The sequence below is a fragment of the Cynocephalus volans genome, chromosome 12, assembly GCF_027409185.1.
Source record: "Cynocephalus volans isolate mCynVol1 chromosome 12, mCynVol1.pri, whole genome shotgun sequence".
Taxonomy (NCBI): Eukaryota; Metazoa; Chordata; class Mammalia; order Dermoptera; family Cynocephalidae; genus Cynocephalus; species Cynocephalus volans.
In genome coordinates, this window is record NC_084471.1 from 68623595 (window position 1) to 68765983 (window position 142389).

General features: G+C 43.9%; 6 protein-coding genes across 9 annotated transcripts in view; 5 read left to right on the forward strand and 1 right to left on the reverse strand.

The window, feature by feature from the left end:
- Positions 1 to 506: 506 nt before the first annotated feature.
- On the forward strand, positions 507 to 19814 carry GALNT6 (polypeptide N-acetylgalactosaminyltransferase 6). Its single transcript, XM_063075892.1, has 10 exons — positions 507 to 997; positions 2325 to 2497; positions 9500 to 9649; positions 10696 to 10930; positions 14345 to 14462; positions 15812 to 16012; positions 16575 to 16706; positions 17384 to 17485; positions 18566 to 18718; positions 19701 to 19814. Exons 1-10 carry the CDS (start codon positions 507 to 509, stop codon positions 19812 to 19814), a joined length of 1869 nt encoding a protein of 622 aa, XP_062931962.1.
- Positions 19815 to 27104: 7290 nt separating this feature from the next.
- On the forward strand, positions 27105 to 40963 carry CELA1 (chymotrypsin like elastase 1). The gene is made up of 8 exons (XM_063076036.1): positions 27105 to 27144; positions 27809 to 27891; positions 29091 to 29191; positions 30991 to 31116; positions 31996 to 32132; positions 33309 to 33454; positions 39685 to 39834; positions 40862 to 40963. The coding sequence occupies exons 1-8, from the start codon at positions 27105 to 27107 to the stop codon at positions 40877 to 40879; spliced, it is 801 nt and encodes a 266-aa protein (XP_062932106.1). The 3' UTR covers positions 40880 to 40963.
- Positions 40964 to 44111: 3148 nt separating this feature from the next.
- Positions 44112 to 82765, forward strand: BIN2 (bridging integrator 2). The gene is made up of 13 exons (XM_063115684.1): positions 44112 to 44192; positions 50923 to 51003; positions 57994 to 58048; positions 58349 to 58443; positions 59027 to 59122; positions 65997 to 66104; positions 66425 to 66510; positions 67663 to 67738; positions 68801 to 68883; positions 72056 to 72803; positions 74704 to 74784; positions 76551 to 76625; positions 82676 to 82765. Exons 1-13 carry the CDS (start codon positions 44112 to 44114, stop codon positions 82763 to 82765), a joined length of 1755 nt encoding a protein of 584 aa, XP_062971754.1.
- A 454-nt stretch (positions 82766 to 83219) lies between these two features.
- On the forward strand, positions 83220 to 108003 carry SMAGP (small cell adhesion glycoprotein). 2 transcript variants are annotated; one of them, XM_063075247.1, is made up of 4 exons: positions 83220 to 83274; positions 84170 to 84241; positions 106311 to 106391; positions 107273 to 108003. In XM_063075247.1, the coding sequence occupies exons 2-4, from the start codon at positions 84208 to 84210 to the stop codon at positions 107455 to 107457; spliced, it is 300 nt and encodes a 99-aa protein (XP_062931317.1). In that variant the 5' UTR covers positions 83220 to 83274; positions 84170 to 84207; the 3' UTR covers positions 107458 to 108003. The 2 variants fall into 2 exon arrangements, with proteins under 2 accessions (XP_062931317.1, XP_062931316.1); XM_063075246.1 differs by lacking the exon at positions 83220 to 83274 and adding an exon at positions 83380 to 83461.
- A 1108-nt stretch (positions 108004 to 109111) lies between these two features.
- On the reverse strand, positions 109112 to 113356 carry DAZAP2 (DAZ associated protein 2). 2 transcript variants are annotated; one of them, XM_063075245.1, is made up of 4 exons: positions 113249 to 113356; positions 112100 to 112218; positions 111502 to 111670; positions 109112 to 110514 (listed from the first exon to the last, which is right to left on the reverse strand). In XM_063075245.1, the coding sequence occupies exons 1-4, from the start codon at positions 113259 to 113261 to the stop codon at positions 110180 to 110182; spliced, it is 636 nt and encodes a 211-aa protein (XP_062931315.1). In that variant the 5' UTR covers positions 113262 to 113356; the 3' UTR covers positions 109112 to 110179. The 2 variants fall into 2 exon arrangements, with proteins under 2 accessions (XP_062931315.1, XP_062931314.1); XM_063075244.1 differs by having other exon boundaries at positions 110300 to 110514; positions 111425 to 111670.
- A 15138-nt stretch (positions 113357 to 128494) lies between these two features.
- The window catches only part of POU6F1 (POU class 6 homeobox 1), a 25839-nt gene continuing 11944 nt past the window's right edge, over positions 128495 to 142389 (forward strand). Inside the window, exons 1-3 of one of the 2 annotated variants that reach the window (XM_063075854.1) lie at positions 128495 to 128860; positions 138878 to 138971; positions 140443 to 140638. In XM_063075854.1, the coding sequence (XP_062931924.1) occupies positions 138924 to 138971; positions 140443 to 140638 (244 nt within the window). In that variant the 5' untranslated portion in view covers positions 128495 to 128860; positions 138878 to 138923. Of the gene's footprint in view, positions 128861 to 130616; positions 130673 to 138877; positions 138972 to 140442; positions 140639 to 142389 lie in introns of those variants that run through there. The other variant, XM_063075855.1, reaches the window with a different exon arrangement.

Here is a 142389-nt window from a genome sequence, read left to right on the forward strand (position 1 = left end):
GTAAACATTCTTGTACATGCCTCCTGGTTCACATGTACCAGAGTTTATATGGGATATAAAACTACGAGTGGAATTGTTGGCTCACAGGGTGTGTTCATTTTAAATTTTACTTGATAATGCCAAGTTGTTTCCCAAAGTGGTTATGTCAATTAAATTTCTTCATGCTGTGTTTCAGTGTTCCAGTTACTCCAGATCTATGAATGTTAGAATTTTATGGCAGGAAAGAAACACTGAGTCCATTCTCCTCATTTTATGGATAAAGGAAATTTAGGCACAGGAAAGTTGTGACTGTATTAAGGTGATGTCACCATTCAGCCACAGAGTGTGGACTCAAGCCCCAGATGCCCTGACTCCCTTCCACCCCTGTCTTGGCTCATTTCTCTCTCTCATTCCCTCCCTTGTCAGGCTGAGGCCCAACGTGTGACCCCCACAACGTACTGTGCTGTTTCCAGGTCGGGCCCAGGACTCGTACCTGACCCAGCTGGGGTCCCCATCGGTTCTGGAGGATGAGGTTCCTCCGCAGACGCCACATGCCCCTACGCCTGGCCATGGTGGGCAGCGCCTTTGTGCTCTTCCTCTTCATCCTGCAGAGGGACGTAAGCAGCTGGGAGCAGGCCACAGAGAAGCCATGGCTGAAGTCCCTCGTGAGCCAGAAAGATCACGTCCTGGACCTTATGATGGAGGCTGTGAACAACCTCAGAGATTCGGTGCCCAAGCTCCAGATCAGGGCTCCAGAACCACAGCAGACTGTGGTCTCCACAAACCAGTCCTGCCTCCCTGGATTCTATACCCTAGCTGAACTGAAGCCCTTCTGGGAACGGCCACCACAGGACCCTAACAGCCCTGGGGCAGATGGGAAAGCATTTCAGAAGAGCACATGGAGCCCCCTGGAGACCCAAGAAAAGGAAGAGGGCTATAAGAAACACTGCTTCAATGCCTTTGCCAGTGACCGGATCTCCCTGCAGAGGGCCCTGGGGCCAGACACCCGACCCCCTGAGTGAGTAGCACCCAGAGTGCTAGAAGAGGGCAGGCCTCAAGTGCCAGGAGGAGAGTTGAAGGGGATTTTAGAATATGGGCAGGGATTTCCTCTTAGTCCTCACTTCTTTCCCTGACCAATTACCCTGATCCCGGGTGTTGAAGTTCAGGGGTATTATGGTCAGGCCAGAGGCCCAGGGAAACCTGTGAGAGTAAGTCACAATATGAAGGTGACAGGATATGAAAGAATTATAAAGGAGCTCAGGCCCTGGCACAGGGGCAACTCAGAGGGCGAACTGATAGCAAGCTGTGGTTTCAGTGGGCTTGTCCTCTGCTGAGGTCTTCCCCAGAGACTGGGACTCTGGTGCTGAGCTATTGGGAGAGGGAACATTTCCTGATAGCAATGCTGGTGGTCAGGAATATCCCCATCCATCCTGGTTTCCTCCAGTAAAGGTCACAAGGCCATGAATTGATTCCAACCTTTATTTGAAGCTGTTTATAGTCTCAATTTGGGGCAATGGGACCGTCACTTGGTTCTTTTGGGCTGTGAGCCAGGGATTCCTCACACTTGGACCAAGTATTATAGCCCCAGAACAAGGAGTCACCTGGAGTTATCAGGAGCTCCTCAGCAGAGAGGGGTGTTGGGCATGACAGCAGTGAGTGGAGGAAGTTGGGGAATCTCTGAAGGGTCCATGAGAAACCTCTCTGACCAGCAGAGGGGGTCAGGAAAGGGTGTTAGGTCACATGAGTCCTTGGGATCCAGGATTCACACATTCCCACGCACATCCAAAGATGAGGTGTCAAGAAGGTAGCAGCAAGACCAAGTGCCATGGAATGGTTAGAGTGGGTGAGGATAGAGAAGAGGTCACAGGAAACTGTGTTAGTAGTGTCAGATTACAGGGAGTTAATGGGGAAATGGATTAGAGGAACCTTAAATTGTAAAGGGAAGAGCCTTTTTGTTCTCATTGAATATGGAAATTGTAGTCACTTTTCTCAGATGTCAAATTTGCCCTTTATTACCTACCCCTCTGGGACCTCTAGATTGGATTACACTTTATGCAGTACGTTACAGAGGAGGAGAGTCAGCCCTGGGAACTCCTAGCCTGGTAGCAGAGAGCAGATGAGCGAGGGGGGAAGAGCCTCAGCATCACAGCCAGGGGCACCGAGCCAGCTCTGGGGGGTGGGTTTTGGAGTGGGTTGGTTAGGACCTGTGCAGAGGCTCAGAGTGGGTGGTGGGGAGACAGGGACAGGGAGCAGCTCTTCTCAGCTATGACAAAAAATATAGGCTGGTGGTTCAGAGGAGTGGAGGGTGGTTTGGGGGATCTTTGCTCATACTTTCATCCTTCCAGGTGTGTCAACCAGAAGTTCCGGCGCTGCCCCCCACTGCCCACCACCAGCGTCATCATTGTGTTTCACAATGAGGCCTGGTCCACGCTGCTGCGAACAGTGTATAGCGTCCTCCACACCACCCCTGCCATCATGCTGAGGGAGATCATACTGGTGGATGATGCCAGCACTGACGGTGAGGCTAGAGGGGCTCTGATGAGGGGGCTGGGATCTCCCATGGGCACTCAAGCAGGTGGGCAGGTTCTCACAAGGAAGGAGGCATTACTTCATGGCCTGCTGCCTGGCATTGTAACTCATCAAAAAGGGCAAGAGCAGGAAGAAGGCTGGTGGGGGACAGGGGACAGGCAGACCACATTCCTAGAGCCTGGACTTCCTTCACACTTCAGCCAAAGAGCTCCGAGAGCTTCTCAGCTTTGGTCTCTAAGACTCCCTTAGAGCAGCCAAGCCCAACCCCAACTCAGAAATGTTGGGAGGGGTCAGGGCAGAGGGTAGGGACGGGTCTTCCCGTCTGTTTCTTACCTGCTTGACCACTCTGCTGCTCTCGAAGACTCCTCCTCAAGCCCTTTTTGCTATAGTTGTTAATAGGTAAGTAAGGTTGCTCACTAAACTTTCACCCTTCAAAGTAATTCCACAAACACCTCCTGAGCACTCAGTTCCTGGCTCTAACATAGGCATTAGGGATACCACGACAAATGAGACAGATCCTCTCCTAAAACAGTTAACAACCCTCATAGGCCAGATGGCCGCTTGTAACACCACCCATAGTGGTATGGCCATAACATTTCTCTAGCAGATGTGAAAGGGCATGCACTCGAGAGTCTAATACCCAGGAATCCAGATCCCAGCTCTGACTGTTCCTGGCTCTGTAACCTTGGACAAGCACTTGGCCTCTCTGAACCTCAGTTTCTCTTTGAAAAATGAGGAGAATTGACTCCCTCACATGATGGGTGAGGGATCTGAGATAGGTCATAAATTAGATAATTCGTGTGCCGCAGAGTACTGGGCATCAAGTAAGAGCTCCGTAGCCTTAGTTTCACTTTACTCATTGTGTGTGAACAATGCACGATGGGAATATGTAGCCAGGAGGTACTGTGTATGCCTGGCATGGCTGGGGCTGATCCACAGTGGAGGCCAGGTTGGAGCTGGGCCTTAAAGGCTGAGTGTCTAGGGAGAGAGGAGTGGATGAAGGGCATTCCCAGAAGAGAGCGTAAGCAGAGTCCTTGTGACATGAATGTGTTTGTTTGGGAGATTTGGTGTGGCCGAAGCCTGGGTTTGTTGAGGGAAGGAGACTAAAAAGATGTTGAATTGACATTCACCTTCGTGCCATGCTAAAAGTATTTCTTTGGAAAGAAATGAGGAGTCACTAAAGGTGTTTAAGTTGGAGAGTGGCCTCGTTTCAGAGGGATGGGAGTGATTAGCAAGAGGAGAGGTAGAGGACCTAGAGTCCAGAGAAGAAGTTCTTATAATCACTTGAGAGAGGAGTGACAGGGCCAGAACTAGGAAAGGGGCTGTGGCATTGGGAGTCTCCAGGAGCTGAGCCCTCCTCCCAGGTGGCTCATGGCGTCTGGGGCTCTCCCAGGTTAGCCTTCTGTGCCTATGCTCCTATATCAAGGGCAGGAACTGACTCTGCACTTGCCAGTGTATGCCCTGGGGCCTCTCTGATAGAGCTGCTGCCTCTCCTCACCTTCCCACAGCTTTCCCCCCGCCCTTTTGGTGAGGGGTGATGGTGAACAGAGGACTAGGGCTATGGAAAGCTGGGGAAGGAGGGCTAAGCAGGAGCACTGTTGAGTCCATTCTTCAAGGAGCTCACATTTTCCCAGGGAAGGCAGACCCTTAGCAGCTCCTAAAAAGCAAAGGCAAGCAGGGATCAGGGATTCAGTGAAAGCCTCCAGTGGACAAGGAATGTGTAAATTAGGCTTCTGTAAAGGGAGCCAGGAAGAGTTTGGCAGAGATGGGAGGGGCTTGGGAGTGGCCTACAGGGAATCTTAGTAGCAATGGAATGGTTGTGTGGCATGGGAGCAAGTATGTCAGCTGCCCTTCTGCTCAAACCAGCCTCTCTCGTGACCTTTCTCCCCCCAGCCCTTTGCTACCCATCCCTCAGAAGCTCCTTCACCTGAATCACATGTGGTGGGAATTTTAACTTTTCACCCAGAATTTTGTGAGTCTGTAAGGTATAAGTGTCTCACTGGGCAACTCCTCTAACCAGGCTAGACAAGTGTCATAATGACCAGGCTGGCCCCGGCAGCATCAAAAGGGCAGAGCGACCTATGCCCGGTAGGGTGGAATTTGCAGTAGCTTCTCCGAAGTGCCTGCCCCCAGCAGACCACTAGACACTTGTTCCCGTTCTCTCTGTTTATCCCTCCCTTGTTACCCTGGACTCTGTCCTAAGGCTAATTCCAACATCTCCAAATCACTGTCCTGAGAAATCTAAACCAATTATTCTTATTTTTCTGGGTCCTGGCCTCCTCTGAGATTCTGTTAAAAGCTACACACGTCTCCCTCGAATAGTGCATCATTGCCCACAACAGTGTATACCAACCACATTTTTGCATGCAATTTCAGAGAATTTGTGAACCCTAGGATAAACAACCCTACCTTGAGGGCTTTTGGACTCTTGAGATACTTTAAGCAATGTTCACTGAGGAAAGGGAAAGAACTCTCAAACCCATGGTCAGAAATCTCTGCCGTCCACGGCGGGATACCATTTCCCACACGTTTGACTGTTTGATCAGATTAACCAGCTCTCATTACACACACACAAACAAGGGCTGTATCTCTGCTGAAATTCAATGTTGCTGCTGCTCTTTGTTCTCCTATGCAGGCACCCAGCAGCAACCCTCTGACCCTGAGGATATGGGCATTTGATACTGGCGGGGAGGAGATCCAGTGGTAGGTCAGGGGACTTTTTCTTTCCCACCTCTCAGTCAGAACCATGGTACAGACTTCACTCCTGAGTGGCTGTCTCAGCAGCCAAGGTTCACTCCTGGTCTGAATGTCACACTCCAGCAGCATCTGAAAACTGTGCATCCATCTACTATGCCGGCCCCAAACAGGGCATCCCATGTCAAAAGCCCTCCTCTGCCACTGGGGGAGGCCAAGGAGAAGAGAACATAGGCCTCGCAGCTGTGAGGATTTGCTAGTTTGAGGCAAATCAAATTAGAAAAAAAAAAGAAAAGAATGCAGGGTGATGGTCTGGTGAGTAATTAGGGAGCTCTTTTAGGGAGGGCTACTCTGAGTATTCCCCACAAAAGAAACAGCCAATGCAAAGGCCCAAGGCTTGGTGTATTAACAGCGCAGAAAGAAGGCTGGCGTGAAAGGAAGTGAGCAGGGAAGCAGAAAGAGCACAGGGACATGTGAGTTTAGGGAAACGAGTGGGACTGAATCATGAGATCTTTGTACGTTATGGGCAGTATGTGGGGTGTGTGCATGCGTGTGTGTGTGTGTGTGTGTGTAGTAAAATATACATAATATAAAATGTGCCACCTTCGCCATTTTTTAGCGCACAGCTCTGTGGCATTAAATACAAGCACACTGTTGTGCGACCATCACCACCATCCATCTCCAGAACTTCTTTATCTTCCCAAATTGAAACTGCTATTAAACAAAACTTCCCGTCCTCTCCTCCTTCCAGCCTCCAGCAACCACCATTCTTCTGTCTCTATGAATTTGATTAGGCACCTCATATAAGTGGAATCATATAGTATTTGTTCTTTTGTGTCTGGCTTATTTCATAGTGTAATGTCTTAAAGATTCATCTACGTTGTAGCATGTGTCAGAATTTCCCTCTTTTTTACGGTGAGATAATATTCCGTTGCATGGATATACCACATTTTGTTTATCCATTCATCTGCTGATAGACACTTGGGTTGCTTCCACCTTTTGACTATTGTGAACAATGCTGCTATGGACGTGGGTGTACAAATGTCTGTTTGAGTCTGTGCTTTTGTTTATTTTGAGTATATGCCCATTAAGGGAAATTTCTTGATCACATGGTAATTCTATGTTTAATTTTTTTAAAGGAACTACCGTACCGTTTGGATTTGTTTTTAAGTGCAATTTTATTTTATTTATTTATTTATTTATTTTATTATTTTTTTTGGTGGGTTTTTTTTGTTTCGTCTTTGGCAGCTGCCTGTTATGGGGATCTTCACCTTTAAACCACTGTAGTGACATGATGAGATTTGTAGTTTTAATAGATAACTCTGCTGACCACTGTGGCTGCCATATCAACAATAGACTGGGGAGAGTGATATAGAGGCCAGTAGATTAATTAAGACATTATTGCTGGGGTGACAGTGAAGACAGAGAGACAGAACTGGCAGTACTTGCTGTAGACTGTGGAAGGTGAGAGAAGGGTAGAATCTAGCATGACTTCCAGGTTAGAGCTGCTGAAGGGATGCTGTTACTGTCTACTGACATGGGAACTGGTGGGGGTGGCGAGGATCCAGAGTTCTATTTTAGGCATTTATTAGGTTTTTAGTTCTCTTAGACATCCAACCGAAGATAGATGGTATTTCATATAAGTACCACACACTAACCTATTGCACCAGTAGAGCTCCTAGATGGTATTTTAAACTATGTAGATGTCTGTGTTAAGGGTTGCAGGGGTTTTATGGACTCAAGTCATGAAGAATGACCTTAGGTTGGGATGGTAGGGTGTTGACCCTAAATTAGAAAACTATCTCTGGGGGACATAAGAGTATGGATGGGTTCATCTGTGTGTACATACTCAACTCTGGTACTCTCAGTTCTGGGTTATTTATCCAGTGGGTCCAGGAGTAGGACAGGAAGAAGACTATCAGGAGGAGCATTTTTTAGAGAAGTTGTCTCACTCCCCTAGAACGTCCTGAGGCCAATGGCTGGGAGCTTCTCAGGCTCAGAATCCCCAGGTCTGCCTAGCCACCTGAGACTGGAAGGAAGGCGTGGGAGAGGGCTCTGTCGTGCTCAAGGCCCCCTGAGGTTCACAGCTCAGCACTTCTCAGTCTCTTACCACAAAACCCACTTCCTGTGATGTTTTGTCCCTGGGTTATCTCCACTACCATGAACTTCCTGTGAGCAGAGTTAAGCGAGTTCTCAGGGGAAACGTCAGCCACACTGTGAAGGTGAAGCTCCTGGCTGGGGTTCCTCCCTTCTTCCTGTCAGAGCCAGAACTTGGGGTTGTAGTTGGGTTATGAGTCTAAGAGCTCCTTGATGGCGGGACCCAGACCAGGCCCCTCCCTGCCCAGGATAGTGTCTGGCATGTAGGCTGTGCATTAGCAGATGTTTGCTAAGTGAGTGCTAGGCTGAGGCTGCCACATGAGGCTAATTTTGACTCATGAGGTCCTGGTACCCAGAGACAAGAGGCCTCATTCCTGGAGTAAGGTACAGCTCCCTCCTCAGATGACTGCCCAGAGAATCCATTCATAAGTCAGCACCGTGTCATGAACACCCGTCTACCTAGTAGAATTGAAGAAGAAGAAAAGAAGAGAGTTGAAGTTCCAAATTATGGTTTCCTTCCCCTAGGGCTCCACCCTCCTGGGCAGTGAGTGACCAGAGAAGAGCTTGAACAAGTCACTTTCCTCCCTCTTCCTCCTGGGGTCTCACACATAGGGAAGCAAGGCCTCGGATGACTAAGGGAGGCTGCAGAGACCACCTTGAAACCCATACATGTTAAGTCCTTGCCAAGCGGCCTTGCTGCTCCTGGAGGCAGGAGGTGAGAAATCCTCAGACACAAACTGGTCAGGATCCTGCTGCTGCCCTTCACACTTTCTGTGACCCTGGGCTCATCACTATGAGACTTAGTGTTTCATCTATAAACATTGGGACAATATTCCCTATTTCACAGAGTTGTTAACCATCATAGAGAAGATTAAATAAGGAAGTTAATGTGAAAGCAACTAGTTCAGTGACTGGCACATAGTAGGTGCTCAAGTGTTCAGGTATAATGTGCATTCATGTGTGCATGTGCGTGTGTATGAGAGTGAGAAAGAGAGAGAGTGCATGTGAGAGAGATCAGTGCAGTCCCCTAAACTGACTGACTTCAGGATCCACAGTTTGTAAGACACTGCATTCAGAGCAAGGCCTAAGCTTATTCACAGCCCAAAAGGGAAAGGACATTCCCACAATGTCATAGCAGTCCTCCACCTCTAAAACTACAGGCATCTCCATTCTGGATAGTCAGAACAGAACAGTGACACAGATAAACCAAAATGGCAGTTAATAAAACATAGGTAAGATATGGATTATGTTTCAAGATGGATTACTTCAAAATAGAGCTAAAAGCTCCCCCTCAATAGGAGCTTCCAGCAGAGTACCCCTCCCTTCAAAAGCTTTCCCTGCCCTCCTCAAATTCAGGGTGGCTGGACCTTCTGCACCTCCCCAACCCTGTGTCACCTGTCCAAAATCACCTGTTCTCTGGTTGGCCTTGCTCCCCAGGCAGTGTATTCCTTAGGACAAATGTTCACATCGGTCTGGATCACTGCTGTACCCCAGTCCCTAACACTGTCTGGCACACTGTAGGCACTCAGTGCATGTTTTTAAAAATATAATTAAAAGCTGTGTGGGATGTTTTCATTTTCTTAAAGAATTCCCTTTGCAGAGGAGGCAATGAAGAAGATTAGAGTAAGACTTCTTGCTGCAGATCCAGCAAGCAAGAAATCAACGTGTGTGTGTCCTCTGCCTCTCAAACTTATTGTGAAGAGCCTGGCAGACAGGGAATCGTAGACACTGAGAAATGACTGCTCCAGCCACCAGGTGTGACAGGAGAGGAGGTCGGAATTGCAGCTCTGAGAGATGGTGGCTAAGAGGGCAGGGAGACCAAGAGGCATCTGAGGGCCGTTGTCAGAAGTTTGTACTTTATTTGAGACCAGAGATACAACTCTGAGGTGCCGTCTCAGACGTCAGAGAAGGTTCCTAGGTAAACAGGCACAGGATCCAGCACTGCAGAGCCAGCATCCTGGCAGGGAGGGCTTGGCCACAGGCAGGCTTCCTCCTCCTTCTTCCCATCCTCTCCTTCCACCCCTTCCCCACCTTTAGCTTCTGTGGAATTGCTTAGTGCATCTCCATTCTGGACAGTCAGCACTCATAGGTGTGGGACGGTTAGAATGCAGGTGGGCTGGAGCACCTGGGCTTGGTGCCCACAGGGAATTAGGTTTGTAACAAAGTGGTGAGCTGTTAACAATAGCACTGTCCCTTCCAGAGTACTTGAAGGAGAAGCTGGAGCAGTACGTGACACAGCTGCAGGTCGTGAAGGTGGTGCGGCAGGAGGAGCGGAAGGGGCTGATCACCGCCCGGCTGCTGGGGGCCAGCGTGGCACAGGCAGAGGTGCTCACGTTCCTGGATGCTCACTGTGAGTAGAAGAGTGCCGGCCCAGCACCCAGGAGTGCACCCTGGTCCCGTGCCCACCCCTGCTATAATGAGGAGCTGGCACCACAGCATCACCATGGCCCCTTCCCATTTTACCCTAATCCCAAAGATGTCTTATGAGGAGGCACAAAGAGCCCCAAACAATTGGGGACCCAAAATTGCTGGCGGTGTATTCTGGAGCCCCAGACACTCATCCCTTCCCCTCTGCCCCAACTGTACCTTGTTCTGAGCTCAGACTCTCAGAGAGGCCTCCTATTATAACTGAGAACTGGTTCATGTGAGGCTTTCCTTCTTTTTCCACATGGAGCCAGGAAGGCTTCCCTCTTTCCCAAAACCAAACACCTCCACACCTTTGTCAGGGGGAAAAAATGTTCCTTAAGAGCAGTGATATATATTGGGGAAAACTCTAGACTTGGAGTCAGAAACGCTGTTTTGATTTCTGACACTGCCACTAACTAAGCCTCAATTTCCTTATCTGTAAAATGGGAATGAGGATACCAACCTTACTCACCTAACAAAATTATTACTTTGAGAGCCAAATGAAGTATTATATGCACAAGTTCATTGAAAATCTCAAAGGGCTAGACAGATGAAAGGGATTATTCTTCTACAATTGGAACTAAAGCTTTAGAGGCAAATACTCCTGGGACAGGGAACACCCCCTTCTGAAATCCACACTTGGTGGGGAGGGCTGATTTGACTGGATAAGGATGGAAACCCTGAAGATATTCACTTGGGGCCTCTCCTGGACTTGTGGATCACTTGAGTTGACTATGTTACTCTCCTTAGACCTCCATTCTCCTTTCTAAAGCTGCCTCCATCTTTGCAGGGGGAAGGGGTCACTATGAGGTTTACAGATCTCCCTGTGCTCCCTACAGCTGTGGAGCTTGCTTGTGTTTCTCTGCCCATAACTAGGGAGTGGGTGGAGGCTCCTCTTACCCTCCCAGGTCTCTCTCCCTGCCCTGGGGTGGGGCTGGGGCTCAGCTGTGAGCAGGACCGTGAGTACAGCCTTCTGGTCTGGGTCTGCAGGCGAGTGCTTCCACGGCTGGCTGGAGCCCCTCTTAGCTCGAATTGCTGAGGACAAAACAGTGGTGGTGAGCCCGGACATTGTCACCATTGACCTTAACACTTTCGAGTTCTCCAAGCCTGTCGAGAGGGGCAAAGTCCATAGCCGTGGCAACTTTGACTGGAGCCTGACCTTCGGCTGGGAGACTCTACCTCCACGGGAGAAGCAGAGGCGCAAGGATGAGACCTACCCCATCAAGTAAGGACCACAGTCTGCTGAGCCCCTGACCTGGCCTCCAGGGCCGCATCCCTCCCAGTTCCAAGGACCTGGGCCATCTCACATCAACATTTATTAGGTGCTCTGTCGAGCACTTGACATATTTTATTTCATCCTCACTCCCTTTGAGGTAAGTACTATGGTTAGCCTGGTCTACAGGTGAGAACGCTGAGGCTTGTAGTCATATACAGTTGATGTCGGGTCATGCAGCTAGCAAATGGTAGAGCAAGATACCCATCCCAGCCTGTCTGACCCCAAGTGCTAACTGGCACTGTACTGCCTCACACCATATTAGCTTGGTCTTATCACTTACTGTGTGCCAAGTACTGGACTAAGGGCTATCCACACTTTATCTCATTTCTTCCTGCCTATACATGGAAGGACATGACTAGTACTTGCAGAGCAGGTGAGAGCCAGTGGGTAGAGGGCACCATTGTTGAAAAGCCATTGTAATAAGAGGGAGTGGTATATGCTACTAGGTCACTATCTTTGCAAAAACTGAGAACATATTCTAAGAAAATTTTTTTCTGGTTTTTTGTTTTTGTTTTTGTTTTTGTTTGGCAGCTGGCCAGTATGGAGATCTGAACCCTTGACCTTGGTGTTATAATACCGTGCTCTAACCAATTAAGCTAACCAGCTAGCCTTTTTTCCATTTTTTTCTTCTTTTTCATTTTTTTGGGGGGCTGGGGGGGCGGCTAGCCAATATGGGGATCTGAACCCATGACTTTAATGTTACCGCAGAGAATAGATGGGCTTTCCACAGCTTGCAGCTTATTGCAGTTGCCCTGAACTTTTTCAGTAAATGGCCAGATAGTGAATATTTTAGGCTTTGCCAGCCACGTACTGTCTGTCATATATTCTTCTTTGTTTATTTTTTAATTTTTTTTTTACAACCGTTTAAAAATGTAAAAACCTTATAAAAAAGGCAGCCAGGCCAAATTTTGCCCACAGGCTATAGTCTGCCAGCCCGAGCTGTAGGGTGGGTAGTTGAAAATTAATCCACTGTTTAATGCCCAACTGGGCTTACACCCTCTTACACCCACCCTGTCCTTCCCTCCCCAGATTGCCTGTTAGTGGTATTAGAAGTTTATTTTAACAGTTGTCTTAGACAAACTGACTTGAGGAGTGACTTTTAGAGTATCCTATGGTTTTAGATTATTTGTGCCATTTTTTCCCTATACTGGCCAGGAGGTTTAAGGGTTAGCTGAATGAATATATATCAGGGTTGGAGGGAAGCACAGGCTGGGGATACAGTGGCCAGAGACAAGAGGAAAAGTCTGAAAGGAGGGGAGAGTAGGAAATGCCCAAAATCCTAAGAAACTGCCCAGATCTCAACAGAGAGGGCCCAAGTGGGTGCCACAGGAAGGAATTCCATGGATCCTGAACAGCCAGCTGCTCTGTCTCCATTAAGAGAGAGGGAAAAGAGACGGCAGGAGCAGAAAAGAAATTGGAACTGCCTACTAAACCTCCGTTGTTTCATAGACACCTTTTGTTTGGTGTGTGCAGCAACGAATTACCCCTCCCCACGCCCACAGCAGCACAGTCAGGGACAAGGCACCTGGCCCCCGACCATCACTGATGTCCCTGGCTTCCATGTACAAAAACCATACATCTGGAAGACAAAGCTCCAATGTTTGAGGAATGAATTTGCTCCTTGGTCCAAATGCCCTGGTAGCATGCATGGCTCACCCAAGGTGCCTCGCATAGTACCTCACCAGGAGGAGTACTGGCAGTACCCTCCCGCTCTCTACCCTCTAAGCTAATGGGAGGCTAAGGGGAGAGGTAGAGGAGCCAGGGGATCCCAGGAAGTAGACTTCAAAATGCAGTGTGTTTACCAGAGGTTGCCTGTTGGTTGTGGTTCTATAGTGAAGTTCCCCATGTAGGGTTTATCCTCATAGCTAATTTGTCAATGACTTCTCGGTCTGGGAGACTTCTCAAAGACAAGAGACAGGCTCCTGTGGGGGGGACCCTTGAGAGGAAGCGGGTTAGCTTTAAAGCACTCATCTGGAGTTCCAGGATTCTCTGAGCCTCTCTACACCCTACCAAAGCTGGCTTAGGAACACTGGGAGAGGCCAGAACCAGTGACAGGAAGCCAGCCTGAGCACAGGGTTTCCTGACTGCAATTCCTCCCAGAAAATGGCTCCAGGAGCCAATTTCAGGGCAAAATGAGGAGCGTCAGGGTAACACCAAAGTCAGCTCCTACGTAGTCACCTTGATAGATCAGTCCAATGAAACTTGATTGAGCCCCCACTGTGTATAAAGCACCTTGATAATTTCTGGGGTTACGGAGGTTTCAGTATCTTTCTGCTTTGTTGTACCTCATGAAGCTACTACCCACTGAAGGCAGCAAAGCCCTAGCCTGGCCCAATGCAGAGGCCAACAGCTAATGATTGTGTGTTCCTGCCCCATCTTCCCCAGCTCCCATCCTGGCCTTCCATTTTGCTTACACTTCCCCTTGTCCATGTGACTACCCTAATCCTTAGGCCCACACCTTCTTATGAGCAAGCTAGTGTCTAAATTCTAGGAATGCATAGGGTTGGCTGGTTAGCTCAGTTGGTTAGAGCGTGGTGCTGATAACACGAAGGTCCAGGGTTCAAGCTCTAACCAGCAGCTGAGCTAACCAGCCAGCCCCAGAAAGCCGGAATCTTTTTATAACCTCCAAATACTCTCTGTAGTCCAAATTGAGCTTGGTCTCACCTCACTTCCCACCCTGCATCAAGGAGCACATCTTATCAGTTTCCCCTGTTCAAAGCAACTGGCAGCTTTTCCCCAAAGCTAAAGTTTCTCATGCAGTATAAAGCACTTAGACTAAGCTTCTAACATTGTGGCTTTATAGCTCCTCTATGGCCAGGGACCCTGAAACAGAATGGAGTTGGCCCAGCTGATAATATTCATTCTTTCATTCATTCATTCATGGTTTGAATCCCACCTATTTTCAAAAACAATTTCATGCAGCTTCTGAAAACTGAGTATCTACTACGCTCCAGGCACTTTGCTGCCAAAAAGTGGACAATAGAAGCTCAACCCTCTGCTACTAGACTGAGCCTTCAGGGAATTGGATCTGTCTCTCTCAGCTTCATATGTCCAACATATAGGAGAAGCCCTGGTAGCCAATGTTTCATACATCCTTGGTTGAATAAATGAATGAGTGCCTTTTAGAGGAGAGTAATGATAATGACATCTCTCCTTGACCTGGTCCTAGAAGATAAAAAGGACATACTAAAAGCTCAGTGAATGGGTGACTCAGAGGAAGAGAGGCTGCATGTCTCAGGAAAGAGGAAAGGAGGGGGAGGGAGGCCAGGAGGCCTAGGAGGGGATCCACAGACAGCTTTCCCTGTCAGGCTCCCACTTCGCCTCTGGCAGAAGATGCACTTGCTTCTCCCTCTGTCTCTCTAGATCCCCGACGTTTGCTGGTGGCCTCTTCTCCATCTCCAAGTCCTACTTTGAGCACATCGGTACCTATGATAATCAGATGGAGATCTGGGGAGGGGAGAACGTGGAAATGTCCTTCCGGGTGAGAGCGAAGAGGGCTTCATGGGGAACCACAACATCCCAGGGGACATCTTGAGGAGCATCTCTCAGGCAGCAGCAGCCTCAGGGATGTCACATCTGCAACTGAATTCCAAAGGGTGGCTGTTTCCCCTCATGGCTCCACCCTTCCTCTGCCCCCACTCCCTGTCTGTGGCAGTAGGGCTTTGGTAATCAGACGGCACAGCTTGAAACAAATTACTGGCAGAACTGCTGAGAGGGAAAGGATAATAGGGGAAATAAGGACTGGACATCTGGGGACTGGGGACTCTTGCAATATCTATGGGAAAAGGGTTAGGGTGAAGGTAGAAACAGGTCAGTAACCAATCACCATCCTTTTCTAGAAAAATCAGGCTCCCCTTCCCAGGTCAAAGGACACATGCCCTGGTAGCCTTTGGAGTATCCCTACCTATGCTCAACAAGCTCTTCACAACTGTAGCAGAAGATGGTGGCCCCGATTCTGACGGACACCAGAACTCTGAGCAATTCCAGGAATTAGGCAAATTAAGATTAGGTCAGGAAGAACCTTGCCTCTCTATGAAATCTACACAAATCCCCATGCCAGTGGAAAAGTAATCAGTAAGTAAATGAGCTCATTCATGAAGTCACCTCACACAGTGTCTGGCACACATTAAGCACCTAATTGATATCTGCTGTTACTATGATTATTTATTTCTGTTGCTGCCATACTAAAATGAATAACATACCTCCCAATCTAAAACCCAAGAGAAGAGACCAGTGGGACAAATGTCTTAAGCTAGCCCACTGGCATGGAGAAGGGTCACCAGCCAGTCACCATAACTCCGAGTGTTCTGATTTGGGGCTCCTCAATGAGCCTCTGACCTCTGTCAATCTCTCTCCTGGGAAGCTAGCGTGCTAAGGGTACAGGTGACTACCAGATGTCACCTGGCAGTTGACTATCCTTGCTATTAATTAATGCATTGATGCTCTGATTTGGGGGAGCTTGAGTTTTCAGTAACATCTGCGTGAGCTGATAAAATCACATTTCCAGGTCAAAAAGCCAAGTGATCAGAGCTCAAAGTAGGTGTACAGACACTAAGTTAACCAACAATCTTTTCTCTGAAGTGGGCCCTGGTAACTTCAGGACCCTGCACATCTCTGTTTGCTTAAATCAGCATGAACCAACATCAGAGAGCCTAGGATTGTGTAGTCATGGTGTAGGAAGAAGCCTGGTCAATGTCCTTTTTACCAGGGAGAGCAGAATTTGCCTGAGTCCTTGGACCTGGGGTCTAGCACTATAGGAACAGAACAGCTTGGGGGAAGACTGTCCCACCCACTGCACTGAAGGCACCATCCTGTCTCCTCTTACATCAGGTGTGGCAGTGTGGGGGCCAGCTGGAGATTATCCCCTGCTCTGTGGTAGGCCACGTGTTCCGTACCAAGAGCCCCCACACCTTTCCCAAAGGCGTCAGTGTCATTGCTCGCAACCAAGTGCGCCTGGCTGAAGTCTGGATGGACAGCTACAAGAGCATTTTCTATAGGAGAAATCTGCAGGCAGCAAAGATGGCCCAAGAGGTGAGAGGAAATGTTCAGCGGGTGTTCAGGGGAAGGGAAGGACAGAATCCCACACCCGGTCAGGGCTTCACAGCAGAGGCCCACCCCATCTCCACTCTCTGGCGCCTCCCTTCACCCCCAGAGCTCTGTGAGCCAGAGCCCAGTGGAGGGCCTGAGGCCACATAGATTTGGAAGGCTGGATAATGGGGAGAGGAGATTGGTTGTCCCTACCTGGAGACCCCCAGCATCGCTCAGGAGGGGAGGTAAGGGAGAAGAGATTTGGAGGCAGAACCTTTGACAGGAGGAATGGCTCCGAGACACTCAGAATTGGGGACTGGGAGAGAGCTATCTGGAAAGTCACAGGAGATGAGCGAGTATGGGGGCTAGGGACAGAGTTCCCAAAGCCAAGGCAGGAGGTTCAGAATTGGAAATGAGGCTGAGCCGGTAGCCCTAGCAGGTCCTGAGCAGGAATGAGCTATGAGAACATGGCTGCAGGAGCTCCATGCTGTCCAGGCTACGTCAACCTGGGCAGGAAGGTCAAGACTGGTGGGACTGACCCTTAGGGGGCTGGCTTGGTTGACAGAAATCCTTTGGTGACGTTTCGGAACGACTGAAGCTGAGGGAACAGCTACACTGTCACAACTTTTCCTGGTTCCTGCACAACATCTACCCAGAGATGTTTGTTCCTGACCTGAAGCCCACTTTCTATGGAGCTGTAAGTGTTAAGAACCAACCTGCCCACTCATCATGACAGCACCCCCTGGAGAAGTTTGAGACCACTTACCCCACAGATAGGTGACAGACAAGAGATGACTTTTACCTGCCACCCTCCTTTATCTAGGAGGAAGACTGAGAGGCCGCTTTGGGGCTTCTAGAGAGAGCTAAAAAATCTTCTAAGGTGAGAATGACCCATAAGCAGTGGTTTTCAAATACTAACATGCATCAGAACCACCAGGAAGATGTGTTAAAACACATACTGCCGGGCCCCATCCCCAGAATTTCTGATTGAGGACTGGAGTGAAGTCTGAAAATATGCATTTCTAACAAGTTCCCAGGTGATGCTGCTGGTCTGGGGACCACACTGTGAGAACCTCTGCCCACAAGGAAACTCCCATGTGCAGAGGGCTCCTTCCAGGGACCTGGCATCCTGGGAGGTTGCCCATCCTGCCCCACAGAGGGTGTACAGTCCTGCCCCTCCCAGCATCTGGGGCTCAGCATCTCACTTTGCTATAAACTCCAGGCATCCAGGTTAATGGCAGAGGTGAGCAGAGTAGAAAAATCACAGATAGGAAATCCAGCCATGCAAACTTATTCCAGGTGGGCCCCACACCACAAACTGAGAAACACCTGACTATGTTCTCCCGCTTCCACTCTCTGCTTACTCTTCTGCAGATCAAGAACCTTGGCATCAATCAGTGCCTGGATGTGGGTGAGAACAACCGTGGGGGGAAGCCCCTCATCATGTACTCCTGCCACGGCCTTGGTGGCAATCAGGTATACAGCCCAAGAGAAGCCTGCCTCTGGGGCACTCCTCACAGGCTTCCTTTCTGTACCCTAAATAGTCCTCTCCTGAGGGATGGGGTGGAGGAGATCCACAAGGAGGAGGAGATTCCATCCCTGCCCTCAGCAAGCTCCCAGTCTGAGGAGTGTGCATGACACAGACAGACAAGGTCTGAAGTCTGAATTGGGACATCCAGAGAGCACTGGGTGACAGTGGTGGGTGCAAGAGAGGACTATCCATCAGAGAAGGCTCGCTGGAGGAGGCCATCTGCTGGGTGAGGTGGGCGGAGTGGAAAATTTTTGAGCACTTTCCCTCACCTACACTCAATTTTTATCTTGAATGCCTCCCCTGCCCAGAGGCTACCACTCTGATCCTACCACCTAGCAGTGACCCCAAAACAACCACCTGTGACATCTCGTAGTTACCTGACGTCCTGGGAATGTACCCCACACCCCACAATGCCCCAGCACCTCCCTGAGGAATAACTGGTGACCTCCCCTTCCCCGTCCCTCAATCTACCCTGAATGCCCAGCATCTGGTAAGGAAGAGGCACTTAAAACAGAGCTGAAGCGAGGAAAGGAGTGCCATGGGACGCTGAAGAGGCTGCCGGCATATGCAAATGAAGACAGTCATTCTAAAGCAGTTTCTTGTACCACTGGCCTGCAAGATGACGTCAGGTGGTACATGGATGAACATTTTTTAATTTGGTAGTATTTTATTGGCAAAAGCAGAACTAGCTTCAGATCCCCGTACTGGCCAGCTGCCAAAAACAAAAACAAAAACAGAAAACTAGCATATCAAACACATGATTTCACAGACATAGCTTAAAATGAGGCTAAGTTAAATTTTAATTTTCAATTAAAGAAAAGATATTAAGTAACTTATTCCAGTACAACCCAGATATGGTGATATGGTAAAAATCATGAAGGCAGCACATAAATTACTAGTCTTGGCATGGCCTTGCCCACTCAGTTTCCTCCCCAGGAGGCTGTGTATGGTTAGAATCTCAGGGCAGGTGGTTTTGGAGGGTGCTGGGTGAACCTCTACCTGCTTCCTCCTGTCTTGACTTCCAGTACTTTGAGTACACAACCCAGAGGGACCTTCGCCACAACATAGCAAAGCAGCTGTGTCTACATGCCAGTGCTGGCACTCTGGGCCTTAGGAGCTGTCACTTCACTGGCAAAAATAGCCAGGTCCCCAAGGACGAGGAATGGGAATTGACCCAGGTGAGTCAGTTGCCTAGAAAGCTCAGAATCAAGAACCTGAGGCCATATCTCCCCCTCCTCATTTTCTGCATCCTCTGCATCTTCTGCCTGAGACTCCGTGGGTGGATTAGAGCAATGTAGAAAGTGTGGTGAGGGTGGGCTTGGTCATGGCAGGATTCTCGGGGCTCGCGTGATGTTTGGTGATGGCTAGTACTGGCTGATACAAAGATGGGGTGGTCAGAGGTTATGTTCATGGCCAGCTCTGCCATGGCTTCAGCATTGTTAGGCTGAACCCAAGCAGATGAAGGTGAAGGGTCATTCGTGGTTCCTGCCTGCTCTCTGTGTGCCAGCTGTAAAACAAGGCACTCACATACATTGGTTTGGGAAGAGGTGTCCTTGTCTCTGTACAGGAGGCAGATGAAGCTCAGCAAGTTTGCAATTGGCCCAAAACCCATCATTTATAAATGGCAGGCCTGGGATTCAGACCTGGCTAAGTCTGACTTGAAAGCACGAGCTCTTTCCAGTGTTGATTTGAAGCACAGCATTGCTTCAGGATATATACCTTGCTGCACTGAGCCCAAATCAGCACCCCCAGAGAGCCTCCACACCCCACCCCAGGTCAGGAGAAGCAGTGCCTAACTTTGAGGCTACTGGGAAAGGAGGAGTCTAAACATAATCACAGGCTGAAAATTGGGGGAGGGCAGCAGTGGCCCAGGTCTTTAAGCCTGGCCATCTGAGGGAGGGGGAAGCCCACAGTCTTACATCTATTCCAGCCACTCAGGCTAAAGCTGGGGGTGGGGGATTGGCACCCGACACAGGTGGAAACTCAGGAATATAGCTCATCAGAGTGTCTGGTATCCCAGGAAAGGAATTTGGGAGTGTCCTTGTTGTGCCCTGTTGGTTTTCCTTTGCCTTGTATCAATTGTTCCCCATCTCATTGCCCCCCAATAGCACTGTTAGAGGTCTGTGGCCCAGGTTGACTTTTTGCTGTGTCACCTTTTAGGATCAGCTCATCAGGAACTCAGGATCTGGCACCTGCCTGACATCCCAGGACCAAAAGCCAGCCATGGCCCCCTGCAATTCCAGTGACCCCCACCAGCTCTGGCTCTTTGTCTAGACACTGGATCATCCCCAGTACGTGCCCCCACAAGCCGCTCTGGAAACAGGATTGCTGATGTCTGGGAACCTGATTACCAGCTTCTTTGTAGGCCCTAAAGATGGATTTCTAAACCCAATGGATGTCAAGGCAGGATCTTCCTACTCCTTGTGCCAACATTGGGCCCATTTTCTTTTCTCTGCACTGATGGAAGAGACCATTAGGGCACATGATACTTGGCCTAAGGCCTTCCTTTCATCCTAGAAACAGAGGCCTCCAAAGCAGAAAGGACAGCTGGGGAAGGACCCAGGGCAGCAAAACTGAACTCAAGAAAAGTAGCTCTGCAGCCACATCCTGCATCCCCGGTCACCAAAAGCACCTGCAGAATCCAGTGACATCACATATCCTAACAGAAGGATTAGAGGTCTAAGCTAATATTACCAAAGTTTGTAGAGCCATTTACAGTTTACAGAAAGCACCCGGACATGTGTCCTTTATTTTACTTCAGTTGCACAATACTGTGAGAAGGACAGGAAAGGAATCACCACATCTATTTTAAAGATAAGAAAGTTGAGGCAGAGAAAAGTAAAGGAACTTGTCTATAGTCCCACAGTTAGTGGATGGCTAGAGCTGAGACCAAATCACCATCTCCAGTGCTGAACCAGAGCTCCTTCCACCACACCACAAGAACACTAGACAACTAGTCACCAGCCTTCCCATTTCTTCCTTCCTCCATTCTGATCATTTCTAGCTTGTTGGACTCCATAAAACCTGGAACAATGAAGCCAAGTAGCCACATGGGGGTCGACACCGTTTGGGAATCATGAGATGTTAGTGTTGAAAGAAAGCTCATGGAACCAGTGATTTTCAAGTTTAAGTCCCAGAACCCTTTTTTAAGCCCTATATATAAGGTAAATAAAAAGCAAAATAGCATGGGTGAAATGGAGGGATGGGAGGGCAGTGACCTCCAGCCCCTGAACTTCTAAAGGTCACAATTGGAAAACAGTTGTTTTAGTCCAACCCTATCACATCATGAAACCAAGGCCAGATACCCAGCAAGGTGTTGGCAGCCCTGAGGCTACGACCTAGATAAGGCTAACGAGTCCTGGGAAGTGTGAGGAAGCAGGGACGATGTGCACAACTGAAGGGCTGATCCCATTTGCTATACCTGCATGAAGTCCCTGTGTGGAGCAGACCTGATGTGCGTACCAGCTCCTCTCCAAGCAAGGTGGACCCCACCACACATGGCTGCTTTGCCTGAAGTAGAGAGGCCGGGCCTAAAATTCTGTCCAGGCAGGCTTCTTCTGATGTTCAATACCAGGCTGTGACCACATGAGGGTGCCATAGGACCACAGCTGCGATCTGTTCACAAGCAACTCAGCACTGCAGTAGGCTGCCTAGGTCCCGAGAGCCTTCAGGACCTTATAGAGGAGACATTCTGGGGGTAGCCCAGCCAAAGAGAAAGGAGAGAGTGGCCAGGGTGGAATCTGAAGTGGGAAAGGGAAACGTTCTTTCCTGGAAAGAGAAGAGAATTGGACATAGGGTCCCAGTGGAAATAAATGTTATCTGGCATTGGTAAAGGAAGCTTGTGTTGGGTTCCTCTTCCCCTACGTTATTCTTTGGCTGAATCCATTGTTGAGGCTGTGAAGAACCACATATACATAAAGAGTTCTGTTATGGCCACTGTCTGTCTTCCCAAACATCCTCCGGACCCAAATCTAGCCTATGAATTGTGTGTCAAGCATGTGCAGACATGAGATGTAAGGTGAGGCCCTTTCCCCATAGAACTCACATTCTAAATCTAAACAAATGATGACAGCCTGGAGATGTTCAAAGATGTGCTAGGTGAGTTAGAAGGAACAAAAGGGGAATCAGGGAAGGCCTCACAAAGACAGTGACATTGACCTAAGACCTCATAGAAGCAACCGTCACAGAAGCAGCAATCTGGCACGAGCAGAGCCACAGAGGGACAAACATAAAAAAGACACTGGGGAGAGGGAACAATGGGGGTAGAAGCTAGAAAATCAGGGCTATACTGTGACTTTCATGGACCCTGGGCACTTTTGCCTTCATAGGATCCTTTCTCCATAAAAAATATGTGTATATTAAAAAATATATTTTATGACTGCATTGGTATAAAGACAAATATAATCCAGTCTGATTCTATGTAGTGTATTTCTTCTGATTTTTAAAAAAGCTTAAACATTTTTGTATTGTGTGCCTTAGGCACTGTGCCTGCTGGGTAAGTCAGTCCTGTGGAAGACTGGGTTGGGGCCCAACTAAGAAAGGCTTTGAATGCCATGCTAATAGGTAGAGTAGATAGGGTCAAGATGGCGGAATAGACAATACCCAGTGTCACTGTCTCCCACAATCAACCAATTTACAACTGTTAATAACTGCCAAGCTGGGGCCGCTAGAGACCTGGGGAAAAGGAGGAGAGACCTACAGAATTCATAAAGGCAGGAGAAACTGTGCTGAGAGAAAGGACCACTCTGACCATTTCAAGCCCCAAATGCTTCAAAGCTGCCACTGGTGAGCACACAGAGCAAGAGTTGGCAAAAGCCACAACAATGCCCTTTATGTGAAGTTGCTTGGAGACTATAGGGGAGAAGAGGGCCTTGGTGGACCCCAGGCTAGCTAGACCACTAACAGTGTTCCCGTGGACACACATAGGAGCAAGGAGCCACAGCTGAAAAAAGGAGCCACTCAGAGGCAGAGTCACGCAAGGGTCAGGTGCATGGCCCATCCTACGGGAAGTGTTTAGAGTGAAGGCAGTGGGGGAGACGGGCCCACCAAGAGAACACTGGGGCACAGCATGGACAGCTGATCTGCCCTCTAATCAGCACAGGACCACTCAGTAGAGACTGGTCAGGAATATAGAACTGCAGAGGGTGTAGTTTGCTGAAGAACTTCAGGCCCAGACCAGAGTTTCCACACAACCCAGGTGTACTGGACCTCACAAGACCCAGAAGTGCTCACAAGGTCAACAGTTAAAACCTGAGCTGCACAAAAAGCCTTCCCCAGAGAATCAGCAGCAAAGCAGCAATTTAGTTCAACCACAGGGCTTAAGTGCTCGTTCCCACAGGAAGTTCCCCCGTTTTAGATATAAGCAAAGGACAACAAATTAGTTCCAGTGCAGTTTAAGTGGTAGGAATAGCAAATAATCCAACATAGAACTGAAAGAGGAAAAAAAAAACCCACAAATCAGAGACAAAATTTTAATATTAACCAATAAAGGTTAGGGCCGGCCCGTGGCTCACTTGGGAGAGTGCGGTGCTGATAACACCAAGGCCACGGGTTCAGATCCCTATATAGGGATGGCCGGTTCGCTCACTTGGGAGAGCATGGTGCTGACAACACCAAGTCAAGGGTTAAGATCCCCTTACCGGTCATTTTAAAAACAAAACAAACAAAAAAAACCAATAAAGGTTAACACCACCAAAGAGAACCTATAAAACCTAGATAGAGGGCCGGCCTGTGGCTCACTCGGGAGAGTGTGGTGCTGATAAGACCAAGGCCATGGGTTTGGATACTATATAGGGATGGCTGGTTTGCTCACTGGCTGAGTGTGGTGCTCACAACACCAAGCCAAGGGTTAAGATCCCCTTACTAGTCATCTTAAAAAAAAAAAAAAAAAAAAAACCTAGATGGACTGGAAGCCCAATGGGCTCCCAAGCTGGGGTGGGGAAAGGGCCAAAGGCCTCAGCCACACACCCCCCCCCGACATCTACATCCAGCCTAGTGATGACCAAGCCCCACCGGAAGACCCCCTGGCCTGAGCTCAGATGGGGGAGCTGAGGGCCTCAGCCACATCCCCCTGATGTCTACATCCAGCCCAGCCATGACCAAGCCACCGCCAGAAGCCCCCTGGGCTCCTCTGTCAGAATGAGGGGGGTGCCATAGGCCTCAACCACGCCCCTTCCCCCTTACTCGTCCTCCTACCCTATCCCCCTCCCCCTTTCCCTCTCCCCCTCCACCCAACTGCTCCGCAACATCTTAGAATGTAAAAATATAATAATAATAAATATATATATTTTTTAAATTGGTCAAGTAAGCCACAGAGAGTCATAGTTCCTAACCCTAACCCTAGCCTTACTCTTTGTTACATTAAATATGGAAAGATTTATTTATTTATTTATTTATTTATTTATTTATTTATTTTAAAGATGACCGGTAAGGGGATCTTAACCCTTGACTTGGTGTTGTCAGCACCACGCTCAGCCAGTGAGCGAACCGGCCATACCGTATATGGGATCCGAACCCGGGGCCTTGGTGTTATCAGCACCGCACTCTCCCGAGTGAGCCACGGGCTGGCCCAATATGGAAAGATTTATCAGGCATTGATTATTTGCCTTTTATCCCAGTATCATCCAACATCTCCCCAGCCATCATATCATGATATATGCCCAACCTAGGTGCCCTGTTGTGGTGCCAGGAAGGGTCTTCATGCCTGCCCCAAATAGCATAATATCTCCGGGAGCAGTCAACTAAGAGTAACTCATAGGGAGTGAGAGATGCAGCAGGAGGGAGAAAAGACCACAGGCTGTGCCTAGAGAGTGGGCCCAGGTTTGGGGTTGAGGGGAGGACAAGGGAAGGGAGGTGGTCAAAAAGTGGGAAAGGGCACTGGCAGGGGTGGCAGGAAGGCTCAAGAAACTAGCTTCATGGCCTTCCCCTTAGCCAAGGCTGGCTGTTCCCTAACTGAACACCTGCACCCTTCCTTAAAATCCACCCCTCCAACCATTCTCAGAGCTAACCCAAAGCCCACCCCCATCTCCTAAAACCTTGCTGCCAGCCCTGTACACTGGCTCCAGGAGCCTCTCACCTTAGCATTGAAGGGCTGGTCCCCTCTGGGAAGAATATACTTGAAGAATATTGGGGCCATTTGCCAAAAATAGCTAAATGTCCCGGAATTTATTCTTTAATTATTTTTAATTACAAAAGTGATACTGTGGAGAAAAGTCAAATAATATACAAGAAAAAAAGGTTTAAAAAGGTGAAATTTCTCCTTATGGTACCCTATGCCTATTGATTCATTCTCTAGAGGTAATAACTGTTTACAAATTGGCATGTTGACCTTTCCATGAATTTTTCTACAAATATGCAAGTATATACACACACAGTACCATATTGTTTGCAACTTGCTTGCTTCACTTAATATAGCAAGGATATCTTTTCAAGTTTATTCATTCAAGTCTAACTCATTTTTCTAAAGCTGCATAGTATCCCATAGTAAGGTTAAACCCAATTTATTTAACTTTCCCCTATACTTAGGTTTTTCCCAATTTTGTGACAATCTTTGTGACTAATTAAACTACCCAGTTCTGTGACAAACTATACTATAACCCAAAACCTTAACATTTATTTTTGTGCCTATGTTTATTTCAAAAGGATGCACTCCGAGAATTGGAATCGCTTAGTCAGAAGAAATGCAGTGCCTCAAAATTTAAGCCAAGGCCACTGTCTATACCTAACCCTAAGAGTGAGAATAAAAAAGAGTCTGACCAGAATAGGAGATTAGGCACTGATTGCAGCAGTAGAATTTGGTTTTTAAGCAAATACAGATTGAGATTCTCTGGGCCAGGCCAGGAGTACAGAGATGGATGTGAAATTGGCTCTTCCCTTAGAGTTTCACCACTTTGAAGTATGTGATGTCAAGGGGTAACCTCTTGTACTCTTCATCCTGGGGCTACAGCTGTCTCCTTATTCTCCAGAGGGGGCAGGGAGGTGGGAGGAGAATGATAAAAGATGCCCTGGGTTCCCTAGCCCAGCTCAGCTCTCCTCCCTGAGGTCTACTTTGTGTCAGAATGCTGGAATTTGGACTGGAGAGGGAGCCCTCCAGGTTACCTGAGTATTTTGGTTTGAATGTCTCTTCCAAAACTCATGTTGAAATTTAGCTGCCATTGAAACAGTATTGAGAGATGGAGCCTTTAGGAGGTGATTAGGTCATGAGGGCTCTGCCCTCATAGATGGATTAATGCCATTATTGAGACAGTGGGTTAGTTATCGTGGGAGTTTGGCCCCCTTTTTCTCTCTGTCTGGCACACTTAGTTGCCCTTCTGCATTCCACTATGGGATGACCCTCTCCAGCACCATACGCTTGGACTTCCCAACCTCCAGAATTGTGAGCCAAATAAACTTCTGTATAAATTACCCAACCTGTGGTCTTCTGTTACAGCAGCAGAAAACTGACTAAGACACTGAGCATCCAAGTGCAACTCCCTTGAACAGCTTAAGGACCCTGAATAGGTGACAGTCTGTGCAGACTCATTCGAACAGCCTTTTCCAGGCCTCTCCCACTACTGCAGCCATGTAGCTTGGATTCTGGAGTGTCTAAGCAATAAAAGCCCCAGTGGGCCAGGTGATTTTCCTGCTTCCCTGTAGGCTTCCCAGCTTCTCCCTGCCTAAATCAAAATCCCATGATTTGCTACCATCACTGTTCCATGCCAAGTCCTCTGCTCTGGTGCCTGCAATGGCTCTGATCATTTTGTGCCCAATTCAAGGTCTTCTGCCCACCTCAAGGCACACCGTACCTCCATCCTTCCTCATCTACTGACTTTGATGGGCAGAGCCTTTCATCTCCTGGCAGACCCACCTGCTTCTCACCTCGCACACCCTCTGCCTCCACCCTCACAGTCTTCAGGCCGCCTACCTTTCCTGAGAGTTCCCTTTTCTAGCTTGCCCCCATTCTCCTGCTCTAGGAGCTCTCCTTTTGGCTCTCCATCTGAGAGTCTCCCCAAACCTGTTTCTCAGTACCTTCCTCCACCAGAATTCTCCCCACTGTGTCTACTTTGCTTTTGTCTCCCTGCATTTGCACTATGTCTGCTCCTAGGAGCATGCCCCACCTCCCTCTCTGAGTAGGGAGATGCTGCTGTGTCTTCCTTCCTCTTCATAACCACTCTCCCCCTCCCCATCACCCCTCTGCCTCCATCTGCTAGTGCACAGGACAAGTCTCTGCATGTATAGTGAAAGTGAGGACAGTGAAGCAGCGACAGACAGTGAGGGGAGCATCCTGGAGGAAAAGCCAGTCCCAGTTCTCCATTTTATGTCTAAGAGAAGTGTTTGTTGGATGTTTTTCAACTAAGAGCAGATGAGTAATTCGGCCCTGACCTTGTTCTGTCTTTGAATAACAGGTAAATTAGTTTACTTGAAAAGAAATCTTTTCATTTGTATTTCCATGTCACCTGTGATTTTTGCTGCCTTCCAACCGCATCCCTGCCAGCTGGCAGGAAGAAGTCAGTAAAGCTGCTGATAAGAGGAATACAAAGAGGGCTTGGTTCATGGCAAGGGGGCAGTGGTCTACTCTCTGGCAACATGCTGCACTTCCTGGTGTTTGCCGTCCTGGTCCTTTATGGTAAGTAGATCATTTAGCCTGAGTTCTACAGGGAGGAGGATTTCAGCAGAAGGGTCGGAAAGTGTTCCCTAAGCCCAGGACAGCCCCCTATCCCACAGCAGGGTGGGAAACTCTGTGAGTCTAGCAAAAAACTTTACTCTCCTGGAGCCCAAGAGAGAAAAGAGCAACTCCACCAGCCATGCAGGCCACCCTGGGTGGCAGGTCCCTGAGCCACAAAGCAGAGAGAAACCCCTTCCGGGGTCCTGGCTTCCCCACCACCCCTTTCGACAGGAGGACATCCTTGGTAATTGCCTGTCTGGGATGGGCACTGCTGTCCCTGCCCCCTGGAGAATCCTGCCAAAGCATTGGGGGCTAGGGGTAATCCTCAGGCCAAGGGGCGACCTTGAACCACAAGGAGGTTCTAGGGCTCTAGCCTGGTGATTTGAGATAGGTCATTCCTGTATGCCAGAGTTTTGGGGACACCTGGGGGAACAGAAGGCACTCAGACTCCCCTGTTTTCAAAAGGGACTCAGAGAATTCACAGCTGGGCCCCTCATTTGTCAGGGAGGAGCTGTGAATTTGCAGACTAGGCTAACATTCCTCAAAGTACAATTGCCACCCGTCACCCTCACCCCGGACTGACCCCATGCTTAGTCATCACTCACTTTTCTTCTGCCCCACAAAGGGCACAGCACCCAGGACTTTCTGGAAACCAACGCCCGGGTAGTTGGAGGGACTGAGGCCCAGAGGAACTCCTGGCCCTCTCAGGTGGGTATTCCTTCACAGCCCCAGACTTCCACACAAATAAGAGTTACTGTGGATTATCATAAAGTATTGTGTGTTTGTGTATGTCCTTATCAACAGACAGCTCTCCTACTGTCTAGAGCTAGACTTATAAAATGGGTGAAACAAAGCAGGCTTAGGTGGTTTCCTAAACGTAAAAGGCTTGGAAGAGGGGATTTAAACGTCACCAACCACACTCACTTTCCCAAGCACACACCGAAATACAAACTACATTTATACTCCCAGAGACACCACTTGTGCCGTGCTCACCAGACTGTGTACCAGACCTGCACCTCAGACTCCACACACCTTGAAACACACATGCACACACCACTGCACACGATGTGTCTCACCCATGCTTGTGCACACACATACACTCACCCGAGTACAGCGTATTGCTTATTTGGCTATTTAAAGAGATTCCACTTTTGGAACAGGACAGCTGGGCCCTAATTTAAGCAAATCTAATGTGTAAAACTGGCAAGTTTACTGGTGAATAGCAACACTGTGAGGGAATCGCTGCAATTAGGGTTAGTCTCAATTTACACAAGTTTTAGCCCCAATTTTCAGGAGTACAGTTAGTATGTAATATTAGTGCTGGGGAAGGGACATTAACTGATAAAAATGAACATTCCATTGGTATTTTTAAATATTCCCTGAAGTGGGGGGGGTGTGGGAGGGGGACAGGGTATATCTTAAAAACATTAAAACATTGAAGGGAGAGCTCTGGAGACCTAAGCCTGTGGAGCTTAGGAGATAGAGCAATTACTTGAGTACATTTCCTTTCCAATAGGGAATGGAGGTGGAAGGACCTGAGTTCTAGGCCCATTACAATAACCTAGAGAAAGAATGCCAAACACAGCGTGTGTGCGCGCGTGCGCACATGCATGCGTGCCTTTACACCTCCATCCATGTACACTGCAAATATCACCAAATGATGGAGCACTCTTTCCTCCTGACTCCCAAGGCATCTACACACCCCTTTTCAATACCACCCTCCAGGTGGCAGCTACCAACCAATTGATAGCAATTGGCAAGTCAAATAAAATCTATTTGCTATCCCTAGCCCAGAAAATTGGAGACCGTTTTCAGGGACAGCATGAATTTAAGGAGGTGGCATGTAGTTGGGGGCAAAGTCTTTTGAGAAACACCAACCTATCCCTCCTTTCCTCCCTCCCATGTAGATTTCCCTCCAGTACCTGTACAGAGGTTTCTGGCATCATACCTGTGGAGGGACCCTCATCAGACAGGACTGGGTGATGACAGCTGCTCACTGTGTGGACAGGTGAGAAAAACAAGGATGAGCTTTTCTGAGTCCCTGGGAGGAGAAGAGGCTAGCCCTTCTGGAGGAATATATAACTTTGGTTCCTCAGGGCAGGACTTTAAGGGGGTGGGCAGTGGGCCATTGCCCAGCCCTTTCATGTTTGATGGGCTGTGGGAGGTAGTATAGTGAAAAGTGCAAATTTTGGGGGGCCGGCCCGTGGCTCACTCGGGAGAGTGCGGTGCTGATAACACCAAAACCATGGGTTCAGATCCCGTATAGGGATGACCGGTTCACTCACTGGGTGAGCGTGGTGCTGACAACACCAAGTCAAGGGTTAAGATCCCCTTACCGGTCATCTTTTAAAAGAAAAAAAAAAGAGAGAACAAAAAAAAAAAAAAGAAAAGTACAAATTTTTGAGTCAGGCAGGCTCAGGTTCAAATCTCATTCCACCAAATTCTAGCTATGTAACCTTGGCAACTAACTTAGCTTCTCCAGGCTCCCATTCTCCTATCTATGAAACAAGGTAATAATACCTACTTTATAGAGTTCTTGTGAGGATTGAATAAATACTTAAGTGCCTCATCAACATCTGACTGGTAACTATTTTTTCATATTTGTCTGGAGCAATGCTTCTCAAATTTAAGTATGTATCAAAAAAGAAAAAAAAAAAGAAGAAATTTAAGCATGCATCAGAATCACCTGGAAGGCACAGAGTGCTGAGTTCCAGCCAGCAGTTTCTGATCTGGTAGGTCCAGGGTGAGGCCTGTTAATTTGCCTTCCTAAGAAGTTTGCTGCTGGTCCAGAGACCACACTTTAAGAACTACTAGTGCTTTTTTGTTTGTTTTTTTAAAAAAGATGACCGGTAAAGGGATCCCAACACTTGACTTGGTGCTGTCAGGACCACGCTCTCTCAAGGGAGCCAACCCGCTCTCTCAAGTGAGCCAATCGGCCATCCCTATATATAGGGATCTGAACCCATGACCTTGGTGCCATCAACACCACACTCTCCCAGCGCCGCACTCTCCCGAGTGAGCAACAGAGCTGGTATCTTTTTTTTTTTTGTCCTTTTTTGTGACCGCGCTCAGCCAGTGAGCGAACCGGCCATCCCTATATAGGATCCGAACCCGCGGCAGGAGCGCTGCTGTGCTCCCAGCGCCGCACTCTCCCGAGTGAGCCACAGGGTTGGCCCCTAAAGTGACTGTTTTTTAACTTCACGGTATAGGTCATGAGCGTGTCTTTCTTTTTTTTTTTTGCAGCTAGCCAGTATGGGGATCCAAACCCATGACCTTGGTGTTACAAGGCTGTGCTCTAACCAACTGAGCTAACTGGCCAGCCCCTGCACCACACTCTCCCAAGAGAGCCACTGCTAGTTTTAGGGGCCGGCCCGTGGCTCACTTGGGAGAGTGTGGTGTTGGTAACACCAAGGCTATGGGTTCAGATCCCTAGATAGGGATGGCCAGTTAGCTCACTTGGGAGAGTGTGGTGCTGACAACACCAAGTCAAGGAATAAGATCCATTTACTGGTCACCTTTTTTAAAAAAAAAAGAACTACTAGTTTAGAAGTTTATACTTCACTCGTAATCCCTCTGTGGCTGAGAGCCATTATTTCATTTATACTCACCACACTTCTCCCAGGTTACAAGATATCCAGCCTGTGATGTTTAGCTTAATAAACTTCAATAATGAAGTTGAAGCCTAGTCCAGGTAAGATGGGTTACCGTCTAAAGGACAATATATAAGACGGCTTTCCAATTTTTCTCTAAGAGGGAAAAGAGAAGGTTTGAGCTCCCATCACTCAGGGCTTCTTTCTCTCATTCCAGTGAAATGACCTTTCGTGTGGTGGTTGGAGACCACAACCTGACCCAAAACGATGGCACCGAGCAGTACGTGGGTGTGCAGGACATTGTGATACATCCATCCTGGAATAGCAATAACGTGGCTGCTGGGTAGGACAAGGCCAGCTAACCTGGGCTGGGAGGTGGAGGGCCAACTGGCCAGCAATTGGGTCCCGGCTTCCTTCACACGTTCTCCCAGAGGTCTAGAGGGATTACATTACCTGAAACCTAGTCCGGGGCTTGTGGCGTGGCCTTTTGCTGAGGAGCCCAGTTGAGCCTGACAGAGGGTACCATGTCCTGGAGGAAACAATGAGCTGGCTCATTCATCCAGAACGACTTTGAGAATTTAGATTTTGGAGGGCTTGAGAATTTTTGAAGATCTTTGGGATTTGTTTGATCTAGGCTGTTTGCATGATTAGATTTACCTGAAGCCCCTTCTCTGCAGAATTTAGTTTTTCTGTTTTTATTGTTTTTTAAAAATTCTTACTTGTTATTCACTTTATGGAATAGACTTCATTGCTAAAGTAAATTTATTAAACTGAATCTTACATGTGAAAACTGCAAGTTGGAAACTTTTGAAAGAGAAGTCATTAAAATGGTGGTCAGTTCTGTAGTGTGGAGAATGGGATTGGTTCAGGTAACTAGGCTATTTCTGCAGGTCTTTCAGAGCCATGCAGCCTTTTACATTTTTCTTCTTTGAGAACTCTGCCACCAAGATCACACCACTCTGCTCCTTTCTGATTCCCCATTCTCCATTTCCCTAGGTTGCAGAGATCAGTTAGGCTGCAATTCCAAAATCCCACCAGCAGATGATGCTGCTAAACATATAATGTCCTGCAACCCAAGTGTGTAATTGCTCGAGTTTGAGGCTTAGCAAGTTAAGCCTCCTTCTAAGTTATTGGTTTCCAATTCCATGGGGACACAAAGGCTTAGGGCTGACCTGAGGTAAGGACTGATCCCATGAGTAAGTCATTTCCTTTCCTTCTGCAGCTATGACATCGCCCTGTTGTACCTGGCCCAGAACATTACCCTCAATGACTACATCCAGCTGGGTGTTCTGCCCCAGGAGAAAACCATCCTGCCTAAAAACAGTGCCTGCTACATCACAGGCTGGGGCCTGACCAAGAGTAAGTCACCTACATTGGCACCCCCCACAGTGATCTTGATTAGGTAGCTGAGCTTCTGGGGCACATTATAGCCAGAGACCAGGAACCAAAAGAACCATAAACTAACCAATGTATTAAATCAAGCTAAGAATGGGCTGTGGAATAGTCAAGTCAGAGATTCATGGACTCTTAGAACTAAAGAAAGTCTTACCTCAGAGAGTATTTTGTACCATCCCCTCACTTTATACACGAGGAAACTGAGGCCCAAAGAAATTAAGAACCATGATCATATGACTAGTTAGTAAAAGCTGGGTCCAAAACCAGGCATCCTGGCTCTCACTCTGGTGCTCATCACATCATCATGCTACTTCCATAGGCAGGCACTGGGCTGTGAGTTGGATGAATGACCCAGGAGCAGCTGCAGATCAAAATAAGTCAGGAGCAGAGGAGGCCTCAGCTCTCTTGGTCATCACGGAAGTATTTCTGGTAGGGAACATTATTCAGATAACATGGAAAAGTGGAAGGCTATGAAGAGAGATAGTTAAAAAGGGCAGAAACTAAACGTGACACGGAAGTCTGTCAGCCATCAGACAGTATTTGGGCTTCTGGCAGAGAGTGGCCAGTCTACTGGGAAAACTTGGAGTTGGGAGAGACACATGCTTCTAATCCAGCTCTGCTCTGTTCATTTAATGTCATTGTGGTTCAATTTCTTGATCCATAACATGAAAGTATTGTTGTAATGATCCAAAGAAATAATACACATGCAAAGGCTTTGAAAAGTCAAAAGAGCTAGATAAAGGAAAGCTGCACCAAGCTCTTAAGAAATGGAAAACAAGCATGCACAATCCCAGTTCTGTTTCATGAGGCTTACAGTGTAAAGAGGAAGCAGAACAGACAGATAAGTTTTCAACAGATACAACCATTCTAGTTACTTAAATAAGTGGAAAAAAAGCAGGAGTAGGACTGGCGGTTTGGAGCCTAGGAACAGTGAGCAACGATGACTCCCTGAGGGGAGGGACCTGTAGCTGCCATAGAGTCAGAGTAGAGAGGAGGATCCATGACATGCAACAAACAGAGAGAAGGGGTTTGCTCTGGGTTCAGCTTCCATCAGAGCTTGGGAAGGTTTAGCAGGGCAAGGAACGTTTTTTTCCTCGACAGCATCTGAGGCTGACCTCCAATGCTGTGTCTCCTGTTCAGCCAATGGGTGGCTATCCCAGACCCTGCAGCAGGCTTACCTGCCCTCCGTGGACTATGCCACCTGCTCCGGCTCTTCCTACTGGGGCTCCACTGTAAAGAGCACCATGGTGTGTGCTGGAGGAGATGGAGTTCACTCTGGATGCCAGGTAAATACATACAGGAAGTGTCAGAGTCCCACCCCAGATCCTGTCACTCTGCCTCCCAAAGTCCCCCCCTTTCCCACCCCCTTTTCCACACCATCTCTCATTCCCATGTATAGACTCAACTTTCTACTCTGGCATTTGAGAGAGAATGATTCTGTGGTAGTAATGCTATACTCACAGAATGTCAAAGTTGAAAGGAAACTTAAAATTCATCTTGCTCAATGCTCCCCACCTCAAAAGCTTGTACGTGGCGCAACATTTGTGTGTTGGCATATGTGTGTATTTTCAGAAGTTGTTCATAACCTAGATTTTTTTATGGCAGCGATGGGGTTGGGCCTGGAGGGGTAGTTGTAATTGTGTGTGACATAACCTCCCCATCAATCCCAACTTTTCTAGAAGTTTCTACACCACCACCCCTTTACCCCAGTAGTATTTATGGCAGTATGTACAGGTAGGTATGGTAGGGGAAAGTGTACAAAATAATTTTATATCAGTTTATATATAATAGAGAGAATCTTCTATTTACACAAGATCAATCAACAATAAACCATCTTACAGTTTCTTAATGCAGTTCAAGAAATGTTCATTGTGTGTCTACTATATTCCAGGCACTGTGCTAAGTGCTAGTGATATAAAAATGAATCAAACAGTGTCAAGTGGAGAAACCAGAGGGGCACACACCCAACAGAACATTGTAATACAATGTGGTTAAGTGTTATAATAAAGATATGCGTAGGGTGATATGAGAGCCCAAGGATAGATACTTCCCTCCACATGCTGAGGTCACAAAAAACTTGCCTTCTCCAAGAAAGTGGAATCCATAAGTGAGTCCTGAAAAAGTTAAATAGGAGTAAGCCAGGAAAAAATGGGAAAAGATGTTCAGAGGAAGGGAACAGCATGAATAAAGGCACGGGGCCAAGAAACAGCCTAGAACACATAGAGGATTACAGCATGTTCCCTGTGGCTAGAGCAGTCTGTTTTTGTATGGTGCATGAGCTAGGAATGGTTATTACATTTATGAATGGTTTTGTTTTGGGTTTTTTTGTGGCTGGCTGGTACAGGGATCTGAACCCATGACCTTCTTGTTACCAGCACCACGCTCTAACCAAATGAGTTAAACAGCTAATCTGCATTTTTTAATGGTTAGGGAAAAAATTTTTTTAGTGAATATGTCATGACATGAAAAATACATAAAATTTTGGTGTCCATAAATAACATTTTAGGGCCAGCCTGTGGCTCACTCGGGTGAGTGTGGTTCTGATAACGCCAAGGCCACAGGTTCGGATCCCATATAGGGATGACCGGTTAGCTCACTGGGTGAGCGTGGTGCTGACAACACCAAGTCAAGGGTTAAGATCCCCTTACCGGTCATCTTTTAAAAAATAAAAAATAAAAATAAAAATAAATAAATAAATAAAATTTTGTTGTGACACAGCCATAGTTGTTCATTTATGCATCGTTTATGGCTGCTTTTTCACTGCAACACAGTAGTTGCAACCGAGACTGTGTGGCCTGCAAAGCATACAATATTTACTATTTGGCCTTTTACAGAAAAAGGTGGCTGGCCCCTAGGCTAGAACATAAACTATTATCATACTAAGAAATGTCAAGAGATGAGGCTAGAGAGGGAAGCAGGTGCCACATGACTTACAGCTTCAAATGCCATGCTTAGGGACCTGAACTTCATCTCTTAGGCACTAGGAAACCACTGAAGACATTTTGACAGGGGAACAGCATGCTCAGATGTGCTTTTTAGAAGTGTTCTCTTATGACAGTGTAGGCCATGTTTTTAAAGAGGGCAAGAGAGGCAGGGAGGCTGGTTACGGGGCTATTGCAATGATCTAGGCTAGAAATTTGAGGGCCTGAATTAGGGCAGCAGTGGTAGAAATGGAGAGGAGAAAAGAAGGAAGAGGATCTGGAATGACTGTCAGGATTCTAATTTGGGGAAGGGAGTTGCTACCTCAAATGAGAAGATTTATAGGATTTGAGAGGGAAGGTGATGTGTTCAGTTCTGGACAAGTTGAGTCTGGGGTCCCAATGGAATATTCAGATATTGATAACCAGTAAGAAATTAGATATAGGAAAGTGGAGCCTGAGGGAGAGAGGTGGGCTAGAGATACCCTTAAAGTAAATGAGATGTTAGGGAAAAGTTGTAGAATGAGAAAAGAGCAGTGAGTTGGGGAAGAACTGTCAGAACATAAATACTTACGTGCTTCAGCGATGGGTGGAGGACAAAGAACTCACTAGGATCTAAGAAAGAAGGACTAGAGGTAAGAGAAAAACTTGATAATAAGGATTTTACAAAATCTCAGGAAGGGCCGGCCCATGGCTCACTCTGGAGAGTGTGGTGCTGATAACACCAAGGCCACGGGTTCGGATCCCTATATAGGGATGCCCAGTTTGCTCACCTGGGAGAGCGTGGTGCTGACAACACCAAGTCAAGGGTTAAATCCCCTTACTGGTCATCTTAAAAAAAAAAAAAAATCAGGAAATACTGACAGATCATCACATAGTTACAATGCAGCCAGGAGCCACAGTGGAAAAGAACTGAGAGTGGCCTTTTTGGCAATTGGTGGGTCACTGGTAACCATGACAAGAGCAGTTTTGATGGAGTGGGAAGGGCAGAAGCTCAACTGAAGGGTTAGGAATAAACAGGCAGTAAGAAGTGTAGCAGAGAGGCTGGCTGGTTTGCTCAGTTGGTTAGAGCACAGTGTTATAACACCAAGATCAAGGGTTTGGATGCCCATACTTGCCAGCCTCCAAAAAAAAAAAGAAAGAAATGTAGCAGTGAATGTAGATTACTCTTCCAAAAATCTTGTTTGAAAGGGAAGACAGAAAAAATCTGGTAGTTTTAAAGACAGCAAGTCATGGAGGGGGTATTCTTTTAAGAGGGATGAAAATTGAGTACGTAAATAGGCCGAGATGAAAAGATCCTGTGGACTCAAAGAGAGGGAATAATGGATGGCACAGGATCCCACAGGAGAAGGAAGACGTAGAACCAAGAGCACAGGTGGAGCTGGCCTTGAACAGGGAGAGGCAAACCTGTGAATGAGAAAGGGTTTGCAGGCCAGGGAGCTGGAAGTTGACAGGTGTTACGCATTATTGCTTCTAGTTACTCATGAACTAGAAGGAGTCAGCTTGACTGCTGGAAATGAAAGGACAAAGGTTGTATGGGTCTGGAATAATTAAGGTGAATGGGAGAAGAATTGTCCTCCAAGATGTTGCTGATAGACTGAGGTTGGAGACCAGCAATGACCATGTGGTGTATGATTCACTCCATTTTACTCAAAGACCCAGTTGTAGAGAATGGATTAATTCAGGGCCGGGTTTTCCTGCCTCAGTGGGGCAAAAGGACAGGATTGCAGATCAATTGCAAAGTCCAAGCTAGGTGGAGGAGGAAGAGAAGTCATCAGGAGGCAGGTACACTGGCTGAAGTTGTAGAATGAAAGGATTAAATGGGGTTTTGGTGAGTGCAAAGAACTATGGAAATAAGGTGATCAACTCATCCCAGTTTGCCCAGACTTTTCTGGTGTTAAAAAAAAATGTCCTACATTCAGATCCCTGTCTGTACCTGTCAGCTGCCAAAAGAAAAAGAAAAAAGTCCTGTTTCCCGGAAACTCTACATGGGAATAAGAGAGAAAAAAAAGGAGGCGGTGGGGGCGGGGAGTAAGAAAGAAAATTCTGATCCTCGTGCTAGCCAGCCACCAAAAAAAAAAAAGAAAGAAAAAAAGAGAGACACTAATGCATAATGCAACCTCTTCCAGGTCCTCATCAGCCAGCTCCACCTATAACCTTCTAATGTTTAGTCTTTCTGAGTTATGTCCCTTTGCTCTCTCTCAAGGCCTCGAATTTTGAAAAACTACAGTATTCTTCTTCTGGCTACTATTCCAAATTGACAGTTCTCTGAGGCCAGATCTCCGGGTTCCTTCCTACTAGAGTTTCCCAACTATCATGTCTTCAGAATTCTGGGTCCCCAACCTTTCTCCTCACAGTGGATTCACTGAGTCCCTCCAGCTTCAATCAGCCCGTTCCCACTGAGTTCTTTTCCAGCTCTCCTTCTGCCCTAAAATCCTCAGTCACACTCTCTATCCCTCCAGAGCCTTGGTCTCTTTTCAGATCAATTAGCACAAGACAATGGTATTATATACAGTTCAATTATCTTCCATTCCTCGGGCCCCTAATATATTCTCAAATCCCTGGTAGAATGTGAGTTGAAGAGATTCAGGTTGTTTTGAGTATGATAATCTCAAGAAAACATGTTTTCCTAAGCAGTAGTGGGGGTGGGGTATAGTTAGTTCCTCTTTAAAAGAATTACCTCCAATGTGAACTTTTTGGTCTCTTTCCTTAGTTCTCTTTTAAGTTTTAATTTTTATTGAAGCTCTACCTATTAAATTGCTTAAATTGGCAAATAAGACTATGAGGCTCAATAATGGGAAATAGTCATTGCGCACCCTTCACTCTTAGTTCTCTCACCCAGTCAAGGCCACTTTCAACTCTTTCCAGCGGATTCTTTTGGAGTCTACCTCCCTACCTTTAAAATACATGTATTTACATTGCTACTTAATTTATAAGTTCAGCCATTGAAGCCGATGTGGATCTCTCCCCCTTTTATACACACGTATCTGCCCCCCAAGAATGAAATTTCCTATCCCCACCTCAGCCTCCCAAAATAATTTTTGTTAGATCAACATTCAGTGTTTATTATGATTATGTAAAATGCTCTTCACAACTAAATCAAGTAGTATTCTAGGATTACTTTTCCATTGCTGCATAATTTTTGTTGTTGTTGTTTTCCTGGGCTGAATAATTGTTTTTTATTTGCTTAATACATAGTCAACTTATCACTAATTCAGCTCAACACTCTCCACTAATTTGTAAGTGACCTGTTTCATCTTCTCTTGACCCCAGCAGTCTGTGTCTTGTTATGGGTCTATTTGTGTTCATTGTGAGGGACACTAAGTAGGTTTTTTCATTCTGGAAACTCCCGACCTTTGGTTCTGAAAATGCTTGTTTGTAGATGATTTCCTCCCCTCCATTTTCAGTTTTCTCTTTCTAGAATTTCTGTTATTCACACGTTTACCTCCTAAACTGGTCCTCTTATTTTCTTTATATTTTGTTTATTCTACTTTATGTTCCAACTCTTCCAATCTTTCATTTTTACTATCAGATTTATAATTTCCAAAGGCTCTTTATGTTCTCTTAATGTTCTGTTTAATGGCATACTGTTCTTGTATTATGGATGCAATATTAATCGTAGTTTTATTGCTTGTTTTCTTTTGCCTGCATAGTCTTGGTTGCCTTCATTTTAAAAATTTATTTCTTTGTCTCTTTGTTTTGATCTTTCTTTTTATATTAGAGGCTTTCTTTAGATGTTTGGTGATCCATGCTCTTATTTCAGAGTAGGGTGGTAAAAAGCAGATTGGTACCTCTGAGTCTTAGGTGGGATTCATCTATAGCGGACTTCTCTGTCAGGTGATCTGGCTAGACCATTTTGTTGGAGGACCTCTAATGTCAGTATCTTCAGGTATCTTCTCTTGGACTGGTCAGATCTTCCAGAGAAATATATTCCAATATTTTGCCTGACATTAGAGACCTGGCATTCTGGGAGCTGAGCAAGAAAGCTTTCAAGGTCACATTCTTTTTTTTTTTTTTTTTTTTTGCATCTGGCCAGTACATCAAAGTTATATTCTATAAACCCAGGTTCCTCTAAGTCTGCAAATGTAACCACTACCCACTGCATCACTTGCTCTCCTCTTCACTCAGTTTAGTTAAACAAGTGTTGACTACCTACAATGAATCTAATTGCTTGTTCTAAATGCCCTACTTCCTTTACCCCAGGTTCAATTTAAGTCAATAAAAGCTGTTAAATTTAAGATGTTCAAAATTCTATGCTAGCACTGTGGAGAGGAAAGATATCAGTAAGACATATTTCCTGTCTCAAGAAGCTCATAGATATGTGTGGGAGGTAGAAACAAATGATGAAACCAAAAAACAAGGCAGAACATGACATAAATGCTGCAAAAGAGAGGAAGTATTATGGTTGTTTAGAAAGGAAGAAGAGATTAGGTTCATTTTGATTGTGAAGATATAAAGAAAGAAGAGATTTGAATTGGAGCTTTAAAACTGTATAGGATTTCACAAACAGAGATTGGGGTGGGAGGAGTATAAGCTAAAACAAAGGCTCAAAGATCAAAAGATCTGGAGTTTTAGGACTCTGCTTCTCCTCCCTGCAGGGTGATTCTGGGGGTCCCCTCCATTGCTTGGTGAATGGCCAGTTTTATGTACACGGAGTGACCAGCTTTGTGTCCAGCCTGGGCTGTAATGTCTACAGGAAGCCCACGGTTTTCACCCGGGTCTCTGCTTACATCTCTTGGATAAATAATGTGAGTCCTCTCAAATGATGGGTTGAAATAGGGTCACATGCAGATCCAAGCACTGGCTGGGCTGCTGAGCAAAAATTGGGTTGGGGAAGCCATCATCTTCCTTACTATATTTCATATGTTTACTCCTTTCCATTTCCCTCTGTAGTGCACTTTCTTTCAATAATGCTGCCATCCTGAGTGCCCCTTCACATACCCAGTTAGCAGACTTCACTGTACTGTTTACTGCTTAGTGTAAGATGGTGGCAACATCAGTTCTGATCCAGGCACACATCAGTGCTGTCCTAACTCAAAGCCATATGAAAAATCACTTCAGAAAGGCCTGGGGTTTTTTTGTTTGTTTGTTTGTTTGTTTAAAGGCATGCTTGCGGGGCCGGCCCATGGCTCACTTGGGAGAGTGCAGTGCTGATTAACACCAAGGCCATGGTTCGGATCCTATATAGGGATGGCTGGTTGGCTCACTGGGTGAGCGTGGTGCTGACAACACCAAGCCAAGGGTTGAGATACCCTTACCGGTCATCTTTTTAAAAAAAAAAATTAATTAATTAAATTTAAAAAAATAAAGGCATGCTTGCTCCTGGGCAAGGGAAGGAGACACCAACATCCTCTCTTACAAGTTCTTTTTAAGGTCATTATGAGAATTTGCTCTAACTTTTCAGAGGTTTTACCACGTTAAACAATGCTTGAGAGTTAGTTGAAACTCTGCCTACACTGATCTAGTTAGTGATAGAGCCACACAACACATCTCACTGTACCCCCAGCCTTCAAACACATTGTGAAGACTTGTGGCATAAATCTCGGCTCACAGCCATTTCAAGGTCTGTCCTTGCCACTATGTCCTGGGTATGTGCCTATAACACTGAGGTATCCTGACACAGCTAAGACCTACTCCCTGCCCTTCCCTCAGGCCCACACCCTCTCAACTCCCCATAAACCAGTACAGGACCATACTTAACTGAGAGCCCTGAGGAAATAAGAAAGGAGGTGGGCAGAAATTACTGACTATGGACATAACTGTCTTTTTCTTCAGGTCATTGCCTCCAACTGAACATTTTCCTGAGTCCAGTGGCCTTCCCAAGATGTTTCTTAGATCTGCAACAGGACTTGAGGTCAACAAGGGAAAAACATTCTAAGAGACTATTGAGCCAGATACAGAAAAAAACAAATAAAACTGAATATGCTTTACCATACTGTCTTTCTTTTTTTTTTTGGTCTGTTTTGTGACGGGCACTCAGCCAGTGAGTGCACCGGCCATTCCTATATGGGATCCGAACCCACGGCGGGAGCTTTGCTGCACTTCCAGAGCGGCACTCTCCCGAGTGCACCATGGGCTCGGCTCCTCATACTGTCTTTCTATTTGTACTAAAGCCCTCTAGAAAAAATGCAGGTATGGACCCAAGCTGGATTTTACCACATCTCTGGGCTGGTTCTTCCCTTTACCAGTCCACAAACTAAGCCCAGTGAGAGTGGTTTTACATGATCTGTTTTTGATTATTTCAGGATCTACCTATCCATTAGTCTGTCCATCTTCCCCTCTCTCCTATGCATATTTGCTATATTCAAAGGCATAGAGTACTTTTTAAAGTTCCTAAGTGACTAAATGTGCCCTAACTTTCCTAGGTAGATTGTGGGCTCATCCTTCTTTTGTTTCCCCATTCAATGCCTAGAACAGGTGCTCACCCCAAACTTCTGGGTGGTGGCAACTACTAGGATACACTAGAGGTAGGAGTATAGGATTCGGAGGTAGATCAGATGCCAGAAGACTAAGAAAGTATCAAATTAGAAAGGAGACTGGGGAGCAAAGAATAGGAAAAAGGAGAAAAGAAGGTACCTAACAAAGTAAGGAAAAAATCTTTTCGGCAGAGCAAAAAGGAAGAGGCCACAACAATATGGGGCCTCAAGCTAAGCTAAGTGTGAATCAGCAGTTCAAGGCTAGAACTAAAATAGTCAACCGGATCCAGAGTTCTATAAACCACAGAGAACTGGGAAGCTAATAATTCTGCTCAATCCTGGCCAGGGCTCAGTCTGTTAGAGTGGCCTCGGAGAAAAAGAAGAGGGAACTGAAAGGAGAAGGCTGTGTGAACATAAGAAGCAGCTTTTCACAGCCATCATTGGAGACCAGATAAGAGGGACTAGGGTAGTAAGCATCATAGCAGGAGAAACTAGCTGAAACAGGTCCTGGAATTGGTAAGCTGCTATATCAGCAGAGGCCTTTAGAACACTGTATATATTATAAAAGGCTGGGCTGGAGTCAGGACACCTGTGTTCCCATCCCAGTTCCACCACTGAGAAGCTGGGTAACCTTGGGCAAGTCACCATCCCTTTCTGTGACTTGATTTCCCCATCTCGTTAATTTCTAATGGTTCTTCCTGCTAAAGAGAGGTTCTTAGGAGGCAGTGGCTGGGCTGCATTGCTGAGGGTGCTGTGGAGTCCTAGGAGGTATCGTCCTCCTTCTGGTAGTGACACACAGTCTTGTCTCTGTGTTCTTGCAATATCACCATTCTCTGGGCTTCTCCTGACTCTTCCCCATCCAATATCAGGTGCTTCCATTTTGTTCACTCTGCCTCTTCCAGACTGAACCAAAACTAACATCCAGAAAAAACCCTAATTACCTATTGTCTGAAAATGTTGTATCCATTTCTATAAATGAATTAAGCACATTACATTATATCATCTGATTACCAACCTATCTCCACCTCCAGACGTTAAGCATCTTGAGATCAGGGATTACATCTTATCTATCCTTGGCTTTCCAACATCCAGCAATGCCTGGCACACAGTTGGCCTTGAGTGCAGTATGTCTGAGGGAAAGAACTAGAAATCAATAGCAGACAAGGGCCTATAATTTTGTCAGGCCTCCAGGAATTGTATTTTGACCTTCTTCACTTCCTTGAGGGCCTTTTACCTCCACTGTAAAATCCTGAGTAAACGGTTCCTCCAAACCTAGTCCTAATTTCCAGCTATCCCCTCAAACAGGTCAAGAGTAACTTCCATTTGGAGACCTTTACCCCAATTTCTACAATCTGTCTGTGTTCACATTCTGCCTCCATCTGGCACACAGTACTCCAATTAGAAAAACTTGCCCCCATCCCCAGCACAGGCTTCCATACTCTCCTCCTCAGCCTTTTTTTTTTTTTTTTTTCTCAATAAGATCATCTTCTTTCCTAACTATCCCCATTTCCATCTCCAGCTCAGTTGTTTCTCCCTTTCAAATCCACATATCTACATATTTTGTTTTTAATAAAATATGCCTTTTATTAAAACAAACAAATTGGGCCGGCCCCGTGGCTCATGGTAGCGCCGAGGCTGCGGGTTCGGATCCTGTATAGGGATAGCTGGTGTGCTCACTGTCTGAGCGTGGTGCGGACCACACCGTGCGGAGGGTTGCAATCCCCTTACTGGTCAGAAAAACAAAAACAAAAACAAATCCAGATCTGGAGTCCTGTCCCCTTTCTGCACTGTGCCCCTACCAGTTCCTGGCCCAGAGCCAACCTGTCTGGCAGGGGCTAAACTGCAACCTGGAGCAAGAAATAGTTTACTTGGCGAGCCAGCATGAATACCCATGGAACTGAAACACGTTTTCTTTTCTTTTTTCTTTTTTTTTTTTTTAAAAGATGACCGGTAAGGGGATCTCAACCCTCGGCTTGGTGTTGTCAGCACCACGCCCAGCCAGTGAGCAAACCGGCCATCCTTATATAGGATCCGAACCCGTGGCCTTGGTGTTATCAGCACTGCACTCTACCGAGTGAGCCACGGGCCGGCCTAAACACGTTTTCTGATACAATAAATACGCTTGCCGAGCGGACCTCTCAATATTTTCTGCCCCCTTGTGTCATTTATTTTCCAGTCTGATCGTGATAGCTAATTCGCTTTCCGGAACGAATGATCTTGGCCCGCATTTGCAGACCCTGCTCCTTGGGGCCGTGTTCCGGAACCGCACGGCTGGAGGTTCGAGGTTGGTCTAGAGTGGGCGCCGCCAGAGGGCAGGCCCAAGGCCCGGCGCTTCTGCTTCGGCGCAGCCCCACAGCGAGCTGCGGAAGCCCAAGTCGGCCTCGGAGCTGCTCTGGGCCGCACCTCCAAGCCGGAGTGCGGTAGCCCATGGGGCGGGCCGGGGTCGGAGCCGGCCTCGGTGTGACCCTGGGGTGGTCCCGGGAGGAGGCCGAGGCCCGCCCGCCCCCGCCGGATGCGAGGCATGCTGGGAGCCCACACTTCCTCCTCAGGGGCCTCTAGAAAACCACAGGGCGCCGGGGCCGGGCCGTCGTCCCCAGGGAGCCGGCGGGATGGCTGAGGGCAAGGCTGGCGGCGCCGCTGGCCTCTTCGCCAAGCAGGTGCAAAAGAAGTTCAGCAGAGCCCAGGAAAAGGTAGGCGGCCGCCGGCGAGGAGCCCAGGCCCGGGCCGGGCGTGCGTGCGTGCCGGGTGTCCAGGGCCCCTGGGAGGCCTGGGCCCAAGAGGAGGGTCTCCAGCTCACCCCCGCCCCCGCCCCGAGAAACCAGAGCGGGGAGGGGGTTTCCATGAAAACTAGCAGATTTGAGAGGGAAGGGAGAACACCCCCCGATCTTGGGCAAGGCTGAGGGAAGCTGAGGAGACAACAGTCTCTCTCAGGAACCTAAAACAACCCTCAGACTGACCCAGAAAGGGGACAGAAAGGAACTAACGTTGGCGGCCAGCTATGTAGCAGGTTTTGTCCCAGCAATCTACCCAGGATGGTATTTTACAGATGTAGAAATTGGAGAGTAATTTCTCCAAAGCCAAAGGCAGTGATGAGCAGCGGTGATGCCAGTGAATACCATCGTTTAGCTGGGCTTGGGAGTCCACTGACGACTAGAATAATTTCTGCATAATCTCTCTGTACCCAACCCTGCCTGGCCTCTGGGTGTTGTTTCAGCTGATACACACAGTAGCCCACGTCTCCTTCCTGTACCTTCCCTTTGGCGTTGGAACGTACACAGCCCAGGGTGATGAAGAAGCATCTCTTTTCAGATTGCGTCCTTGGGTAGGGCTGGGTGGCCCCACTCCAGCACTGGCATTTAGGTAGGCTGCCCATCTATAACTCGCCTGCTTATCTAGATTGTGTGGACACACTCTACATATTTTGATGGCATTTCTGTTTCTACCTGTCCAGAATATTTTCTTTGCTTCTCACCTGAACTTCTGCTCTCCCCCTACCAACACCCTAGTAGACAAGGTGCTATGGGAAGACACATTGAGCCAGAAGGAGAAGAAGGGGGAGGGAGAGACAGGAAGGACCTGAGATAGAGTTTTGGTTTTCTAAGAGCTCATGCTCTTAGAAGCATTTGGATGAACAACACACTCTTAACAATTGAAATATTTATATTATCTTCTAAAGGTGGAGCACTGCATTTGGGCCTGGGAAGGATTAAGGGCAACCAACTGTCCCAAATTGGATTATCAACAGAGAATTGATAGGATGTAGATATAGTTCCTGACTTTGAGGCCTCAGTGGAAGGGAGGGGCTCTATACATGTTTTCTATCTTTTGAGGTCATGTGAAAGAGAGGAGGGAAAAAGAAAGATTTTCTGTGGCCAGACTTTGTTACTTCATCTACCCTACCTTCACCTTGATCCCGGTTTCAGCCTCTCTGAAGGCTGTCTACTTACAAATCTGATAGACCTGAGCACAGTGCCTATGGGAAGGTCTAGCTAGAAGCCGTGTGGGGGAGGAGGTACTATATCAGAGAAGGCTACGCTGTGGTTGAAAAAAAACAAAAAACAAAAAAACAGAAAGACCAAAAAAATCCATGAATAGCAGTAATTTTAAAAGACATACCAATTGATTTTGCCTCACTCTTTTACCCTCTATCTTTACCTAGCCTGTCATCAACACTACTCCCTTGCTTTGGCTTTCTCTCCTTTTTAAGAAAGGACTCTAAAATGTTGGGTAAATAATGCCCTGCTTTGGGCTTCAGATCCTGCACTTGTAAAATGAGAGGTTCGATGATTTTGGTAAAACTCAATATGGTAAGGACACCAAATCGAAAAAGGGAAGGGTCTCCTTGACCTCAAATACTTCCCAAGGGGAGAACCAGCCACCCAAGTAGCACCCTGTTCTTCCTGTCGTGAACCCTGAAGAGGTGGAGAGAGAGGGAAGCAAATTCAAATCTGCCCTGGGGAACTCCCAGGTTTAAACAAAAAACAACATACTTTGAACCCAGGCTTAGACACAGGGGCAGGCAGACATTGCATCAGAGGCATGCAGCTGGCATCCTAGAGGTAGTAGATGCTGCCTGGATGAGGTGGGAATGACCTGGTATTGGGGGAGGGAGCTCAGCTCAGCCAACCAGGAGACAGAGTCCTTGAGTATTGGGAAGTTATTGAGGGCAAGATAAAGAGGGGGGAAGTTACACCAAAAAGAAAGGATTCCCTGGAATCCTATTTTCTTCCTTTTTTTTGGTGGCTCTCCAGTACTTGGTTCTGAATCCTTGACCTTGGTGTTCACTGCCTCTAACAAACTGAGCTAACTGGCCAGCCCTTAATTTTTCTCTGAGCAGTTGGATGTAATCTTCTCAGTAATGTGTAATAGCTAATGTGTTAAATAGTTTATTGTGTCAAATATCAAGTGCCTATTATGGACCAGGCACTGGGATATAACAACAAAGACATAATCTCTCCTTTATGGAGCCAACAGTCTAGCAATATGCTCTCACTTCATCTTTTCAACCCTTTAAGCAAGTTATTAGTATCCCAATATTAGAAATGAGGAAACGAGGCTGAAAAGAGATTGGTAAGTGGCAGAACTATTACTGAAACCCAGGTGTCCTGCCTTTGAATCCTAACCTCAAGCTGCTGCCTTTACAATGTTCCTGATAAGCCACCCTGACATCTGTGCCTCCCCACATCCTGCTGATCCTCTCTCAGAAGCAGAGCTAGGAGTGCAGACGGACTCTTTCTGTTCAGGCCTCCTCCTTTGAAAAGCTGGGAGCGAAAGTGTGGTGACTGTTAAACTCAATAGGGGTGAAACATTCTTCTCATTCTGTTTTCCGGTTCCCACCCAAACTCTACGTGAGACTGGATTCAAAGTGGTTCTATTGTGTTTTTACAGTATGATACATCCTCACATTTTATCTACAGCTTTCACCATCTGTTTATAATTCTCTGTGGCAGACCTCTCAGATCTGCCCTGAGAAAGGGCGCTGTTACCACTCCTTTGTTGGTTTTTTCTTCTGTTGACTTTTACTGAACTTGTATCTCAGAGGTTTAATTCACCAAATATTTATAGAAAAACTCCTTTTTTGAGGGTAGTGGGCTGGACCCAGGAGGGAGTTTAGAGATGAGTAAGAGGTGTTCTTGCCTTCTGGAACCCTTCAGTCTAGGTTTAAAAAGTAAAATAAGTGATCTGAGAGATATGCACATCTGTAGGAATTCAGAGGACCGAAAGATTGGGAGAAATTGAGAGAGGTTTTATGGCGGAGGCTGAATTTGAAATAGGAATTGTGAATGATTAGTAGTTCCTTAGGCAAGTGGTAAGAGAACATTCCAGCTGAGGAATGCCAGCATGAGCAAGGCAGGGAGTCTGGAAATTCCTTTAAGCAGAATAGTGAAAAATGCAGCTGAGCTGGAGCACCTGGGGTGGTGGGGCCACATTAAGGAAAGCCTGTTTAGTATATATCCTAAAAATAAAGATTTCTTACATAACCATAATGAAATTATTGCATCCAAGAAAAAATTTTAACAAAATTCCATAATATCATCTAATAGCCAGGCCCTATTCAAATTAACCCAAGTGAGGGAATTGACTAAAATGTAACAGGGCTGGCTGGTTAGCTTGGTTAGAGCACAGTGTTGGTAACACCAAGATGAAAGGTTCGGATCCCCATACCAGCCAGCCACCAAAAACAACAAAACAAAACAAAGTGTAATAAATTATTATGTGGAAAGGTCATGGTGAGGAACTGTAGCCACCAAATATGTATGCAGTGATTTTTTTAAAGCATTATTCCCCCACCCCAATCTACAGAAAAGTTAAAAGAGTAGTCCAATGAACATGAATATTTTTCACCCAGATTCACCAGGTGTTAACATTTTGCCACATTTACTTATCCTTACTCTTGGTCTTTTTCTCTAAATATCTGTATTCTAACTTCTCAGTTGCCAGGCCAGGCAAATTGGGGCAGAATTCTCAGGGCAGGGCTTTATGGACTGGCATTATGTAGGCTGTAATTAGGAAGTGATCCAAAAGTAGAATTTATTTGTTATTTCAACAAACATTTGTTGAGCAACTATATCTCCTATTACCTAAATGATCTCTCATTGAGGAAGAACACCTATAACATAGTATAAGTGTCCTGATTCGTAGACCTATTGCTTATGTAATGACTTTGGGCCCAGAACACTGCAATATGCTTCCAGGGTGATAATACTCACCTTTTCACTTTTGGAGTTGAAGGTAGTAACGTTCCATCAGCATCCTCCAGACTCTCCAAGCCCTTTAATATTGAGTCTTTCTGGGATTGAGGAGATTCGGCTGCCCCAGCCATCCCCTATACTGACTCTAGACTGAGTTTTCTCTTCTCTATTTTTTCTGCCCTCTCCATCTCAGAAGAACCAAGCCCTGGGCAAAGGAAGGGAGGGGCAGCAGAAAGGAAGTAAGAGCTGCACTTACCACTAAACAAGGTAGTTTTGCAACTTTCTGGTCGAGAAAAGTGCTTTATGTTGGGGGGAAAGGGTGGGGCCAGGCAGGCTGGCAGACTGCACACTGAATAAGGCGGATAAGATATGGCTAAATGAAAAGGAAATACAAGCATTTGTAGGCAAGTGAGAGAAATTAGACATAATGATTGTGGATATGTATTGAGTGCTTATTGTAGGGCAGCACTGAGAAAGCAATTTACATGCATAATATAATTTAATCCCCCCAACAACTCCAGGAGATAAATATCTTAATGGGAGAAAGGAAGCTCTGCAAACTGAAGCTCAAGAGTTTGACTTGCCCAGAGACTTACAGCCAGTAGGTGGAAAGGCCAAATGGGATCCCATATCTGTCTGACTCCAGAGTGCTTGATCTTAACCACTACAGAGAGAGCTCCAGAAGTGACAGACACTAACCCCTCAGAGTAAGAATGGAGACACTTGGGTTAGAGTCTCTACACAGAGCCTTTCACACTCCCCAGAACTGGGCACTCTTGCCTGTGATTCTAAGCTCTTCATAATGAGACACCAATCACCCTTTCTAGCTTCATTCCCCACCACTCCCCATAACACATCCTAAACCAGCCATGCTAAATCGTATCATGAAGCTGCTGTGAAGTTGGATACTCCAATGACTTAGCTGATACCGTTGTCTTTGCCTGGAATCCTCTTTTCACCCTCACTCTTTATCCTCTATTCCAGTCTAGCAAAATCCTATTCAGGGCTCAGCCCATTTGTCCCCTCCTGCATCAGTCTCACTCTCCTTACTGTTATAATTATTAACTATCTACTTGCTGGATACTGAGCAATCTAAATGAGTAAGGCAAGTATCCAATCCTTAAGGAGCTTACAGTTTAGAAGGAGGCATAGGCAAATAAATACAAATAATAAAACAAGAATACAAGTGTACACAAGGTACAGAAGTTGCAAGCATTTAGGGGGAGTGATTCATTCGATTAATGGAATGAAGTAGATGTGGTTAAGTGTCACAAAGGATATGGAGTATGAACTGGCTTTTTTTTAGATACTTGCCTGGCAGACAAGGTGGGAAGGGCATTCCAGAAAGAAGGACCAGAATCTATAACAAGCAACAGTGGGGATTATTCAAGAAACTGGAAAAGTGTAAGGGAGCAAGACCTGCAGGAAAGAGGAATAATGAGAGCTGAGGCTTAATGAAGGGTCAGATCATTGGAACTTGTATGCAGCTAGGGTTTGAACTATACTTATAGATACGTAATGGACATTTAATAAACATTTGTTGAGCAGACAAATGGGAAATCATTAGAAGGTGTTAAGCAGCAGCATAGTAGCTCTATTGTAGCAGGACAAGTGAGAAGGAATGAGAGCTGGAACTAAGGCTATGGCATTTGACCACAGAACATAGAATGATTTCCAGAGATAGACATGGTGAGTGATTCCATTAAGAGGGCGAAGGAGAAGTAGTTGAAGGCAACTCATGTGATTCTAACTTGGGCCGGCAGTGGGGAGGTGCCTCCTTCCAACATGGGGGTTACATGCAGAAAACTCAGGACTTTCTTACCACATGTAATTACTTGTGTATAAATGAGTGTCCCCTCTGAGAATAGAAACCAGGTCTTTTTTATCACCATGTCTTTCACAGTGGCACTGAAACCAGTCAGATTTCCTAGTTGAGAGGAGAAGGACATGGATAGCATTCATTTCCAGCTGAGTGTCAAATGTATTAATTATATCAGGGCTTCTCAAAGTTTTCCACAGGGCCCTCATGAGAAAAGAGTCCCCTGCCCACCTTTCTAATCTCATCTGTCTAGAGGAATCTGTGGCTATGGCTGGAAGAGGGTCACTCAAGTGAAAAATCAAGGCAAATGTTTTATATTTAAAAGCCATGCATGGGCCGGCCCGTGGCTCACTCGGGAGAGTGCGGTGCTGATAACACCAAGGCCCCGGGTTCGGATCCCATATACGGATGGCCGGTTTGCTCACTGGCTGAGCGTGGTGCTGACAACACCAAGTCAAGGGTTAAGATCCCCTTACCGGTCATCTTTAAAAAAAAAAAAAAAAAAAAAGCCATGTATACTTTTACATTCTTCTCATTAATCCTTGTTTTAATATAACACTGTCCCCCTACCACATTAAAAAAAACACTTTAAATAATGACATTCCAAGAACATATACCTTATTAATTTTGAGCTTTATATATACCCTCTAGCACACTGCTGCACGCCCCCAGAGTTACCCCAATTTGAGAACCACAAAATTTGATTATTTTTTCAGCAATGTGTTACATTCCTAATTCTGTTGGGCTAGGAGTATGGTCTATGGCCATACCACCCTGTCTGATCTCATCTGATAGTAGTACAGCCCTTGAGTTGTACCTGAGACTCTGAGAGAGGCCAGCGTCATATGAGGCTAACATATAAGAGAGGCTTGACTATAACCTTATGGGACTTTCTATCTTATACCCTAGGTGCTGCAGAAATTGGGGAAAACTGTAGAAACCAAAGATGAGCGATTTGAACAAAGTGCCAACAACTTCTACAAACAACAGGTAATCTGGAGGGTGGGGAGGGGAAGCTTGGAGGAAGAAAGAAGAACAGCAGGTTCTGCAAACCAGCAAGCATCCCTACCAACCCACCCTCCCCCCAGCGGTAAGGGATACAGGGTGACCTGCTGTTTATCCTTCCCCTGTGGGGAAGCAGAGAAATGTACCTTTCCTGTTGTTGCTGACCCTGAGATTTTGGGGGACAGAGTAGTGTTCTTTTCTGTTAGTGGTTCCCATCAGGGTTTCCAAGGTACAGTGGCATCACCAGGTGCTTGGACAGCATCATTGTGAGCCCCTGTGACCTTAGTTTTAGGTTTACTCCCCTCCCTAGGGTACATTTCCCACCCTAGGGCTTCTGTCATCTCAGTAGCCCTGTTTTCTTCGTGGCCTCTTTTTTTTTAAAAAGATGACCGGTAAGTGGATCTTAACCCTTGACTTGATGTTGTCAACACCACGCTCACCCGAGTGAGCTAACCGGCCATCCTTATATAGGGATCCGAACCCGTGGCCTTGGTGTTATCAGCACCACACTCTCCCGAGTGAGCCACAGGCCCACCCCTCCTCGTTGCCTCTTTGTCTACTACATCTACCCCGCCTGAGCCCTTTATTCAAAATAATACCTCCATCTTTCACCTGTCATTTCCACCAAGAAGCCTATTCTCACTGTTCCTTCTGTCTCAACTGAGTATTATGGATAATTTCATATAGAAAATTTACATTAGGAAGTGAATAACCTCCATGGGATATCTGACTTTCCATCTCTTATGTGCAAGGCATTGTGCTCAGTGCTTTACATGCATTATCTCATTTAATTTTTACATTAGCCCTGGAGATTGCTATCCCCTCTTAACAGTAGAAGAGTTATTAACTTAAATGAGTATCCAATACAATGCAATTCTGACACTACCCAGATTTAGGTCAAATTCCATAGGTTAAGGGCACAGTCCCTCACAAAACTGCCCTCACTTCAGACACCAGCTGCAGGGTTCCCAGGCCACCTGCACTTCTGAAAAATTGGCTACAAATTTTGGGGTTCCTACTACCTGCTCAGGTTTGATAATTTGCTAGAATGTCTCTCAAAACTCAGGAAAGTGCTCTACTTACAATTACAACTTTATTAAAAAGGATACAGTACCAGCCAAATGAAGAGACACATAATGTAAGGTCTGGGAGGGTCCCAAACATGATGAAGCTTCTGTGTCTTCAGGACATGTCCCCCTCTTAGTACATTGATGTAGGATTAATCGGGTGTCCAGAGTTCTTATTGTGATTTCTTTACATATCAAATCATTGGCCATGTGATTGAACTCAATCTCTAGCTGCTCTCCTCTCCCCTGGAGGTTGGGCTGATATCACCTGACTCAAAACCTTAACCCTCCAATTACATGGTTCATTTTTTTCAGCCTGACCAGCCACCATCCTGAGTCATTTGTTTAGCATAAACTTAGGTATGGTCTGAGGGGACCACAGTGAATAACAAAGACACAGGATTTAGAGTTACTTCCCAGGCACTAAGGACAAAGACCAGCCAAATTCTGAATTATACAATATCAATTACTTGAATGGTATGGAAAATAATGTAAAATTATGTTAAAAGGATATTAGCTATTATCTAATTAAGTATTTGATTGTATATCAGAATCATTTGGGAAATATTTAAAAATTCAAGGTCTCTAGGAGTAGAGCCTGGGAATCTGTCCTTTTAAATGTTTTTTAAATGGAAAATTTCAAATATATAAAAGGTAGAGAAACTTGTATAATGAATCTACATGTACCCATCACCCAACTTCAATAATTTATCAACACATGAGCAATCTTATTTCATCTATGTCCCCAACCACTTTCTCCCATTCTTGATTATTAGGAAAAAAATTCCAGATATTACTTCATCCATGAGAATTTCATTATCAATTCCTAAAGATAAGGACTCTTTTAAAATATAACCATAATACCATTATCACACCTAAAAATGTTTTTCTATAAAATACTTACTCATTACAACAGATCAGAAAGTACATCAAGAAAAAAGGTGAACTTAAAAAAAAATACTGATTTCACACCTTCCTAAGCTACAACCACTATTGTTTTATATTCTTACAATTACTATGCTATGTTTGCGTATGATATCTAAATATATCTGTAATAAATAAATGTGAAGTTTACAAAAGAGATTATTCCATGCATATGGTTTTGCAACTTGCCTTTTTTACTTGACAATATAAATATATTTTCAGATTTTTCAGATTGAATATTTCACTAAAGTAAAAGTTTTAGTGCTATCTAAAAAAATTAGCAATTATTCAAATATCACAAAATATCCAGTCAACGTTCAAGTTCCCATGCTTGTGTCATCATATTTTTTATAGTTTGTTGAAATCAACAAATCATTGACATGTTTAAGTCTCTTAGATTTAAATCTCCTAATCTATAGATTTCTAATCCCTTCCCTTTTTGAAGCTTATTTGTTAATGATAGCAGGTTGTTTGTGCTGCAGTTTCCTTTGTCTAAATTTTGCTGATCAAATCCCCATGATATTGTTTAAAATGTTCCTGTCTCCTGTATTTCCTGTAAGTTGATAGATTTAGAGGTTTGATGAGATTCAGGTTTTCGTTTTTTGTTTTGGTGACAAGAATACTTCATAGCTATTATTGTATTCTTCCATCAGGAGGCACATAATGTCTGATTGTCTCCCCTTTTTTTGTGATATCAACATCATAGGTTACTATGGGATCTGTGTTTTATATTAAGCTTTCTAGGTAATTATGACGTAGCAGCTAGTCTGAAAACAACATTAAGCAACCACTGATTTAGTCCAACTCCTTTCAGGGCAAATAGGATTTGATTGAGAGGGAAGTAATTTAATCAAGGTAACATAGCATCTGAGTTGCAGAGCTAGGATTCAAACTTAAACCCTGTGCTTTTTTTCACTGTACCTCACTAGGAGGCCTCCCTGGGCCTCTTCTCAACTCTAGTTACTGTTCTGTTTCCAACTACAGCATAAACAGAAGAGGAAACAGTAAGATGACACCCCCACTTCGAAAGGCCACTGACTCTTGGCCCATTCTGTCCCTCAGTCCTCTTTCTGAGAGCAGATGTGTGGGTAGAAATGGTAAGAGATGAAGGAAGGACTGTAAAGGAGAATAAAGGATCAGATGGGACAATCCCTTCAGCATTCCCTATGCAAGCCCCCCATCTAAAAATCATTTGAAGGGGGAAAATATATTTGAGAATTGAAAGGAATTTAGGTTGGGAATAAGGAAAAACTTCCTGACTGAGAGAAGTATAGTGTAGTAACTGGTGATTGAACATGCTTGAGGGGCTGGCCAGTTAGCTCAGTTGGTTAGTGTGGTGCTGGTAACACCAAGGTCCAAGGTTTGATCCCTGTACTAGCCAGCTGCCAAAAAAAAAATTGCTTATCTTCTCTTGATAAGTTCATTTAACAAATATTTCATGAGTGCCTGCTAAATGCCAGGCACTGTGCTAGATACTGGGACTTCAACATGAATGGGGCACATGCCTGCCCTCAAGGCTTTCACAGTTTAAGGAGGAAGAGAGTGACAATAAAGCTAAGTATGAGGCTGAACCTGGGATGGCTAAAACAAACAGGTAAAAAAGGTCAAGGTCAGGGAGATTGAAAGTGAAGCGCTCCAGAAGTTGTGCCAGTTGATAATGTGCCCTATCCCTCACCCTCAGTCAGTTTGTAGGTATATTTTTTATTAATTATTTTTTCTATTACTCCCAAACTTCCCAGTCTGGTTTCAAGGTCTTTCCACTAGCCTTAATCTTGATCAAGTTTCCATAGGTAATTTTTCCTTGAGGTTTTGCTTGCTTCTCCCTTTCCTTCTCGTCCAAATATATTACTTAGAAAGAATTATTTTCTTTTTTTCTTTTTTAAAAACAGATGACCGGTAAGGGGATCTCAACCCTTGGCTTGGTGTTGTCAGCACCACACTCAGCCAGTGAGCAAACCGGCCATCCCTATATAGGATCCGAACCCGCGGCCTTGGTGTTATCAGCACTGCACTCTACCAAGTGAGCCACGGGCTGGCCCTAGAAAGAATTATTTTCAAGCAGCACTATAATCTCTTATTTCTGGGAGTGACAGTTGCTTCTAATTCATTGCTTTAAAAATCAAATCTAGCTTCATCTTTCCCTCCTGGATCTCTATTAAATCAAGCACCTTCAGCACTTGCTCAGGGTTTGGTCATGCTATTTATACTTGCTTTGCTGAGTAAGCCCCTTCTCCATCCTCAGTACCCCAGGCTCTTAGGACCAGCCCTGCCTACCTGAGTGCTTAGGACAAGCTTCCAGAGTAAGTGGCTCATTAACTGAGGGGCTGGGACTATTTGTAGAAGGGGTGGGAAGGACTGACTCAGACTCTTCATGGCAATGCCAAGAATTTGGCAAGGATTCAGAGAGGATAAGTGATAAAATCATAGATTTAGAGCTAGAAATGGCCTTATCCTACATTGATAGATGAGGAAACTGAAGTGGAATAACTTGCTAGTAAGTGGTAAAGCCACATTTCTTGACTCCCAGGCAAGTGAGAACCTAAGACTGAGAGAGTCACATCTGTCAGGAAAGGAGAAGAAAGATGCTGGGATTATTCAGGCTAGAGACATTTCAGGGGAGGACAGACAGATAAGAGAAATAAGATGACACCCAGTGCTGTCCCACCCTCCCCCATCCTCGCCCCACAGCTATCTCCTCAAAGGAAAGAGCAAGAGCATAATGGAAGAAATAAATAGTTCCCCCTGATTTTGGACAGTGCCCAGTCACACATAGTAGCCTTGGTTACTGATCTGATTTTCCAGGCCATATCAAATCTAAGGGGAAAAAATTAAGAATTTCATTTGTAGAAATTACACAAGATAGTTTAACAGCTTTTATTATTCACATATGTATTTTTGAAATCAAATTTTCATGGTGAAGTAAAAAGTTGAGTAGATATTTTCTTTCAAAAAATAATTTGAAATTCTTGTTAATTTTTATAATCCTCCAAATTCTTTCAAAACCTTGATTATCATGTTTTCAAAACTCTCAATCTTATACCTACCTTATCTGTTTCAATTATATTGTGTGCATTTAACATCTTAGACTATCTAAACTTTTTTCTGTGAATGAGAAAACAAGGAGGAAGTACCTCCTTCCTGGTGAGTGCTGAGTGTTTCTGAATTTTGTTAACTGACTGCATCTGTCTCCCTCGTGCTACTGAAAGTGCTTTCTCAAGTTTACCAATGACCTCCAGTTACCAAGTTAACTTTTACCTATTCTCCCTGCATTGTAATCTCTCTGTAGCATCCAACCCTTCCTTAATCATTTCTCTGATGTTCTCTTGATCCTCATTTACTATGACACACTGCAGAACCCCAGTACTTCTCTGACAATCCCTTAGCCACCTTCGAGACTCTCTGTGTCCTCATGTCACTTCAACCTGGCATTCAGTCCCCTGAGAAGGACTTTTAACCTGAAGTATGATCAAAAGTTTGGACTGGCTTAGAAGTGAGCTCTGGAGGCAAGAAGATGGATGAAATAATTAGTCCCATAATTTCTGTTTATTTCACCAAGCAGACCTAGATTTTCTGCACTAAAATTAAGTAGTAGTGATCTTTTCCCAAAGATTTCCATGGGAAAAAAGTTCATCATTAGATGAAATTTTCATTTTTTTCTCCCATAAATTTTGTTTATACTTTTAGTATGTTTAATAGCCTATCTGAAAATGAACATAGCAAATAACAAATGAGCAAGTTCAAGACAAGTATTTTATGGTATACTGAATAATGCATCTTGGCTTTCAAATACTTCATCAGCTAAACTGGTCTGTTCTGACTTGTAGACTGGCCCTGTGGAGAACCCTTGAAGTGGGCTATACCTCTCAGTCCAGTCCCCATTCCTGAAGTCAGGCTCCAAAATGCCAATCATCTGGCCTTAAACTTCCTTCCCACCCAACTTCTAGAAACTGGAGTTCACACGTAGGAAAGAGACCAGAATGGGAAGGGGCTTTAAACACCACCATAAGGAACAACTGAGGAAACCTATGAAAAAGAAGACTTGGTGAGGGCACATGAAAGTTGTCTCCAAATGTGTGGAAGAGAAATTAGATCTACTCTGTGGGTACAGAAGGCCAACCTAAGACTCGTGGACAAAAGTTCTAACAGACACATTTATGAATGAAGCAGTGCTGTCTCAGGCAAGAGGTTGTGGAGTTTCTGGTTCCTGGAGGTATTTAAGAAGCAGAGGCTAAATGAACATTTGTCTGTCAGAGTTACAGTAAAAGCAGTTTATCTATCAGGTTGAGATTGGAACTCCTAACTCTAAATGATACCTTTCGCTCTTTCTTCCCTTTCTCTTTTAGAGGGAGGAGGAGACCTAGTCTGCACTTGGGAGTTCCTAGCCTAAAAAAATGAAAATTCAGATGTAGGAGCAAAGATAGAAGCAGAGATAGACAAAGGTGTAAATGAAGACATTGGAGTTGGAACAGGAAGTGATTCAATGATGAGGCTCCCTGGAGGAGAAATGTAAAGCAGGTGACTGATGGAAGGGAAGGGTAAAGTGAGGGTAAAGAAAAGGAAGAGAGGAATGTCTGTGTGAGGGTTCAGAGAAGGAAAAGGGACTGATGTCTGCAGAAGATGGTAGCAGTTTATCTACCCAGAGAGGAGGGTGTGAGCCAGAAAATCATATAGACAGTGGCACAGAGAGGACACCTGAATTTCAACACGGGAACTTGGGTATAGGCTCTTGTTCCCTAGAAGGAGAACAAACAGAGGAAGACATGCTAATACAATGGGAGCTCTAGCAATCCCCCAACTTAAAAATTGACCCAAAAGAGACAACCTACAACTTGTCAGTAAAGAGAGTAAAGGCTAATTTACAACAATTGAAATATGTGAAGAAATTCCAGGAGTGATTTCTGCTTTTAACCTACTTTTTGACTTTGGCCTGGAGTATCTTTTGAGATGTATCACTTTAATCACCAAAGGCACTTTTCTCTTTCAGGCAGAAGGCCACAAGCTATACAAGGACCTGAAGAACTTCCTTAGTGCAGTCAAAGGTGGGTATTGCAGCACAGGAGAATTCAGAGGGCATTTATGCAGCTATTGAGAGGTCTGTTGGCAGAAAAAAACAGCCATACCCAGGTTTTTTTGTCACTTGTCTGCCCTTGATTCCTGGAACATCATTGGCCTAGGAAGACGGACTTTACCTATCCCAGCCCCATCCAGCCACCCTCACTGATAACCTGCATCTTTTGAGTTTGTCCTTCTGAATTGGACTCACTGATAGGTTACCCATGTAATTATACCAGACTGCTTTTTGGGAAACTTTATGGTGGGACTGAGTTCTCTACTTTCAGTGATGCATGAAAGTTCAAAGAGAGTCTCAGAAACCCTGCAGGAGATCTACAGCGGCGAGTGGGACGGTCATGAGGAGCTGAAGGCCATTGTAGGGGTAAGTACAGCTTGCGCTTTACAGCAACTCTTCAGCACTTATTCCTGTTCTTAACCTCAGCTTAGCTTCTCCATCTGAGAAAGTAGGAAAATAAAGGAGCCAGCTTACATTGTCCATTTGTATAGCCTCAATCACTGAGTGGTAGGAAGAAGCTACAGCTATTAAGGTAAAAACAAGTTTGCCCTAATCTGTGGGTTCTGCTGGTTTTGACACTCTCCCTGTCTTTAAAAGCTTAGAGAAGTTTTACCTCCTGAAGACTGGTTATTTTTGAAAACTACCTCAAGCAGTTGTTTACTTCCAAACTTCCCTATTCTTTAAGCTCTAGAGTCCAGGATTCTTACCACATATACCTGTTCTTAATCCCTGATTGTACAGTCTGTCTGTATGTACATTGATTGTATAGGGCGGTTCTGTGGAGCAGGGGCAGTTTGTTTTTTTCTCTGAGTCTTCTCCAGAATCCAACATGATATTCTAAATACAGTGCTACAAAAAAGAAGTTTGTTTCAAAGAGAATTTGGGTATTTTCCTGGTAGGCAGTTGTTGAGACATAGAGCCCTCACCAGCGTCTGCTTCTATCCCACAGAATAATGATCTCCTTTGGGAAGACTATGAAGAGAAACTGGCTGACCAGGTTTTGAGGACCATGGAAAACTATGTAACCCAGTTCAGTGAGGTTAAGGTACTTAAAAAATTTTTTTCTTATTTATTATTAGCATATTCAATATTATAAATCGTGGTTTTTCTTTGTGCCCTTTACCCAACCTATCACTCCCCAAACCCCCCTCCTTCCTTCCCCCATCTCTAGTATCCTTAGGTTTGTTCTCTCCCTTCCATAAGTAACCTATGTAACGTATTGTGGTCTGTCCTTCCTTCCTCCCTCCCTCCCTGCCTCCCAGTTATGCGTGAGAACACGTGGTATTTCTCTTTCTTTGTCTGGCTTATTTCACTTCACATAATTTTCTCCAGACTCATCCATGTTGTTGCAAATGGAAGTATTTCATTCTTTTTTATGTCTGGGTAGTATTCCATTGTGTATATACACCACATTTTCCTTATTCAGTCCTCTGTTGATGGACACTTAGGTTGGTTCCATAATTTGGCTATTGTAAATAGAGCTACAGAGAACATGGGACTGGAGGTATCCCTTTGACATGATGATTTCCATCCCTTTGGATATATACCCAGTAGTGGGATTGCCAAATCGTATGGTAGTTCTATCTGTAGTTGTTTGAGGAACCTCCATACTGTTTTCTATAATGGCTGTTCTAATTTACAGTCCCACCAACAGTGTAGAAGAGTTTCCCTTTCCCTGCATCCTCGCTGGCATTTGTTATTCTTGGTCTTTTTAATAATGGCCAGTCTAACTGGGGTGAGATGCTATCTCAATGTGGTTTTGATTTGCATTTCTCTTATGACTAGTGATGCTGAGCATTTTTTCATGTGCCTGTTGGCCATCTGTATGTCTTTCTTTGAAAAATGTCTATCTATCTCCTTTGCCCATTTTCTATTTGGGTGATTTATTTTTTTACTCTATAGTCTCTTGAGTTCTTTATATATTCTGGGTATTAATCCCTTGTAGGATGTATAGCTTACAGATATCTTCTCCCATTCCATAGGATGTCTTTCCACTCTGTTGATTGTTTCCTTTGCTGTGCAGAAGCTTTTTAATTTGATATAATCCCATTTATTTTTTCTTTGTTGCTTGTGCTTTTGAGGTCTTATTCATAAAGTCTTCGCCCAGTCCTACTTCCTGGAGTGTTTCCCCTATGTTTACCTATGTAATTTTATGGTTTCAGTTGCCTTTGTCAAAGAACAGTTGGCTGTAAGTATGTGGGTTGATTCCTGGGTTTTCTATTCTGTTCCATTGATCCGAGTGTCTGTTTTTATGCCAGTACCATGCTGTTTTGGTTAGAACAGCTTTGTATTGTAATTTGAAGTCAGGTAGTGTTATGCCTCCAGCTTTATTTTTTTTGCTCAGGATTGCTTTGACTATTCTGGGTTTTTTGTTGTTCCATATGAATGTTAGGATTCCTTTTTCTATTTCTGTGAAGAATGTCATTGGTATTTTCATGGAGATCACATTGAATGTATAGATTGCTTTGGGTAGAATGGACATTTCATGATGTTAATTCTTCCCATCCAAGAGCATGGTATGTCTTTCCACCCTTTTGTGTCCTCTTTAATTTCTTTCAGTAGTGTTTGGTAGTTCTCTTTGTAGAGATCTTTTACCTCCTTGATTAAATTGATTCCTAGGTATTTTATTTTTTTGGCAACTATTATAAATGGGCTTGCTTTCTTGATTTCTTTTTCTTCTAGTTCGTTACTTGAGTATAAAAATGCTGATTTCTAGGTGTTGATTTTGTATATTGCAACATTACTGAAATTGTTAATCAGCTCTAAGAGTTTTTTGGTAGAGTCTATAGGTTTTTCTATATATAAGATCATGTCATCTGCAAACAAGAACAGTTTGACTTCCTCCTTTCCAATCTGGATGTCCTTTATTTCTTTCTCTTGCCTGATTGCTCTGGCTAGTACTTCCATTACTATGTTAAATAGGAGTGGTGAGTGGGCATCCCTTGTCTTGTTCCTGTTCTTAAGGGAAAAGCATATTGACGATTGGTTTGTCATAAATAGCTTTTATTGTGTTGAGATAATCTCCTTCTATACCTAATTTGCTGAGAGTCTTTATCATGAAGGATGTTGAATTTTCTCAAATGCTTTTTCTGCATCTATTGAGATAATTATATGGTTTTTGTCCTTGATTTTGTTGATGTGGTATATCACATTTAATGACTTGTATACGTTGAACCATCTTTGCATCCCTGGGATGAATCCCACTTGATCATGGTGTATAATTTTTTTTGGTGTGTTGTTGTATTCTGATTGCTCATATTTTGTTGAGGATTTTTGCATCTATGTTCATCAAGGATATTGGCCTGTAATTTTCTTTTTTTGTTGTATCTTTATCTGATTTTGGTATCAGGGTGATGCTGCCCTCATAGAATGAGTTTGGGAGAATGGCTTCTGTTTTCATTTTTTAGAAAAGTTTGAAGAGAAATGGTGTTAATTCTTCTTTAAAGTTTCGATAACAGTTCAGCTCTAAAGTCATCTGGTCCTGGGTTTTTCTTTGTTGGAAGATTGCTGATTACTGCTTCAATCTCATTGCTTGTTACTGGTCTGTTCAGGTTCTTTGTTTCTTCTGGTCCAGTCTTGGTAGTTTGTATGTGTCCAGTAATCTATCCATTTCTTCCAGGTTTTCATATTTGTTGGTGTACAGTTGTTCATAATAATCTCTAATGATTCTTCGTATTTCTGTGGTATCGGTTGTAATGTCTCCCTTTTCATTTCTAATTTTTGTTATTTGGGTCCTCTCTCTCCTTTCTTTTTGTTAACCTAGCTAATGGTTTGTCAATTTTATTTATCTTCTCAAAAAACCAACTTTTTGTTTCATTGATCTTTTGTGTTGTTTTTTGGGTCTCTATTTCATTTAGTTTTTTCCCTGATCTTAATTATTTCTTTCTGTCTACTACTTTTAGGATTGGCTTGTTGTTTTTCTAGTAGTTTGAGGTGTCGTGTTAGGTCATTTATTTGAAGTTTTCTTGTTTTTTTGATGTAAGCATTTATTGCAATACACTTTCCTCTTAGTACTGCTTTTGCAGTATCTCACAGGTTTTGGTATGATGTATCTTTATTTTAGTTAGTTTCAAGAAATTTTTTGATTTCCTATTTAATTTCTTCTTGGACGCATAAGTCATTCAGTGATCTGTTGTTTAGTTTCTGTGTACTTGAGTAGTTTCCAGAATTTTGCTTGTTATTGATTTCCAGTTTTAACCTGTGGTCTGAAAAGATACTTGGAATGATTTCAGTTTTTAAAAATTTGCTGAGGGCCGGCCCGTGGCTCACTCGGGAGAGTGCGGTGCTGATAACACCAAGGCCCCGGGTTCGGATCCCATATACGGATGGCCGGTTCGCTCACTGGCTGAGCGTGGTGCTGACAACACCAAGTCAAGGGTTGGGATCCCCTTACCGGTCATCTTTTAAAAAAAAAAAAAAATTTGCTGAAACTTGATTTGTGATCTAAAATGTGGTCTGTCCTGGAGAATGTTCCATGTGCTGACAAGGAGAATGTGTATTCTGTAGTTGTTGGATGAAATGTTTCGTAGATGTCTGCCAGGTCCAGTGGTCTAAGGTGTATTTAAATCCTGTGTTTCTTTGTTGATTTGTTGCCTAGAAGATCTGTCCAATGCTGAGAGAGGGCTGTTCAGGTCACCCACTATTGTCATATTAGTGTCTATCTCTTTTTTTAGGTCTAAGAGTATTTGCTTTACATATCTGGGTGCTCCAGTGTTGGGTGCATACATATTTGTGATTGTTATGTCTTCTAACTGGATAGATACCTTTATCATTATATAATGGCCTTTTCTGTCTCTTTTTATGGTTTTTGGTTTGAAGTCTATTTTATCCAATATAAGAATATCTACTCCTGCTCATTTTGCATTTCCGTTTGCATGGTATATCTTTTTCCATCCCTTTACTTTTAGTCTGTGTGTGTCTTTATAGGTGAGGTTGGTCTCTTGAAGACAGTGTATATAGTTGAGTCTAGCTTTTTCATCCAGTCAGTCAGTCTTTGTCTTTTGTTTGTTTGTTTTTTGACCGGTAAGGGGATCGCAGCCCTCGGCACGGTGTGGTCTGCACCACGCTCAGCCAATGAGCACACCAGCCATCCCTATATAGGATCTGAACCTGCAGCCTCGGCGCTCCCAGCGCCGCACTCACCTGAGTGAGCCACAGTGCCAGCCCCCGGTCTGTGTCTTTTGAATGGGGAGTTTAGTCCATTTACATTTAGGGTTGTTATTGATAAATATTGCTTTACTCCTGTCATTATATTGCTTTTTGTTTAGGTGTTTTAAATATCATTTGTTTCTTTCTTCCCCTTTTATTTTTCCTCTCCAATGTTAGTTGGATTTTTGAGGTGACATGATTTAGCTTCTTTCTTTTCCTCATTTGAATTTTGGTTTTAATGGTGGGTTTTGCTCTTTCTCATAAATCTGTGACAGTGATTATCGTTTTTCAGATTCCAGATGCAGGACTCCTTTGAGAATTTCTTGCAAGGCTGGTTGTGTGGTAGTGAACTCCCATAATTTTTGTTTGTCTTGGAAATACTCTATTTCTCCTCATTTCTGAAGGATAACCTTGCTGGGTATAGAATTTTTGGCTGGCAGTTTTTTTCTTTTAGTATTTTGAATATATCATCCTGTTTTCTTCTGGCCTGTAAGGTTTCAGTTGAGAAGTCTGCTGTTAGTCTGGTGGGAGCTCCCTTATAGATGACTTTTTTGATGCTTTTCTTTTGCTGCTTTTAGAATTCTCTCCATGTCTTTGAGTTTTGCCAGTTTGAATATAATGTGTCTTGAAGAGGATTTTTTTGGATTGAATCTGTTTGGGGATCCAGGCTCTGAAGGTCTGCATCTCTCCCTATACCTGAGAAGTTTTCTGTTATTAGTTCCTTTAATAGGTTTTCAATGCCTTTTCCTTTCTCTTCCCCTTCTGGAATACCCATAATTTGGATTTTTGTGCACTTGAGGTTATCTGCTAGCTCTCTTAAATTTTCATCATTTTTCTTAATTCTTTTTTCCTTTTTTTTGTCTGCCTGGATTATTTTAGAAAGACCATCTTTGAGGTCTGAAATTCTTTCTTCTGTTTGCTCCAGCCTGGTGCTCAAGGTTTCTGTTCTGTTTTTTATTTCATTGAGTGAATCCTTCATTTCTAGGAGTTCTGCTACATTCTTTTTTAAGGTATTAATCTCTTTGTAAATTTCCCCCTCCATACTCTGGATATTTTTCTTGTTTCATTGCGTTCTCTAATTGATTCTTCTCTTATTTCTTTGAGTTCTCTTAATATCAGTGCTCAGAATTCCTTTTCAGACATGTCAAGGGTTTCCTGCTCTATGGGGTCTGGTACTTGAGAATTACCATATTCCTTTGGTGCTTTCATACTTCTTGTTTATTTGTACTTCTAGTATTTTTTCATTGATGTTTGGTCATCTGGTAGGACACTTGTTTCTTCTATTACTCTGAAGTGGGCTATGAGGGGAAAGACTTCCTCTGCTATTTGTAGGCTCTGCTGGTGACTCTTCTTGTATCAGTACAGTTGAGTGTGTGGTGGGTGCCTTGTCTCCTGTTTGGTCAGTAGGCGGGCCCCTCCGGGGCCCAGGCAGGCCTACAGCTGCATTGGGGGTTGGTGCATGGGACCTGTGACCTGGGCTCTATCAGTGGGCAGGTCCTTCTGGCGAGGTTAAGATACTTGGTTTACAGAATGAGGGTTGGGTTGTGGGTGACCCATATTGGTTAGAGACATATTAGGTTAAACATTACAAGTAGAGGTATAGCCCATGGTTAGGAATGAAATTGGGTTGGTTAGGAGAAGGATTAAAGTTGAGGGTTAGGATGGAGTTTTAGAGGTAGTGTGAATATTATGTTTAAACTTAGGATTTCAGTGAGCTAGATTTGGGCTGGTTTTGAATTAGATCCAGGTCAAGGCATCCCTTTTAGCTGTGAGAAACAGCTGATGGGAGTAAACATGTTTATTGTATAGAAGAGGAAACTTGGAGTCATAATAGTTATCTTCAAATACTTGAAAGTCTGTTAGGTAAAAGAGGAATTCAGCCCTTTCTAAACTGTTCCAGAAAGCATAATTAGAATTTATTTATTCATTCAACTAAATTTTTTAAACACCTACTCTGTCAAGCACTCTGCTGATTTTAGATTAAGAAGAAGAAATTAGAGGGAGTGACATAAGCTTCTAATAGTTAAGCTTCCCCCAAATGAAACACACTCTGAGATAGTGAGTTGTCTATTCTCTATTTAAGCAGAGGTCAAACTACTTCTTATCTTGAATAGTGTAGAGAAGTTTTAAGTATTATACAAGAAATTGGACAAGATAATCGCTAAGATCTTTTTAAATTCTATGATTGAGAGAATAAGACAGGCCAGTGACATGGTTTGCTTCTCCCTGGTATAATTTATAGTTTGGATGAGATTGAGTAGATTTTCTGTCAATGCTCATAATAATTTATTATTTTTATTGTGTTTTAGGGTTTTCAAAGCACTTTATATTCAGCATTTGATCTTTAAAATAACACTTGTATAGGGCAGATGAGGCTACTAACGCTGCAAAGAAATGTGCCTTGCCCTACACCACAAGGCGAATGAATGGCAGATTTGGGACTAAGACCCAAACTCCTGACTTTCAATTTAATGGGATTCTGAAGGCCATTTCTTCTGGAAGCTTAACCAGTTTATAATAGGTTCATAGGAAATATTAAAATTTAATTCAGGTTTTCATGTGCTCCGTAGGATATCCCCTTACTCGATCTCCCCCTGAGAATCCTCATTCTTCCTAGATAGTGAGGGAGATTCCTTGGGCACAAAATCTTGTTGGAAAATAAAATTTGGTAATAGGACCCAGGAATCTTGCCTCTCTGCTTGGTATCTGTTACCTACATCCTGGCCACCAAAGAGTGAGTATCCGTGCCCTATCCTATCACCCTGGGTTAGGAAAGAATTGCCAAGAGGGGTCGGAAACTCGTGGACTATGACAGTGCCCGACACCACCTGGAGGCAGTACAGAATGCCAAGAAGAAAGATGAGGCCAAGACTACCAAGGTAAAAAAACAAAACATAACAACAACCTGGTAAAACCTTCCTGCTCTCTCTCCCCATAGTGGTAGCAGGTGGCTGGGCCAAAGTGGATATAGGAAATAGTAAATTCAGCATCCAGTGTCCTGAAGGAAATCCTGTTTCCTCTGACACTCATGCTGTAAGGACAGTCATAGTCTTAAGGCTGGGGAAAGCATGGGTCTGGGGAAGGATAGGCATGGCTCCAAGTAAGCCTAGTCTCTGGTAAAATGCAGAGGAAACAGGAGACAGCCTCTAGCTTTGGGTTCAGGATTGAGGGAGATTGTCTTGTTTCTTTTATCACGTAGGCAGAGGAAGAATTCAACAAAGCCCAGATTGTGTTTGAAGATATGAACCAGGAACTACTGGAGGAGCTACCTGTTCTTTATAACAGGTAATGACTGAGATTCAGGTTCATGATTGAGATTCAGCCAAGGGCTGGCCTCCTGGGACAGTGTAAGCACAGGCTCTCTGGCAGCCAAAATATGTGACCTCATGAAAAGAGCACTGGTCCAACAGTGGAATGTAGCATCAACCCTGCCACTAACCTCCTGTGTGATAATAGGCAAGCCACCTTAACTCTCTAGACCTTTATTTCTTCATCTACAATACAGAGATTACCGTGCCAGCTTTTCTGGGTTTAAAGACAAGATGCTTCTTAGGTAGGAAAGATCTTGGCAAGTAACGTGCTGTCATCATGCATGCTAGGAGTATCTGCTTTCATGCTCAGGTTTGTATTGTATTAAACAAACTTGGTTCATAAATATCCAGATTTGCATAGAAGGTAAACTGTGGGATGACTCTTTGTTTTAATGAAGGTGTCTTTGCTTCACAGTAGATAAAAGTGTCTTAGATTTAAATTTTCCATATTGGAAGAGAAATCTGAGCAGAAATTCCATTTGTATCCTATTTTCATTGTATAAGTCATGCTTTAATACAATTGTAGTCAGAATATTTTGTATTGTCACTTAAAATTAGTCTACGTATGGTGGAGCCTTTTTAATGAGTACATGTATTCTAAAACATTGCTTATATGACTGCTAACTTAAATAGAATTGAAATTTAATACAGTTTCTTTAAATGTGAACTTCCAGTTCATATATAGGAGAATCCCATTAATGTACATACTGCCATAGAATTCCTTTATTACATAAAGAGAAAGAATAACTAACTACTTACTAAAATAATTATAATTATATGGCCTTATACTTAAACAGCCCTTTAAAAAAAATTCTTCAAAGCACTTTCACATCTATTTTAATACCTCAAGAGCCCTAATCAGATAATTTCATGAAACCAGATATTTGTTAACCTTTGGTGTCAGGCTGATATTGTCTTCCTTGGCCTTCCTGCTCCTTAGATTCAGGTGTGCTCCTGGCCCAGCTCTGATGAATCTAGATCCCAGAACATCCTGAGGCTAGGCTGTGCCTTTCTCTGAGGAGGATTTGGTGATAGCTGGTTTTGGCTTAAACTCCTACCTTGTACTTCAAACAGAGACCTCCTTTACTATTCTTTACCTGTATGTGTTTGTTTTCTTTGCTAATAGTCGTATTGGCTGTTATGTGACCATCTTCCAGAACATTTCCAACTTGAGGGATGTCTTCTACAGGGAGATGAGCAAGGTGAGAAACATCTTGCATTTGAGACTCTTAGGTGGGTTTTTCTAGTAAATATGAAGGTAGCTCTGATTTATATTACTTCTTTAAATATCCATATTGGGGGCTGGCCCATGGCTCACTCGGGAGAGTGTGGTGCTGACAACACCAAGTCAAGGGTTAAGATCCACTTACCGGTCATCTTAAAAAAAAATTTTTTTTAAATAAATAAATATATTGGCACCGTAGATTTTGCCTTATATCTCATGATAAAATAATAGCACTTGATTGACTGTGTTGAGCTATATTAAAGCACACATGAGGGTACTTGAAAAAGTTTGTGGAAAAATGCAATTAAAAGATAATACAAATCTTTCCATGAACTTTTTGAAGACCCCTTGTATATACACTATCAAAGGGCCCTCTCCATCTCCATAAGCAACTGAATAAGAGCATTCAAACTTGAGCTTCACCATGAATGAAGGAGGTTAGGTCGATGGAAGGAAAAATTAAATGAGAAATAAGTTGTGAAATCTCTCTCTTGTTGCTGGGGAGCAGAGAGGGCAGTGTTTAAGCACAAGTCACTTTCTCAGGTTGTTGGTCTTGAATAGGACCAGTTCTGTCAGTGACAGGCAGCTATATAACTTGACCTAATGGGGTATGTTCTAGTCCTAGGATTTCGTGATTCTTTGCTCCTACAATATTATATTCGCGCACAGCCACACATATTACTCTCCACAGTTTCTTTGGCTAAATTATGATTTGCCTAGTTAATATTAAAATGAGTTTTATTCCCTGGATCACCTGAGAGAAGCTAGAACCTCAAATTGCACATCAGTTATGGACTCTCCCTTGAGAGATCTGCCAGTCTGATGGAAGAGTTAGAACTTAGGACACAGAGAGACAAGAAAGAAGGAGTGGCAGGACAGGACCCTGGATGCTACTGCTAGAGAGATGAGAAGGAATTCCAGATCAGAGTTGAACGAGGAGGTTTTATTATGGGAAGCTGTCTGAAAGAGAGGAGAGAAGGGATATGCCAGTCTTGGATTCTCATTTGGCTAGCATTCCCTTCTTTCTTGCTGGCTCTAGCTGAACAACAGTCTCTACGAGGTGATGGGCAAACTGGAGAAGCAACATTCCAACAAAGTCTTTGTGGTGAAGGGACTATCAAGGTGAGCAACTTCTGAAACTCTTCTGCTTTGCTTGTCCTGTGTGTCAACGTTTTCAACATCCTTTTCTCCAGTCCAAAATCCTGGCCTTTCCTTTATATTCATGTATATCATGTTGTTTGTTGATTGTACTATGCTCCTATATAAATTATTTTTCTTTTCATTGAATATTTCAGACATCACTAAAGGCGTAAAGAGTAATACAATAAATAGCCATATACCTACCACCAAATTTAAGAAATCAACTATTGTAAATATATAGTTGAAGCTCCCAATGTACCTCCCCCACTCACTTTCTCTTCCTGCCCCCACCAGAGGCAACCACTATGTTAACTTTAGTATTTATTACTTCCATATATGTCTTTTTACTTTTACTTCGCACACACATGCACATATAAAATGTTATTTTGCATGTTTTTAAACTTTATATAAATGGACTTACACTGTATGTGTTCTTCTGCAACTTCTTTTGTTCTCTTAGTATTGTGAGATGTATCCTTGTTACATGTTGCTAGCACTGCTCTTTCCTTTCCATAACTGGTATAGATGCTATTGTATGCCTACATCACGATGTAGTTATCAAGGCTCCTGCTAATGAGCATTTGGGTTGTTTTCCAGTTTTTTCTATTACAAATAATGTTTCAATAAACATGTTTTACATTTCTCCTTGTGAACGTTACCAAGAGTTTCTTTAGGGTGGAATTGCTGAGTCATAGCGTCTGTCACTGGAGCTTCTTCAGCCTTGCTAGATATTACTAAACTGCTCTCCAAAGTGAGTGTTCTGTTTTATAACCCACCAGCAGTGAATAAGAGCCCTCATGGCTCCGCATTCTTGCTACATGTGAAATTGTCAGACTTAATTCTTCCAAGCACATGGGTATGAAATGGAATTTTCTGCAGTTTTTAGTCATAGCTCCACAATTGGTAGTTACTTTGAGCATCTTTTCACATTATTGGCCATTTAAGGGTCCTGTTCTGTGACTTTCCTATGTACCCTTTTCTTATTCTTTTTTTTTTTGCGGGTGGTGGCTGGCTGGTACAGGGATTGAATCCTGGACCTTGGTGTTATCAGCACCATGCTCTAACCAACTGAGCTAACCAGTCAGCCCTTTCTCCCATTTTTCAATTGGGTGGCTAACCCTTTTTAAAAAATTGATTTAACTGAGGTTTTTGTTGTTGTTTGGTTTGTTGGTTTGCTTATTTGTTTGTTTTTTGGTACATTCTGGATACTAATACTTTAACTATATGCATTGCAAATATCTTTACCAAATCTGTTATGGCTTGCTTTTTCTACGTTTTTGTGTGTTGTCTTTTGCCTTCATACTGGTAAGTATAAGCAATTCACTGGTCCCTCAGAATGTGACTGCTTGCTCATTCTGAAGCCTTTGTAGGAAGTTTTATTAAGCTCCTTCTATGCACAAGGCTTATGGTGAGCGTTAGGGATCCAAAGACACAGGAAACTTGTCCTTTCCCTACAGTGATTTACAAAAGTTGGAAGTATAGAAAATGTGTCTGAGGAGACAGGAATGTTATAAGCTTGCACATTACTTAATGCCTAATGAGACCAGTAGGAATTCCAGAGAGGTAAGTAATTGTCAACGTGTGGATGTTTAGGGAAAGCTTTAAGGAGGTGGTGAAACTGAGCTTGGGACTTGAAGGAAGAATAAGGCTCACACTTGTTGTTTGTACTACTCATTTAGAAATTAGTTACAGACTCAAAAAAAATCACTAATGGGCCAGTGTAGACTTCCTAAACAAGTTTCCTTTTGCTCCTAATGCCCTATTTCTCTTTATTTCTCCTCTTTCCCCACATTGAAAGCCAGAGTTCTCTAACTATCCATTCTTCCCAAACTGTCAGTCATTTACACGGAGATGTGCCAGAACCTTGTAGGGAAATCTGGTTTTTTCTTGCTATATCCTGAGTCTTCTAAACTTAATGACTCATAGAATGCTAGTGCTAGAAAGAACTTTGTGCCACACAGCTTATCCCACATCAGAAACTCCCCTAGGGCAAAAACTAAGTTTCTCTCCTCTTCCTTCTATCCCCATCTGGGTTGCTCAATCAGCGGGTGGAGAGTATATAGGGAGGCATTTGAGGTGAAGTAGGAATCAAGCTGATGTTGGCTGTAGAAGCACTCAGTGCAGTATCCAGCACATAGCAGGTACCCAATAAATGCTACAGTTTATTCATGTTATTTGTGGTAGTCATGTTCTGTGAAGTTGCCACTAACTTAATACTGAACCATTGCTCCTAGGAGAAATGCAGGTTTAGGTTCCTGTGAGTCTCTGGTCACAAAATTTTCATCAATCAACCAATACATAGCCTTGTTTTATGTGTTTCTGTTTAAAGATACCTTATTTTATAAAAATTGTTGATTTATTAGTAGTGAACTCAAAACCAATAGCACTGTAACTCATGCCTGAATGAAGCTTACCTAATACACATATTTTCTCTGTAAGGCACATTACAGTCTTCTTGCACTTAGACAGCACTTCAGCCATTTTAAATATCAAAATCATCAACAAAAAGCACATAAAATTGAACAACATGGCGAAAAGGACACTTATGTACAGTATGAGAGCTGAAACAAGAAGACAGATCATTACCTTGTTAGATCTCAGCTGGGAAATTGCATGTTAGGCAACTTATTTTACACCATTTGTACATATCCACAAATGACTGAGAAAGTGCCACCAGAATTGATTTGGGGGTACAAATAAATAGATAAGTGAATTTGCAAATATGGAATCTGTGTGGATCAATGGTGTATCAATCATTAATCTTTTCCCCAGAGGAAATATTCGTTAATATTTTGCTGTTTCTTTTTAGTCTCTTTTTCTTTAAATATTTTTACATTACATAATTGAGATCATATTATAGATAACATTCCCTTTTTTCACTTCACTTTATATCATAATTGTTATTGGAAATTTTTTGGGGGCAGCTGGCTGGTACAGGGATCAAACCCTGAACCTTGGTGTTATCTCCACCATACTCTAACCAACTGAGCTAACCATCCAGCCCCTTTTATTGCAAATTACATAAACTTTCTAACATTTTCAATTGCTTTATTCTGTTTTATTATTACAATACATGCATCATAATTTATTTTTGGATATTTATGTTACTTCCAGTTTTTAAGTCTTCTGAATCTGAATGTCCTTCCTTTGTTAGCAGCAGCAGGCGCTCTTTAGTCATCTCTCCCCCAATTCGAACATCAACAGTCTCTAGCCCCTCACCTACCAGTCCCTCTGCACTTTCCTTGAAGAGTGAGAGTGAATCTATCTCAGGAACTGAAGAGCTGACACCTGATGCAGCCCAGGGAGAAGACAATTCTGAGATCAAAGAAGAGCCCTTAAAAGATGAGGAAACAGAAGCAGAAGGGTCTGAAATAAGCTCTTCTGAGGAAGAAGAGCTCCTACCAGACTGCAATGGCACAGCCCAGGCAGAGCCCTCTCCTACCCCTGAGGGTGGCAAGTCCCAGGAGGAAGATTCCCCTTGCTCGCCACCTCCAACACCAGACAGAGCACTAACACCTTCAGAGCAGCCTTCATCATCTCTCCCAGAAGTAGTTCTCCGAACCCACACCTCAAGGGAAGGATCTGAGCAACCAAAGAAAGCCTCTTTCCAGAGGAAGTCAGCACCCCCTAGTAGGCCTCCTCCACCCAGAGCCACTCCAAGCCCCAGGCCCTCTTCAGGATACATACCCTCTAGCCCTCCAACCTCTGGAGGGGGTTCACCCACCAGGCCCAGGGCCTTGTTGGGGAGTGGGACTCCAAGTCCTAGGGCTTCCTTAGAGGCCTGTCCTGATCCAGAACCACCAGAGAAGCCAGTAAGAACTCCTGAGGCCAGAGAAAATGAAGACACCCACAATCTGAACCCAGAAGAATTTTCTGCTTCCCACACCTTGATGATCTCTCAGGTAAGAATGGATCTGGTTGGGTCTTTATTTCCTTTTATAACCTCCACATAAATCATCTTTACTATAGTCATGTTGCCCCACGGTTAATAAGATGACATTACATTATAGTCTCAAGAATATCCTTGAACACCTTTTTTGGTTCTGGGGATTGTTCCATGTCTTCATAGTAATTAATTTAGTAATCTACTCTTAGGATAATTGACTTCTCAAAGGGCTTATTTCTAATATTATTATGAGCAGATTCTTACTAATTTCTTCCTTTTGCTCCAAGTTCTAGGAGTTCCCAATATGCAGAACCTACAACTGGAATCCTGAGCTTTGTCTTTTTTAATTGGGGGGAAGGGGAGGGTCTCACTTCAGTTTATCATACCTTTTTTTTTTTTTTTTTTAAAAGATGACTGGTAAGGGGATCTCAACCCTTGGCTTGGTGTTGTCAGCACCACGCTCAGCCAGTGAGCAAACCGGCCATCCCTATATAGGATCCGAACCCGTGGCCTTGGTGTTATCAGCACCGCACTCTACCGAGTGAGCCATGGGCCGGCCTTATCATACCTTTGACTATGGTAAATAGACCCTGAAAAAAATGGCAGCAAATTTTCAGGGTGTACCTTCTTTGATAAGAAAGACCTAGAAGCAGGAACTCACAGAGGGAGGTAGAGCAAAAGATGTGGCCTTTTGAAAGGTGAGAATATAGATGAAAAAAAATTGAGAGATATTAACCCGCTGTAGAAGGGCTAGTTCTGTGAAGGATCTGGAAATCAAATCCTATTATATTCAAATTATATGGACAGGTTATCACATACAAGAGAGATTTGACTTGTTCTGTGAGACTCGAGGGGGCAGAACTAGGCCCTATGTATAAAGATTTTTTTTTTTTTTTTTTAAATTTTATTTTATTTATTATTATTATTTTTTTGTCGTTTTTTCGTGACCGGCACTCAGCCAGTGAGTGCACCGGTCATTCCTATATAGGATCCGAACCCGCGGCGGGAGCGTCGCCGCGCTCCCAGCGCAGCACTCTACCGAGTGCGCCACGGGCTCGGCCCTATAAAGATTTTTTTTTTAAAAAAAGGTACATTTTGGATCAATGCAAGAGGAATTTTCAACAATTAGCTCTGTTTTAAAAATGGGGTGGAAAAAACTTCAGAAAAAAATAAGGGGGAACGAAGGGGGCACAAGGGGCTGACAGAAAACGAAATGAGGTTGGCCACTTATCTCAGTTGGCTAGAGTGTGGTGTTGATAATACCAAGGTCCAGGTTCAATCCTTGTTACCAACCAGCCGCCAAAAATTAAAAAAAAAAAAGAGAGAGATGGGCTATCTCGAGAAATAGTTCTTCTTCCTTGCTGTTAAGAGCTAATGATATATAATCTCTGGTCAGGTGCATTGTAGAGAGGATTATGGTGAGATGTCTAACTAGATGGCAGCAAGATTCATTCATTTACTCCACAATTATTTACTGAGCCCCTACTGTGTGCCAGGTACTTTTCTAGGAAGTGGGTTATGACAGTGAACAAAGCACAAAATTCCCTGCCTTCCTGCAGCTAGTGGGGGAAGGCAGTCAAGAAAAAAAATAATCCAGTGGTAAGAAAAATGAAGAAAAATTAAGTAGAGGAAGGCATAGGGAGTAGGGGCTGAATTGCACTTTTAAACAGTGATCAGAGAATGTAACTTAGGCAATGAAGAAGGCCAGGACAGGAGCCATGTGGATATCCGGGAGTATGAGATATCTGGTTCTAATCACACCACCCGACCACTGCCTATGCCTAACTGAAGGTTGACCAGCTACCTTGGGAGCCTTCTGCTACTTGAGTGGGGATAACATGGACAAAGGGGACAAGGGCAGAGACCAGGGCACGAAGATGTGGACTTTCTCTTGCATTGTTCATTTTGATCCACAGGTTCTTTCAGAGCCCCGACAGGCAAAGCAGATGGAAGACAAGGAAGAAAATAATAAACTTATCTCAGCCGACTTCCCTGAGGTACTAAAATCTAAGTCCTCAGCATTATTATGCTCTTAGTCTTGATTCACATGAAGCATCAAAGGCCCTAATAGAGTAATATATAAAATTTTCCCTTAGTTGGTTTCTAGCCTGAGGTAGGTATGCTGATTGAGAGAAATTTGCAGGACATGTGGACAGTGTTAAGCACAGGGTAAATGCAGGGTTTTGAGCAGGCAAAGTGTAATCACTTCTCATTTTTCTGCACTGAAAAGAGCAACTTGATGGTATGGAAAATCCAAAGTTAATTTCAATTTGACTTGTAATGTATTATATGATTTTAGTTATGGAGAAAGTGATAGGGTGACCTTCTCTTTGACTCTGGTGAATAATAAAACAAGCTTGCATTCTTGGAGTAATCTTATTGAAAGGGAGATGATTATGGGGGTCAAGATGCTGTTTGATCATTTTGAGGAACAGGCTAGTCACACCGTCCTTCCTGGAAAAGAGGTACAGGACACAACCTCCTTTGCTGAGGCTGTCTCCTTATGTTTGAGATTTATAACACTGCCTTACTCCCAGCTGTCTGGTGGAATTGCTTTGGTCATCAGCTAAGGATATGAGTATTTTCCAGTGGAATTAAACAACTGAAGCTCTTAGATCCTAGCCTATCAGTGTTTCCAGTCCTCTAAAGCCTGTGTCCTACAAGATATGCTCACTTCCCTTGCAGATGCATTATAAATCATATTTTCTCTCAAGCAGAATTATAGACATACCATGTGTAAAAATGGATAAATAAAAATATAACTGGGAAAAAAAATCTGTTCTTGCTCAGCATGTGAATCATGAGAGAGAGAGAAGGAAGGTTTTGATAACTCTGGAAAGTGATACTACCTTTGAGCTAATTCATGGCCTGGAAAGGGCGGAGGGAGTAAGAAGAAGGAAGATATCCTTAAAGGAGAAGTCATAGAATTTTAAGTAGCTGTCACACTGTTAGAAACTGATTCTAGGGCCAGCCTGTGGCTCACTCGGGATAGTGCGGTGCTGATAACACCAAGGCCACGGGTTCGGATCCCATATAGGGATGGCCGGTTGGCTCACTGGGAGAGCGTGGTGCTGACAACACCAAGTCAAGGGTTAAGATCCCCTTACCGGTCATCTTTAAAAAAAAAAAGAAAGAAACTGATTCTACTTTAAAAGGATTAATTTTATAGTGTGTGAATTAAATTTCAACTAGAAAAATTAATTTGTTTTAAAACTTAAGAATTCCAGCATCTTCCTCTGGTATAGCAGTTGTTAGACATGGCTTTCTATAACTTGGGTTCCCACCTCAGAACCTCGAACTTTTCCCAAAGAAACCATTATACTATTTGCGTCTCCTAACTTCTGGTCATGAATTAGAATCACTTAAGTGTGAGGGCTGCATTCTTGAGGAAGGTTAGTCTAAAAGTGGTAGGTAGTAGTTTTAAGACCTATATTTATACCCTCACACTTCCACGTAGATATACATACAAACGCATGTCACACAAATCACACAGTGTCTGATCCTAGAAACAACTCTGGAGTCCAAAGACCTGGTTTCCTGTCCCAGCAAGTAATTTCACCCTTTGAATGTTGGTTTCTTCATCTGTAGAAAAGGATGGAGTAAAGCCTTTCCTGATGCCTTCAGGCTCTAGTGAAGCAACATTGTGTGTTGCCCTTTGTATTGTATATGACCCTTGTAAAGTATAAGGCACAGAAGATCATTCTAAGCTGAGAGGCTGGGGAGGTTGAGCCACCTCTCACTGGCAGAACTCTTCTCTTTGTAGGGCCAAGGCCTTCAGCTTCATGTCTCTGTGGTTCCAGGAGAGAGCAACCTCACAGCACCTGAGTCTCAAGAAGAGGTAAGGAGACCAGATATACAGAGAACAGTGTGGGTGATAAGATTGGGCATGGGATTTCTCTTCGAAATACTACGTTTGGGATATCAGATAGACTTATTAGAATTTACAAGACATACAATATAACAAAAAGTGTTGCAGTAAACCCTAAAGAAATTACATCTAAAGGGCTTTGTTGAACTTGTTTATACTGAAGATTATCCCAACAAATTGTCATAGTTTTGGTGTATCATATTACTGATTTTCTATTTGTAAAGGATTATAAGTTGTATAAAATACAAATTCCTAAACTGGATCACAAAATTGGTTTCTTTTTTATGCTGTTAATTAAGAGTCGTGCTATAAAGTCTGATAAAATATTATCTATACCTGGAAAAAAAAATAGATTGGGCATGGAATTGACAGTTTTGGCTGCAGGCTGGAGTCCTCACTGTGGGCTACAAGTATAAGGGGAATCCAGCAGTGAATGATACCCTTAGGGCAAAGACAAGCAGGTGGGAACCAAAGGAACCAAGAATGATCTGGGATTTTATGGTGTCTTTTTGTCCATTTCCCAATCCTTGGCCTTAAACTAGCCCTGTTTCCATAGTATTTACTTAATTATATCTGTACTTATTTCAAAAGGGAGTTAACAGAGTTAAGATATACAAAAAAGCATACAAAAAGGTCATATATTGTATATATAATATGCTTACATACATACACTCACACAGTATAGCGAAGTAACTCAGAATCATGAGAGAGAGGACAGTGACGTAAAACAGAGCCATGAATTAGGAAAGTACAAAAAATGCATTCTATAAAATAAACTTACCAAAGATGGGCCATAAAATTGGTTCTAGACTTTCTTCTTTTTTATTTTTATTTTTTTGTCTTTTTCGTGACCAGTACTCAGCCAGTGAGTGCACCAGCCATTCCTATATAGGATCCGAACCTGCGGCGGGAGCATCGCTGCACTCCCAGCGCCGCACTCTCCCGAGTGCACCACGGGCTCGGCCCTAGACTTTCTAACATCAAGGAAAAAGAGAAAAACCTGATCAGTTCACCCAGTTCATGATATACATTGCTTAAGAGAACAACTGCTCCTCCTAAGATGAAAAAGAAAATTTTCCCATTAATTGTCACAAAGAGATAGCAGGTGATGTAATGAACAATATGTGCAATAAGTCCTTACTCTAATTCCAACAACCAATTTTGTATTACCTCCCTCAATAAAGACCAGTGGCATTACATGAAATACAATTCAATAGAAACAAATTGAATTTTTAACTTCCTTGAGTGGTTAGTGGGTGAGCAGGTCAGCATCTAATGCAGTCATGTTTACTTTTCAGGTATCTACAAGTCACAATGCACAACTCTGAAGAGAAACTGCCAAGACCCTCCCACCCACACACCTCCCCAGAGAAGCTCCTCGGCCAGAGGATAGTGGTCAGAGAGATAAAAGAGCCAGCATTCATTTCTAGGTTCTCAGACAATATGAATGCTGGTGGTTTCTGAACACCTGGCACTGATGGAGGCTGAGGAGCAGCCTTATGGGAGGGAAGGAGGCAGGCAGGCTTGGAAAAAGAGTGTTAGACTCAGGGAATATTTAATTTAGGTTTTAACATTGTTAGAAGAGTAATATTTTATATATTAATTACCATGGGGCTATAATAACTATAAAAACAAAGTTCCTATAGACACAGACACTTGTTCACACAGAGACACATAAACACACATACTCAGAGGTTAGTAAACAAGTCTTTGACTTCTCACTCATTTTGCAAGACTTAAAGCCAACAGAACAGATTTTCAGATTGTTAAATAAAGTATGATTTTGACTATGTGTGGATTCTTTGACACAGGGCATTGCTCTAGCCCAGCACACTATTTTACACTTAGGCAAGGTTATGGATTCTGCCACAGATTCAGAAAGCTTTAGTCTCATCCCTGACCTTCAACTCACCCTACCTCCTGGTTATAATTCTTTCATGGATGCCAGGGGTTACAGGTTCCTCTCCTCAATCCAGATATGTTACTGCATGCCCCCACCCTACCCCCCGACATTTAGTTAATAAGAAAATACCCTTGGAAAGGGTTACATTTTAGAGCTATATCTAGTGTTTAAAATCTAGGGTATGGTTCGAATGAGGATCTGAATAGGATGGAGGAAAATACTTCAAGTGAAGGGAAAGGAAACAAAGTATAATAATGATATAGTGGAAATGGCATGAAATTTTGAGTCAGAGTCCTGGATTCAATTCCTATCACTTGCTTTCTATGAAAATATTTGTGAAAACATTAAAAAGTAACTCTGAAGTCCTGCCACCTCGATAAACATACATACACATGTAAACATCCTTCCATGTTTGCTCTGTTTTTAGAGGCAATGTCACCATTCATTCAGTCCTTCGGCAAGCATTTACTGAGCACCTGCTTTGTGTCAAGCACTGAGTACTAGTACTAGGTACTAGAGAAATGATGAGGGAAAAAAAAGTAAGATCTTTAAAGAGATAGTGAGAATATTGACCAGGGAGGAGTATGGGCAGGATTTAGTGACGAGTTAGAAGGGGACACATGATAAAGACCGAGGTTTTAAGAAATTACTCTATGTTAGGCTTGAGAGACTAGAATTTGGTGATTCTATTCCTTGAAACAGTGACTGTAGGAGGAAGTACATTTATGTGGGTTCTCTGGTCGCAAGCAATGACCTGAAAAAATGAAGTAATAAAGGATATGGTGGAAGGATATTAGGCAGCTCATAGAACTGAAAGAACAATCAGGGGGCAGGAAGGACAAGAACCAGCCCAGGGATATCTGTAGCAGGAACTTATGGATTGCCCCTCCAGGCAGCAGCCACTGGAAGACTCAGCTTCAGCCACCTTCTCCTACTGTGTACTCTGCAGACCCAAATTACCTGGAGAAAGAATCGCCCAGTTTGCATGATGTGCCCATCCTGTGACCATGGAAATGGGAAACTGTGACTAGCACTATTACCAAGGGAGGAAAGCATGTTGGTGTCTTTAATGACAGGAAGAATTACAAAAAGGCACGAGGAAACTTTTGGGGATGATATAAGTGTTCTTAATTTTGATTATGGTAATAGTCTAAGGGGCATATACATGTGTCAAAGCTTATCAAATTGTATACTTTATGTACAGTATATTGTAAATCAGTTGTGCCTTGATTAAGCTATAAAAACAAACACTAGGTGTCCCCTGCAAGCATTGGACGTGAGTTTGAGGTACTTATAGGACACAGTAGATGTATCCACTAGGAAGCTGGAAATACATGTTTATATTTGGGAGTCATTTTTCTAAAATCTAATCCTGTTACTCTTGTTTAGAAAGAGTAACCTTCAAAGGATCTCTACTGTATACAGCTGTAATGGGGGGAGGTTGCATGCCCCCCTCGAGAGGAGGGTTGTTTTTCAAAATATAAAAGTCCGGGCTGGCCCGTGGCTCACTCGGGAGAGTGTGGTGCTGATAACACCAAGTCAAGGGTTAAGATCCCCTTACCGGTCATCTTAAAAAAAAAAAAAAAAAAAAAAAAAATATATATATATATATATATATATATATATATATATATATATATATATGTAAAAGTCCTGCTGCCTCTCTTCCTTAGTACCTCTCCTAGAAGGCATTCCACTCCCTTGGCATTAAGAATCACTGCTAGGAGTGATACTCCAGGGGTATTGGAAGGGTAGGGGAAATGCTGGGAATACAGGCAGGCCCCTAGCTGTACAAGGCCCACTATGATCTGCTTGGAATGTCTCTCCCACAATCATCGGGCAAAGCCCAGTTCAAGCCTTTTTGCTCCAGGGCTTTCTCTGACCCTTATGTCTCCAGGAAACTAATCCTCTTTGGGGAGTGTGCCAGAGAAAATTTACAGGGACTTACAGTCTGGTGGGGGAGAAAAGCAGTAACCGCTACAACAGAGGTACATCTGAAGTGAAAAAATGTACTAAATTGTGAGACTGGCACCCTACTGAAGGCTCCAGAGAGGCAGGGGAAAGGAAAAGACAGTATACTTATCTAGGGTAGACAGTCCTAGTTGGGAACCCAATTGTTTATCCTGATTTACAAAATGGTAAAGTCCAGGGGAAAGGCTAGGGCTTAGAATACTGCCATCCTGGCAGCAGCACAAGATGGAGCTGAAAGCCAATAAAATTGGTGGAGATGAATATCTTTGTCCCCCTGCCCTGTGACCCCTGGAGTTCTGTTGACAATCCTTGGAGAACACTGGGAGCTCACAACCACCTGAGGCTTCATTCATCATCTGTCTGTATGCCTCTCTACAAAGGATTTCAAGAGCATCATCCAGTCCCTGCCCTCCACCAAGTTGAAGGATCATATTGCAGACTGGGTGAGACATGCAGAGAACTCTAAAAGCATCACATATCCAGGATAAGTAGGATACACCAAAGAGCATAATATACACACTGCTTATAACAGTCCTTACTTTATGCCAAGTTGGGTCTAAGCATGTTCATATTAGATCCTATTCTGCATGTTTACACTTTTTAAATGAGGTATGTGCCTATAGGAAAAAATCTCATACCAGCAAACCTTTTAAGGTTACGTTTTCTTGTTTTTGGCTTTGGTTTTTTTGGGCAGCTGGCCTGCAGAGGCAAATGAACCCTCGATCTCAGTGTCATCAACACTGTGCTCTAACCAACTTAACTAACTGACCAACCCAAGGTTATGTTTTAAAGAGAAAAAAGATGCTTGTGAGAGACCATTAACAACTGACAAATAAAATTGTGAAAATGATAGCAAATCAGTAGTCAGTTGAGCCAGATGGCTTCTGAGTCTGTGGTTCTAACAATCTTCGACACATCATAGACTATGCTATGGGGGAGACAGACCCAGACACAAGAAAGATCTCAACTTTTCCTGGAATTCATGGTCAGTTGGTCAGCTAGCCTGAGTAAATGCTAGCAATTCTTCTTTGGAATTTAGCCCTTAGATTTAAATTTCCTTTTATCTGAGGACTAGCTATTCTCTGACCTTTCTTTTATTAACTTATATTTATATTGCCTACATGTCACTTTCTTTGCCTTTCTTGGTTGGATTGGCAGTTTCTCAGACATTGGCTTCTTCCTTACTAGAAATATGATTAGGGCAGGCTGGTTAGCTTGGTTGGTTAGAGTGTGGTGCTGATAACACCAAGGTCCAGGGTTCCATCCCTGTACCGGCCAGCTGCAAAATAAATAAATTGTACATTTAAATAGAATGAATTTCATCAACTTTTTCTGGGATTTTTTTTACCCCTCTTGTTTTTACCAACTAACTTTAGGAATGAAAGCAACTACTCTTACTTTATTTATGGCCTTGTTTTATTCTCACTGTATGCCTCTCCCTTCTGAGAATTTTTCAGTCTTTGTTGTCCAGATGAACACAAACAACCTGATGATAGCTGTCTTTCTATCAATGTATATGAATATTGATTCTCAAACCGAAGAACTCACACGACTAAGCAGTAAGCACAAAAGTCTGTATCACTGGGATAGAAGGCAGAATAACCACGAGTTCCAACTCTTAAGTGGATAGCTAAGATAACAATAGCTAGCACTTATTGGGCTAGGGGTTAGTTCAGCTGGTTAGAGCACAGCCTTGGAACACCAAGGTCAGAGGTTCAGATCCCCTTTCCAGCCAGTCGCCAAAAAAGAAAAGCCACAGAAAACAATTGCCAGCATTTACTGAACACTTACTGTGTGCCAGGTAAGGTTCTAATGCTGTATATGTATTATTACATACTATTGCATCCTCTTAGTAAGCTCCGCTGATTAATTTGGGAACATTTCCTGCCACAAAGAAGTGAGTCAAGAGGTAGCTAAAGCATGGCACTGATTAATATTTAAATTGAGGTGCTTACCATGTTTTAGAACCCTGGTTATGAAATGGTTTTACAGGCATTATCACTATCATTATCCCCATTTTAGGGATGAGGAAACATTTTAGAAAAAAGTAATTTGCCCAAAGTCACACAGCTAACAAGCAGCCAAACCGGGGCTGTTGGAATCCAAAGTCCACAGCGCTCTAAACCGCTCCACTACACTGCCTCAGATGAAGGTCCAACAAGGAAAATTCGTATGGGGCCGCCTTTCTCTCCCCACCTCACCTCCGTGCTTCACGACCCGGGCGTGTGCCTACTAAGTTAGCTGACTTTCCAAGCTTAGGGACACAGACCTGTTTAAGAAAATGATATGCAAACGCAAGTAAACGAAACTTTCCACTTTTGCTGAAATTCAAATAACATCAACCCCGGAGGAATGAGATGGATCCCAGTTAGCACGGGTTCAAATCTCATGCCCTCTGGAGCCTCGGGGCGAGGGAGGAAGCGGCTCCGGATGGAGGGTAAAGTGACAATCGGAGAAGGGAAGGCAGCCTTTCCTCCCGCGGGAGCAGAGGCGGCCCGGCGGGCCGAGGGAACCTGCCGAGGGCGGTTTCTCTTCCTGTCCCACCCAGTCGGCGGGTCCCCCCACCCCCACTCCGGCCTGCCTCGGCAGCTAACTCGGCGTCTCCCCGCTGCTTCCTGCGGCTCGGTGCCCTCGGTCGGCCTCTCGCGGCCTCAGCGAATCTCTGCGGTTCCCGCCCCCGTCGAGCTCAAAAGGACGCGCGGAGTGGCGCCTGGCCCTTCCGCGGCAGCCCGTCCGACTGGAAAAGTGAGCACACGGAGGAGGGGACGCAGGGCGGGCGGGCAGGCGGGCGGGCAGGCGAGCCCGGTCGCCCACACTCACGCGGCAGCCTCCGGGCCACCGGCAGGAACTGAAACCGAGAGCGGCCGCAGCTCGGCGCGAGCGGCGGGACGCACCGGCTCCCGTCGGGCGCCGCCGGCCCTTCCTCGTGCTGGTAACGCAGGCGGGCTCCGAGGGGGCTGCGGGCGGGCGGCGGGGGCGAAGACCAGCCCGCCCCGTCCAGCGGGCGCCATCCCCGAGGGGCCAGGGGGCGTTCGGCCCTCGTGGCCGGCCGGTGGGGTTCGGCAGGCTGTCGCGGGCTGCGCACCGGACAACGCGGGAGGGCTGCGCGGGCAGTGAGCCAAGCCCGGACAACCGGGTGTCTGAGGCAGGCCAAAAGGCGACGGGGGGCCCTCACCTCCAGTTCGTTTTTGCCTGTCTACCCCCCGCCCCCGCTCCGGCTCCCCGGCCCGGGTACGGGTCCTGACCTTCCCGGCTTTCCCATGACACATAGTGGTGGCTCCACCCAAACTCCGGCTGTGGGAGCCCAGGCTACCTGTGGGTCCGCTGCTGATTTGCATACCTTTATCTTTCTCAGGCCTTAAGATCCAGTGAAAGGATCTCGGGGTAGAACTTTCAGAGGTAACACACCCCAAGGATACAGGCGGTCTCAGATCTGCTCTTGGGGAGAGGGATTGGTACGTGGAGCCTGAGAAGATAGGGAAACCAAAAGAGAAGGGTTTAGGACTAGCTCCAAGAGGGAAAGTGGAAATGGGGAAGAGACTCGGGAAAATATGGCACCAAAGGCTCTCCCGGGGTTTCCCGGCCCTCCAACCCCAGAAGCCCACCCACCTCATTCCTGTCTTTGTCCGTCTTCCTACAGATCTGCCTCTCCCTCAAGGTACTCAACCACTGGCAGCAATGACCAGCCTCCCGACCACGCCTTCTCCAGGAGGTAGGTGAAGGCCTTTCCTAATCCTAATGGAAGAGAATTGTTTACCATCCCTCACCCCAAGACCATGCCTAGAATTCCTTGAGGCCTCAGCCCAAATGGGAAGATTCTCCCACCTCTTTCTGCCCGCCTCATGCAGGAGTAGCTGGGAGGAAGCATCCTCCAGTGTGCAGTTCTGTACAGTTTTGATATGAAGTCATGGATCTGGGCCAGTTCCTGGCACTACCACTTAAAGCTTTGTGACCTTGGTTTATAAAGTTTGTTTTTGTTTTTTTTTTAAATAAACCTAAAGGAAGGGCATTACATTCATGCCTCTATTAATTAATAGCTCTGGCAAACAGTGTGGCAGCAACCCCTTAATTAAACATGAAAAAAAAATCTTTCAAAGATAACAGGAAAATAAAAAAGTTTTAAAACATGCTAAAGATAGTATATCTAACTTCTAAGCTCCAGTTTCCTCATTTGTAAAATAGGGAAAATAGTTCCTATCTCCTGAGGCTATTTGTGATGCTTAAATGAGACAATCCATACAAAACACCTAGAACAGTGTCTAGTATCTAGTAAATACTCAATAACATTGGTTATTATTATTACTGGGTGCTTGTTAGAAACCTACCTTTCCCTGGAAAGGGATTCTGCTAGCTTTCTAATTCTACTCCTCTGATGATGTAAACCCAGCATCAAATCCCATTGTTCCCTAGAAGTATGCTCAGGCAGAGATCTCCTGCTCATCACACTGAGAATGGATTCCCACCTTTCATTTCATAACCAGGCTGGGCCAGACAAACTATCAGATATTTGTTGATTGTTTTCAGCATGTACTAAATAGGGTGAGGGAGGAACAAATCCTTGGTTGATCTATACACCTTTGTTTTCATATACACAGTCTCATTTGTCTTTAGGACAGATACTCCCTGCTTTTACTGATATGGATACAAGTGAGGGACAATCCCAGTGGAAGCCTAGAACAGTGTGCTCTGTGATTGGGGATGCACGTGATTCAGACTTTTAGTTGTCTGGTACAAAGAGATAAGAAAAGGAGGGAATGGATAGAAGTCTAGTTTGTTGAGCAAAGGCTTCCTGAGTGAGGAAGGGGACCTGAGCCTTACCCTTGAGGGATGGTTGAGGTTTGTACAGGCAAAGAGGGGTGCAGCAAGTATTCTAGATAAAGGTAGTGCCATGTGTGATGCTACAGAGACTGGACTTACCCTGAAGGATGTTCAGCAGGAGAAGACAGAGGACCTCCAGAACAAACCTGCCCACAGGGAAAAAGAGGTGATACTTTGGCCCCTAGCAGAGAGATTAGGACTTTGGCAAAGGGGAACTATTTGCATTTTTTTTCTCCTTTTTTAAAATTTGTGGTATAATATACATAGTATAAGTGTTACCATTTTAACCGTTTCAGGGTGTATAGTTCTGTGGTATTAAGTACATTAACATCATTGCGTTGCCATCACCACCAAACATCTCCAGAACCTTTTCATCTTCCCAAACTGAAACTCTACACCCTTAAACACTAATTCCCCATTCCCTCCTCCCCCCAGCCCCTGTCAACCACCATTCTACTTTCTGTCTCTATGAATTGAACTATTCTAGGTAAGTAAAATCATGCAATATTTGTCCTTTTGTGTTTGGTTTATTTCACTTAGCATAATGTCTTCATGGTTCATCCACATTGTAGCATTTCAGAATTTCCTTCCTTTTTAAGGCTGAATAGTATTCCATTGTATGTATATGCTATATTTTGTTTAACTATTCACTTGTAGATGGACACTTGGGTTGCTTTTACCTTTTGGCTATTGTGAATAATGCTGCTGTGAACACAAGTGTACAAATATCTGTTTGAATCTCTGCTTTCAATTCTTTTGGATATATACCCAGAAGTGAAATTGCTATATCATGTGGTATTTCTATGTAATTTTTTTTGAGGAACCACTATATTGTTTTCCACAGGGGCTGCACATTTTATGTTCCCACCAGCAATGCACAAAGGTTTCAATGTCTCCATATCCTTGCCAACACTTGTTACTTTCCAGTTTTTTTTGATAGTAGCCATCTTAATGGGTGTGAAGTGGTATCTCATTGTGGTTTTGATTTGCATTTCCCTAAGGATTAGTGATGTACAGCATCTTTTCATGTGCTTATTGGTTATTTGAATAGCTTTGGGGAAATGTCTATTCAAGTCCTTGCCCATTTTTTAATTGGGTTGTTTTGTTGTTGTTGAGTTGTATATTTACAGTCTTGACCCCGTAAGTGACATGAGTGAAACGGTATTTTAGGATATATCATGCACTCCCCTACCCACTGGGTCCAAGCAAATGTAAGTTGAAGCAGGAATGGAGAAAAGAATAGAAATTACAGGGAGGAAGTTATAGGAACGGTAAGAGTCAGCTCTTCACTTCCACCCCTGTCTTATGCTTCTTTCTCCTCACCTTCCTACCTCTGCCCCCCCTCGCATTCCTTTTCCTCAGTCTGTAAAGATTTCCTAAAGGAGACATCCTTCACAAGTGTTGATAGTGAGGGCCACATTATGACTTGCCTGGCATTTTTGCCTTTGTGAACTCCTTCTTCCATAAAAAAACAAATAAATAAATCATTTAAAAAATAAAAATAGTATTTTACAACTGCATTGCTGTAAGGAAGAATATGATAATATTAATACAATTAATACTTATGGTTAATGATTAATTGATTAATATAGTAATCTTAATATTTCTTTGACCTAAAAGTTTGCTTTTTTCTTCTGATTTTAAAAGAAATGAAAATCATTAAAATGAAAGTCATTAAAAACATTTTCATAGGCCCCTAGAAGTATTGTGGACCCTAAGTACACTGTGCCTATTGGAAGTAGGACAGATTGGAACCTTGTCTTGTGGGCTCTGCCCACCCCACTGGGTAAAGTCCATCCCTTGCCACCTGATAATCTCATTACCTCCTAGGTTGTCCTCCCCCTGTATTAGACACTTAGCATTTTCCATTACACTCGTTCCTCACCACAACCCTGTGAAGCAGATTTTACTCTCATTTTATAGAAACAAAAACCAAAGTTCAGGCAAGTTAAGAAATTTTCAGAGCTTAAGAAAATTTCCCAAAGACATGCAGCTTATAATGGCAGAGGCAAGATTTTGTGCCAAGTCTAATTTACCGCAAAGTTTATGTTCTTTCCATCATGGTATACTGTTCCCAAGGTCTCTCCACCCTACTGGCCGGTGCACATGAAAGAGAAGACAGAAGAAAGGGGGCAGAGTTCCAGGGCAGCTCCCACAGAAAGGAGAATTGGGGAGCCGCCCTTTGTTGGGCAGGTCTAGAGCAAATAAGTAGGTTGGCAGCCTCAGGTGGTGAAGGATCTGATGCCTCAGTGATAAAAGATTTAGCTCAGCCTGGGTACAACGACCACAAAGAAACCAGCTAGTACCTGGGTTGACAACAAAAGGGTGTGAGCAGAATAGATCTGAAAGGTCATTTGGCATTGGTTAGGATTTGGGTGGAGCCTTAAGGCTTGTGGTCCTCTGCCCTGGCCTCCCACCTGCAATAAAAATAGTGCTACATACAGTCTTAACAAACCTGAGAAGGGAAGGTAGAGAGAGTAACATTGTTATTCCTTTGTTTGGACAAGAAGACAGGAAAGAAATGGGCTAAGAACAGGAGATAATGGGGGGAAAGCTGTAAGCCATTTCCCACCTTTTTATGCCTGGCTTCCTGAACTTGGCTTACTTTGTTGTTGTTGATTTTTTCTTTTAAAAGGTAATACATGCCCCTCAGGGAATAGCCTTCTAGACCTCTTCTATGTTCATACACACATGCATGGGGTCTTTAAAAAGTTCATGGAAAGATTTGCATTATCTTTTAATTCTATTTTTCCATGATCTTTTTAAAGTACCCTCGTATATATGTATGTTACAGTATTGTTTTGTTTTTTTTTACAAAAGATGACCGGTAAGGGGATCTTAACCCTTGACTTGGTGTTGTCAGCACCACGCTCACCCAGTGAGCCAACCGGCCATCCCTATATGGGATCCGAACCCATGGCCTTGGTGTTATCAGCACCACACTCTCCCGAGTGAGCCACGGGCCGGCCCTGTATGTTACAGTTTTAATTTGCATTTTTTTACAAAGGTGTAACCATATTACACATACCACCTGTCAATTTGCTTTTATCATCTAACCACATATCCTGTCCCAGTAATATTGCAGATCTACCACATTCTTTTTAACAACTGTACTGTATAGTGTCTCTAGAATACATGGCCCGTAATGCATTTCATCATTCTACCTATAGATATTCAGGTATGTGTGACTCTTGCAAACAGTGCCGCAGTGAACACCCTTCCCATTCTGCACCAAAATTCAGAGAACTCAACCCAGTGGACCTGTAAATAAAATGTTTAGCTGGAGGCAAAGCAGGGGTGTTTCCAGAACTTAGAGAGCTGGTAGTGAATGTTCTGTGGAAAGAACCTTGGAATGAGGAGACATTTGAAATCAGCTTGGCTAACTGCTGAGTGACCTAGTGCTGGTGGATTCAGCTTGCTGAGCCGCCTCAGTTTTCTGGTCTGTACATAATGATAATTCCAACCCAGCTTACATCATATTCTTGAGGTGGAGATAAAATAATGTATGTTTTGTAAACAGCAAATCACAGGTATTAATTATAATTCTGATACTTGAGCCCTGAAGCCCCTAGCTCATAAGCCCCCAAGACACTGTGTGACCTTTAGTCTGAGAAAAATTGTTTTGTATGAAGTGGAATTCAAAAATTTGATTTTTTAAAAAATAAGCAAGGGACACAAAAATCAATTACATTGTATAATGCTGAATATACTAATTATCCTGATTTGAATATCACATATTGCACACAGGTATTGATATTCAATGCTGTACCCCACAAATATGTACGATCAACTATGTTCCAACAAATAAATAAAATAAACACTTTTTATTTATTTATTTATTTATTTTTTATAAAAAGATGACTGATAAGGGGATCTCAGCCCTTGGCTTGGTGTTGTCAGCACCACGCTCAGCCAGTGAGCCAACCGGCCATCCCTATATAGGATCGGAACCCGTGGCCTTGGTGTTATCAGCACCGCACTCTCCCGAGTAAGCCACAGGCCAGCCCAACATTTTATTTTTAAATAATTTTGGATTTACAGAAAAGCCACAAAATAGTACAGAGTTCCTGTATACTCTTCAGCCATTTCCCCTAATGTCAAATCTTTCAAGACCATGTGCATTTGTGAAAACTAAGAAATTAATATTGGTACAATACTGTTTTTTTTTTTTTTTTTACATGATCTTTTTGAAGTACAATGCTATTAACTTAACTACAGACTTTATTGGAATTTTACCAGCTTGAAAATTTGATTTTGAAGAGAACTGTGATAGAACACTTTCAATTTGTAAAAATTCCAAAAGTAAGGCCGAGAGGGTTCCCGATGGCCATCTAGTTCACATAGCCATTCTGTGCTAGAATCCTCCAATATCCCATGAACTGTTTGTCCAGTTTTGCTCTTCCTTCTCTGGGGGAGACATTGGTCTTCTTCCTCCAGTTTCTGCCATTAGTCCTCTTGTACAGGTTGGAAGACAAAATTCAAGTCCTAGGCTCCCCTTAAGTTTTCTCTCTGGGCTTCCTCTTGCAAGCTTTCCTTATCTGACATGGTTTGATGTCACAGTTTTGAGGTGCTCACCTCAAAACTGTGACATCCATACGAACTCAGCAGTCTAGGAGTGACACAAAGTAGAGCTGCACTATTGCTTCCATTATTAGAGACCATAGTTATACTGTTGGTGCCTAAAATAACAGGAGATTTTTAAATTTTTATGATTGTAAAAGTAATTCTTCATCATTGTAAAAATCTTGGAAGATAAAGGAAAGCATATAGAAGAAAATAAAAACTATTCAAAATTCCACTATCTAGCTGTAACTCCTTCTGCTATGTTTGGGTATATCCTTCCGCTGTCAGTCACTTTCTGAGGATAAAGTAAGTCTTTTATATATAATGCTGCTAAGCCATGGCTTCCCCATTCTTTGCGAGTGGTTGGTTTCCTGAACCTAAGAGCAAGGAATTTATTAAATTCTCATCTTATTCAATTTGGCCCATTTCTGCAGTCTTTTGAAATCTGTCTCTGTTTATCTGCTTACTAGTTACCCCTTTAGCTTTGAAGTGTTTAACAAATTTGTCAGACCTTCCCTGGGTCTGCAGGGGTCTACATCTACCAAAAGGGCACTAATGCCTTACACACTAAGCCTGTGTGGAAGGCACCAGTAAAGTGAAACACCACAACAAAAGATCTTGCTAGGAATTCAATATTCAGTATGTTAAAAAATGAACAAAAAGGCTAGAGTCATTATCAAAGGGAAAAAATTATTTTATTGGGCCTTCTTATACTTGTTTTATGATTTAATTTTTTTTTTTTTTTTTTTTTTTTTGTGACTGGCCGCCCTGCGCTCAGCCAGTGAGCGCACCAGCCATCCCCATATAGGATCCGAACCAGCAGCGGGAGCGCTCCTGCGCTCCCAAGCGCCGCAGTCTCCCGAGTGCGCCACGGGGTCGGCCCTAGGATTTAACATTTTTATTTTGATTTACATAACGGCCTTAATTTGGCCCAGGCATGGTTTGACATAACAATATCAATTCAAAAACAACTAAGGTCAAATCCCAGTGGAATAACCTATGTCTAGACTTGGGATCACTGTACTCTTTGTTAGCCAGTTAGTGCCCCACTTAGTCCTTATATCCAGGCTGTATTTCTCCACCTTATCCACAAGGATATTATAAACAAAACAAACATGTGTTTTATGATGAGACACTATCTACCCATGCACCACCTTCAACTCTCCTTAAACCCCCTTCCTGTCCTCACTTGCATCTAATGATCTTGCGTCCTATATTCTTGAGCAAATTAAAGTTCTTGGAAGAAAACTGCCAAGGGCTCCTACCCTCACCATCTGCCTATCCTGCATCTGTGCCCATGGACTCTGCTTTTCGTCCTATTACAGTGGATGAACTTGTCTCCGCTTCTGTCTGCAGCCAACACCTCTATCTGTGCACTAGATCCCACCCCTTCAAGGACATGCTTCCAGCCACTCTCCCTTCTCATGCATCATCAATTGTTCCCTCTCACCTGAGTCATTCCTATTTGTATATAAACATGCTGGCATTTCTACCATTCTAAAAACAAAAATAAGCAAACAACTTGACTTCCCTTCCCCTTTCAGTCACAGTCCTATTTTTCTACTCACCTTTACAGAAAAACATTTTGTAAGAGTTTATTTATATTCTGCCTCCAGTTCCTCTTCTTGCAATTCTTTCTTGAACCCACCCTAAACCACGGGTTTATTTTTTATTTTTTATTTTTATTTATTTATTTATTTTTTTACTTTAAAAGTTTTATTTTATTTATTTTTTTTTTAAATTTTATTTTGTTGATATACATTGTAGCTGATTAATGCTCCCCATCACCAAAACCTCCCTCCCTTCTCCCTCCCCCCCTCCCCCCCAACAATGTCCTTTCTGTTTGCTTGTTGTATCAACTTCAAATAATTGTGGTTGTTATATCTTCTTCCCTCCCCCCCCCCGATTTGTGTGTGTGTGTGTGTATGTGTGTGTGTGAATTTATATATTAATGTTTAGCTCCCTCCAATAAGTGAGAACATGTGGTATTTCTCTTTCTGTGCCTGACTTGTTTCACTTAATATAATTCTCTCAAGGTCCATCCATGTTGTTGCAAATGGCAGTATTTCATTCGTTTTTATAGCTGAGTAGTATTCCATAGTGTAGATGTACCACATTTTCCGTATCCACTCATCTGATGATGGGCATTTGGGCTGGTTCCAACTCTTGGCTATTGTAAAGAGTGCTGCGATGAACATTGGGGAACAGGTATACCTTCGACTTGATGATTTCCATTCCTCTGGGTATATTCCCAACAGTGGGATGGCTGGGTCGTATGGTAGATCTATTTGCAATTGTTTAAGGAACCTCCATACCATTTTCCATAGAGGCTGCACCATTTTGCAGTCCCACCAACAATGTATGAGAGTTCCTTTTTCTCCGCAGCCTCGCCAGCATTTATCATTCATAGTCTTTTGGATTTTAGCCATCCTAACTGGGGTTAGATGGTATCTCAATGTGGTTTTGATTTGCATTTCCCGGATGCTGAGTGATGTTGAGCATTTTTTCATATGTCTGTTGGCCATTTGTATATCTTCCTTAGAGAAATGCCTACTTAGCTCTTTTGCCCATTTTTTAATTGGGTTGCTTGTTTTCTTCTTGTAAAGTTGTTTGAGTTCCTTATATATTCTGGATATTAATCCTTTGTCAGATGTATATTTTGCAAATATTTTCTCCCACTCTGTTGGTTGTCTTTTAACTCCTTTAATTGTTTCTTTTGCTGTGCAGAAGCTTTTTAGTTTGATATAATCCCATTTGTTTATTTTTCCTTTGGTTGCCCGTGCTTTTGGGGTTGTATTCATGAAGTCTGTGCCCAGTCCTATTTCCTGAAGTGTTTCCCCTATGTTTTCTTTAAGAAGTTTTATTGTCTCAGGGTGTATATTTAAATCCTTAATCCATTTTGAGTTGATTTTAGTATACGGTGAGAGGTATGGATCTAGTTTCATTCTCCTGCATATCGATATCCAGTTATCCCAACACCACTTGCTGAAGAGGCAGTCCCTTCCCCAGTGAATAGGCTTGGTGCCTTTGTCAAAGATCAGATGGCAGTAAGTGTGTGGGTTGATTTCTGGATTCTCTATTCTATTCCATTGGTCAGTGTGTCTGTTTTTATGCCAGTACCATACTGTTTTGGTTATTATAGCTTTGTAGTATAGCTTAAAGTCAGGTAGTGTTATGCCTCCAGCTTTATTTTTTTTGCTGAGCATTGCTTTGGCTATTCGTGGTCTTTTATTGTTCCATATAAATGTCTGAATAGTTTTTTCCATTTCTGAGAAAAATGTCTTTGGAATTTTGATGGGGATTGCATTGAATTTGTATATCACTTTGGGTAGTATGGACATTTTCACTATGTTGATTCTTCCAATCCAAGAGCATGGAATATCTTTCCATCTTCTTGTATCCTCTCTAATTTCTCTCAGCAGTGGTTTGTAGTTCTCATTATAGAGATTTTCCACCTCCTTGGTTAACTCAATTCCTAAGTATTTTATTTTTTTGGTGGCTATTGTAAATGGGCAGGCTTTCTTGATTTCTCCTTCTGCATGTTCACTATTGGAGAAAAGAAATGCTACTGATTTTTGTGTGTTGATTTTGTATCCTGCTACTGTGCTGAAATCATTTATCAATTCCAACAGTTTTTTTGTAGAGGTTTTAGGCTGTTCGATATATAGGATCATGTCATCTGCAAACAGGGACAGTTTGACTTCATCTTTTCCAATCTGGATGCCCTTTATTTCCTTCTCTTCTCTGATTGCTCTGGCTAGTACTTCCAACACTATGTTGAATAGGAGTGGTGAGAGTGGGCATCCTTGTCTAGTGCCTGTTCTTAAAGGAAAAGCTTTCAGCTTTTCCCCATTCAGGATGATATTGGCAGTGGGTTTGTCATATATGGCTTTAATTATGTTGAGATACTTTCCCTCTATACCTAACTTATAGAGGGTCTTTGTCATGAATGAGTGCTGAACTTTATCAAATGCTTTTTCAGCATCTATAGAGATGATCATATGGTCCTTGTGTTTGAGTTTATTAATATGGTGTATCACATTTATTGATTTGCGTATGTTGAACCAACCTTGCATCCCTGGGATGAATCCCACTTGATCGTGATGAATAATTTTTCGTATGTGTTGCTGTATTCTGTTTGCTAGTATTTTAGTGAGGATTTTTGCATCTATATTCATCAAGGATATCGGCCTGTAGTTTTCTGTTTTGGTTATATCTTTACCTGGTTTTGGTATCAGGATGATGTTTGCTTCATAGAATGAGTTTGGGAGATTTGCGTCCGTTTCAATCTTTTGGAATAGTTTGTAAAGAATCGGTGTCAATTCCTCTTTGAATGTTTGGTAAAATTCTGCTGTGAATCCATCTGGTCCTGGGCTTTTCTTTGTTGGGAGCCTTCTGATAACAGCTTCAATCTCCTTTATTGTTATTGGTCTGTTCAAATTTTCTACGTCTTCACGGTTCAGTTTTGGGAGCTTGTGTGTGTCCAGAAATTTATCCATTTCCTCCAGATTTTCAAATTTGTTGGCGTATAGTTGTTTATAGTAGTCTCGAATGATTCCTTGTATTTCAGATGAATCAGTTGTAATATCGCCTTTTTCATTTCTAATTTTTGTTATTTGAGTCTTCTCTCTTCTTTTTTTTGTTAGCCATGCTAATGGTTTGTCAATTTTATTTATCTTTTCAAAAAACCAACTTTTTGATTCGTTGATCTTTTGAATTGTTTTTTGGTTTTCAATTTCATTCAGTTCTGCTCTGATCTTAATGATTTCTTTCCGTCTGCTAACTTTAGGATTGAATTGTTCTTGTTTTTCTAGTTCTTTAAGGTGAAGTGTTAGGTTGTTCATTTGCCATCTTTCCATTCTTCTGAAGTGAGCATTTAATGCAATAAATTTTCCCCTCGATACTGCTTTTGCAGTATCCCACAGGTTTTGGTATGATGTATCATTGTTTTCATTAGTTTCAATAAACTTTTTGATTTCCTGCTTGATTTCTTCTTGGACCCATATGTCATTAAGTAGAATGTTGTTTAATTTCCATCTGTTTGTATAGTTTCCAGAGTTTTGTTTGTTATTAATTTCTAGTTTTAATCCATTGTGGTCTGAGAAGATACATGGGATAATTCCAATTTTTTTGAATTTATTGAGACTTGATTTGTGACCTAATATGTGATCTATCCTGGAGAATGATCCATGTGCTGATGAGAAGAATGAATATTCTGAGGTTGTTGGGTGGAATGTTCTGTAGATATCTGCCAATTCCAATTGGTCTAGAGTTTTGTTTAGATCTTGTGTTTCTCTACTGATTCTTTGCCTAGATGATCTGTCTAATATTGACAGTGGAGTGTTCAGGTCCCCTGCTATTATGGTATTAGTGTCTATTTCCTTCTTTAGGTCTAATAGAGTTTGTTTTATAAATCTGGCTGCTCCAACATTGGGTGCGTACATATTTATGATTGTTATGTCTTCTTGATGGATCAGTCCTTTTATCATTAAGTAGTGTCCCTCATTGTCTCTTTTTATGGTTTTTAGTTTAAAGTCTATTTTGTCAGATATAAGAATAGCCACTCCAGCTCGTTTTTCTTTTCTGTTTGCATGGTAAATCTTTTTCCATCCTTTCACTCTTAGTCTGTGTGAATCTTTATGGGTGAGGTGGGTCTCTTGTAGGCAGCATATAGTTGGGTCCTGCTTTTTGATCCAGTCAGCCAGTCTGTGTCTTTTAATTGGGGAATTTAAGCCTTTAACATTAAGAGTTGTTATTGAAAGGTGTTGATTTATTCCTAGCATTTTATTGGTTGTTTGGTTGTCTTAGGTGTCTTTTGTTCCTTGCTTTCTGATTTACTGTTTGGTTTCTTTGTTTGTTGGTTCCTTAGGTTGTAGATAGTGTTTTTGTTAGCTTGTTTTCTCTTCATGAATGCCATTTTTATTGTACTAGCGGGTTTAGATTTTTCTTAGGTTTTTATGGCAGTGGTAGTTATTTTTCAGGAACCAAACCCAGTACTCCCTTGAGGATTTCTTGTAAGGGTGGTCTTGTGGTAGTGAACTCCCGCAGTTTTTGTTTGTCTGAGAAATATACTATTTGCCCCTCATTTCGGAAGGATAGCCTTGCAGGGTAGAGTATTCTTGGCTGGCAATCTTTGTCTTTTAGTATTTTGAAAATATCATCCCATTCCTTTCTAGCTTTTAGGGTTTGTGATGAGAAGTCTGATGTTAACCTGATTGGGGCTCCCTTATAGGTGATTTGACGCTTCTCTCTTGCAGCTTTTAAGATTCTCTCTTTGTCTCTGAGTTTTGCCAAGTTGACTATGACATGTCTTGGAGAAGGCCTTTTTGGGTTGAATACGTTTGGAGATCGTTGAGCTTCCTGGATCTGAAGATTTGTGATTTTTCCTATACCTGGGAAGTTTTCTGCCACTATTTTGTTGAATATGTTTTCAATGGAATCTCCATTTTCCTCCCCTTCTGGAATACCCATGACTCGGATATTTGAGCGCTTGAGGTTGTCTGATATCTCTCTCAGATTTTCTTCCATGTCCTTGATTCTTTTTTCTTTCTTTTTGTCTGCTTGTGTTATTTCAAACAGCCCATCTTCAAGTTCAGAGGTTCTCTCTTCAACTTCGACAAGCCTGCTGGTTAAACTCTCCGTTGTGTTTTTTATTTCGCTGAATAACTTCTTCAGTTCAGCAAGTTCTGCTACATTTTTTTTCAGGACATTGATTTCCTTGTATATTTCCTCTTTCAGATCCTGTATACTTTTCCTCATTTCATCATGATGTCTAGCTGAGTTTTCTTGTATCTCATTCAGTTTCCTTAGAATTATCACTCGAAATTCCTTGTCAGTTATTTCAAGGGCTTCTTGTTCTATAGGATCTAGAGTATGAGATTTATTAACTTTTGGTGGTGTACTTTCTTGATTTTTTGTATTTCTGGTGTCTTTTTTTTGGTGTTTATTCATTGTGGCAGGGGGTTTCACAGTCTACCGGTTTGAGACTAATGACTAACTAGGATGTTGCTGTGGTTGCCAATTTCGTATGGCTCCCGCCGTGACTGCTCAGTTGGCCTCTAGTGTCTTGTGTGTGTGGTTGCCTCGGGTCTTGGGCTTCTCCGGGGATCCACCTTTCTGGTCAGCTTGTACTCTGCTGGGCTGGTGGATCACGTACCACAGGGTGTGTGATCTCTGTTGAGCTTTCACTTTCTGTACAGGACTTCTCCCCGTACCGTGTGCTCTGGCCCAGGCTGTTAGATCGTGCAGTGGCGACCCCACCGGGTGTGTGGTTTCTGTCGAGTCTCCGCCTCCCTGGGCACACGTCTCCCCCCTCTGTGCACACTGTGCTGGGCTGGGGTGTGTCTTCTGCACCCCTCGTCTATCAGCTGGGCCTTCAAGACCCTGCTCAGCACCGCCTCGCCCAGGAAGTCTACCAGGTTTCTGCTAGGCACAGACGACCGGTCTCTCTGGGTGCCTTTGTAGCCCTGTGTAGATCTTTCTCGGGTCTTGTTCACCTTTGTATCCCCCCGGTATAAACCGAGTCTAGTGCCCGCCTGCAGCCTGCTCTCCGGCAGGTTCAAGCGGACCTGGGAACTCTCCTACCACACTATTCCCAACCAGAAATTCGTTAGGCTTTTTTCCAAACTGGTGGTCGCAGAGATGTTATCTGCCTCCCAGTAACAGGAAGTTTACCGGGGCCGGAGTCCAGGGTGTGGTGGAGTGACAGTCGGCCCGCCCGTACTTCCTAGCCCTCCCAACACTGGTCGGGACGCCCCACACCCCCAGCCCCGCCAGAGAACCACGGAGGGAGTGGGAGAGGAGGCCGGCCCGCAGGGTCCGGAAAGCCCCGCGCCAGGCCAAGCAAATGGGCTCAGTGATGGCCGAGCAGGGCGGAGCTGCCCGCACCTGGGAAAATGGAGGCAGCACCGGGGCAGTGAGTGGCCTGGTGGTGCAGGCAGGAGCCGCATGGGCATCCACCCCCTGAACAGAGCTGTGCCAGGGATCACTCACAGTGCTGTGCCAGGTCGGGCGCTCGCTCTGTCTCTGGTTTGTTGCCTTCCGTGTTCTCGGCGCTGCCGCCTCGGGCTGTTCAGTCGCGGCGCCGCTCGGGCGCTCCCAGGAATCTTCTTTAATGCCGGCCTGAAACCTCGAATCCTGAATAGGGCAGCTGGCCGCCTTCAGTGCGGCCCCAGCCTCCGGGATCCTGGCTGCATCCACAGCAGCCCTGGCGCCGTGTTCCCTGTTTCAAGACTCGCTTTTGCAGCTAAGAATCAGTTCTTTTCCTGCTCCACACTTCAAAGCTGTTGCCTGTAAATGAGGCAGCCTCTCCTGCCGGGGGCAAAGTGGCGTTGAGCCCCCACGACCGGCCAGCAGCAGCAGTCCTCCCTTAAGAGATGGCCAGAGGAAGGTCCACAAGTTTCCTGGCTGCCTGAGGCCCAGTGGCCACCTTTTCCACTTCAGCTACTCCGCACCAGCCGCCGCAGCCGCCGCCATCTTGAAACTCTAAACCACGGGTTTATATTCAGCACTTCACCAAAACTTCTGTTGTAAAGGTCATTCATGACCCCTGCATGGCAAAATCCAATGGTCCTTGTACTTGATCTATGTGGCTACTGCTCCTAAGTCTTTCTGGGTTCAGTGCTTGGTCCTCTTTATCTGCACTTACTCCCCAGTTGATCTCACACAGTCTCATGGTCTTAAATGATCTTTTTTCTCTACAGTCCATATCTCTTGCCAAAATTCTAGTCTTGACATCTGCTCTTAGATATCTAATAAGCAATCACATCCCTTCCTAATATGTTCTTCTTGTAGGCTTCCTCATCTCAGGTAACACCATGCCTTTCCTCCCTCCAGTTACTCAGGCCCAAAACCTTGGTGTCATCACTGACTCCACACCCACATTCAATCCAGTCAGTCCTTGCTTCAGAATACATGTGTCCAGAATCCCACCACTTTCTCACTGGGCTGCTGCTAGACCCTATCAATGCTTTCATGCAAATTAGAAAAAGGCGCCCCCTTTGGTGGATGCAACTGTGTTCCTGAGCAGAGTCACCCTGCTTCTACCCTGTCTCCACCTTCCCACAGCCTGTTGTCCACACTGCAGTCAGAGGGATCCCTTAAAAGCAATCTGTTTCAGTTACACATTGCTGCATAACAAACCACCTCAAAACATAGTGCTTTAAAAGAACAACTGTTTATAATTTCTTACAATGCTGTGGGTTGGCTGGGTACTCCTCTGGTGCTCACTCATGCAACTGCAGTCTGCTGAAAGGTCCAAAATGGTCTTCTTCACATATCTGTCAATTGGTGGGGGCTGTCAGCTGAGCCTGGACACTTGGGTTGTTTCACCTTTTGGCTTTCCTCCCCATGGCCTCTCATCCTCAGTGTGTGAGATTGGGCTTCCTCTCAGGTTTCAAAAGTGTGGTCTTTAGAATTTCAGGCCCCACTTTAGACCTACTGATTCAGCATCTGCATTTTAATAAGATCCCTAGGAGATTTCTTATGCACAAAAGTTTGAGAAGCATTGCTTTAAAATATAAATCTGGCTGGCTGGTTAGCTCACACAGTTGGAGAGTGGTGCTGATAACACCAAAGTCAAGGGTTCAGATCCCCTTACTTGCCAACTGCATGCATAGATAGATAGATGATAGATAGATAGATAGATAGGTAGATATACATGTATAAATCTGATCAGTCTCTGCTCAAAAGTCTGTAAAAGCCTCCCATTTGACTGACTGAAAAAGCTGAAGTCCTTACTATAGCCCATGTTATACAGCCTCCTTCATCTCCTGACTTCATGTCCTCCTTCTCTCCCTCTTGTTCCCTCTAAGTGGCCTCCACACTATGTATTTGACATGCCAAGCATGCATGGGTACCAGATGCTTTTCAATATTATGGACAGCCCTTCCTTGAACTTGTTGTTGCCTCTGCCTGGAATGTTCCTCTTCCAGGTCTTTGCATGGCTACCTTCCTCACCTTCTTTAAGTCTTTACTCAAGTCACTTCATCAGTAAAGCCTTCCCTGTCTACTCTATTTAAAATTGCAGCCCCCATCCACATCCTAATTTCCTGTCCCCTTTCCTGCTTGTTTTTTTACATAGCTCTACTTAATGTCTAATATAGTATATTTTTTACTTATTTATTTTGTTTATTGACTTCTCCCTCTAAGAATGTAAGAGAGGGTTTTTCTTTATTATGGTAAGGTTATATACATAACATAAAATTTATCATTTTTAAATGTACAGTCCAGCACATTAAATACATTCACACTATTGTACATTCACCATCACCACTATCCATCTCTAGAACTTTTTCATCATTCCCAACTGAAACTCTATACCCATTAAACATTAGCTTTCTCTCCTTTCCCCAGCCTCCATTCTACTTACTTTTTTTTTTTTTGCAGCTGGCCGGTATGGGGATCTGAACCTTTGGCCTCAGCGTTACAAGGCTGACCATTCTACTTTCTGTCTCTATTAATTTGACTGCTCTAGGTTCCTCATATAAGTGGAATCATGTAACATTTGTCCTTTTGTGTTTGGCTTATTTCTCTTAGCATAATGTCCTCGAGGTTTATCCATGCCGTTGTATGTGTCAGAATTTCCTTCCTTTTTAAGGCTGAGTAATACTCCATTGTATGTAGTATGTACAGTTGAAATGTGAACAACACAGGTTTGAACTACATAGGTCAACTTTTTTTCAGTAAATATATTGGAATTTTTTTTGGAAATTTTCTCTTATGATTTTCTTAATAACATTTCCTTTTCTCTAGCTTACTTTATTGTAAGAATATAGAGTATAATATATATAACATACAAAATGTGTGCTAATCAGCTGTTTATGTTATCTGTAAGGCTTCTGGTCAACAGTAGACTATTAGTTAAGTTTTGGGGAAGTCAAAAGTTATATGCAGATTTTTGATTGCATGGGATTGGCGCCCCTATTCCTTACATTGCTCAAGGGTAAACTGCATATACCGCATCTTGTTTACCCATTCATCTGTTGGTTGACATTTGGGTTGTTTCACCTTTTGGCTATTGTGTAATGCTGCCATGAACATTGGTGTACAAATATCAATTCTAGCCCATTCATTTCTTTGGGGTATGTACCCAGAAATGGGGTTGCTGTATCATATGGTAATTCTGTTTAATTTTTGGAGGAACTGTGAAGGCAGTGATTTTTACCTGTTTTGTTCATTGATCTATGCCCAGAGCCTGGCACAGAGTACACACTCAATAAATACTTGCTAAATTAACTTTTTAATTTCCCAGTTTATGAGCCTGGAATTTCAGTCTAAGAAGGCTGTGCAGCTTGTCTGACCCAGCCTGCTCCTGGTAGTCCCATGCTGACTCCTAATGCTTGCTATTTCAAGTTTAAGGCTCCCAAAGCAAGCCCTAAGAACTTGTTCTAGAATTTTGCTGGGGAACCACATCAAGCTCACCAGTTCTTTACAGAATCCACCTTCTTTCCATGGCTCTTTAGGCTCCTGGCCACTCTCTCTTTCCCAGAAGCTCCTCTGTCAGCAACAGGGATCTCATTTTCAAGTTCTTTCAGTGCCCTTGGCTGTCATTTATCTGGATCCTTTTTAGATTTGCCTGGTGCTTTCTTTGCTTCACCTCTCTTGAGCTCACTTCCCCATGTCCCCAAGGTTCCTGCTGCTTCTTAGTGCAAAAATCATTCTCTTTGATAGGAGACAGATGCAAAAAGGGCTGGGGGAATTCTGCTTTCTCTTCAGCAGAATTCCCCCAGCCCTTTTTGCATCTTCAAATTCAGGCCCAAACAGCAAGCCTAGCTTTTTCCTTTTTCTTGCTCCAAATATGCTTTTTAAACTGTCCTTCAAATTTGTTTGTCCTTTGAGCTACATAGAGTTTCCTGACACTTCCTAAGTCTCTGCCAGTCTCTGATATAGGCGTTTCTGCTATAAAACTTTATGTGCATTTTTAAAAAGACTCACATTCTGAAATCACATTACTGAAAAAGGAGGGCTTACAGGAAAAACAGGATTGGGGCAGACCACTCAACACTTATGGAACTTTGTAACCAGAGTCCTAACAAATACAGTAACAATCTCAGTAAAAACACTGGCAGAGTTGAATCTCTACTGGCATTTGAAGCTTGACTCCCAGTCAGTCCTTTGCAACCTACACCTTAGGGTGTATGCTTCCTCCTCGTAGATGTCACTTCCAGAAAGCCTTCACTTCCATAGACACCATTGATCAAAAACAATCTAATGCAGGGTCTGCCTTCTTCCTTAATCCATTGTTTTAGGATTGAGGTAAATTTCTTTGCACCTTCCTCATCTGCCCTTACTGCTTTACTGGATGGTTTTAGTATAGGTGGAAACCAACGAATAACTGCATCCAAGAAAGGCATTCTGTTGAATTTTTTTTTTCTTAACGTCTTTCCGTATTGCTGAAATGTTCTCTAGTTGTGAAAAGCCTGCCTGTGATCACGCCAAACATTAAATCTGGGGAAGTTACATATGAACCAATATGACTTCCACATTACACTGAGCAAGTTCATGTTAAAGGAGCACTCCTTGTAGCACAACAGTTTGTATTTGATTGTGGTCATCTGGGTTTTTCTTCACCTTTAAACCCTTGAACTTTTTGGAAAGCTTGTTGTGCTGCCTCATAGTTATCTTTCATTACCTCTTCCTCTTTTTCCCTATTGGAAAAGGAAAGGAAAGGACAGTGGCAGGAAGGTTTAGTATGAAAACCTTTCTCGGGCTTTGGAGCAGGTAATCCTGGATTCACATCTTGGCTCCATCCACTTTTATTTCATGTGTAATATGAGGCATGTCCCTTATCTCTCCCTGGGCCTGGGGGTCCACATCAGCAAGCAAAAACAACTACTTTGAAATGATCGGTGTAAGGATTAATAATAATGTATATAAAACAACGAGCACAAATCAGGGACTTAGTAAATGGCAGTGTTGTAATTGGGATCATTTGCAGAATTCCCAGCTAGGGATCATCTTCCTTCCCAGATTCTCTTTCCTGGGACCCATTTGTGTGTGTTCTCTGAACCCTCACTAGAATTCAGCTCCGTGGTCAGGTCCCTGGTTGACCTCATCACTGGTACATTCCCAGCATCCATGACAATGCCTCTGGCTCATGGTAAGTGCAAAGTAAGTTGTTGTTGGTTAATTGAACTAAAATTACTTATCTTTATATGTAAGCTTCTCATATACATTAATCTTCTCAGTGCTTTGTAATCTTCAATTCTAAAGTGTTTAAGAAAAGTAAAACTAAGAGCAACTGAACAGAACTCTGGACCAGTGGAGGGAAGATGGAGTGAGCCCTGGGAGATGTGGGGTAGGAAAGTGTGTGTGGTGAGAGGTGGCAATCTGAGGCCATGACCCAGTGGATAAGTGTCAGGGCTTCTCTTTAATGGAAGTCACAATATTGTATAATCTAATCTTGGAAGTGACATCCCATCCCTTTTGCTGTAGTCTGTTTGTTAGAAGCAAGTCACTGGGTCCAGCCCACGCACCAGGGGAGGGGCACACACAGGGTGTCAATACCAGGAGGAAAGGACCATGGGGGAACCATCTTAAAAGATGTCCTCCACACTCCCATTTCACAAATCAAGTAATTGAGGTTCAAGGAGGATTAGTAACTTCCTCAAGGTCACCTAGTAATATGCAGGGGCAGGATTCAAACCCAGAGCAGCTTTCCCTTTTAATCACCAAGTGTATACACAGTCACCTTAAATAACATTTTAAGTAGTAGCTACTATATGATGGTTACATGTTCTCTCATTTAATCTTCACAATAGCCCTGCAAAGTTGGTTAATATAATCCCCATGGGTAACAGCTGAGAATGGATGGATAAATCAGGAGGTGTAACCATTTGCCCAAGGCTGCAATGTGGCTGAGTGTACTACCATTCCTAATGAAAGAGTGGAGAACAGTGGAGAAGGGTTTGGCCTGGCCTTGGGAGGGGGAGCACACTAGGCAGCCCTCCTCTGCTTTCCCTGTTGCAGGACCGGTCTCCTCTTGCCTGTGTGAAAAGACCCCTGAACATCATTGGCCTCTCTTAGCACAGGCTCACCAGATCACCGCTGCCGACTTAATTTCACTTGCCCAGGATGGAAACCCAACATGTCAGGCACTGGACAGGAATCATGCTCATGCTCAGTGTTCCAGCCACAATGGCCTTTGAGTCCTCGTGTCTCAGAGCTCAGCCCAGGCTCTTCTCTCTGCCTAGAACGTGTCCCATCCCTGTACACCCAGTAAACTCCTACCCCTGCGTCAGATCCCAGCTCAAATATTCCTTCCTTGTGAGGTCACTCCTGGCGGGAAGACTAGTAGATCAGGTCTGTCTGCCACACGCTGTCCTAAGGAGGGATGTTTCTCTTGTCACACATCACAGTTTCTTTTTGTTTGTATTTGGTGACTGGCTGGTATGGGAATCCGAACCCTTGACCTTGGAGTTATAACACCACACTGTAACCAAATGAGCTAACCAGCCAGGTGGACATACTGCAGTTTCTGTGTGAACTGTGGGGTGTGGTAGAGGGTAAGCTGTGGGAGCCACCCCGTGTCTGTTTTGCTCACCATTCTGTACCCAGTATGTCTAGCACTGTCAGTGAGTGCTGCTGTTATTTACTGAATGAATCTTGAGGTGCCTCCAGTGGGTGAGTCCAGGGCCAGCCAGACTGTTTTCCCCAGGATACCTCTGTCCTGCAGTAACCTCTACTAATTGTTACCTTTTCAAACCTCTACATTAAAATGCTAATTAGGAAAGGACTGAAAGGCTTCCTGACTTCCTGTGTAAACTCTTAACAGGGACTTCTGGAGATTGCTGGTTGTGTTATGTTCTGACCCTAGGTAATGACTTTAGGGTGGGGCTTTCAGGCTCTGAAGGATAGGCAGACTCACAGAGGGGGTGCGGGATATATTTTAGGGTAGGAGAGGCCTTGTTTCAGAACATTTCAAATTGCAGGGCCTATCCTGGAAGTGTAGAAAGGGGTTTTTTAATAGGGGAGGAGCATCATTTCATTATTTAAAAATAATGTTTACAGAGAGTTCATAAGAACACTGAAGAAAATGCATGTGTTACATAATATAAATATATGTACATGTACATATACTCATCTGATCTCATTTATGTAAATATATGTAATATTCCTAATAATGGCTAATCCTTACTGAGTTACTTACTTCATGTCACATAGCCCTATAAAGTAGGTACTATTATCTGCATTATGCAGATGAGATAACTGATGCCTAGACGGGGTAGGTAATTTTCCCAAGATCACACAGCTAGTAAAGGACAGAGCTTGGATCTGAAACCCAGTCAGGCTCTAAAGCCCATACTCTTGACCACTACATTAGGAACAGAAATCCATCAAAATGTTCATTGTCTTGGGTAGCGGTTTATTTCTCTTCTATTCTCCAGGATTTTCTATTTGGATTTACTATAGGAGTTGAATGACAAACTTTTTTTTTTTTTTAAGATGTAATCAAATACCTTTTGTGGCACTACTGCTAATGTCGACATCTTGCTGATGTCGCCAGTTGTGTGGCTACTGCTAAGGCTGATGTCTGGAATCCTGTCGACATAGCCAATTGCAGAGCTACTTATCCTGTTTGTAATGCCAATTGTCCAGCTCCACGACCATGCCAGTTGTCAGGCTCTTTTACCTGCCGACTGGGCCAATTGTTGAGCTAGGGCTGGGTCTGGAGCTCCCAGACCTCTCGCTTACCAGGCTGGATCACCAGACCCCTCACACACAGGTCTATAAGCTAGTTAACTGGCCAAAAGGTCCTTGGAGCCATAGGTTGGAAAGCATGGCCACGCAGGGCGGATGCCCGAGGCTGACGCCCACCCGCCTGCTTCACTGAAACTCCTCTTTCCCTCTCTCCCTCTCTCTCTCAAGAACACAAGAATAGCAACAAAACTAAAAAGATATATGGGCACTAACCGCCCCCCCCCACACTTTGCTTACAATGGAGGTGCTGAAAACACACACACACACACACACACACACACACACACTCTCTTTGCTTACAACACACACACACACACACACACACACACTCTCTTTGCTTACCCCCCCACACACACACACACACTCTTTGCTTACAATGGATGTGCTGAAACCACACCCAACCGGACCCTAGGCGAGGGCCCTGACCAAACTCTTCTATTTTCCCAACACCTTTATTTAAAAAAATTTTTTTAGTTATGAAATATAATTGATTGTACATATCTGTGGAGTACAGCATTGAATATTATTACCTGTGTGCAGTATGTGATACTCAAATCAGGATAATTAGTATAGTCAACATTATATGATGATAAACTTTTGAATAAGGAAGAAGGTGAGGTGGTGAAATTTGAAGGACAAACATATGCTTTGGAATAAAAGAATTCATACTATTTCCTTTTCCACTTTTCTAAATTTTCCAGAAGGACTGATGACCACCCCAATTCTGCAGGCAACTGAGGCCCTGTCCCCAGAAGCTGAAGCCAGCACAGCACTCATTGCAGGTAACAAAGGCTCTGAGCCAAATCCAAGGGACCTTTGGGATCAGGAGCCATCTCGCTCCAGAGACAGCCTGAAACCCAGTGTGATGAACTAAAATTTTCCCCATACAGGAAAAGCACCACATCAGGGACCAAATCCACTGATGGACTCATTCTGGCATGTGGGTCCTTTTATACACACACACATGGCTAGAAAAGACTCAGGTTTCTGTCAGAGGCACTGCCAGTAAATGATAGGTTGGGAGATGGCCACAAATAGATATGCATATGGACACTACACTCAAGAACATGGGTAGAGATGAGGATACATGTGGTTTGTTGAGTGGGTAGGGAAGAGGTAGAGGATCAGAGAAACTCCTACAGGAGGCTATGGATTTTAAAAACCCTTCCTGCTGGGATAAACTGTTTCCTGTGTCCCTCCCTGTTTCTATCACAATCATCAGGAACTGGCTTGGGAGGGAGTTCAGTTTTGTTAGAAATCAAAAGCATTGTGGGCCGGCCCGTGGCTCACTCCGGGAGAGTGCGGTGCTGATAACACCAAGGCCACGGGTTCGGATCCTATATAGGGATGGCCGGTTCGCTCACTGGCTGAGCGTGGTGCTGACAACACCAAGTCAAGGGTTGAGATCCCCTTACCGGTCATCTTTTTAAAAAAAAAAAAAAAAAAGAAAGAAAGAAAGAAATCAAAAGCATTGTATCCTTAGCTTAAGCACCAAGAGACTCCAGTCATCTTGTGCCATCGAAGCTGGGCTTGGTGGGGAACATGGATTTGGAAGTGGACACTAATTAACTAAAACAAGAGTGACCCAGTTCAGGTGACCCAATGAATTACTGAGACGTCCTCAATCCTGAAACATCTCTGCATTTTCCTTTTCCTTTCCAAGTTGTTATCACCGTGGTCTTCCTCACCCTGCTCTCAGTCGTGATCTTGATCTTCTTTTACCTGTACAAGAACAAAGGCAGCTACGTCACCTACGAACCTGCAGAAGGCGAGCCCAGTGCCATTCTCCAGATGGAGAGTGACTCAGCCAAGGACAAGGACAGAGAGAAGGAGGAATATTTCATCTAATCATTCCCAGCCCCAAGGAGCTTATTTCTGGTTCCAGTGCTAACACATTGATTGTCTAATTTATTAGGTGAAAGTTTTATCTGAAGCCAGCGAGAAACACTGATTGATGGGGGCAAATCCAAGCTACTTTCAGGACACAGGCTCAAATGCCAACATCACTTGACTCCAGGGACCAGTGACATGGAGAAAGCTGCTTATGTCTTTAACCAGGCCTTCATAATAGAGTTGGTGTTTGTGACTGACCTACAAGGTGGAGCTATACCAGGGAACATTTGAGTATATGCCCCGTCTTCACTTTTTTCACAGGTTGAAAGGAGGGAAAAGAGATTTAAGGTCATTGGCTGCTCAACTCTTTCCCCTACTGGTCACCTAGTGATAGCCCCAGTGGAGACTATTGTCCATAGAAGTTCTTCCCAGAGGCTAGCTACAAGAAAAAAAGGCCAGGCTGAGAGGGGTAAGAGACTGTGAAGATCTCACCTCCTGATAAACATGCTACATCCCTCAATCTGAGCCCTTCATTTCCATATTCCCCAACAACCTCATACTTATGCTATTTTTATCTGAATTAAAAGTGTTCATTGATATAGAAGTCAGATTCTCATGTGCAAAAACTACCTTTACATTTTGACTTATCCTCACTTAAACTTTTTTGACATCATTCTTTTTTGTTTATTAACTCCTTTGCATAGCTTCTCTCCCAAGCAATAAGAACCCAAGGGAGTTCCAAAAGTTCCCAGAACAATTTCAGGGGTTTTTGATAAAGATGGTCTGGGGAAGCTTGTCCCAAAGGAGCATTATCAGAAACATACCTGGGAGATGAGTTGGTTTAGCTTCCATTCTGGCAAGGGCCAGAATTTCCTAGAATCTGGGCTGGTTGTTTAGTTCAGTTGGTTAGAGCACAGCCTTACAAGACCAAGGTCATGGGTTCAGATCCGCATACTGGCCAGCCACCAAAAAAAGAATTTCCCAAAATCCATTCTATGTATACACAGGGAAACCAGAAAAAATTCTTCATACCACCTTTCTCACCAGTGTCCTTGGAATCAAGACAAGAAGCTTCTTGGATTTAACTTAGTCTCAAAATGAGGTGTGTTTAAAAGGCACAATGTTTTGGCATAAATCATTCGTTCCTCATCTGTTGCTTACTTTGAATATAAGCTAGATCTCCTTTGAGGTCTTAATGTATTGCCTCCATTATCCAAGCTCAAGCCCATCCAAGGTAAGATCGAAGAGTTGAGGAATCAATCTTGGCAGCCTAGATTCCAGGAATTTTCAGTGTTTCTCCACACAGAACATTGGAGAACCTGAAGGTCACCATGAACATATACAAAGTGCTATACTAAAACATTTTCCTCAAGCCAAACTTTTGAGCAAGAGAATCAACCATTCCCTTAATTCTAAGTTTAGGTTCTGAATCACAGAATCTGAGTTTAGAAAATAAAGTGAAGAAAAACTGAACATCTAAAGTGGAACTCATGAAAATGGTCAAATTTAGCCTGTACTCCTGCATTTATTTCAAAGTCTTCATTAAAGAAAACAGAACAGCAACACCTAGCTGAGTTCTAGGTGGGATAGAAAGATATATATATAGGAGAAATCTAAAAACAAGCTAAGTAAAGAATCCTTGGAATGAGGTGTAATGCAACTTCATCACTTTATTCAAATCTTCAAAATAGTCTTTATTCTACATTTTTAGTATAAAAAATCCACAAGTTAAGTGCACCACAGTGTAGAGAGAGACATACAATGCTGAACTTCCATAACAGTCAATGGTACAGTCAAACATCACATGTACAGAACACAAAATTTAGATGAACTGAAATTGTAAGATAAAATCCAATTTCAGAAAACAAAAATCAAAATATTAAGGATCCCTGAAATATTCTTAACCCTAATAGGATTTCACTGGACTCAAGTCATTTTGTAGTGAGGCATTCACAATATGACCCTATTAAATCAGTTTAGGAATTCTTGGGAGCTGTGAGTGGCTGCATCACACACTCTGACAAAAAACAGTAACCAATTTTTGATCTGAAAACTTCCCTTAATTTAGCTCTAAAGTCATCAATCAGGCTTTTGAAACACATCCTCCTCCTTGCCCCTCATATACTAAACAAATTTGTTTATAGAACAGTTTGCGCCGATATCCTTTGTTCAAAAAAGGTCAGTTTTTCTGGCGCCAAAGCAAATTTGGATTAGGTTCACATATGCAGAGACAACCTATGAGGAGGGTCCAAAAGACACCCTCTGCTTATGCCTGAGGATATACAAAAGAAATAATGGGGTCTGTGCTTGGAGCACAGAGGGAGTCTCAGAGGATCCTTGTGAAAAGCTAGTTAAAAGATGACAAGTGGGGAGAAGTGCAAGGAGAGAAGGAAATTAGTCTGACTGGCTTTCTGTCCTGCACCATTGATTCAATGGAGATTGGCGGGAGGGAATGGAAGACTATGTTTGGAGGTGGAATGGAAAAAAGGCAGACAACTAATGCGTTTTGTTTATAACAAGTAACAGAAACCAAAGATTTAAAGGAGATTAAATACCAATCAGAATAATTTGGCAACTTTAATTCTTAGGAAGATCAAAGTTCCCTCCAAACCTAATTTGATGTTTTATTACTAAAAGCAAAGACCAGTATGGTACAGTATTACTCCAGAGGAATTAAAGGAAGATCCTTAGGGCTGCTTCACCCACATTCATTTTATGAATGGATACCTCCCCTACCTCAAAATGCTTTAGGAGGTACTGCTACCATTACATGGTTCCTTATTAAATTTGAAAAGTGCCTGAAAGTTTGGGCACCAGAAAGACACCCCAACAACATGTGTCTAAACTGCAACTTCAGGTTAATATGACTAAAGCAGTTACATTGTGAGAAGTGCTGAAGGTATGTGATGTCTTTCCCGGCATGGAGGTGGCGGCCTTGGTTCTTCACCAGATGGTGTAGCCACCATCTGAGCCACCCATGAAGAAGTTTCCCTTCCGCTGAGTTACAAGGACGTTGGCTCCCTGCATGACTGCAAGCTGAGCAGCATTGGGAGGGCATCCAGGAGGTGGAGGCTGAAAGGAAAGGACAAGGTAAAATGGGCACAGGGCAGCTGAGACAGGAAAGGAGACACAGGTAAGGCAGAGCGCCCATTAGGAAGATGGCAATGTGCTAACAGCATTTTAAGGAGCTAGTTCTGCAACCAATTTGAGTTCTAAAGCAGGTCTATATTCTCTGTGAACCCAAAGATACCGACAGAAAGGGAGCCTATCTTTCATTCAAAGAGTTCTAACTCCAAGATAAAGCCTATAGATACCTTGTGAATATGGCTATGCCAGACCCACAGTCATTTTCAGGGTAGGAAGTCACTCCCACTTATATTCCCAAACAGAAACAGGGTGCCAGGTCTGTGGTGAAATCCACAGGGTCCCTACATAGTTTTAGTGGACCACTGGGTAACATGCTAATGACATCGTTCTCACCTTATCTCTAGCATATGGTTACACAGTAGATGGCCTTAGCAAGGCTCTAAATCCCATGCTTTGGGGAACTAAGCAGGAGACAATAACTAAAATCCCTAGTATCTTTCTAAAAGCTACTTGCTTAGGATTATGCATTCTACTTTTTTGATCATTAGGGTTCCTAGCACAACACAATGCTGATGGTAACTATTCAGTAAATGCTTATAGCATGAATAAGGAGCATTACTTATCCAGTTCACTATACCAACATGAACTGGAAAAGCAGCAAACAAGACTCACATAAGATAGGAAAACAAAAGAATCTGGCTAACTCAGTCTCCAGTGAATATGCCAGATGCCACTCACCTGCCGCAGCTCTCTTGCCCCTCAACCACTTTCTGCCTAGTCACAGTGGTTGCACCAATACTGCAACTATTATCCAAGGATGGGTAAGAATGAATATGAAGTCACTTCAGAAAGATAAAAGACGTATGGGCTTTTTTTCTGATAAGGTCATACTCACAGGAATGTTGCCAGCAGTAGCCCCAGCTCCAAATCTGGCACCTGCATCATACCCTCCTTCCACCAGTACTGTTGAACCAGGTGGATAGATGGGACCAACTGGATAATAAGCCATGGGAATTGTGGAACCTAAAGGCCCAACAGCCACAGACTGGGCCATGGGAAGATACAGAGAGGTGCCAGGAAATGCAGCTGACATGGTAGGGACTGTAGCAGCCCCTGGGTGCACAAAGCTTGGACGATAGAGCTAGAGGAGGCAGAAAAGAAGGCAAAATGTTACTTTATGACATTCCTATTTCAGAATTTAATGAATCAATTCTAAATTCTTCTTGTGCAGATCACACTTTTGGTGAACTATATAAGTTGCCTTTCCTTGGGCACTCAATATTCTTGATCACTTCCTGCTACAGCTAATGTTAGGCTCAATGAATGCAAACTCATCTTCTTAGCCCCAGCCTGTGCCAAATAACAAAATAATCAGATAATGCATTCTCAACTCCAGGAGAAATTGCTGAATTATACAGTGTTTTAGATTATTCATGTGAGCACTCTCTTCTGTTTGTGAAGAGTACTAACCCTAACCCTAAATAAATATGTTCAGTTAGACTTAGCTAAGGACAGAAAACGTGGTCCAAAAGTATTTTCAACTAGTTCAAGTCTGCCAAACTGCAAGCACCTCTGAGTAGGCAGGTGGAGCATCAGTATAGGGTGGAGCCTGAGGAAGATGCAAGGTCTGAGGATATACTGGATTCCCAGGAGGCTGCACAGGGTAGGTTGGCTGCGTTGGATATTGACCTGAGGGGGGAAAAAAATACAGGTTGCCTACTATACAGAGCTGCCAAAACGGCAGGACTTATTGGGTAGCTAATTTAACGGGAGCAAGCAGAAGGGGATTTGTAAACAGACTGCCCTAAAGGGCCTGATTCCGGGAGCCAAGAAATAAACACTGTCTGCACCCTTAAAACGGAATGTGCTGGATTCTGACTGGACAGGAAAGGCGCTGTTTCCATTCGCATACTAACGTAAGGGGAAAGTCTAGCTGGACCCGAGTTCCCTCCGGAATGCAAGACAGGTCTGGACACCCAACCCTGATGTTCTGGCCTGCTGATGTACCAAGAGTGATTCTGCTCTGGGTCGTTTCCACAGGCCTGGTTGTAACCAGGGCAGACTTCGTGGGTAACAGTGGTTTTCGTTGTTTACTTCAGATGCCTATTCAAGGTCGACTTCCAAATAAAAAGAGAATGTGAATAGTGGATGTGAACCGTGAGACCGGGGAAAGGATGAAGGGGTAAGAGGGAAGGTCCTCACTCGAGAAGCTCTGGATCACAGTCTTGCACACACAGGATCGGGAAAAGGTCTGGCCCTGCCAAGCGAAGGGCGAGGGAGTGCGAAAGGGAAAGAGCAAGAGACCCTGCGGGACCTGGCCCAATACCAATGCCAGCACCTCACTAGTTAAACTCGGGGCTCTGCCTGTTGTTCCGGAGCGCGGCTCCCCGCCTCCACCGGCTCTCCATTGGCCTACCCAAATCCCTGCTCTAGCACTCCATTTGCTCCTGCAGACGCCCATCATGGCAAGCCCCCCCGCAACCCCAGCCCGCAACTCCAAACTGCGCCACAGAGTTTAAGGGGGAAAGGGCCGGGAGGGAGCGAGCAGCCGTAGTTGGGGGATGACGAAGGCGTCCGGCGCGGCCCCCAGAACCGCAGCCGGCCGAAGAGTGCAGCGCAGCCCGCCCCAAGCCTGGCGTTTGGTGACCTGGGCTCCGAACCCCCTCGCTCCCGGCCAGCACTCCTGCCCCCGATGGCCTTAGCCGCCCCTTGTCCTTGCCTTTGCTGTTCATGGTGGCTGCGGGTCCGGTTTGGCTTGGCGTCGCGGACGGTTATTTTTTCGTCCTCTTCCTGTTCGGAGTCACTTCCGTGCCACGTGACGACCCGTCCTCCTAGCGTCACCTGACGCCCGAGTGCCGCTGCGGCCGGAAGCCCCGCCCTTTCGACTGGCCTCCAGTTACTACAGGGAGGGCCCGCGGGGTCCCGCCCACTCGCGTTGGCCCCGCCCACTCGCTCTAGTCTTATGCTCCTCGCCCCTGTCCCTCAACTGGAGGAAGACGAAATACAGGTATTGTGGCCAAACGGGATCTTTTCTCTGTTGGACGCTCGGAGGCAGGACGACGAAACCGTTCCCCGGAACCTTTTTCTACCTGCACACGTTAACTCAAGGTCACTTCACCTTGGCATCCTTTCCACGAGGGGCACACCTACAAATTTCTCAAACTGCCTAAAATACGCTCCCCAAACGTTGGTGTATCACGCGTTCTCCTACCAAGCCCCACTTAAGCTTCAGCTCCGTAAAGATTTATTTTGACAGTCTAGCTCACATTATCCTTTCCTGAAGTACAGCCTCCCTCGAATCTTCGCCGCCCTGTCTGTTCCAGCGACAGGCAGTCGTTAGTTACTTCTGTGTGTCGCCGTCTTTCTCACGTAAAAGAACGAGTTACGTTTTGCTGTGCGGTCCACAACAGCTTGTACTAAAACTAACATAGTGGTAGTACTCCAGGAGTGCTTGTGACCCTGCTCTTTCTTTGGCACCTGTACAGGTGACCTGTATGGTGCCTTGTGGATATTTTCTGAGTATCGCTTTGCCTCTACCTTAATTGTCCTTAAGGGCAAAGATGGCATCTTTTAGGGGAAGCAACTAAAGGATTTCTTTCCTTTCTTGTTTCATTCAGAAATATCTGCGGTGGGCTGGCCAGCTAGCCTTAATTACACCGACGTCAAAGTCAAGTGTTCGGATCCCTGTGCCGGAAAACCTCCCCCCCAAATAATAATAATACCTACTGAGCACCTGCTGTGCGCAGGTAGGGAGATGGAGCCGAACAAGACAGCCATCACCATATTCTCATGGAGTTTACATTCTACATTGTAGTAAAAGTAGTTGGAAAAGCATCTGAAAAGGGAGACCTTTAGAAAGAAAAGCCCTCAGTCAACAAACATTAGAAACCTGATAAAAATTACATTAAGTAAAAGAAGTCAGGCACAGAAAGAGAAATACCAAATGTTCTCACTTATTTGTGGAAGCTAAAAATAAATAAACACAAACAAATTAGGGGGGAGAGAAGACACAACAATTACAATTCCTTGAACTTAAGACAAGTGAACAGATATGATGTAGGGGGGGACAGATATGATGTGGGGGGAGGGGAGGGAAAGGGGGGAAAGAGGAACCGGTAAAGGGTCACGAAAATCAACTACAATGTATATTGAGAAGTTAAAATAAAAAAAAAAACCACCTGATAAATATTTGCTGATTAGTTAAGCCACTAAAAAGACCTATACTCTTCAACTCAGTAATCCCTTGCTTCTGTCTCCAATATTGTATTACATTTGCAGAGCACCCTTAAAATGCACAATCTGATTGTCTTCAGAAGTCTCCACAACACCCCTGTGTGGCAGAAAGGGCTTGTTTGAGCATTCCTGTTTTTCCGAATTAGAGAATTGATAAAAGAGATGAGGTTTTGTGTCCTGGCTCCCAGGTTCTCAGGTCAGTGTTTTTGTTTTGTTTTGTTTTTTTCTTATCACCTCAAACTGCCTATCATGACTAAATACACTAAATGCCTGACAATCCAAGACTATTTGTTTTTGAAGTTCAGTAAGATTTTTTTCCCCCTTTCAGTATATTCACATTACTAATTTGATTGAGACTAATAATATATTTACCTTTTCCTGTATTTCTGATTCTAATCTTCTTGAAGTCATGTTATACACTCACTCATTCGCACTTATTTATAGAAGACTTAAAAATGCCAGGCATTTTTCTAAAACAAAGCCCTGCTCTCTTGAAGCTCACCTTCTAATGCAAGGGCTTGCAAACTTTTTGGACCAAATCGGCAGTAATACACTTTAAATCATGACCCAGCACACATATGTTTATAACCATATATAACTGAAATAAAATTTTATGGCCTAGTACAATGCACTGTGATAGTTTCTATTCTTTCCTATTCCTTTCTCTTTTTTTCCAGTTCTGGTTGTGATTTCACATTCCACTAACAAGTCAGGACCCACAGTTTGAAAAACATTGTTTTTAGTGAACTGTCATCCCCAGAGCCCTGTACTGTTTTTAGCATGAAGTTTGCGGTCAGTAGTTGAATAAATTAATGAATAACTCCTTGAAAATCAGATCTGGCAAATCTTCCCTGTGTTCTTTTCTTTTTTTTTTTTTTAAAAAAGATGACCGGGGGCCAGCCTGTGGCTCACTTGGGAGAGTGCGGTGCTGATAACACCAAGGCCACGGGTTCGGATCCCACATAGGGATGGCCGGTTGCTCACTGGCTGAGCGTGGTGCTGACAACACCAAGCCAAGGGTTAAGATCCCCTTACTGGTCATCTTAAAAGGTGACTGGAGAGGTCACCATTCTATCCCCACCCCTACCGGTGCTTAGAGCCTCAGAAAATAAAGGAATGAACCTAAGATAGGAAACTTCCTTTATGTCTTTCTGGGACCTCGGGGACCCTGCAATTGTGTTGACTATAGTAGACTATGTCAGTGAGAGTTCGGGAGGTGGACCTGAAATCAAGACTCTAGTTCTGATCCTAACTCTGCTACTAATTAACTAATTTTGGTCCTCATCTATTCAGCTCCCATTTATTCCCTACCATGTATGAGTCAGAAACTGCACCAGACACATCCATTTAATGTCCACAGCAGTCTCTGAGGAAGGTGCAAGTAAGGGAACTGCATTTCAGATAGGTTAAGTAGCTGAACTAAGTACACTGCTGCACAGCCAGTATTCAAACTCAGTTTCACTTGACTTCACAAGCCAGTCTGTTTTTAAGCTGTTGCCTCCCCAGGGTCTCAGTCTTATCATCTGCCAAACAAGTCAGACAATTTTTGTGTCACCTCCAGCTCTAAATCTAGACTTTGTGTTGGGAGAGGAAAAGAACAAAGGGGAGCCTGAGATAACAGAGTGGAAATGGGCAGAGCTGATAATCAGTTTGTAAATTCTGGTCTGGCCCTACCAGTGTTAAAATTCAAATACTTCTATGGGCTGGTCCGAATACAGTGTTGTTTACAACTAATTGATAACAACTAGTTACAGATTTCTTTGTTCCTTCACTCCCACTGCTTCACTTGACTGGCCTTTAAAAAAAAAAAGTACTTCTAAGATGGTCTTTCCCAAGACCTCTCTATGGTCCAACAATTAAAGGGTTAACTCTTGGCACCCAGGAATATTCCTGGACCTAGTTCCTACTCAAGAAAGCTGCTCTCAGATTGGTCAGAGCCTTCTCTACAAGGTGTAAGGTATTTTGCCTGTCACCCTGGGACTTGGGCATTGGGAAAGCCAGGGCAGAGCCAAATTAATACCAACAGAAATGGAAGGGTTACGGGCCCTACTTTCTTTGCCAGGTGGAATTAAGGAGTAACTGGCTTTCTTGGACAGGAGACAAGCCTTTACATTTTCTTTATTCTCATGGGTCCCCAAATGAGATGAAGATGTTCATTTAGTCATTTATCAAACACTCTTGCATTAATTTAATAAGTATGTACTTAGCACATATTATATGCCAGGCCCTGTGATGGGCACTAGGGAAACAACAGCGAAGAAGGCACGTGTAGTCCCTACCCTCATGGAATTTACTGTCTACCTAATGGGAGAGACAGAAACATAAACAGATAATTGTAATATAATGTGATTAGTGCTGACATAAGGACAGTATGGGATGTTAGAAGAACACATAGATGAAGCACCTACTCTCTTCTAATGTGGTCAGGAAAGGTTCCCTGGTGGAAGTGATGTCTGAGATGAAATCTGCAGGGCAAGTGTTTAAGCAGGTGAAGAGGGTTCCTGGAAGAGGGAACAGCTTATGCAAAGGCCTATAGGTGAGAGCACTTATAGAGAAGGAGGGCATGAAAACAGTCACGTATGGCTGGAGCATACTGGTAAGGGTGCTGGTAGGGACTGGTAAGAGATAAAGCTGAAGAGAAACAGGAGCTTTATGTAGGGGGCCTTGGAGCCTACATAAGATCCCATAACATGACACTAGATTCTATCCTAAGGGCACTGGTTAGCCACTGAAGAGTTTTAAGCAGGAAAGTGAAATGATCATGTTTTTAATTTAGAAAAATCCCTCTGGCTACAGAATGTAGAATAGGTTAGAGAAGGAGCAAGAGTGGAGGTGTGTCTGGGAGACCAGTTAGAATCCAATGTAGTCTTTTAGGTGGGTGATGACGGCAGACTGGCCTAGAGAAGTGGCAGTGGGGTAGAGAGAAGTAAGGAGACACCAAAAATATTTAGGAGCCAGAAACAACTGGTCTAATATCAAGATTAATTAACAGGATTAATGTCAGGGATCAAAACTCCCTAAAGTCAAAAGACAAATGACAAGTTAGAAAAAGATATTTGCAATTCATATCACACAGGGCTAATCTCCCTGCATACAAAGAATTTCTAGAAATCAGCAAGTATACGACCAACCATTAGAAAAAACTAGCAAATGACGTTTACAGACAGTTCACAGAAAAGGAAAAACAATGGCTTCCTAACATATGAATTGATGTTTAGCCTTGATCATAACAAGAACAAGGTAAATTAAAAGCACACAGATACCATTGTCAGACTGGCAAAAATTCAAACGTTTGCTAACATTATTTGCAGGGCTGTGGATAAAAAGACATTCTAATGTATTGATGGTGGAAGTGTAAATTGGTATAACTCCTATAGGGTTAATTTGGCAATATCCATCAAAACTGCAAATATACTATTCCCACCTCTGTGAACAATTCCTGCAGACATATTTGCACTCATGAGAAACACCATATATACAAGTATAAGACTGTTCATTGCAGCATTATATTGTAATAGCAGAAAATTAAAAATAACCCATATGTCCATCAATAGGAAATTGGTAAAAATAAATCTTGGTACATCTGTACAATGAAATACTATGTGGCAGTGGCTGGTTGGTTAGCTCACTTGGTTAGACTGCAACATTGATAACAACAAGGTCAGAAAACAACAAGAAAGAAAGAAAGAAGGAAATACTATGTGGCTGTAACAAAGACTGAGAAAGTTCTCCAAGATGTTTTTTAAATGAAAAAGGGAAGGTTCAGAACAGTGTGCTTAGTATGATGCCTTTTATGTCAAAGAGCAGGAAAACCAAGAATATTCATTAGTGTTTGAGTAAAGAAACTCTAGAAGGATATACAAAATACCTAGAAAAGTGGTTAGTGGGGGAGGATGGGAGATAGAGGTGGGAGTGAGACTTTTTACTATATAAATCTTTTAAAGGTTTTGAACCATATGAATGCTTAGCTATTCAAAAAATTAAAATAATGTTGGCATCTCTATTAGAATGACTAATATTAAAAAGACTGACACATCAAGTGTTGGACAGGATGTGGAGAACTGGAATTCTCATATACTTCTGGTTGAGATGTAAAAGGGTGCAACCACTTTGGAAAACTGTTTAGCAGGGTCTTTAAAAGTTAAACATACACATACCATATGATCTAGCCATTCCACTCCTAGGTATTTACCCAAGAGAAATGAAAGCACATGGGCACACATAGATATTTGTAACAGCTTTATTTGTAATTGTCAAAACCTGAAAGCAATAAAAATTTCCATTAACAAGTGAATGCATAAACAAATTTATTGCCATACAATAAAAGAGAATGAACTACAGATCCACAAAACAATATGGATAATCTCAGTTATGCTAAGTAAAAGAAGCTAGATTAAAAAACAATACATCCTATAGGATTCCATTTATATAAAATTCAAGAAAATTCAAACTAATCTATAGTGATAAAAAGCAGAGCAATGGTTGCCTGTGAAGGGTGGTGGAAGGGGGAGGGGCAGGAGGGAGATTATAAATGGACAGTAGGAAACTTTTGGGGGTGATGAATATATGTATTATCTTGATTATTGTGATGGTTTCATGGGTGTATATATACCTCGATAAAGCTGCTTCTAAAATAATGTTGCGATGAAGAAGAGGGAAAAATCAAGTGTGATGGCTAATGAACACTTAATGTGCCTTGGGCAAGACAGATGCTGAAAGGAAAATTACAGCCAAACTTGAGTTCTCCACTAGAGATAGGTAATCTATGATATGAGGGCTCATATCACAGCTCTTCCTGCTGGGCCCCCTAGTCCCACTTATTAGGCAGATTAAAGTTTTTTTATGTACCTTTATTGAACACCTACTATGTGTTGTGCTCTCCACTTAGGTAACTGAAGAACAAAACAACCTCCTATTTCCCAGCCCAACGAGGGAGGGTAGAGCTTTGTGGAAGAATCCAATCAGGCTTTTTGAAGCAAACTTTCCAAGGCTTTGGCTGTTCTTTGTGTAACTAGGGGAGCAGCTATTACAAGATATATGGCTCAGAAATGGACAATCCTTTCTCATTCCTGGCAAGCCATTATAGGAGAGACACTAACACTGTTCTGCGTAATGAATGTAAAGCACTCACTCTGCTGTGGCTGGAGCAGGCCAGAAAATCCTACTAAATCCAAAATCTTCTTTTTTGGTTTTGACCAACTTTTCTCAGTGTGAAATCCCAAACCACCTGCATTAGAATCATTTAGTGCTTATTAAAAATGTAAATAAGGGCTGGCCCGTGGCTCACTCGGGAGAGTGCGGTGCTGATAAAACCAAGGCCATGGTTTCAGATCCTATATAGGGATGGCCAGTTTGCTCACTGGCTGAGCGTGTTGCTGACAACACCAAGCCAAGGGTTAAGATCCCCTTACAGGTCATCTTTAAAAAAAAAAAAAAAGTAAATTAAATGGGGTGATACCAACATTGGCACACCAAAATTCGCTGGTTTGGGGGCTGAGGTTTTATTTTATTCTTTGAGCGGTGTGTATGTGTGTGTTCCAAAGGTTACCCAGGGCACTGGAGCCTCATCTGTATCTCAGTCTGGCCAGGAGACTGGAAGGGGTCAGGACTTGAGACTGTTGGAGGGAACCAAGCATTTTCTTTTCTTTTTTTTTTTTTTTTTTAAAAGATGACCGGTAAGAGGATCTTAACCCTTAATTTGGTGTTGTCAGTACCACGCTCACCCAGTGAGCAAACTGGCCATCCCTATATGGGATCCGAACCCGTGGCCTTGGTGTTATCAGCACCGCACTCTCCCGAGTGAGCCACAGGCCGGCCCCCCAAGCATTTTCTAATTGTTAAGCTTTCCCTTTTCCATTTGAGAAACTGTTTTAGAAACTCTATACTCCACTGTAGACTCTGGCCCCTGCCATTTACCCTGCTTGCTTCCTGGGCCCCCCCTCTATGAGATAACAGCAGTTTCACATCCCCCCGGGGCCAGAGGCAAATTAGGCTCCTAAAGTGACCAACAGACTGTGTCCCACAATCAGCCAATCCAAATTAGCAGGACAGCATCCTTCATTTACATAAGAGGACCTGAATGGGAACCTAGGAGGGAGAAGGGCTGGAATTTAGGCTATATAAGAGGGTCTTTTCCTTTGTTCTGGGAGACACTGGTTTAGGAGTTCTTGCTCCCTAGTGCTCTCCTTGCTTGCAAGCAAAAAGAGGCTCTGTAACATTGAACAAAGAGCTGCAACACTAAAATAAGGAGCTATAAAACTACAACACTGATGCCGGTCTTGGATTCCTCTGTGCATTTGCCCCACAACAGGGATACCGTCCTCCCCTAGCCAATTCTGGATGAACTGTGTGCCAAAGCTCCTTTCCACAAGGCAACTATGGCATCTTTTTCCGGTTATACTACACACACACACACACACACACACACACACACACACTCTCTCTCTCTCTCTCTCTCTCTCTCTCACTCCTTCCTGCCCTTCGTGGTGTTAATCCAGAGTCTAGTCAGATTTGGGGAAATGTACTTCTGGGGATAGCTGAGGGACCAGAGGGAGGCAGGGCCTGGGCTTCTCAGAAAGGAACGGAGGTTTGAAGGAAGAGTTCCTAGGGAAGGAAGCAGACCTGAACACAGGGAGCCAGGTAAGGGTCTAGGATCCATTCACGAAGGGATCCGACACCCCCTAATAAAGATTGACCTTCTTGGCTGTTTTTCATTTGGATTATAGGGAATGTTAAAATCAAAGTTTTAATACTTCCCATTACTGTACTTGTCTTTAGTTTTCCCCCAATTCTTCAGTAGAGAACAACCTTTTGTACTCATGATGGGGAGAATTCACACCTGTTGTGAATGTACAGTAGTTGGATTTCATCCAGAGAAACCACACCGGGAGTTCTAGGCTGTGACCAGCAGCCAAGTGAGTGGCCCAGGACAGAATGGAACAGAGGGTCAATCAGAAGACTGGGAACAGGCATGAGACAAACCTTGCCTCCCATTCCACTTCCTCAAATATACTAGTGAGAGGTGACCCTTAAGATGGAGGAAAATTCCATATACATTATCTCATTTAACACAAAAACCCAGGAGTAGGTATTATCCCCACTTTACAAATAGGGGAACTATGTGGGCCGAGCCCGTGGCGCACTCGGTAGAGTGCTGCGCTGGGAGCACGGCGACGCTCCCGCCGCGGGTTCGGATCCTATATAAGAATGACCAGTGCACTCACTGGCTGAGTGCCGGTCACGAAAAAACGACAAAAAAAAAAAAAAAAAAAAAAAAACAAATAGGGGAACTATGGCTTAAAGAGGCTAACTTGCCCAGCATTACACACTAGTGAGTGACAGTGTTCAGATCTGAACCTAGATCTGTGGGTCTGACTCAGTTATAATGTCTCCCACTTTTTCCTATGGAAATGCAGGTTGGCAGCCACGGCAGTGAACTGCCTGTACATACATTGGGACATTTATTATTTGCTATTCTACAGAACTTTGTATTATTTAATGCTTTCAAGCCTATACTGCTTTTGTATTCCATAGAAATAATAAAGATATGAAAAGGAAAAAAAAAAAATCAATGGTTCATAGAAAACATTGTGAAATGCCTGTATCTTGGGATGGCGGGTTTTATTATCCGGATGACTTAGGAAGATAGAAAATAAAAAACATAGGATGTGGAAGGGAATTTAAGTTCCAGTCCTAGTTCTGCTCCCCATGAGCTCTTTGGCCTTGCACAAGTCACTTGTGTCTCCAGTTTTCTCATGTCTTAGTGTTCTCTGAATCTCAGTTTTCTTATCTTGAAATTATTCCTATCTCACAGACTTGGTGTGAGGGTCAAATAAGAAGATAATAATAAATACTTTTTTTTTGGCGGCTGGCCAGTATGAGGGTGTGAACATTTGACCCTGAAGTTATAACACCATGCTCTAACCAACTGAGTTAACTGGCCAGCCCTATAATAAATACTTCTTTTTTTTTTTTTTTTTTTTTTTTAAAAGAGATGACCGGTAAGGGGATCTTAACCCTTGACTTGGTGTTGTCAGCACCACGCTCAACCAGTGAGCGAACCGGCCATCCGTATATGGGATCCGAACCCGGGGCCTTGGTGTTATCAGCACCGCACTCTCCCGAGTGAGCCACGGGCCGGCCCTATAATAAATACTTCTTAAGCTGTAGAATGCAACCTGTATCTTAGTTAATATAAGCAATAATTCTACCAGATTTGCTGAAGCTGCTCTTTTGTTGCAAGCGAGGGGACCCTTCTGGCTATTTCCTAGGCTCAGTCTCTGTGGAAGCAGGAGTCAGGAGCCTTTATCCAAGTTAAATAAATGGTGGTTGATTCTGCCAATTTATTTCCTATTCCAAGCTTTCTTTCCCTTCATCTACACATCTGCATGTCAGGAATAAAAATTTTTTTTCGATAATACCATTTTTTGATGGAAACTTCCAGACTTACTCAGATGGGAGAAAGGAGGGGGGGAGGACGAAAGCCCACATTTCTTCAGCATTTCAATCAACAACCTCATTTTCTTCTAACAGTTGAAGTGAACTTATGAATAATGGATGATAGCCTGATGAATATGCACACAGCCTATTATGCCTGTAAGGTTTGGTAAATAATTTATGAGCCAAAATGTTCCTCACCTTGTTACTGTACAAAAATTATGGGAAAGGAAAGAACCACATTTACCCTTTGAGCTGGTAGGGTGATCTGTCAGGGACAGTGACAGCAGCCCAGCGATACAGTTTTGCATCATTACTAAAATTAAAGTAAACAGAATAAAACATATGAATTTCAGGGCGGGAGGTAGAGGTCTATAAAAAATGGAGCATGCACACCCATACTCCTTGTCACATGTAAGTTGTCAAAAATTCTGGCTTCTCACCTTAAGATATCTTAACATTGTTAGCAGCACTTAGGGACCTTCTCCTCCATGGCCCAGGCTCCTCACAGGACTTCCATGACTAGCCAAGACTGACAACTGCTTCCGTGTTTTATAAAAGCTGTTCTAGAAGCCATTGGAAATGGATTGCTGCCTTCCCTCTCCTCACAGCTGAGAGGTTTTTTTCTTGCTGACCAACCTGAGTCCCCTGTTGGATCATCCTTCAACTCACTCCCACCTGCCTTAGCCTTATTCCCTTAGTAACAGCAGTGGGTGCCTTTAATCTGGAGGTTAGATTGTGGGGCGGGGGCAGGGGGGTATGTGCATGCTCCATGACAACCAAGTTTTGAAGACCTGAAACTGGGTCAGTTCACAAGCCAAGGGGGAGATAGGACCCCAGGGATTATCTGCTAGGTTCCAGGAGCTTTCTAGGTACAGTGCCAAGACAGATTCTAACTGTCAACAGAGCATCCCTCATAGGCTGAGTTCTTGGAGGAGATCAGGTGAAAGAGGAAACATCCCTGTCATTCATTCATTAGATAAACCACATACATTCTCAAGAAATAGAGTGAATGGCCTATAAATTACAAATTATATAATTACAAATGATATATAATTTGTACATAAATTACAAATTTTATAATAATTGCTGGAACAATGATGTAATTAAAATAATATTAATCAGAACGATGTAGTATTAAGAAAGCTTCTCAAAGGAAGTAAATCTTGAGTAGAGTTTGCAAAACAAGAAGGGACCCAATCAATTAGAAAGATCAAAGGCATATATGGTCAAGCCTACCTGATTTGGGCTCTGCCTACCTTTCCAACCTCGTTTTGTGCAATTCTCCCCCATCACTGTGTTCCAGCCAGCTATAGACTGAATGTTTATGTCCCACCAAAATTCATATGTTAAAATTCTAACCTCCGGTGTGATGGTGGGAGGTCGGGCCTTTGGGAGGTGATTAGGTCATAAAGGCAGAGCCCTCATGAATAGATTTAGTGCCCTTAGAAAAAGGACCCGAGAGAGCTTCCTAGCTCCCTTCAGCCGTGTGAGGACGGCTATCTATGAACTAGGTACAAGGCCCTCACAAGATACCAAATCAGCTAGCACCTTGATTTTGGACTTCCCAGTCTCTAGAACTGGGAGAAATAAATTTCTGTTGTTTATAAGCCACCCACTCTATGGTATTTTGTTATAGCAGCCCAAATGGACTAAGCCATACTGATCCACTTTCAGTTTCTCGAACCCCAAGCTCTTCCCTGCCTAATAACCTCTGCCTATTGTGGTCCATCTGCCTCCTTAAGTCCCATCTCTTTCAGGTTTTGCCTCATGTATGACTTCCTCAGGGAGGTGTTTCCTGCCCTTTTATTCTCTCATGTCATCTTCTTGTTTTCTTTTTCTTTTTTGGTGGCTGGCCGGTATGGGGATCCTAACCTGTGATCTTGGTGTTACCAGCACCACGCTCTTCCAAGGGAATTAACAAGCCAGCTCCCCTTCTCATTTTCTTAATCGCCATGTGAAGTGAAATATTTATGTGTTTGTTTTTTGATAGCTGCTTATCAAGTAGACTTTAAATTCCAAGAGAGCAGTCTGTTTTGTTTTCCACTGAACATTTAGCACCTAGCCCAGGGTCTGGCACACAGTAGATAATAAATATTTGTTGAATAAATGAAGGCTCAGAAGGCATGGGAAGTGGGAGTGAAGGAGAAAAAAAAAGACGTGCTAGGCTGAGGATCCTGTTGAAGAGTTTTATTTGGTATAGGAAGCAGAAGGAAGCTACTGGTGACATCTTTTCCTTACCCACCCAAGGAAATATTTAAATTGTAGGGATTTTTTTCATTATAAAAAATAATATATATTTGTGGTGTTGATAACACCAAAGTCAGGGGTTCAGATCCACTTACCTGCCAAACACACACAAATATATATGTATTCATTGCAAGAAGACTGCCAATTCTAAGTACTGGTGAGGATGAAAAACAACTAGAACTCTCATACATTATTGGTACTAGAACTCTCATACATTACTAGTACTACAACTCTCATACATTACTTGTACTAGAACTCTCAAAAGTTACTGGTAAGGTTATAAATTGGTTCTAACACTTTGGAAACTTTTTAGCAGTATCTACAAAAGCTAAACATATACCCCCAAACCTAGCAATTCCACTCCTTAGTAGTTACCCAGGAGAAATAAGTATATATGTTTATCAAAAGACTGTACAAGAATGTTCATAGCAGCTTTATTCGTAAGAGCCAAAAACAGGAAACAATCCAAATGCCCATCAGTAGCAGAATGGATAAATTGTGGTATAATTATTCAATTAAATACTGCACAGCAATTAAAAAAAAAAAATACGGCTACACTCACCAACATGGATGAATCTCAAAAACGTATGTTGAGTGACAGGAGCCAGACACAAAAGAGTACATGCTGTCACAAAAGAGTACATGCTGTCTGATTCCATTTCTATGAAGTTCAAGAACCATCAAAACTAATTTATGGTGACAGAAATCAGAATAATGGTTACTTTGAAAGTTTATTGACTGGCAAGGAACACAAGGGAATCTTTCTTTGAAAAGGCTCTATATCTTGTTTTGGGTGGTGATTACATGGATATATATATACACATATATGTAAAAATTCATCAGTGCATACACTTAAGATTTATGTACTTTATTGTCTGCATGTTATACTCCATTAAAAAATTAAAGAAACGGGCCGAGCCCGTGGCGCACTCGGTAGGGTGCTGCGCTGGGAGCGCCGCGACGCTCCCGCCGCGGGTTCGGATCCTATATAGGAATGACCGGTGCACTCACTGGCTGAGTGCCGGTCACGAAAAACCAACAACAACAAAAAAAAATTAAAAAATAACTTAAAAAAAAAAATTAAAGAAACAAAAAGTAATATATGCTTGTCAGATATTGAAGCAATGCAGAAGTGCATACAGTATAAGTTAAAGGTTTACTTTTTCCAAAGAAAACCATGATTAACGTTTTGATGTGCAGTACTGTTATGTCTCCCTGTACTCCTCTGATCCATCCGTGAGTATTTCTTTTTTCAAACTATCACTGATGTCCATGTTATTCAAAGCCTTTGATCTATCTGTGTGTAGCACAAAAGCAAGTCACATAGACTAGGAGTTTCTGCCTTCGTGTGATAAAGTTCAACAGCAATACTGAGCCCCTTCTCCATATAAAAAGCGAATAGGAAATACAAAAATAAGTCACAACTCGTGCTCTCAAAGAAAGTACAGACCAGAAGAATGTCCACAGGGACTACAGACTAAACAAAAAACCCAAGAGCTATAATACCATGCCATGTAGTAGGGCTTCACAGGGCCATTAAAATGAGTTCCAACTATTGTCCATGTAATGATACCTTACAACTGTATAGAGCTTACAGCTTTTAAAGTTTTTTCACATATAGTTTCACAATTAAACTCAACCCTGTGAAGTAGTCATTATAAATATTACCCTTTTCATTATAAGTAATGAAGAAGTTAAATTACTTGCGTGGACTGCTAGTGGAAGACTTGGGACTAAAATCTAAGTGTTCTGACTCCTAATACATTGGTTAATCTGCCACCGGCAGTACCTCCTCACCTCCAGATGGAAACAGCAAGCTGATACAACCAAGCTCTGCTGGCCAGGCAAATCATGATGATGCCAGGCCTCAAGAGGAAAGCTTCTGTGAGCAGGGCCTCTGGAATGTGAGCAAGCTCCAGGTAAGATTCTGGAAAAGAGGATGTAATGACCGTCTGGAGCCACCTGGTGCTGCTCCCTTCCCTGCCCCTGAAGTGTCCTTCTATCAGGGAGGCTTAAGACAGTCTGGGAGAGGGCTGAAGGCTCCACTCCATTCTCCTCTCACTACCTCTAACTCATCTACCTCTAGTTATCATAAGACCCCCAAATATGGGAGGTGGAAGGAAAGCAGGTAGGGAAGGAGGGGACAGCCCAGGCTGACAGCAGGCTGCCTCACTGGAGTCACAGAGACTCCCTCCTCCCCATGCTTCTCCCTTCAATCTTTCTCTTCCCCTTTTGTCTTCCAACCCCTTCCATGTGTCCAAATCTACCTTTTCTTATCCCTTCCCTACCTTCAAAAGCCACTAGATAGACCAAACCCTCTCCACCACCACAGCCACCAAAGCAGAACTTTGTATTTTCTGCATTCCACTGAACTTTTCCTTTTCATATTTCCTTGTCTACTTGGGCAAGAAGGCCGAAAAGCTGTCTGTAGACAGCACAGCCCACAACCGCCACTGGGATGAGGGTAGAGGGTGGGTGGAGCATTCAGGACCTGGGTCCCCTCTCTGGTTTGGAGCTAGGGCACTGCTGTTCCGGAGGTTCAGGTTCGACGTTGGCTGAGCGATGTTGGAGTTCCCGCTCCCTCTGGGGCTGGGGAAGAGACAGGACCTTGATCTTCCCGGTCGACGAGGACAGTTGACTACCTAGCGAGTTAAGGTGGCGACTGGGAATCACCGCTGTCACCGCCCCAACCCTCAGCTGAAAGGAATATAGCATAGGGCCCTCAGTCCGGACTCGCGTGCTACGGTTCCCACTCTGGCACCTCCCAAAACGAAACGACCTCAAGCGGCACTCGGAGGCAACTGAGTAACCAGCACCACCGACCCTCCATCCCTGTCCTAGGAGATAGCTTCTAGGGCCTGCCTGCCTGGCCACGGCCTGAGGGTCCCGTCCCCACCCCCATCCCTCGCTCCGGGCTCCCCAGATCCCCTCCCTTCCCTGACCGCCCGCCCAGCCCGCCGCCCCCGGCGGCTGGCGCGGGCGGTGCAGCATGCGGCAAAGCTCTTTGCATAAATTATGCTCATGACGCAGCAGCTAAAAAAATCCAAGTAGCAGGAGGGAAAAAAGGGGGGGGAGGAAAAAGGGGGGGCATAGAAGGGGGAAAAGAAGAAAAATTTATACCTGACCGCCCCCCCACCCCAGCTTCCCCTTCTCGCTTCCCGGCCGTCTTCCTCCGCCCAGCGCTGCCCGCGGAGCCCCCTTCGCCTCTGCCCGGCCGGGGCTGGGGGCCCGGGGGCGGCGGCGGGTCCCGACCGGCTCCCGGGCCGAGCCCAGCCCAGCCAAGCCGCACTGGCTTCTTTGTCTGCGGGCGGCGGCCGCCCCGGCCCCAGCCCCGGCCCCCTGGCCCGGGCTATGAGATGAATCTCTAATCGGTGGCCGCGGGGCACCCGGGGCGAAGGAGGCTCGGGCTCCGGTAAGTAGCGGGGTCCGGGGCGGGGAGGGGTTTTCACGGAGGGGGAGGGGGCCGGGCTGGGGAGGTTTCGGATTTGGTTAATATGCAATGCCCATAATTAGCATAATTTATATATTTATGATAAAGAGAAAAAAGCCGCGGGGCCGGGGTGGCGGGATGCTGGGCCGGGACGGCGGGGAGCTCCGGGAGTGGGACATTGCGGGCTGCCCGCTGGGGCCGGAGACCCCAGGGGCCGCGCCCTCGCCTGGGAGCCGGAGGGGAGGGGGCGGCCGCCAGGTGGACACGGTGGGGAACATGGACTGGCTGCTCCCCGTTTCTGCCCCTGGAGCCCAGGTGGGGTACGGACCACAGGGGACTCTCTCTACACAGACCCGGTGGCGACCAGGATTGGATTCTAGCCTCGCAGGACAGCCCGGACGCCTGGGTTCCCGGCGGTTAGGGCCAGCTGGGGCGGCCTGAGCGACCTGTCACAATTCTCCTCCCGAAAGAACACACTACGGAGGACTGGTGGGACTCGGGGTTAGGGACCCGGGCGTTGCTGGAAGGGTGGGGAAGTGGTGGGAGGGTCACCATCGAGCAGAGCAGGAGCACTTCATAAATATTTAATAACAATATTATTATTAATAAATAGTCATAATAATGGGCCCGATATGTGCTCCCTGGGAGTTCTCACCTGGCAAGGCCAAGGGAGACCCAGGATACCTTCTAACCTCCACTTTAGTGTTGGGATCCCCCAGTCCTATGTGATGGAAAGCCTAAAACCTTCACAGAATAGCCTGTGCTGCTGGGCAGGGGGAAATAAAAGCAGTCAGGAAGACTTCCTGGGCCAAGGAGGCTCTTTGCAGAGATTTTAGCTTCATCTACTCCTCCTGATTCCTTGTTCCAGAGGTAAAGTGCTGTTCTTCAATTGTTCATGTACATGTATCTCTCCTCTCCTTATTTTGGTAGTCTAAGGACCCAACATCGACTGGCCGCAGCCTTCTGAGGAATAGTTCCATGAGTATATTCTATTTTGATTGAAATCCTGGTCCTCTGGGTGATGTTTCTATGACCTGGTACTTCTTTGCTTACCAGCTGTAGAACTTCATTAATGCCTTCATTGGTTCAACAAAAATACCCGCCAAAGGCCATGCGCTGTATGATTCTGTACAAAGCTTCTCCTGTCGTGGAGTTCTCATTCTGGGAGTGATCACAAAGCAGATCATTAACATGAAAACAAACAAGATAATACCATAGAGTGAGTTTGTGTGGGTGTGTGAGTGTGTATGAGATGAGCTATTTCTTTTCTTCTCTTCGTGGAAGATATTCCCTGGCGTTCAAACTCAGAAGGAATTTGCTCCTCTAAGGGTTCTCAGCATTATGAAGGAAACTGGGATACGATCATATTCTCCTCCCCAAGATTTACTCACTATAAACTTACAATAGTAATCTTTTATATTTATAATGGTTTAAAATTTAAAACATTTTATATGCATGCTTTACTTTGGTTAAAAATAATAACAAACACTTATATAGTGTTTGCTGCATGCTAGGCCCTGTTCTAAGTACCTTACATAAATGTTATCCATGTAATCCTCACAATAACCCTTAAGGTGAATACTATAATTTACCTCCATTTTACAGATAAGGAAAACTGAGGCGTAGAGGGGATTACATACAATAGAAGCAGTACTCAGCCTGGGTCTTCTGCCTTAACTGCCTTGTTCTGTGTCAAAATTAGGGTCAGTGAGACCGAAGAGGGAGACCCAGGAGAAACTGGCCAAGGGAGGGAAGGCTTGGGAATGAGGAGCTGGACCAGAAATTTAGGAAGGGGTAAGTGTGGTCAGGGTTCTCCAGAACCTGATGCAGTAGTATCTTTGAAATCATTTTTAAGTAGCCTCAGTACTGGGAATGGGGGCAAAATATTTGAAATATGGTGTGTGTTTTAAGGGAGAAAGTAGGAAATATGAGGAGGCTAAGTGCTGTGGCTATGATATGACCTAATATCTTAATTGATGTTTTCAGCCCGCATTCGTTAACCCCCTGTTATGTACCAGGTATTATGCTAGGCACTAGGGTTATGATGATAAGCAGACATGGTGCCTGTCTTCTTGGAGCCGACAGTCCAGTGGGAACATCTCTACTTTTTGTTTTTCACTTTTTTTTTTTTTTTTGGTCTTTTTCGTGACCGGCACTCAGCCAGTGAGTGCACCAGCCATTCCTATATAGGATCTGAACCCACGGCGGGAGCGTCGCTGCGCTCCCAGCGCCACACTCTCCCGAGTGCGCCACGGGCTCGGCCCTGTTTTTCACATTTCATGTGCTCCCTCCCTTCACCCTTTCTGGGATGAATCAAGTTTGGATACAAGAGAATAGGGGGCAAGAGAAGAAACTAAATCTAAATCTGTCCTTATCAAACTAGTCCTGTCATATCACCATACCGGCCAGCTGCCAAAAATAAATAAATAAATTAGTCTTTACTGTTTGACTGCATATGTCTAAGATTACAAATTGTAAGTTGAAAAATGGGAAATAAGTTGTTCACTACTCCCCTGTCTTTTTGCCACTTCACCACTCCTTTTTCCTTTCTCCTGGCCTGTGCATGTGCCTAGCTGGTCTGCCAACACTTCCAAGCCATTTATCTTTGCCTGTGGATCCAGGGTCTAGGGGTGGGGTGGGTCTGGAGCAGAACTGAGAGCCTCTATTTTCCAAGGTGTCTTGATCCTTGGAGGCTAGAAAGCCCCCATTAGCCTTCACCTCATTTCCTGAGAGGAGGCTCTGTGTGGTGTCAGCAGGACAGGGGTAAGGGGGAGGTGGATATGGCCTCGAAGTTTGAACCTGCCACTGACTGTTGGGCCCTTGGTCAAGTCACTTGACCTCTCTCTACCTCCACTTCCCTATAAATAAAAATAAGGATCATGATAAAAGCGCCATGCTAAGCATTTCACTTACATGATCTCATATCATCATCATAACAACCCTATAAGGCCTGCCTGTTTGATCACTATTTTAAAGACAAGGAAATTAAGGTTCAGAGAGGTTAAGTCAGTTGCCCAAGATCGCACAGCTGTTCTATGACAAAGCTAATATTTGAATCTAGATTTTCCTTGGAAGCCTATACCCTTATCTCTCTTTGATCATCAACTGTATCATCTATAAAATGGGGATAACAGTACTTAATTCCACGTCATTGTTCTTGGTGTTTTGTACAATAATTCCAAGGTAAGCTCTCTTATTACTAGGCTTTATCCTTGAGACAACAGAGAAATAGTAAACTGCCCAACTGTAGAGAGTCACACAGTTGCTCAAGCTTTAATATTTGTTTATTTAAATACTGAGCTCTGTGTCTCATGGGGCTGGTGTCAGAAATGAATAATAACAGTTAACATTTATTGACCCTTATACAATTTACTGTATAATACTCTCCCCATTTCAAATTTGGCAACTGAGGCATACAGAGGGTGGGCCCTTGCCCAAGGTTTCATAGCTAAGAAATGATGAAACTGAGAGATGAACTTAGGTTCTTAATTGCTACACTAAATTGAAATACATAATTGAAGTAACATAACGCAAATTACCATATTTACCACTTTCTGAGCACTTACTGTGTGTGCCAGGCATCGTGTAAACTTTTTACATGTGTTAATTCATTCGGTCCTCACAATAGCCGTATGAAGTAGGTGCTATTATTAGTCCCATTTTTACAGATGAGGAAAGTTAAATCATTTTTCCAAAGTCCCACAGCTGGTGGATATCAAAGCTGAGATTATGAACCTGACAGTCTGTCTCTGTAGTGTGCTGTTAACCCCAATACTATATGTAAAAGGTCTGGGTCCCCATAAACTATAAGTGATTAGTATTCTTCAGCAGGTACGATGGAAAATCTGTGTCCTGTGGCCAGAAGTAGAAAGAGGTGGTAGAACATGCAGAAAATCCATCAGGCAATGACAACTTGAGAGAGGAGTTGGCCTGCCTAGAGTCTGGCAGTTTAAGAACAGGGCAGATAATACTTGCGTGCAGAAGGGGTGTGGTGTTTCTTCACACCATGTATTAAAGCTGTGTGGACCGGAGTGGTAGTGGTAAGAAGAGGGGGTTCTGGGCATATTGGAAGGTAGAGCCAACAGGATTTGCTGAAGAAGTAAGGGGGGTATAAGAGAGAAGACAAGGATGACAGCAAGGCCTGAGCCTCTGTGGAAGGATGAAGCTGCCACTTGCTGAGATGGGGAAAACTGCATGCAGGTGGAGCGGGTTTGGGACGGAAATGAGGAGTTTGATTTTGAACATGTTCTGTGTGAAATGATACGAGCAATCCGTGGGCAGTTGGACATGAGTCTAAAGTTGGATGAGGTCCAAGCTAGAGATTTAGATTTGGGAGGTGTCAGACTGGATGAGACCACTTAGGGAGGGAGTGAAGAGTGGGTTGTCCGTACCGTTCAGCTCAGCCCCGGGTACCTATTCATACCAGTCTCCTGCACTCTCCTTGTGGTCATGCTGAGTGTCAGCTCTGCAGCAGGTAAGCGAGTGCACAGATTAAGTATGACAGTGCAGAGATGGAGATGCTGATGTCAACAGATACCTAGCCAGAGAAAATTGTCACATTAAAAATATGAAAGGTGATTTCCCATAACAAATGTGACTTTCTTAAATTCAGCTTAACCAGTCATTCCTTGAAGTCTGCTTACTTCACACAGAGTATCTCCATCCCAAAAAATGACTATATAATGTGAAGATATTTTACCCCTTGAAAGCCTCAACCACATTGAGTGTTAAGGGAGTGATTAAAACCACAGAAATGGGTCTGAGATAAAGGTCTGAATCCCGTAAGCAAGTTACATTTTCCTTTTTTTTTTTTTTTTTTTCGTGACCGGCGCTCAGCCAGGGAGTGCACCGGTCATTCTTATATAGGATCCGAACCCGCAGCGGGAGCGTTGCCGCGCTGCTAGCGCAGCACTCTACCGAGTGCGCCACGGGCTCAGCCCTATGCTTCTTTTTTTTTTTTGCAAGTTACATTTTCCTACATAGGACAAGATTCTTCTTACATAAAATCTAATGTCTGAAACACATGCCTCCCTGGGAATAAGGACTACACAAAACTGCATTAGATATCCCTCCTTCACATCCTTTACCTCTTTCTATTCATCCACCATGACACTTAAAACATACTGTCTTGTAGTTACTGTTTCGTTTTCTTAACTCCCACATCAGATTGTGGGCTTCTTGACAAAGTTAGGAAATGTGTTTTGTTTTGTTTTGTTTTTTTAAGATGACCGGTAAGGGGATCCTAACCCTTGACTAGGTGTTGTCAGCACCACGCTCTCCCAAGTGAGCTAACCGGCCATCCCTATATAGGGATCCGAACCCTTGGCCTTGGTGTTATCAGCACCGCACTCTCCCAGGTAAGCCACGGGCCTTTTGCTGCACTGTATTCTCAATGCCCAGCACATAATAGTCACTGAAATATGTGCTGAATAAATGAAGGATGAGGCATTTCAGGACTTCTAAAAGGATCTAAAAGGATCTCAGGCTTTTCTAGGGAGTTCTGATTTGTTTTGGATTCCACAGTGCTCCTGAGTATCTTGGAATGTTGCCCTAAACCCAAAGCAGTTCCAGAGGAGAATGGGAGGTAGAACCAGATCCTCTAGCTCATTCCTCTCCACCGAAGTCATGGATAGCTCTGGACCTCTCTGGATTTCCTGGCTGTGAGCAAATGCCTCAGCACCCACAGTTCATTCTCCCGCTGCAGTTGCTCGGGTTTTTCGATATTACCACAGAAAAGCAAGGGATAAGTGATCCATCTGACAGCCAACCAGGATGCCTTGCCAGTTCTGATTAATATGTTTTTCAAATTCAACTCGCTGAAGAAAGAAGGCAAAGGAGGAGGCTCTGGGTGGGCTCTGGCTCCAACCCCGGCCTTAACAAGAGCGGGTCTACTGTGATCTATTTAGATATTGGGCTTCTGCTGCTGGAGTGGGGACAGGAGCCCCTACTCTTGACACAGACAGCTGATTGTTTCTCCTCCCTGGCCATTGGCTGTAGACACTGCATAGCATCATGGGCTTAAAGGAGGCCATCCAGATGTGCTGTTTACCCTAGACATTGGGGAAATGTCAAAAAGCAAACAAGATGACCATCAGTGAAACCAAGCCACAGTCTGAGACTTGGAAAAATGTGGAAAGTTCCTAGCAAGGGGATGGGAGCAGGACCAGGAGAAAGTACGCATGGATACCAAACAAGGGAACACACAGGACATAGCTCAGAGTCAAAATGCTGAGTGTTTACTTATTAGAGAGGTGTTGCTATTATATATATGTCTCTGATAGGAGCCATTTAAAGGTAAGACTAAGAAAGACAAAGACAAGAGGGATGCAGGGTCTGAGACAAGGGAGGTCTTTGCCCTGCTCTGCCTGGATTTTTGGTGAGCTGAAGTCTGGTTGGTGCATTAGGGTGGTCCTAGGCATGGCCGGAGGATCTGACCCAGGACTGACCTTGCCCTTGACTCAAAGGACCCAGGTCTTCATAAGATCATAGAATCTCAAGGGTGGAAGGGATATTAGAATCACCTAAGCCTTATTTGCTACTTGAATCTTCCTACTAACACAGCTACAAAGTAGACACTTGCCCCTGCTTAATTAGCCACTCCCTGTCAGTGGGCATGTTTGGCAGCAAGGAACTAGAGGCCACAACAGGACTATGAGCAGGCTTTGAGCCCCTCTAGAGCAGATTCCTCATTGCCCTGCAATGACTGGCTACTGCTGCCTGCTGCCTAATGGCCTTCTTTGGAATCGGAAAATTCTTTTCCCCAAGAAATGTATGTATCAAGCTATAAGGACTCCATTTTTTTTCCCCTGGCAGCTGGCCAAGGATCCAAATTCACCTTGCACAACTTTCCTTTCAATTTTGTCTCTGCCTCTTATTTGAATTTGCAAATAACTTGCTAATTGACTTCTCTAGAAACAACTTTCATAGCTTATCCCAATTCTCATCTAGAAATGGTGATAAATTGCCAAGTTCTCTGAAAAACTCATGGGAGACTCCCATGTACAAAATCTGAGGGGATGAGACTAGAATGAGACTAGACCAGGAATGAGACTAGAGCCCTAGTGAGGTAGGCAGATGCTCACCAGTTCTTCCAGCAAATTCCTCTGCCCCTCCTGTACCTCTTGATCTACCTGAAAAGAAGGCTTATTTACTTTTTTTTCAAATTGCTAGGTGTCTTGAATTATTTGTCCTCCCCTTGACCTCCATTCCAGAGGGGCTAGGGAAGGAAGAGGAGGGAAGAAACCTTGTGGTTCTCTTTGCCCAGTTGACCAGGGGACATTCTGCCAAGGGATAAACATGCTAAAACTCCAAGGGTGATCCTGCAGCTCCACTTCTAGATATTTTTCAAAAGAATTAAAAACAGGTGTTCAAACAAATTGTGCACACATATTCATAGATGCACTATTCTCAAAAACCAAAAGGTAGAAACAACCCAAATATCCATCAGCTAATGGATGGATAAACAATATGTCCATACAACAGAATATTATTCAGCCATGACTAATATTGTTATTCAGCCATGAATAATATGGATGAACAACATGCGTGAACCTTGAAAACATTGTGTTAAGTAAAAGAAGCCAGCCACAGAAGACCACATATTATATGATTCCATTTATATGAAATATCCAGAATAGGCAAATCCAGAGATGTTACTGAACTCAGGTCCAGCTGCCTGCTCCCTCGGGAAGGAAAGAAAAAAAGACTCAGAAGTCAAATGGTTGGTGTTGGGAAAGCAGATGTGTTCAGCTGAAGGAGATAGTGGGCTATCCCATCTCCCCGGTAAACCTGAAGGATAATGGCCAGGCTAAAGCCATCTCAAAGACTCAGGTTTACTGAGGGGTTTTTAAAGAGGGGGCTGAGGGAATGGAACATGGGAAGCAAAAAGCAGGAGAGAAGGAGTTGTAAGCTACAAGGGGTCCATGTCTATGAATCAGGTACAAGGTCTTGCCAAGGCCTTGCCTGGTTTCTGTTCTCATTTTCATTGTTATCTCAGGACTCTGCAAGATTTTGATTTGCTCCTGAGTAGAATCATGTTTTCTATAGTCTTGCATAATTTTGCTTTGCAGAGCTTTGGTTGACTTGGCTGGTACCCAGAGTTAGCTTCCAGTCATTTGGCCTTGATTACTTCTCAAAATTCTGTAAGTCTCAAGGAAAGAACTGTTACCTTTGCAAAGTACTGATTAGCTTCTCAGCCTTGTTTTCCTATTTAGCAAGCAAGATAAGAAAGTCAGGGGTGGGAAGAAAGAGTAGAGAGAAAAAAAACTGTCCTATTAAAAATCCCCCCTTATCCCCACCTCAGCCCAGGCAGTTTTAGGTCCCAAGATGGCTTCAGTCCTACTCACTCCAACAGAGAGAGAAAGCATATTAGTGGTTGCCAGGGGCTGGGAGGTGGTAGTGGAAGGAGAGTGACTACTAGTAGATATGGAGTTTCCTTTTGGGTTGATGGAACTAGATAGTGGCGATGGTTGCACAACACTGTGAATGTAGTAAATTCCACTGAATTGTGCACTTTATTCAATCATTTATTTATTTTTTGGCAGCTGGCCAGTGCAGGGATCTGAATCCTTGACCTTGGTGTTATCAACACCATGTTCCCCCAAGTGAGCCACAGGCCAGCCCTGAATTGTGCACTTTAAAATGGTTAAAATGGTGAATTTTATGTTATGTGAATTTGTCTTAGTCCATTTGGGCTGCTGTAACAAAATACTGTAAACTGAATAGCTTATAAACGACAGAAATGTATTTCTTACAGCACTGGAGGCTGGGAAGTCCAAGATCAAGGCATCGGTGTCTGGTGAGGCCCATTCCTCATAGACAATGCCTTCCTGCTGTGTCCTCAAACCTCATTTGTAAAATCACTAATCCCATTCATGAGGGCTCTTTGTGACCTAATCACCTCCCAGAGGCCCCACCTCCTAATACCATCACCTTGGGGGTTAGGATTTCAATATATGAATTCGAGGGGGACACAAACATTCAGACAACAGAATTTTACCCCAGTAAAAACCAACACCGACAAACCTAGGGGAGGAAGAGTAAAAGAAGGGAAAGATGAAGAATCTAAAAACACCTATTGGAGCTTAGTTTTCTCATTTGTAACATGGTGATAATAATGCCTCCCCAGCCCCCAAGAGTTGGCATGAGTAATACATCAATTAGTGTTACATATAACGCTTAGCGCACAGTAGGCATTCAAATGTTAATTGCCTTCTCATGTGTAAGTGTCTAAACCTATTTGTCCCCTTTACTTCCTCTGTTTCTTGCGACTATGTGGTTTGTGACTCTAGCCAGACAACCTGTCCTCACATGGGCCTCGCGCACTCCTCATTGCACGTGCAGGCTGTGCCACCGTCTGGGGTGTCCTGCCTTCTGTATTACAGGCCGTTATGGTCCTTGGGCCACTGCCACAGAATCACCTGAGAGCTAATTCTGTGAGACCCACCCACTGAAACTGACTCTCTGAGGGTAGTTAGGGGAAACGTCTAAGGATCTGCATTTTTAATAATTGCTCTAGGTAATGAATGTTCATGCATATCAAAGTTTGAGACTACTGTTTTAATTTATGTCTTTACCTTCTCTTCCAGGAAGTCTGTCCAGACTTCTCTGAGATGCACTCCGATACCCAGAGTGCTCCTCACCTGTGTCTGACGTTCTGAATGTCTGAGTCAGATTCACCTTGGGTTCTGCTGGGTGTGTTCTCTCCTGTTGGACTGGGGAACCCCCAGGGACAGATATCTGGCCCTCTCTTTCCTTTTGTCATCCTAAACACTGATGTTCCTGGTTCCTCCTGAGTGTGGGTTCTCCTGGGATGCTGTAGGAAGTGAGAGACTTCAGTTTTAACATTCTTGGAATCCTGTTTCCTTTACTTCTGCAGATATTTGGGAGAACCTAGCTTCTCTGTCCTCTTGTCATTCCATTTCTGATTTTTCTAGATGGTATGGAAATTGTATTACTGTGTCACATCAGCTTTTGCTTTTCCAATCCCATCTCGCCCAGGATGCGCTAGGTGTGGGCCGGCCCCCACCCACCCTGACAAGTGACCATGGATCCTGGAGCTGGGTCAGAGTCATCTCTGACTGTCAATGAGCAGGTATCTTCTGGGATGGGAAGAGGTGGGGGGTGGTGAAGGTGATGAACTGAGAAGTGTGGGCAAGGAAGGAAGATTCCACAGAACCCTTCACTGTCAGTTTCTTACCAAAGTTCATGGTCACTTCACCTGTCCAGAGGTAGTTGCCTCAGGCATTGAGTTTGGGGATTTAAGCTGTGACTTTAAAAAGTGAAATTAAAATGTACAAATCTGTATAAGTTTACATGGGGAAAGGGATAGACATCAGGTAATTTACTCTTTATTTTTTCTTCCTGCTAATATTTTCCAATTTTTCTGCAATAGATGTTTATTACTTATGTAATTTTAAAAACAAGGAAAAAGATTAACATCTCTTAAAATGTAATTGAAATCCCGCATAGGTCAAGTTTGAGTCAGAAAAGGGACTGTTTTGGGGAATTTATTTCACTTGTCCTCTCCTGATGTGTCACATTGTCACGATTTCCAGCACAATCTCTGGCTAGATCCTTTTCAGGCTTAAGGAGAGTGCTGTGGGAGTGGTTTCAGGCACAGGCCAAGTGCAGGGGAAGCCTGACACAAAGCTTTTAATGACACAAAGCTCTTAATATACAGAGTTTCTCTGTCTCTGATTCTTGAAGGCCCAATTGGCAGCATGTCAGTGCTGGGGTAAAGAGCTGAGTGCAGGGTGTTTGAGCAGGGGGAAAGACCAAGTGTTCTGAGGTGGCTCAGGGTCTGCCTGCATTGCTTGTGCATGAAGGGTCCCTTTGAAGTCTGAGCATGCCCACAGCAGATGGCTTGACTTGAGCTGTAGGCCTGTGGTATACAAAGCTTCAGTCCAGGAGCAGGGCTGGGTGTGGATGGAGAGGCTGCATCTTCAGGATTCCTGACCCTTGTTTTAGGCCAAGTTAGTTTGCAAGGAAGTCCTGGTCCTTTACCCCAGAGTTTTGGAAATAAGGGAATCATGAGCTTAAAAACTTACTTAGCATCATGGAGCACTCACTTTCCACCCCTTTATCTTTGGGGAACTTCCTCATTATTTCAAGGGAAGTGAAGAGAGATTTATTTCCTGGCCCCTCTTAAGCTGTGGGTACTATGTTAGGAGTCCACACAGCCACACTCCAATATCCTAGCAGCCAAGAGGACAGCCTTGCAAGGATGTGGGATAGGCCATTTACCACTCTTTGCACTGAGTCCAAGAGAGGGGCAAATAGAAATAATCTCCAAGAGGTTTGGCTCTGTGGGACTTTTTCCAGCTTGTGTCAGGCCTTTTTCCCTGTCACCAGGACCTTTCTTCTAGCAGCTCTTTCTCTGGAATCAGGGAGCTGCAGCCTGCCCCCGGCTCTGGAATTCTTACAGAGCAACACAGTCCTCTGGACAGGAGTTCTATCTACATCTTGAACTGCCCTCTCATCTCTCCTGCAACCATGCCTAGACCTCTGGCCCCAAGGGCTATACTAGCTCCACCCCCAGCAGTGTCACCATCCTCTGCTTTCAGGTCATCGTGATGTCAGGCCATGAGACCATCCGAGTGCTGGAAGTTGGAGTGGATGCCCAGCTCCCTGCTGAGGAGGAGGGCAAAGGACTGGAGGGTGTGGCCGCTGAGGGTTCCCAGAGCGGAGGCCCTGCTGAAGCCAGTGAACCTGCTGGTGTAGCTGGGACAGTCAACCCAGACCCCTCTGCAGAGGCAACTGGTATGAGGCCATTGCTCCCATCTGGTATTGCTCCATCTGAGTACCTTCTATGGTCTTCTGTGCCTTCTGTGGAGAGCCAGCATGAGGCCCTGGGGCCCAGGTGGCTTCAGGGTCTTGTCTTCCTCTCCACTGGACAGCCTCTGGCCACAGCCTGTACTTCTGGCCAACTGCCAGGGCTACTCTGCACTCCTTGTTCCTGGAACTTTAGTTCTAGTTTCAGTCACCTCCAGGCCTAAACTAGCATGGGTCAGGATGAGATGGGAGGAGATTGGCAGGGCTCAGCTTAGAGGGCTGAATCAACCCCAGAGGGTTCCTAGATCTCAACCAGACTCTCAGACCCAATGCAGAGAGGACTGGACCTTTAGGATCCTGCCAGCCTTTCCAACTCAGTCCTTTTTGTAGTAGAGCTGGGAGGTCCCAAGAGCTGAGGCTGGGAGGGAATCTTACCTACTTCAATCTAAGGATACAGATTAGGTAGGACCTTGCAGAATCCGTGCTCCTTCCTCCGAGCAGGTTTATAGGTGCTGTCCTTCTCCAACGATGACCTTAGGGCATGAGCTTAATTCTTCCGCAGTGCACCTGTGAGACAGCCAGGGCTGCTTGAGAGGCCGGGCTATGGTATCAGGCTCTGCTCTCTGGCCATGGGGCTCATTTCCCCTGACTTTCCTCAGTAACACCTTGCAGAGTAGTCATCTCCTTTTGCCTTGGGTCTCCTACCTGTTCCCCTACAACACCACGATTCGTCTCCCCTTACCTTCTGTTGTACTTTACCCCTTCCTTAGACTGGGGGGGGGGTCCGGGGCGGGGGGCAGCTGGGCCAAGAAGAGAGCAAATGAGAACAGACAAACTTCAGAGAAACAGCAGCTCCTTAACAAGAAAACGGCACAACCTCGCGTTACTTGCTCTACCTGAAAATTAGCATGCAGATTCTTTGGGACCCTAGTAACCTGAGTTACTTTTTCCCTTTTGAATAAAGAAATGAAAAGAGACAGAACCATTTTTCCCTAGCCTGGAAATGCTTTGCTGCCATGTTGAGGCTAGGATGGGTCCTCACCTTCTCCAGGAGGCAGTACACTGGAGAGCAGGCAGGGGAGACAAGGACTGTATATCTCTGCCACCCTTTCCATTCAGCATAGCCATTGCAGGGGTGGAGCCCCTGTTCAGAAAATTCGGGAGGTTTCTCAGGTTTACCTGCAGTGTCTTGATACCCTTTTATCCATCTTCCATATCTCATTTCTTCTGGTGCCTTAATTCTGCTCCTTATCCAAACCTGCTCACTAAGATGGATCCTAAATCAATTATTTGCACCTTAGCATGGGTGTTTATGGTAGCGTGCATCTTCTTCCAGAGGTTTGTATAGTTAAGCCTTTCACAAAAGACTTCTTTGCAAAGGAATCTCAGTCATCATCAAGCAGGTAAGGATGGTACCACCTAAGGAGCTGCCAGCTTAGGTTGGTGGGACTTTTCTAGGTATACAATATTAAGAAGGGTTTCCTCTTATTAAAAGAAAACAAAACTAAGTAATAGAAAACTTTTTCAGGATGAAAAAAGAATCTAGTGATTTGTGTCACTCTAAATTACTATCCAAACCTTGTCACACATCTTTTTATAGTTGGGGCCTCCAAGGGTAGATAATGTAGTATGAAACTTACCACCATATTATTTTATATGCCCATTTCCTTTGTTGACATAAATTTACACACTTGCTTCTGGTTGTGGCCATTGTCAAATAGTCTGGGTTTTCATTCTTA

Coding starts and splice junctions, on each gene's coding strand:
- SMAGP (XM_063075247.1), top strand. CDS start 84,208: ATGACCAGCCTCCCGACCACGCCTTCTCCAGGAG. Junction 84,242..106,310: donor GACCACGCCTTCTCCAGGAG/GTAGGTGAAGGC, acceptor TAAATTTTCCAG/AAGGACTGATGACCACCCCA. Junction 106,392..107,272: donor CAGCACAGCACTCATTGCAG/GTAACAAAGGCT, acceptor TTCCTTTCCAAG/TTGTTATCACCGTGGTCTTC.
- BIN2 (XM_063115684.1), top strand. CDS start 44,112: ATGGCTGAGGGCAAGGCTGGCGGCGCCGCTGGCCTCTTCGCCAAGCAG. Junction 67,739..68,800: donor TCTACAGGGAGATGAGCAAG/GTGAGAAACATC, acceptor TGCTGGCTCTAG/CTGAACAACAGTCTCTACGA. Junction 76,626..82,675: donor CACCTGAGTCTCAAGAAGAG/GTAAGGAGACCA, acceptor ACACTGCCTCAG/ATGAAGGTCCAACAAGGAAA.
- GALNT6 (XM_063075892.1), top strand. CDS start 507: ATGAGGTTCCTCCGCAGACGCCACATGCCCCTACGCCTGGCCATGGTG. Junction 14,463..15,811: donor ACGTGGAAATGTCCTTCCGG/GTGAGAGCGAAG, acceptor CTCTTACATCAG/GTGTGGCAGTGTGGGGGCCA. Junction 16,707..17,383: donor AGCCCACTTTCTATGGAGCT/GTAAGTGTTAAG, acceptor ACTCTTCTGCAG/ATCAAGAACCTTGGCATCAA.
- CELA1 (XM_063076036.1), top strand. CDS start 27,105: ATGCTGCACTTCCTGGTGTTTGCCGTCCTGGTCCTTTATG. Junction 27,145..27,808: donor TGCCGTCCTGGTCCTTTATG/GTAAGTAGATCA, acceptor TGCCCCACAAAG/GGCACAGCACCCAGGACTTT. Junction 31,117..31,995: donor AGCAATAACGTGGCTGCTGG/GTAGGACAAGGC, acceptor TTCCTTCTGCAG/CTATGACATCGCCCTGTTGT.
- DAZAP2 (XM_063075245.1), bottom strand. Junction 111,671..112,099: donor CTCCACCTGCCTACTCAGAG/GTGCTTGCAGTT, acceptor TGCCTCCTCTAG/CTCTATCGTCCAAGCTTTGT. Junction 110,515..111,501: donor TGGTCCCATCTATCCACCTG/GTTCAACAGTAC, acceptor CTTTCCTTTCAG/CCTCCACCTCCTGGATGCCC.